Below are 104,296 nucleotides of genomic sequence, written 5' to 3'. Positions count from 1 at the left end.
GCTTAGTATATTGCATTTGATAATATAATGCTTAGTATATTGCATTTGATAAAGTTCATAGAACTATATAAAATGCTATACCAAAATTATGTCAAAGGTCAAAACCCAGCATAAAATCAAAGTAAATAAAAATAAATTGAATTAACTCCCAAACTCATAAAATTAATGTTCCTTTTAAGACGTTTGATAAAAAAATATTTATAAAATAATCAGTCATTATTAAATTATAAATCATAGATCGATACATCTAATTCAATAGGATGATAAGTGAATTTAAATAAATTTAAAAGGTTTTTATTAATATTTTATTTTAAATAGCGAATTCAAACCCATATATAAAAATGAAAAAAAAGGTAAGCAACATTACCCATAAAAAATATAAACTAATATAAGATCAATAAATACGTAATAAATAAATAAAATTGAAAAAACTTTAAGTATAAATAAATAATATTGGCTATCAAAATAATGATATAAAGCGGATATATAACAAAATTCAGTCCAATAATGATGTACGGAAATAGTGATTACAGAATGTAACGAAGTGATCTCATAATATTAACATCATAAAAAATATAGCACTTTTAAAAAGCCAATAAAAACACTTTCAAAGCAAATCTAAATTCATCAACCAACTCCTCGTACACGAATACCATAACCCGTAAATAAAGAAAATTTGAAAATAATAAAAAGACAAACAAAAGCCACCATAAGGCAGAGGCTCTACAAAATAAAGAAAAACAAACTATAATATCATAGAAAAGACCACCAACAAGAATAAAACTCTGCAATCCCTGGAGAAAACAAAAAAAAGGCTGAAGGGCCTAACCGATTCATGCCCTGACTTTCTTTCTCCTTTCTTAATTTATCTTTTGCCTAAAATTCATATATCTATTAAATATTAGAAAATTACTATGAAACTCATAAATTTTAATCTTTATAATTATAAATATCAATTAAAATATCTATCATAATTTTAAAATATAACTACGAGCTTTTCTATTAAAAACCGTTGATCGGTTTCATTATTTTTCTTTATGAAATATTTAAAATGATTTTTATTACTCTTGGTTCAATTCAGTATCAAAACACTGGCTTTGGTCTTATTCAATCCCTTTATTCCCATATACATGATTTTTAATTTATTGTATCGTACTTATTTTTTCAAGTTTTATAGGCAGTCAAAAGGCAACATATTATTTAATAACAAATTTTTAAAATCAATAAAACTTACAAATTATGGGCGAAATTCTAATTTGTAAAATGCAATCCGTCAACATAATTCAAAATTAAAGAATCTAATTGCTCATATTTGCTTCTTAATACAAACATAAAAAAAAAAATTTAAACTAAAAAATAATAATTATTTACATTTGGAACCTCACGCATTGCCAACTGTTGCTCATTATGATGCGATAATATTATATGCCGATGATTTGACCCTTATGCTATCAAGATTTGTGATGCTAATAAAAATATAAGGTGTGTGATTAGTGAGGACTCGCAGCTACCAATTGAATTGGGAACCGATAGAAGTAATACTGTGATGATTGATAAAGATTAGCAACTGCAGACTAAGAGTGATAAGGGAGGGAGGCGATTTATCATTGAGAGTGAGAAGCGAGGGAGATGATTTACAGGTTGAGAGTGAGAAGAAATCCATGATAATAAGGAAGAGATGATGTATATAGAACAGGAGAGAGGAGATGGCGCATCGATAGTGGAGAGCATAGTCAAGGAGATGATAACTAATTAATGGTAAGATAAAACTTTAATACTTTGTTAAGATTTAAAGAGGCGGATGTTATGATGAAAGCCTTTAGCAGAGAAGGTGCATGAACTTGAAGGAGGCGACACAGAATAACGAAAGGGAAGGGGAGAGGATAAGTTTTTAATAAATGAATATGACTGAGGGTAATTTTATCACTTCTTAATACTCTTTTTTCACTTATGATTTTATTAGTAGATTAACAAAATAATTGTCAGAATGACCTAATTGTTGTATTTTAAAAATATAATAAATATTTAAAATTGAACTTTATAATTATAAAAAATAAAGGGAGATTTATAATTTAGTCATTGGGCATTGATATTATTAACAAGTCAGTCTCTGCATTTTCAGAAATCTATTAAAACATCCTTATATTTTATATCCGTCAATAAAATAGTTATTCTGTCTATTTCTGCCGTTAAAAGTATAAGAAAATACCAAATTATCCCTCTTCACTTCCTCCTCCTCCTTCTTCTTCTTCTTATTTGACTTTATTCCTTCTTCTTCTTTATTGGTTTTTCCTCTTCCTCTTCTTCTTTGATTTTATTCCGATTTTTCTTTTTATTATTATTTTTTAAGGAGGATGAGGTGATTTTTCTTTCATCATCATCATCTTCTTCTTCATTTCCTTTTTCTTTTTCTTCTTCTTCATTTTTTCTTATTTTTCTTATTCTTCTCCTTCATCATCATCATCATCTTCTTCTTTTTCTTCTTTTTGGAGGAGGAGGAGGAGGAGGAGGAGGAGGAGGAGGAGGAGGAGGAGGAGGAGGAGGAGGAGGGATTATTTCGTTTACAAAAATAAACGATAATGACGTAAATGATAATGACGTTTTAATAGATGTGAGAAAAGATAGAGATTATTTTGTTGACGAAAAAAAACAATAAGGATGTCTTAATAGATATGAAAAAATATAAAAACGTTTTAATAAATTTTTGAAAATGTAGGGAGGGACTATTTCGTTGAGGAAATAAACAATGAGAGGGACTATTTCGTTGACGGAAAGAAATGATAAGAACGTTTTAATAGATATGAGAAACTATAGAGACTATTTCATTGACGAAAAGAAATGTTAAGGATGTTTTAATAGATATGAGAAAAAATAAGAACGTTTTACACATTTCTGAAAATATAGGGACTGACTTATTAATAATAGCAATATCCAATAACTAAATAAGGAGTTTTGTTTGAGGGCAAAATTGGATTTTAAAAATTTTATCTTTCATGCTTTATCTATTTTTAACGGAAAAGATGATGTAAAGAATATTTTGTTAACAGAAAGAATGACGTTTTAATAGGTTTCTGAAAATGTAGAGACTGACTTATTAATAATGACAATATTCAGGGATTAAATTATAAATCTCTCAAAACTAAATAGTTAATTTCATTAAAATATAAGAACACTATAATAATTTCTTCTTAAATATTTTACTCCAACCATAAAAAAAACTATTCCTTTAACAATAACAAAACAGTAATATAGTAAAAAATAAATCATATTGTTTTTATTAATATTATACTCTCAACATTTCATTAAAATTCAATAATTCTAAAATTATATTATTACTTATTTAATCAATTTTTGTTCGATAATAATACATGAATACTTCGAAAAATAGTTTAAAGTTTAAGATGAATAATAATAATTTTTAATAATAATATATTAATAAGTAATAAAAATTAATGCAATATATCAATTGCTCAATATAAGCTTTTATTATAAAATAAGGCTATATAATAAGAGTTTAATAAATTAGTACATTCATATTAATAAAAACTCGATTACCATTGTCGTTAAGACCCATCATCTCTTTAACAGGATAGAATTTTATGGTTTCTATTAGAAAAATAACAAATTTCATTATATTTATAGTGAAATTTTTATTTATTTATCAATGTCAATTGAATTTATGATTTGAGATCAAGAGAAAATAGAGTTTACAATAGTTGAGTTAAGCTTGATCTGAGAGCGTGCTTCTCTCTTTTTATTATTTCCTTTTTCTACTAATGACGTCCAACGACTTTACTGCTATTGTACCATCTATCTCTGACATACGGATACGTACGTACAAAAGTATCAGACATCCGTTCCATGCTGAACGGTCATTTAATTTTCCCCTGATATGCGTGTGAACAGATCTATTAGGTAAATGGCCGGTTATTTTCCCTTCTAATAGGTCTTATGACCGAGCTGGAGTGAAAAGACTGAAGCCCAAGAGAGGCCTATTTCAAGGTCAAATGATCCGGACCGACCCATTTAAGAGGTTTCATGAATTTTAGATTAGAGCTGTCATCGTGGACCCGACCTCCTATCGGGATAGTGAAACCCAACGGTCATTAGAATTTTTTAAAAATTTAATAATCAAATCTATTTTTTAAATATATAAAAATTAAAGAATACTAAAATAAAATTACACATTTTTACATAATTATTTTTAAATAATAAATAATTCATTACACTTATTATTTTTTCCAATTTATTGATTTTAATATGGATCTGGACTATAAACAATATATTGATTAAATTACTCACAGTTTTATTTCAATCACATTAAATATATTATTTTAAAAAATTATACTTTAAGATGAATAAAAATTTCACTTTTATAGAATTAATAAATAAATAATTATTTTAAATTCTCAATTTATCTGAAATAATTGTATTTTTTACTTTTTTTAAGACGTTGAAAATATTAAATTTGATTTATGTGATCATGTTATTTGAAATAAAGTACTAAATTATTTTATATAAAAATAATTTAAATTTGACAAAAAAATTATATTTTACTATAATTTTTAAATGCATATACGTTTTATATTCAATAAAATAAAAAATATATTATATTTAAAATTAATAATAATTTAAAAGAATAAATAAATATAATATTTATGTAAACTTTTAAAAAATAAGATTTATAATGTTTATATTTTTATTTTATAAATTATATAAAATATAAAAAATAATTATATACTCACAAATTTAAACTAATGGTAAATGCATATAAATAAATTTGAAAAATCTTAAATTCTACTCTTCCAATCTTTAATCCAATTTCAAAAAAAATAATATATTTTTATAAATAATAAAAATAAAATATTATTTTTATTTTCTCAAAAGCTAATAATAATGTTATTAATTTAATGCATTATTTTATTATTTTTTCTCAAGAAATTTATTATATTAAGTTATAAAAATATATTTAAATAATTGATTTTTAGTATTTTAACATATTTCCCTTAATTTATTATTTTATAAAATTAAATTTCATTTAAAATAAAGTTATAATATTAAATATATAATTTCTAAAAAGTATAATTTAGTTATCTGATAAAATAACTTTCTTTATGTAAAAACATGAGTCCCTTAAAATTATTATTAAATGGCTGTATGTTTTTTTCCCCGATAAATAGAGGGAGAAAACGCAAACTACAAACACGTTTCTCCAGCGGCAATAAAATTAAAACCCAAATTTTCCTTGATAAGCATATCTATTGAAAACACACACTTATTTTCTTTCTTCTCTCTCTTTCTAAAAAAAACAACTTGTGCCCGTGTCTCTCTATCTCTCTCCTCTAACGGGTACCAATCGACGATTAGTCCAAAATCGCCTCGTCGTCTTCCGCTCAAATCGGAACGACGGTAATCTCACCGTCCGGCTCTTCTAAGCTACCACCGACGGCGACACACGAACTTGTGGTCCAAACCCGAATCCCTTAAGAAACCGAAACCGAAACCCGGACCAGGAAACTACCTTTTTTTCCCAACAAATTTTAGCCGCCGGCGATTGACTTACCGGCGAATGGAAAGGTGCGCATGATTTTGAACCTGCGCACTTCCTCTATTTTTTTAATAAACTTTGACCTATTAACCATTCTCGAATCACTCTATTTTTTCTATTTTTTTGTCACCTACAGAGGCTAGCTCCCTGTTTAAATCATAGAACCGCAATTTTTCAATTGATTTTCCTATTTTAGGGTGTATTCTGGTGAATTCGATGTTCGGGGTTTCAAATATCGGGCGCTTTTATGCTTTAGGGTTTCTAAATTGGACTTTTTAGAGGAGCAAGTGATTATTTCATTGTATTTTGGTTACTGGCTCATGGATCTGTCATTTGCTTCATTCGATTTGTTTTTATCGTCTGGTTTGTTTGTTGAGGCATTTTTCGATTACTAGGATCGGATTTCCTCCACTCTGGTTGCTTCCGGGTGTGAATTCAGTTTACTCTATGTGAATAGAGTCTGATATTGTGCGTATTTCATTTATGATTTCATTTGAACTCTTTTAGCTACTTATTTTTGGTTTTCTTTAGTCTTTCATTATTGGTTTTGATCGCAAGAACTGGGTAGCAAGTGGAGTCTTCTAAATGCATCAAATTCAAAGTTTCATCAGGGTATTTCGTTCCTTCCGGTCAAGTTATGATACAAGTCCTCCTTTAACGTTAATTTTCTTCCAATAATGCATCTAGTTAATCAATGTGTCATAGAATCATTGAAGCTTGATGTTAAATGCCTCAATGTTTTTTAACTGGCACCTGAAACTAAACGATTGCTTTACTAAACGCAGTGTACTGCACCCTCTTCCATTCCCCTAAGAAGTGAGAATTGCAATGTCCTGTCTGATTTCGTTGAGACCTCCTGAAGTGCCAATTGAGAACTAATTGCCTGTGTTTCTGTTTCCTTAACGTGTCTTTTTGTTTTCTCGTTCATTCTTGGTGTCTCAAAATTGATATTTCTGCTGATATGTTTGGTTCCTATTATCATAGGATTCTGGAGAGATTGCAGGAGAGTTGACAAGAAGCTACCTGCTGCATTGTGTTTGTATGACGCATATCTGATAGTAAGAGGTGGTAATAATTTTTTAAGAAATTCCACGTGAGAGGATGGCTTTTTTTAGGAACTATCCAAACCAAACAGTTTCACATGGTGTACTTGAAGAAAAAGGCCAGGGACAGCGAATTGGTAGAATGGTGGGGAATGATGATATAGATGTTACTTCAAGTGAGCGAGAATTTGATATCAATGTTGATGCGCAATATGAGAGTGAAGGGGAAGATACTGGTCGGATGCAGGGTGATGCAGCTCCTGACAATGGAGTTGGTGCGAGTAATTCACATGTTCAGTCTTCAGGAAGAAGAAATGCAACTGGAAAATGGGGTTCAACTTTTTGGAAGGACTGCCAACCTCTTGGTGCTCAAGCGGCATCTGATTCTGGGCATGATTCAAAATCAGACTATAAAAATGCAGAAGGGTCAGAGGATAATATATCAGATGGAAGGGATGATAGATTAGAGTCAGAAGATGAAGATGGGCAAAAAGAAGTTGGTAAGGGGCAAAAGGGCCACTCAGATGTCCCTGCAGATGAAATGTTGTCTGATGAATATTATGAGCAGGATGGGGAAGATCAAAGTGATTCTATGCACCACAAAGGATTTAACCACTCAACTGGGTTGTTTTCTAGGGCTCATTCAAAACCTGTACCTCTTAATAACAATTTCTCCAGGAGTTCAAGGGCTTTATGCAACAACAATGATGACGACGACGACGACAATGATGACACTAATGATGATGGTGATGCTGATTACGAAGAAGAGGATGAGGAAGATGGTAACTTATTTTCTTTAGCTGTACTCTAGGAGGTCGTCAATATCCTCTTTAAACTGAGATATGAGATCTGCTACTAGCATACATTTGTTGATAATTACTCTTTCAAGGATGGGACTGATTCTTCGCCTTATTGCTTGCAGAAGATGATCCTGATGATGCAGACTTTGACCCTGATTATGGTGTTGCTAGTGGCCATGCAGCGAACAAGGTTAGTATCATCACACTGTTACAAGTTTAATTATCGTAGAATTATTTAGGGAACTTGAAAAAGAACTATTATTTTCTTTCCTTCTCACTTCAGGTTTTATGACAAAATTTTGAATGGGAATATGTACTCCATATGGAATACAAATTCTTTTGATGTTTATTATCTATCCTGTGGTCCTAATCATGGACTTACTACTATCATATTTTTTGTGCCCCCTAATGCAATGCTTGTTCAATAATACAAGGATAAAGACTGGGATGGTGAAGATTCGGATGAAGATGATGATATTGATGATGATATTAATGTCTCAGACGAAGATGATTCATGCTACATGAAGAAGTCCAAGGGTAGGCAACAAAGTAAAGGCACATGTAATGCAAAATCTTCCAGAGAAATCAAGTCATTACATGCTTCAAGTCGACAAAAGAGGGGAAAAATGTCATTTGAAGAGGATGAGTATCCAGCAGAGGACTCTGACAGTGACAGTGATGGGGATTTTAAGAGAATGACAAGGAGAGTGCATATCCGCAAATCTAATGCTAGATCCACTATGTCGATGGATCTCAATGGCAGAAATAATGAGGTTCGGACATCTAGTAGGTCGGTTCGAAAGGTATCATATGTTGAAAGTGAAGAAAGTGAAGAAATTGATGAAGGGAAAAAGAAAAAGCCCCAGAAGGTTAGTATTCAGTATAAATTGTGCAAATACATGGAGAAAAATTACAAGAAGGAGTGCATCGTGATTTACAATTTTTAAGAACTTTCATATTTCTGACTGGAGGTCATTTGTAAGACTTTGGCTAAGTTGAGTGTTATGCTTTTCTTTGGTTTATCTCTGTTTTTTTCCCCTATTCTTTTGAGTCAACAACAACAACTAAATCTTAAACCCACACTAGCTAGGATTCTTTTGGGTCATTGTTGCACCCAATTGAAAAGGTGTACCTATTTTATGCATGTTGTTGATAATGGTAAGGCTGAAACTAGATCTATTTTTTCCAATACAAGCAGGACTGGACATACTTTTGGTTCTTGTTATTTCTCATTAGTCTTTGCCCTCATCTCTCTTTTGCTTATTATTCTCCCTGTAACTTTTTTTTTTCCATTAGATCTCTTTCCTATTAGAACATAGTGGCCAAGGTTATTTTTGTTGGTTTCCATGTATGCTTGTGCACATGATTTTTCGACTGGATAAATCATGAAAGTTGTTTAGGGATAATTTGCACATTTTTCCTTTTAGTGCCTGCGAGGTGACTGATTTAACCCATATGTGGGATACAACTCGAATGTATGATTAGTAGGCTATTAAGGAGTAACTTTTTAGAAGTGATGAATGCTGAATGGAAATAGGTTGTGGTAGAAATTCTTGACATAATATATATATATATATATATATATATATATATTTAAAAGGTTTTGTTTTGAGCTTTACCCTATTCCTTGTTTGCAAATGCCTTGTTGGCTTGGATTTAGTATTCTAGCTTGATCTTGGGGCTAATTTTCTATTTTGCACAGAATTATGTTATTATGTCTTGAACTTCTGTTCTAATATTATTTCTCATGTCTGTGTTTTTATTTTTTCCCTCCAAAATTACTTTTTTAGGAAGAAATTGAAGAGGAAGATGGCGACTCCATTGAAAGAGTGCTTTGGCATCAGCCAAAGGGCATGGCTGAAGATGCTATAAGGAACAATCAATCAACAGAGCCTGTTCTGTTAAGCCACTTATTTGATTCTGAACAAGATTGGAATGAGATGGAGTTCTTAATCAAATGGAAAGGCCAGTCACATTTGCACTGTCAGTGGAAATCTTTTGCTGAATTACAAAATGTAGGTCTCTGTGGTTTTCTTGCATATATTTTGAGGTGTAATTGGTTGCCTGCAGCCATGCACCTCTTTATGTAGGGTCCTGCTCAGAAAGTTTTGTATGATTACATGTCTTCTATCTGCTATTCAAATGCCTGTTTGTTTACTTTCAGCTGAGTGGTTTTAAGAAGGTGTTGAACTACATGAAAAAAGTGAATGAAGATGTGAAGTATCGGAGAATGCTTACACGCGAGGAGGTAACATCTCTTGCTAGCATTAGTTAGCAGTTAGTGAGGTTATCTTTTCTTAAATATAAGATAAGCAAGATGGTGTTGTTGTGTGAATAGGTAAATGAAAAATCCATTTATAGAGAATTACAGTAGAAAGTGAATGGATATATTTTCAAGAAAGTTGAAGTGGAAGTAACTGTGTGTTATGGAATTCTAAATACGTGTTCGTGTGTTCCCCACGTACGTCTTGGACTCTTGGCTCTTAATATTCTGATAAATGCATATTATGTTTTGTTGATAGAGTTAATTGTCTCTGTAATACTGTGACTAGATGAGTAGATGTTGAACTTATCATCAATAATTTTTTGAGTGAACTTGCAAAGTCGAGAACTCATGTAATTCCAAATATTGTGAACATTACTCTTCGAGTTTAAATAGTTGAATTATCATGACGTAGCAAAGGAAGAAAATGCATGAGTTCATGGTGCCATTGCAACTTTTATTTCAAATGCTATTGCTATTTCTTGACTGCTGCTTCTTCTTCTTCTGTTTTTTTTTGTTGTTTTTTTTTAAATTTTTAGTTTCTTAAAAGTGAGCTAGTTTTATAGATAATAGGAAATTTTCATATAGCAGAAAGGTAGAATTTACTGTTAATGTACAGGATGAAAATTTGAAAGATGGACAATAAGCAAACAATAATGCTTTAGAAACATTGTAAAAAAAGTGCTACGTTAGTAATGTGCTAATGAGACACACAATTTAAACTTACAAAGATGAAGATAGATGGGAACAAAGAGAGAAGAACAAGACAAAAGGATTTTTGGAGGTTAAGCAATGTACACATGCTACTGAGCAAGCAGTGTTTTTTGCTAAAAATGGGAAAAAGTACAGCTGCTTAGTGCTAAGGTTAAGTCCTTATGCACCTCTGCTTGAAACCCTTCCCTTGATCAGGCTTTAATAGTATAGAATACTAGCTTGAATACAAATAATATCAGTGTTGTGTGTGTCTGTTATCTTATTGGGACTCGTCCTATATGCGTTTGTTGAATATCGCGATATTGACTGAAGGTGAGTACAAATGGCACCTTGCTAAGCAAGGAAACTTCTTTTTCATATTTGATTCTTGTCCACGCACACAAAAGATCTATCTGCAAATCTATTATGTGATCTGACGTTTTATGACTGTTTAACTATCAGATTGAGGTCAATGATGTGAGTAAGGAAATGGATTTGGATATAATCAAGCAAAATAGTCAGGTTTGTTTTTGCAGCTTTGTCATTTCTTTTTTTTGGATCTTCTGTCATTCTGTTATTTTCTTGGATTGTGGCTATAGTTGTCTTTTTGTGTTTTCATATTCTCTATAATTTCTAAACAATTTCATTTATAGGTGGAGAGAATTATTTCCGATCGAATCAGTAATGATAGCTCTGGGAATGTTGTGCCAGAATACTTAGTCAAGTGGCAAGGACTGTCTTATGCCGAGGCAACCTGGTAGTCCCTAACTATACTAGTTCTATAATATTTGACTATAAGAATGAGCATCATTGATGCTAAGTTGCTCTTTAGATTAAGTGCGAGTGTTTTAACAACTGCAAGAGTTGCTCTGATGGTTGTAGTTAATATGCTGTTGGTACAGGGAAAAGGATACAGATATAGAATTTGCACAAGATGCAATTGATGAATACAAGGTATGGTATCAGTGTAATCTTGTTTTTGGCCTGACTTAATGAGGCCTCGTGCAGAAATGATTGCTGTCATGTGAGGCCATGCTTTATGTAATTCTTCTTCATTATGTGGAAGGCACGTGAGGCTGCAATGGCTGTACAAGGGAAAATGGTGGATCTGCAGCGAAAGAAAGGCAAAGGTCTGCAATGCTTGGAATCTGCTATGTGTGGCTTCTTTTTTTTCTAAAATTGATTTCAGAACTACCATAATAATAAAAGATGAGATAAGCTCACTAGATAATAGTTCTATATTCCGTGTTAGGACCCAAAGATGTTTAGTGCTTGCAACTTGGATTTAATTTTTTTTTTTACTTGATTAGGATAATGCTCTATAGTAGCCTATGCTAGCACATTTGGTGTAGTCTTACAGATGTTGTATTGGCCCTTATTGTCTGTATTAGGTGTTATTTGTGTGGATATAGTCTTGCTTTATATATATCTCCTATTATTCTATTTGCGATTTTCCCCCTCATTTGCCAACACAATCAATTTGATTACCTTCATTGCCCTTTCATTTTTTCTGATATAGAAATAGTTGTTTTTGTGGTACATCATATGTTCAGTAGTTCTATTAAATTCTACTTTTCCCATGTGTTAAATTTGTACATGGTATTTTCATTGAATTATATAATTTAATGTGTGGGCATTTATTTTGTTTAGCAAGTTTAAGGAAGCTTGATGAACAGCCAGAATGGTTGAGAGGAGGAAAGCTTCGTGATTATCAGCTAGAGGGGTTGAATTTTCTTGTTAATAGGTATGGTTGTCTATTTTGCTTGATGAAAAAGGGTTCTTCATAGGTTTCTTGATCTGCTCGATTTGTAATTGGTTTGTTATGGTTGAAAGCTGGAGAAATGATACAAATGTCATTTTAGCTGATGAGATGGGTCTGGGAAAAACAGTGCAGTCAGTATCCATGCTTGGTTTTTTACAGGTTAGCATTTTCTGTTGTAATCTAGTAACATATATTTTCATTTTATTGAATAAACACGGAAAACGGTTCAATTAGTTGCCATGCTTGGTTTTTTACAGATAAAAACTTTTCTGTTTTACTCTTTTAACATGTAACTTTCACATTCATTGAATACACATAATATAATTTATGCTGTTCTTCTGCAGAATGCACAGCAGATCCCTGGGCCATTTCTTGTTGTTGTGCCGTTATCCACTTTGTCCAACTGGGCTAAAGAATTTAGGAAGTGGCTTCCTGATATGAATGTTATTGTGTATGTTGGTACACGTGCCAGCAGAGAGGTGAGTCATAGTTTGACATGTGTTTAGGTTTAACACACAACTTGATTCCCTTGGCCACCACTATCACAGTAATCTAAGTTTGTCAAGATGTGCATGCTACTTCGAATTGCTCATTGGCATTCAAAATTTAGTTGAATTGCATAGTGTAACAATTAAGATTCTACAGATATAACGGCACACCAGTATTATTGATATAAGTTGAAGTGCATGGTAATATATCAAGCTGTAACATTATCAAATTTAAAAAATGTTAATTTCATACGGGTGATAAAAATGGACAAGGGCTTGTATTGGGCGTCTCTCTCTCTCTCTCTTTCTCTCTTTTTTCTTTTTTTCCTTTGCACTTCTTTGGATGGAGGGATGTGGAATTTTGAAGGACAATAGATATAGCATGTTCTGTGGTTTAATAGGGTTGGAAAACAAGGGTTAGAGGGATTGGTTATCATTTCAAACCCGAGTTTTGGAAAACAAAGGATTAGAGGGATTGGTTATCATTTCAAACCCCTGTTTTGTTTTCTCATAAAAAATTAGGGGATAAGAGTTATCCCTCCTTCAATGTCAAAAATATTATTTGGTAAGACTATTTTACCCTAAAGAATGAAATCCTTTTCTATTCCCTTGAAATTTCCAAACATGAAAAATCATTTAACCATTCTTCTCATTTTTTTTTTTGTCTCATGGATTAAAAGACCATCCCTTGCCCTTTCTATTCAAGTAGAACTCCCAACCATAGTGTTGAAAGTCTTTTCTCAGTTCAGGTGTCCAACGATTTTTTTATGGAAAGCTGTTGGTACTTCCTAAAAGCTCCCATATTTTTAGTTGATTAATCTTGGGGCAGAAGGTTGGACTAACCTTGCTATTGTTTGGGTATGCTTTTAGCTTCTCTTCCTCATAAGGAGCGATATAGTGGACTAAATACTTCAGCTTTCTTGATGTGTCTTATGGATTCAGAGTAAGTGATACAAGCATCTACAGGTTGTCTTTTTGATCTGGTTCCTACCCTGATGCTTACAAAGGCATCCATGACTGCTGATGATTGATGAGTTGTGTACTGGTTACTGAAAAAACTCGCCCCCTTTACACTTTCCTATGTTTTACGAGTAGTGCTTTCTTCTCTTTATTAAATTTTGCTATACTGGTGTGATCTTTGCAGTTTGCACTGGTATTTGTAGGTTTTGTTTCAAATTATTTATGGAATTTGTTTTTCTTTTTTCAGGTTTGTCAGCAATATGAATTCTATAATGATAAGAAAGCTGGGCGGCCTATAAAATTTAATGCACTGTTGACTACATATGAAGTTGTTCTGAAGGATAAGGCAGTCCTATCCAAGATCAAGTGGAATTATCTCATGGTTGATGAAGCTCATAGGTTGAAAAATAGTGAGGCACAGTTGTACACATCCCTATCGGTAATGCTAAATATCTAAATAATTGAATTATTCTGCTTGCATATTTTGCTGTGGTCAGCTAATCTTGTTATCATCGGATGGCGGATTTGTTCTTCAGGAATTTAGCACCAAGAACAAGTTGTTAATTACTGGAACTCCTTTACAGAACAGTGTGGAAGAACTTTGGTATTAATTTCTCTCTCTATGATTATTGCTGGTCTTGCAAAATTCAGAAGGAATTTTGTGTTGAATTTGCTCCCTTCCCTTGCATGATGGCCGACTGGATTCTGAAAAATTTAACAATTTCATTTTCTTCTCTCATCTCCTTTTGTTAATTTCTTATATAAATGTGGTTTCTTTTTTTCTCTTTTGATTTCCTTGGCATTGTGATCATTTTGTTACTTGCAAACAGAGTAGTTTCTTTTTATTGATTTTGATGTATTTGTTGTTAAATTTTATTTTTTCCCTTTTTACTGTAATATTTATTCTAATTAAAAGTGGATTGTGTGCTCTTCATTCTCAAGGTTAAGGGTATAACAAAAAATCTGTCTGGCTTGTTTTTGACTTGCTGGTCACAAGTTTCATGATTCTTACTGCTTTGGAACTTGAGGACTATCTGGATTATGTTTTTTAATTGCAAGAAAATACAAATATTATTTTAATGTTTTTTTCTTTTTGTAAACAGTTTTGGTGATCTGTTATCCTTTCCCGTAGCTACAAATCATGCTTGTATCCTCAGCTTGTATGATTTTCTCTGTTTGCTGACTATAACAGGGCTCTGCTTCACTTCCTTGATTCTGACAAGTTCAGGAGCAAGGAAGATTTCGTTCAAAATTACAAGAACCTGAGCTCATTTAACGAAAGTGAGGTATGATTAGAGGTGCTTTTGTTGCACAATCTTCTCCATGTTTATCGTTTATCCAGATATTCATTATCTTCGCTATGAACTGTGGTCATATTTATTATCTTGCAGCTTGCTAATTTGCATATGGAATTGAGGCCTCACATTCTCAGAAGAGTTATCAAGGATGTAGAGAAATCTTTGCCACCAAAGATTGAACGTATTCTGAGGGTTGAGATGTCCCCGCTCCAGAAACAGTGTGTATATTTTCATTTTCTGATGGAGTGTGGTATACTTCTTGATTTTATCTGTTGGTTAACCTTCTTTACAACCTGCTGCTGCTTTTGTATGTATAGGTACTATAAATGGATTTTGGAACGCAACTTTCATGACCTGAACAAAGGAGTTCGTGGAAATCAGGTTGTAATTTCTTTGACGGTTAATTGGAAAGTTTAAGCTTGAAAAGTTATGCATGGACTTTTTCCTGACTTGTTTTCATTTCATGATCTTTTTCATTCGTAACACTATAAAATAGTAGCTTGTCATAAAAATTTTAAGCTTCTGTTTCTCATCCTTTTTCTCCATATCCATTTTCAAATATTCTTGGTAAATGGCTGGGTTTTAGATTGCTAGGACAAAATAAGGATGATTCTGTTTAGTTTTCTTAATCTTGTCAACATCATTTCAAAGTTTATGAACTCCAAACACAAAATGTTCTTGGGGATGGGCAGCAAAATTCTTTGTTTTCCTGGAAACTGTGGCAATTACATGTGTGTTAACTGTCTGAATTCTGAATGGACCCTTCCATTTGAGGTTGCAATATTTTTAAAAATCAACTTTAGTTGTTTTATTGTTGTGATTATTGTTATTGTTGTTGTTGTTGTTAGTGTGTAAAAACTGATACGTGTCTGGGTTTTTTACATTTCAGGTTTCGCTTTTAAATATCGTTGTAGAATTGAAAAAATGCTGCAATCATCCCTTCCTATTTGAAAGTGCAGATCATGGTTATGGTGGGGATTCTGGCATTAATGATAGCAGCAAGTTGGAAAGGATTATTTTGAGCAGTGGAAAGCTGGTTATACTTGACAAGTTACTTGTCAGGTTGCATGCCACAAAACATCGTGTTCTGATTTTTTCCCAGGTTTGTCTTGGAAAAATTTTAGCAGATAGAAATAATGCATGTTAAGCTATAAAGAATATAATGCTTTATGGGGAAAAGCTTTTCTTTGTCACAATAGATAAGCTACGTGTGTTCATGTGTAGTCATGAAGCAGAAAAATAGTTTGAGCTGCATAAGCTACATGTGTTCATATGTAGTCATGAAGCAAAGAATAGTTTGAGCTGCATACTCCTATTTGGCATGCAAGATTTATTCTTCATTTAGGTAAATTTCAGTATGTTTTCAAGGAAGGAAACATGATATTAAGTTCTTACTGGGGTCACTGCCAGGTGGCCCTGAAGATTGCTTTCTGCAACTGTACAGTCATGACGAGATCTGCTTATGTTAATGTTCTGATGCATCTTCTTTTTCAGTTTCTAGTATTACTGTATCTTTGTATACCAAAGTTTTGCACAATTACTATACGCTAGCCATCATCTATAACTTTGCAAAAACCTAATGAACGAGCAATTATATGATTTGACATGTTTTATGGTTTGTTTTTTATTGTTGTTAATCTCTTAGATCTTTTTGTTAGTGTAAAAGTTGGTCTATCTTATGGACATTGCTGGTTATGTGATTAATGAAATGCTATGTTGGTAAATGTTGTAGATGGTTAGAATGTTGGATATACTGGCAGAATATATGTCGCTTAGGGGTTTCCAATTTCAAAGGCTAGATGGTAGTACAAAGGCCGAGTTGCGTCAGCAGGCTATGGATCACTTTAATGCACCTGGCAGTGATGATTTCTGCTTCCTTCTTTCAACTCGAGCTGGTGGCCTAGGCATCAATCTTGCTACAGCTGACACAGTTATAATATTTGATTCAGACTGGAATCCCCAAAATGACTTGCAGGTTCTGAAGACAATGAGATAGATTTTATGTTTTTCTCCTTTTCTCTTTCCTCCCTTTTTTATTTCTTTTTTCTGATTGTGTAATTGTCTATCAGGCAATGAGTAGAGCTCATAGGATTGGGCAGCAAGAAGTAGTTAACATTTATAGATTTGTCACTAGCAAGAGTGTTGAGGAGGATATTCTGGAGCGAGCTAAGAAAAAGATGGTATTTTGCTACAATATATTGTTAACTTTCTTGAATTATTTGCATTTTCATACATAAATATGTGTATTTTTGTGAGCTTATTCTCTGTTTTTCTCAATAGCATTGTGTAAGCTAACTATTTTACTCCATGTTTTGTTTTGCGTGTTCCTTTTAGGTTCTTGACCATTTGGTGATCCAAAAATTAAATGCGGAGGGTAGATTGGAAAAGAAAGAAGCAAAGAAAGGGAGTTACTTTGATAAAGTAAGAAAATGTTGAGAAGATTGTTCTAATTTTCACCTTTCTCTATATTTGTATAAATGAGCTTCAAGGCTATTTATTTTGGCTATCAGCTGTGGATTGAAAACTTTCTAATCTGATTTTCATATAGTATTTTCACATCCTTCTATTTGTAGTGTTAGTCTATTATTATCTTTTGGCATCAATTCTCATGCAAAATTTTCATTCCGTAATTGCAGAATGAGCTTTCTGCAATTTTAAGATTTGGTGCAGAGGAACTGTTTAAAGAGGATAGAAATGATGAAGAGAGCAAGAAGAGACTATTAAGTATGGATATTGATGAAATCCTTGAAAGAGCGGAGAAGGTTGAAGACAAGGAGGCTGGGGGAGAGGAAGGGAATGAATTGTTGAGTGCTTTTAAGGTAAGGAAATGATTATTGCTAGTCCCGATGCTTTGAATCATGCTGCTGCTTCTATTTCCTTGCTATTATATCCAATTTTCTACTGCATCTGCAATTGATGATGAAGAGCATAGAAGGGGTGCTGTGTGATTAACTTTTCCTCTGATATGTGCATATATATAGGTTGCCAATTTCGGTAGTGCTGAAGATGATAGGACTTTTTGGAGTCGTTGGATAAAACCTGAAGCAGTTGCTCAAGCTGAAGTATGAAATTGTTAAGTTTTTATTCACATCAATTGGGAGTGGTCGTTTATATAAATATTTATACTTTCCGATTTAGGAAGCTTTGGCCCCTCGTGCTGCAAGGAACAACAAGAGTTATGCTGAGGCGAATCAATCTGAGAGAAGTAACAAAAGGAAAAAGAAAAATTCTGAGCTTCTGGAACCACAAGAGCGAGTGCATAAACGTCGCAAAGCAGATTATTCTGCTCTTTCAGTCCCAATGATTGATGGAGCATCTGCGCAAGTGAGGGAATGGTCTCAAGGAAATCTGTCCAAGAGAGATGCATTACGCTTTTCTCGTGCGGTATTGTTCCAACAAACATTTTGAGGATTTTAGGTTGTCCAAAGAAGTGTGTGTATATATATATATATATATATTTTTTTTTTTTTTTCTGGGATAAGAGGATTCCTATTCTTATTTAGTTTATTATTCTACTATTTTCTGATTACACCATCAAAAAAATTTGATGTTATTGTTGCTTTTTATTATTAATATTATAGTTATTATTATGCTGAAGGAATTTGCTTTTGAATTTTGTTAAATGCTGCATCTTTCAATTGAATTAATATTACTAAAAGATTGATGCTTTCATCATTTTCGTAAATTTCACTGCTGCAGTTTTTATGTCATTTTTGCTTGGTAATTTAGTCTGTTTATCAATAGATCTCTACTCGTCTTTAATTCAACCTTTTATTCAGTTATCTTCTGACTTAATTTCAAGAATATTTTTACACTAGTTAGAATATGTCAGTTTTTCTCCATCATTGATCTGTTTTACTTGTCATATTATCTGTTTTGTTATGCTTCACAATGTTCCTGTCATGACTAATTGGGTACTCACAGAAAGATGGTCCAGACCCAAAAAAATTTGCAATGGCTACTTGGAATATGATGATGAGCCTTTGTGATTGTCCCAGTGGTTAGGCTCAGTGATGTGTTTATGGCCCCATTCAATATTCATATAACATCATTATAGTAAAGTTAGAGGTTTTATGGTCAATCATTGGAATTGTGGCTGGATACTACTTAAGTGTATGTATATTTTTGCAGGAGAAAAAATTGTGATTAAAATTGGGGGAATTGTTTGATGAATTTTACGATATTGGACATCAGAAGTGCTTTATTGTTCTATTTGATTGAGGTTCCTGCATCAGTTGGCCATGCATTTTGATGCATGGATGACTATGTTTGGAGTCTAGCATAGAATTCTTGTTAGTGTGGTGACTTCAATTCAAATGACCTGCAAGTCTTATATCTTGGATTTCCTTATTCATTTTTCTTTTTTATTTTTTCCCCTATAATAGGTTGTGAAATTTGGGAATGCAAACCAAATAGACTTAATAGTTGCAGAGGTTGGTGGATCAGTGGCAGCAGCTCCCCCTGATGCACAGATTGAGCTTTTTGATGCTCTGGTAGATGGTTGCAAAGAAGCAGTTGATGGAGGAAATATGGACCCAAAGGTATTATTTGTTCGAGAAGTACTTTTCTGATGAATCCTAAGCTATTCATTATTTAAAATGGTTTTCGAGCTTTTCTAAATAATCTCTAATGGTGATTACCTATAGGGTCCTTTGTTGGACTTTTTTGGCGTCCCTGTGAAGGCTAATGATTTGCTGAACCGTGTTCAAGAACTTCAGCTACTAGCAAAGCGAATTAGTCGTTATGAGAACCCCATTGCACAATTTCGAGTTCTAATGTATCTCAAACCTTCAAACTGGTCTAAGGGTTGTGGCTGGAACCAGAGTATGTTTGTACCCATAATTTTTTTTCTGTTCATTGGTAACCAACATTTTTCTTTTTTTTTTTGGTTGACTTATTACATTATCTTTTTAGTCGATGATGCAAGACTGCTCTTGGGAATACATTATCACGGATTTGGCAATTGGGAAAAGATAAGGTTAGATGAAAGGCTTGGCCTCTCAAAGAAGATTGCTCCAGCAGAACTACAGCACCATGAGACCTTCCTGCCACGTGCTCCAAATTTGAGGGACCGTGCAAATGCACTTCTGGAAATGGTAATGGATTACAGCAAATTAAAAGGAAAGTTGGCTGCATCTGAATCCCAGTCAACCACTAAGGCCCTGTATTGGGATTTGGGAGGCCATACCATTATGGAAGAGCATCATTTTAGATGCTGTTGAAAATGCCTTATAGTTAATGTTTTTGTGTTTTTTTTCCTTTTAAATCCTGCCATTTAATTGTTGTTTTTGAGTAGTGACTAAAACATGCTGAATTTGGTTTTTAAACCCTCTCATTCTTAAGTATGAGAATCTTGGTTTTGCTGTGTTTTTTCATTCCATGTGCCATCTGGTATACATTTTCTTTTTGCCATTATGCTTATATTATGTTCACCTTTCTCATTGCCTCTTATCATTTGAATGGTGACAATCATCATAGCTATGTGGAAGCCATTAACTTGCTTCCTGTTTTTGCAGACTGATTGTTTTGATGTTTCATATTACTTGATTATTGATAAGGTCGTAAATAATGGCAGTAAATTCCGTGTTCTATATTGATATTATTTGTATGAGTACTTATTCTTATTTTTGTTCACTAAGGAACTTTCTGTTGTTGGTGGGAAGAGTGCCAATGCTAAGGTGGGTCGTAAGGCTTCCAAGAAGCAGAAGGAAAACGTTGTCAACATCTCTGTATCTCGCAGCAGGGTCAAGAAAAGAAAACCTGGTTCTTCTATGGTTGGTGTCCATATGGGAAAGAATCGACCTCAGAAACCTCAGAGAGCTGAGCAGTTGGTGAAAGAGGAGGGTGAAATGTCAGATAATGAGGAATTATGTGAACAGTTCAAGGAAGTGAAATGGATGGAATGGTGTGAAGATGTCATGGTTGATGAAATTAAAACCCTTAGACGCCTCCAAAGGCTTCAAACAACCAGTGCAGACCTTCCAAAGGAAAAGGTACATTTGTGATAGCTTTTTAATTCTATAGTATCTAGGTTATTTTTATGTACACTTGAAGTATGTGATTCTACCTTTTCTCCAGGTGCTTTTGAAGATTCGGAATTACCTACAGCTTATTGGGCGGAGGATAGACCAAATTGTTTTAGAATATGAGGAAGAGTTTTATCGGCAAGACAGTACGTGTTATTTCCAAGTTTAATTAGCTGAATTGGTTTGCACTTCAGTTCGTTCTTGTAATTTCTGTCTCTTAATTGCCTTTAATTTAATATGCTCTTTCAGGGATGACTATGCGATTATGGAACTATGTCTCTACCTTTTCAAATTTATCAGGGGAGAAACTTTATCAGATTTATTCTAAACTTAAGCAGGAGCAGGAGCAGGAGGAAGCAGGGGTTGGACCCTTCCACATGAATGGTTCTGCATCTGGTACAGTGGACAGAGATGGTGATGCCAATTATTTTCCTTTGACACGCCACGTTGAGAGGCAAAGAGGGTACAAAAACATGAATGCCTATCAAATGTCAGAATCAATTCAAAAAGGTCATGATAATGGGAAATTTGAAGCATGGAAACGGCGGAGAAGAGCTGAAGCTGATGCTCATCCCCAACTTCAACCGCCCTTGCAAAGACCAACTAGTAATGGTAACCGTTTAACGGATCCTAATTCATTGGGGATTCTTGGGGCTGCACCATCTGATAGTAGGCTTTTTAATAGCGAGAGACCTTTTCGGATGCGTAAAACTGGTTTTCCTCCAAGACAGAATTTCTCATCAGGGATAAAGTAGTAGTAGCATTTTGATGGAAGAAGAGCGGCTGATCGAAAACTGATTTCTGTGGCTTTCTCGGGTCGCAACATTGCATTAGCCATTGGCCATACTGTGGAATTCTTTGTCTACATCAAAATAAGAACTTTCAGCATCCTCTCTGTTTTATATGTAGCTGATCACAAGCTTTCCGTCAGATGGGCAATTTTCATCTGTGAAAAGGCGGCTGAGAAGAAGACCAAACTTGATTAACATGAGCAAGGTGCATCTTGCAGCAATTTTTTTGTCCGTTAGGAAATGAGTCCAGTAAATTGTTTACGTATATAGTGAAGAATTAGTGGAAAGGAATTTTAGCGTCTAATTCAATTTGAAATATACATACATGAGCTGGACAATTTACATGTATTCTGCCATGTGGGAATTGTACATTATCAGTTTTGCGTAGCTCCGAACTCTCGTTTTCCCCTTGTTTCCAATTCTGAAAGAATGTTCAGGCTTGGTTCCTTCGTCATTTCTTATGAAATAATGTATATTCTTGAGCCTATTACCGAAACTATTCATTTTGCATCTCAACCCGTAAACCTAGGTGCTTTGTAGTGGGGGACAACGTTGTGTAGAATGATTAAAATGTTTTTATGTTTGCTTCCTTAAATTACAGTAGAATTGTAGTATGCTTGATGATCGGCAGGACAACGGTGATGGGAATAAATACTTGCACTGCCATATACTTGCACTTTCAGAAGGAATCATTTCAGGCACGTAACGACAAGGACCAAAAATGCTAATTCAGCTCATATTTTATTGCCTCTCGGTGTTAACTTGCTTTGTATTTATAAACCTGACTGATGAATGGCTGCTTGTTTTATTAATGGCACTAATTATTGTTTGATACTTGGTAAGGAATGGCTGCTTCATGTAGATATACTTGAAATTTTCACACTTTCTTTTGTGGTTAGAACATGAAAGATGTCAAACGAACACTTCTCCAAGTTTACGCCAAAAAAGGGTATCTTTTTTGTCGAAGAATTGTGAAGTCCAAGCAGGGTCAAACTGGAGATAAAAACAAACAGCTGGGCTCATAAACTGTATTGAGGAGTGAAGAAGATGAAAGTATTGTGTGGTCTAAATTCACGCAAGGGAAGTTGTGGTTGAAAGCCCTTTTATCGCATTATCCTTCACATTGCTTTCTCCACCTCATAATGCTGCCTTCCAAAAGCTATGTATCAGTATGCTCCGACAAACTAACCTTAATTATTTTATTATTATTATTTCCCCTATTAATAATTCCTCTCTTTTACTTCATCGTCCAATATTTTATCCTATTTTCATTTTTTACTTTCTTTTTCTGCTTAATTCATTATATGCCATGGAAATAGGTTTATAGTTGGTTTAGCATCGCAGTTGGAAATTAAAAAAGCTCCCTTTTTTTCTTAAATAAAAAAGTTATTTTAGATTATGTTGAAAAAATCAGTTTAAAAAAGGTTGTTTTAAACACTCTTAGATTGAAATTTTATTTTGCAGTATTTCACGAGATTGATTGGTTCCTAATCAAGCAGCTATTCACATTGCCTTTAATCCAGTATTTCACGAGAGAATTAAATACATCGAGATTGATTGTAATTTTGTTCGTGAAAAGGTGTAATAAAAGTTAATATCAACAGAATATATCCGAATTGGAGAACAATAAAGAGATATCTTCACTAAAACTCTAAATGAAAATCGAGTTGATTATATATGTAACAAGTTGGACATAATTAATATTTATGCTCCAACTTGAGGGGAGTGTTATAGATTATAAAAAATAAATATGTTAATATAAAAAGTAAATATTGATAGATATGTTAATTACTTAATCTTAAAAATTGTATAATTATATGTTTGATTTTTCTTCTGTTTAGATATTGTCTCTCATGTATAAATATATGATAATCATATAATTATATGTTTGATTGTTCTCATATGTTTTGTGATTAATAAACTAATATTTATCACTAAATCTTCTCACTTAGAATTCATGAATTTAGAAAATAGATGGGACAAAGTTTACCAAAAATGCGAGGTCGAAAATGCAAATATGAAAAATAAATAAACAAATGGAAAGCTGATGTGGACAGAGATGTATCGAAGTCCATTAAATCCTGGCCGCAAGATTCCGATTGGTTCACTCATATCTGCCACGTGTATTCACAGATAGGCCCATGGGATACTGATGAGCACTCTCCCGCGCTCTTATAAAAAACCGAACTCTCTGTTTGGCTTTTACTCTGCCAAAAAGGCAAAAGAGGCAGAATCTCGGAGAGCCACTTCTCTGCTATCTTTGGATCACTGGTAAATCTTCAGCATTTGTTCCACTCTCTATTCTCTTTCGTATCTGCAAAAGAAGTATGGTCTTATTTTGATTCTTTGTGACTTTCTGTCTTCGGGATTTGCTGCTTTTGCTTTCTTCTTCCACTTGTATTGATAGTTGAGTGGCCGAGGCCGGAGTGCCTCTTTTACTGCAACAATTGGGGAATGAGATTCACACCTTTCTCCTCTTGTCCATCTCCTTTTCCAAAGTGTTTTCTTTTTAATTGCATAATAATACATTAAAAGAAAACTAAAATTGAATTATTGTTTTGTTTAATACAACTTAAAATATGGATTTTTATTAAGATTCATGTAATTCTGGTTAATTCATAATTAAAATTCATTTTCTCTTATTTCTTAAATTATTTAAAAAGGAAGAATTTATTAAACGGGACTAGATATCACGTTGGCCTTTAAGGTGACAAGACAGGCAATTATTCTCCATTTATTTTGTCTAATATGAACATTTGTAATTGTTTTAATAAATTGGAAATAAGTATAAAGGGATCTACACAAATCTGCAAATAATAGTAAGTTAAAGTAAATATTTTTAAATAATTATAAATATTTGTTAATTATTACTATTTGTCAAAGTTATTCAGTTGATAATATAAGAAGATGAGTAATTGGGAGAAAATTTTTGATGTGAGAATTTTAGTAAAAAGAGACATGGTTATGCAATTCTTGTAGAATTCATTTCAAATCATATTAAATTTAATAGGAATTGATTTTATTTATGATCAATTTCACATAAGAATTGAATTTTAGTTTTGTTCAAACCAAATAGGAATTGAACCAAATTTTTTATTTATAAAAAAAATAGAAAAACAATCAGCTGGCATAATCTTTTTAGCTTAAATCATTTGTAAACTTATTCTCGCTTGGATATGAATATGTTCACTTTTTCTTTCATATTTTTACTGTAGCTATGTGGTTCTTGATTGTCAATTGATGTGCTACCATTTTTGTTTGATATTTTTCTTACTGTGGAAAAATAATAATAACAATAATTTAAGTATGAGCTTTGATGTCCAATTTTAAAGCGAATATGCTTGTATAGAGAATAAAAGTAATAAAATGAAAGTCACTCAAAGGTTAGCTAGTTTGGTTAAGGGTTTGGGAATGAAATTTTGGCTACCTTTTGGTTTTTTGTTTTTTATGGTTATTTTTTTTTAAGAAGATGAAGAGTTGAATGATACTAGCTTGATTTGCTAATAGTTTCTGTATTTGCATACTGATATTGTTATGCAAATGGTTTCCTAATATTTTGACTATAATGATATGTTTTTAACTCACACGATTTAAAGTTTGGAGGATTAAGATTGATTCACTCCCTTCCTGCATTTTCTAGTGAAGGTGTTTTGAGGCTGCAAAGCATCAGGAACCCATTGAGAATCAGCTTGGTCAATTTTTTTGAAGGGAAAGATGGACTACGTCTATGGACCAGGAAGGAACCATCTTTTCGTTCCGGGGCCTGTTAATATTCCGGAACCAGTTATTCGAGCAATGAATAGGAACAATGAGGATTACCGTTCTCCAGCTGTTCCTGCTTTGACTAAGACTCTTCTTGAGGATGTCAAACAGATTTTCAAGACTACTACAGGAACTCCATTTCTTATCCCAACCACAGGTATTGTATTCATTTATACAAAGGCATAACTGATCTGAAACAAGCCATTAAGCTATTGAATCTGTTAATTGGTTTCTCTGCTGTATAATTTTGACCATAATTTCATTTACGTTGGCAATCTAATGTGGAAAGTCTCGGCTACATTGAATACATCAATTTATTGTTAAACTAGAACATGGGATGTTTTATAACTGTGTTGTTTCCATACACCATTCAAATAACCAGTTTTATGATCTGCTACACAGCCTAAAAGGGCTGGTTATATACTTATATATCGTTTGCAGCCTTCTGGAGTGTTTTTCTGTGATCTTCCAATCATAAAAGGGCAACCTTACTATTGCACCAAGGCTTGTCATCAATAGCTTTCAAATTTTTGTCAGGGCATATCATCTTAGGGAAGGAAAAAAAATGATGGGCCTTTTTTTCATGTGTTCTGCTAATCATAGTTTGTTTTTAGTTGATATTTTTGTTTTGCTTCAGGTACTGGTGCATGGGAGAGTGCACTTACCAATACATTGTCTCCTGGGGATCGTATTGTATCTTTCCTGATTGGACAATTCAGTTTGCTCTGGATTGATCAGCAGCAGCGTCTTGGCTTCAATGTTGATGTCGTTGAAAGTGAGTGGGGTCAAGGTGCCAACCTTGACATTCTGGCGTCAAAACTGGCAGCAGACACCGCACACACTATTAAAGCTGTTTGCATTGTTCATAATGAGACAGCAACTGGAGTTACCAACAATTTGGCAAAAGTGAGAAGAATACTTGGTAAGCATATGCTCAAAAGATTTTCAGTTGATGATCCTTCTGATATGAAACTGTAGGCATGTTAATATTCCTTGCGTTATGAAACCTTTATAGCTCTCATATGGTTCTTATGCATGAGGCTAGATTAAATGTATATATTTTTATTCCAAGTAGCGAAAATATGCAGTTGGAGATCATTTAAACTTTTGGGGTTTGCTAGTTTCATTTTTTTTTCCAATTCACATCCCTGTTGTTCTCAGTTCCAATGCCTCATTTAACTTGGGTTTTGATATTATACAATAGGTGATCTCATGTTTGTTTTAATTATTCTCAGATGACTACAGGCATCCAGCTCTCTTTCTTGTTGATGGAGTGTCCTCCATATGTGCTCTTGATTTCCGTATGGACGAATGGGGGGTAGATGTGGCTTTAACTGGCTCTCAGAAGGCACTTTCCCTTCCTACTGGCATGGGAATTGTGTGTGCAGGTCCCAGAGCTCTTGAAGCAACTAAAACTGCAAAATCAGTTCGGGTTTTCTTTGACTGGAACGACTACTTGAAATTCTACAAACTTGGAACATTTTGGCCATACACCCCATCCATCCAATTGCTCTATGGACTTAGAACAGCTCTGGATCTCATTTTTGAGGAAGGACTTGACAATGTGATTGCTAGGCATGCTCGTCTGGGCAAAGCAACAAGGTGAGCCATTTTTCCTTATGTGATTGATATGTTCATCTAAATGATACAATAGTGCAGTACACACATATCCTCCTCAAGGGCACCTTTTCCTTTATTGAGTAAATTAGATGAGGGATTGATGCAAATGATATGTCTCAAATCTTATAATGTAGACTTGCTGTGGAGGCATGGGGCTTGAAGAACTGCACCCAAAAGGAGGAATGGTTCAGCGACACAGTAACTGCTGTTGTTGTTCCTCCATACATTGATAGTTCGGAAATTGTTAGGAGAGGATGGAAAAGATACAATTTGAGCTTAGGTTTGGGTCTCAACAAGGTTGCAGGGAAGGTATTCAGAATAGGGCACCTTGGCAACCTGAATGAGGTAATCTTCATTTTTCATATGTTTCAATTTGTTATTACATGTTGCAATTCTGTGTTTTACTGTATCCCTTTTTTTTAGTTTATCTTAGAATTCTTGAAAAGTGTTGAAATTATAAATCACAGGAGACAAATGTTAGAAGGGTTGCTTGCTTGACAGAATTTCATTTGTACTTGGTAATTTTCAGTTGCAATTGTTGGGTTGTCTTGCTGGAGTGGAGATGATACTGAAGGACGTAGGTTACCCAGTTAAGCTGGGAAGTGGAGTAGCAGCAGCATGTGCTTATCTGCAGAACAACACCCCTCTAATCCCTTCCAGGATTTAATTCATCTACCATCCATCCATATAATTGTTTTTCCTTTATTTTTTTTTTCCTTTTCTTTTTCGCTACTCGCTTTAAGCAATTCTGTAAAAAAAATATGTATAATTTGTTTTTTTTGTGCTCGTACTCTGGAGGATCAAATGATCTCCTCTATAAAGCTTTGCTTTGCAGTTATCTTGTACCTGAAACGCTGTCAAGCGCAATCTAATTTCTATCTTCTTTTTAATAATTTTACGGAAATATATATATATTTAATGAAAAATTAACACACAATCGAGTAACAGTTAAAAATACTTTAATCTATATATTTTTTTAAAAAAACAGATGGGTAAAATTTTTTAATAATGATAAAAATTCAATTACTAAATAACTATTTATTTAAAATTTAACAAACAGAATATATGAAATATATTTAAAAATGATAAAAAAATAAAGATAAAACATAAATTCATTTGAACAAAATTTTGTAGCTCCCATTTAAATAAAAAATTAATTTGGTCAAAAGTCGTTGGCCCAAAATTTATGAGTTGATTGGGCTTAAATGGGCCCTTTTGAAGACGAAGCAATTAACTCCTGAACGTTAGTTTGGAATCCATTATACATCATACATCGTCTTCTCGACCTTACTGGTTACTGGTTAGGGGTGTTCCAGAGACGCCACCCCGCCTCGCTGCAAACCGCTTTGACTCCTCTGCCGCCTAGATCGCCAACAGCTTACTTTGCCCGGCCGACCTTGCTACTTTCGCCAGCCGTAATAATGACCACTCGAATCGCTCCTGGTGTGGGAGCGAATTTGCTGGGCCAACACTCGGCTGAGAGGAATCAAGACGCCACCGCTTACGTTGGCAATCTTGATCCTCAGGCGACTGAGGACTTTCTGTGGGAGTTATTTGTTCAAGCAGGTCCTGTTGGTATTTTTTTTTTTTTTACATTTTTCTTTTTTCACTTGCCTTGAATTTGATTTTTTTTTTATTTAGTTAACCTCTTTATAAGTTGTATTCTTATCGTAGTTAATGTGTACGTTCCGAAGGATAGAGTAACAAATCTTCATCAAGGATATGGATTTGTTGAATTTCGGAGCGAAAAAGATGCTATGTAAGTCTGAAGTCTCTACTCACTGGGCACTTGCTTTTCTTATTGGGTATGCTTTGATTCTATGTTGGAGACTATTGCTACACGTTTAGTTCATCCCGTTGATTGCTTATCGCACAGCAGGTTGTGTTTTTTTTTTTAATAAAAAAAGGATAAGAGTCATAGAGACTGTGTTTGATCGCTAGATAGACGGTCAAATTCGGAAACAGATTTCTTGATGGAGGAAGCAACCTATCGATGGGGTGAACAGAGGGAAGTGATGATCATGTTGACTTCTGAGTTTCAATGGGCAGTAAAGTGGGAAAGCATTTGATGAAGCTGCGAAGGAGATTGTGAAAATAAGGAAGATGTGGTGAAAACGAGCTCCTTTGAAGATCAGTTTGCATTGAATATAATTCGACCGACCTTTTGCAATCGCCAAATCAATTGCTAGGATTGCAGCACGACCATGGATAACTAAAGTTACAGATTTTTTTTTTCTTAAAATAATTATTAAGCATATTAGCCGATTTTAATTTAAATCTAACATATATCAGATATTAAATTCAATCCTGTTGCCCAATATAAGTTGGAAAGACGACATTGTAGTGAATTCGACTAGAAATGGGAAATGGACATTGAATAGCAAATGCTTGTTAACATTTTTTGCAGGTTATTATTATTATTATTATTTTAAAATGACTTTTCTTTTGAAGTTTTTAAAAATTTTAGAAATTTTATATTTAATTTTTTTTAAAAACTTAAAAAGGAACAAATACTATTTTCCAAATTACTTAAAAATAAAATATATTACAATTTTCTTCTTAATTTTGAAAATAAACTTAATATTATTGAACTTTGAACTAAGCTCCTGTACTTTATTTCAAAGGTCAAATAAATTCAATTTAAAATTTTAAACTAATTACATTCTTGTACTTTTGTTAAAGAACATAATATCATATTATTTTTTATAATTTAAAATATCAAAAATTTAATATTTTAATTTTAAAAAATATAAATATAATAAATAATTTTTAAAATTAAAAAAATAAAATTTTATTATATAAAAATAATTTTATTATTAAAAAATAATATTATATTAAATGAAGACTTGATTGAAGTTACGCAACGCAACAGTCAACATTGTCAGAAAAGCTTACAGCAAATAGCGTGTATAATAAATTGAGTGAAACTCCACTAAGCTCATGATGTTGGCAAAATAATTTTTCAATTTCTTCTCTTCCTGAAATGACAAATTTGCCGAACTTGTTGCATGCCCCAACCACTGGGGGAATGGAGACTCAGAAAAAGAGAACATCTCTAATACATTAATCAATCCAAAATTCTTTTTTTGAAAAAAAAAAAAAACGAAAGATCCAAGAAGATGCAACTTGAGCAATGCAATGGTATCCATTTGATCAACATGCGATGCCTGACTCCTTAGCAGGCAAAACCAACTTATGTTGTTTGTGAAGGACCAACTCTCATTATGGTTTTCAATTAAGCACACTGGATACTCTTGCTTCCTCCATGTCATTTACCATCCAGTATGGTGTGAAACTTGCAACACCATCTACCCTCCAACTTAACAGATGGAGTTTAAGGGACTTCCCTCCGGAATATGCTGCAAAGGATCCATGGCTTGTTAACCACGCGAATCTTAAGCAGACAACCTAATTCAATAGAATAAGGCAGAAAATATCCAATGCAAGGGGCGGCAGGACTTGAAAATTTAAAGGAAAAAAGAGGCACCTCTTTCTTATCATTTTCCCAGGCAAAAAAGGCCCCCTATTTTTTAGTATTTCTAAACAGTTCTCTAGATGTTAATAAAATTGGGTTGACAGTTCATATAAATGAATTTAAATGTAATTCAACTGGTCATAAATTGATGAACAATAAAAACAAATGATGAGCTCAGAAAGAGGATTCTCGACTTACAAGAAATTATGAAATTTCTCAGGTCAGAAGTTCATCTAACTTGCATTGCTGGAGGATGCCTTTTTTCTTCTCTTTTTCTTGGGCTTTACAGCATCCTTCAAAGTCTTCTCTCCACTTATTTGAGGCTCAGTTCCAGATGCATCAGTAGCTAGTTCAGTATCTTCAGCTATTTCATCTTCCTTAATTGGAGTGCCCTTTTGCTCAGCTCCTTTTTGTCTATTGGGTGTTGATATCCCTGCATGTTTCATCCCCATTAAAAGTCAGCCCTCTCACTCTGTAAACTGAAATTGACAGAACTCAAGATACAAAGCAATGCAACCAGGATGTGAACTACAGTTTTATGGCTCCTCCCCACCCCCTCCCCCCCGTCCCAAGCAAAAAAAGGGATCAACGTTAAGTTAACTAAAAATTCCCTTTGCTACCAAGTTCTGCTTCTGACTATAACCTTTCAAATTTATACCAACAACAATAAGCAGCATAAATTACATGAAACAGGAAATAAGTAAACTAATTTCTTGTACTTCAGAAGCCAAAATATACAAGTTGCATACCACATGAAGCTAGAGAATCTTTCAGGGAGCCGGAATCAACACCCCTCGAATAAGGATCCCTAAGACAGGAAAAAAAAATATTATTAAGCAAAGCATGGAAAATGGGAGCCTTTCAATGAGCCAACTGACATACAATCACAAGCTTTCAAGAACCTAAGTCTCAGAATCAATAAGTCCATTCCACCAAATTTTGATATGTAGTATATCTGTACATGGCAGCTAAAATTATTTCATTTTGTACCTTCAGGCACTTAAAAATGAATCTACAAGCTACCCATATGCTGATAATGGAATGAATCATATGACATAATTAACTTGCACCTATTCATTTGCTTCCAATTGCCAAGGCCCCCCATTTCAGCTCAATAACAACCAAATTAGGTCAAGAAAACCATTGATTCTGCGTACTTGTGTTAGCACACAAATTGTATATATAAGAAACCAAGCAAACAGTAATATTTTTTTATTGGTTTAAAAACTGGTGATGCAGTAATTTACACAGTTTGACCTCCAGATTCTCTCATTGCAACAAAACCAACCCAAACCAAACCATGCACACTGTTACAATTTTGATGGTGGTCTCCCACCATATAAACTAAAATGAGTTCAAAAGATATAGTCAGCTTTCTGTAATACTTCCCTTGCAATAGATGTTTGATAAAACTACTTCCATATCAATCAATACCTTTTTTTCAGGAACCATTTAAATTAATACACACAGCCACATAAAAATAATGCCAAGATCCCTATAAAAATTTTCACTCTCGAATCCTAGGTAAGCTAGCTTAACAAAATCCATACCTATACTGTTAACACGATAATCTTCATTATAAAGGAAAATAATTTTTTTAACAAACTAGAGGGGAAAAAAAGAACACAAGTTAAACTCATAATTATGGCTCTAAAAGATGGGTGCAATGCCTTAGTTTTCGCTTCTAAAAATGGTTCTTAATATTTGACAATGAATTATTATACTGGAAAGGCCAACAAAATACCAGCTTGAAGGCCCACCAAGGAAATTTGTAGCATTGCCCTCTCGGCAACTAGTTCCACCTTGTTCAGATGACCTCAAACCACCATCTGTGTCATTACTTTGGCTGGTACAGCTTTCCTCAGACACTAGCTTCAATCTCTCCATCTGGTATTTTGACAATTCACTAACGCCCTTTTGCATGAAAGATTTACTTTCATGCTCTCTGACATCACCACCAGATGTGCTAACATTGACAGCAACAGAAGTAGAGTGGCGCTTGATTTTGCGTAATGCTCTCTCCGTATTGTATGCCTCAACCTACATCAAATTGTACGCAAGACGGGGAGAAAATTTAGTGGCTAAAAGCTGCTAGAAGCAAGACCTAAAAGAGCATCATCATTCCATACCAATTGGGCTGCTAAAGGTATAAAAAGACCACCACATGAAATTGAAAAGCATCCCTCTCATTTCTTGAAGTAAAGAAAACTCAATTTGATTTCACTTTCTTTTATTCTCCCCTTTCAACAAGACCTTTAAGATATATGTTAATATCAGTGAAAAATGCTACATGGTATCAGAAAATATAATACCTAACTTGGTGAGGTAAAGGGTTGCATTCTGAGTACTAAACTGAAGGCATTTGTTGCATTCCTAAGAGCGTACTGAACCAAAATTTGTCCAGCATATAATAACATATTTGCACAAAGTTAGCCCTTAACCAGACAAGTTTTTATCCACACTATTTAAATTCATCTGCAAAAGACCTCTTAACTTTGCTCTCACCTCTAACAGGACTCATGAGTACAATTACAATTATCCCATGTTGACTCGTTGAAAAGAGAGCCAACAACTAAGTTGGAAATGGCTAGAAACTAACTGTGTTCAAAGCATCAGTTTCTTAGGCTGCATATGCTGATAGTAGACCCTTTCTTTGTGACAAAATAGTAGGCTTGATGTGTCGCATTCTAAAGCTGCTAGAAAATATTGAAGCTCCCCAATCACAGCTTCCACATCACATTCATTCAGTCATGATTGACAACATGAGATATTCCAAAAAAGAGATAAAAATAAATACGAAAAAAGAGAATGTTAATTAAGGCTAGTAGGGAGAGAATTAATCGACACAGACTCAACTCTGGATAGTAAAACTCTGAATGGAAGAGAAGGGGGTGATGATGGGTGATTGGAAAGGGATACAGAGGCAGAGGTCAAGCATGAAAGAAAATATTAAGTGCAAAAAAATTCATAAAACCTCAGCTTACTGCATTTAAACTTTAAAACCATTATGGAATTAAAAAAATCCCAGTTTGTTCCTTCTTTGATATATAATATCCTAGCATCCAATCATAAATGTAGTTTTGGTACTTTGCATAGAAATCATTATTCTTTTCAACTTCAGTTAATCAAGTGGTTAAGATGCAAAAATGGCACCTCAACTTCCAGAAGACTTTTGCATAGAAGAAACTCACAGCATCTTTTATCTTCTTTGTTATGGACTCAGCATTCCTGGATGCAATTCGCAAACATCGCATTATGTCACTCTGTGTCACACCCTCTCCTCCAGCTTTCTGAATAGCACAAATATCACCATTCGCATTCACTGTAACAGTCATTCTCCCCCCCATAACAGTTTCCTCACTATGGGTTGGATCTATCACCTACAATGAACTCATTTAGATTAAATCAGCTGGTAAATTAATAACATGAGCTCTACAGGATTCCACAAACAATTAATAAAAAAAAAAAATTAAAATATTGTAGAAAAAATTTTTACCCACCATGGTGTGCTCACTGTTGAAAAATGCAAAAGTTACTGCTATAGGAAGATGATGCACTATCAATGGAAGTGGTTCTCTCACCTGCCAGAATAGAACAAAAAGAATAAAGTGAACATATAAACACGTCCAAATGCATCTAATGAGCAAGCACTAACCTGCTGCTATATGCTACAAAGTCTGTGTAAGATAGTAGTAAAAAAGGAATGTTAGAGCATTTCAGCTTAGCGATAACCAATAAAAAGGACACTAAACTCCTCTGCCCCATAGAAATCATTACACTCATTTTGCATACCAAATGTGTCAATAAGAACATAGTAGCAGTCCATAACATTAGAGACTCTAACACTCCAAACTGTAGGAATGTATTCCTGCATGGCATCAAGCAGTTGAAGTAAAAATCTATTTGATTGTCAAAGGGAGGGAAAAGCTTGACCATGATCAGAGCTGATAGTTTTCAGCCGAACGAGCAACTTAAATATTAAAAAACAGTGACATAAGGTCTTGAGGACGTGTATTATGAAAATGTGTAACCTCAGGTGGATGTACTATCACTTGCTGACCATCTTCTCCTCCTAATGTGCATTCTGGCCTCCGAAATGTCAAGAGAGCAGCTAAAGCAGCAATATTGGCAGCATCAACAAGGTTCCTGTTTCCAAAACATGCAAACACATAAAAATAGCATTAACAACTAACAAATATTTAGCATTAGCAAAACAATAAATTAAATAAAATCTACAGGAAAACCTAGCAAAAGAAAATATGAAGAGAAGTGAAACAATTACAGCTTACCCCCCATTGTCTAAGATGTGAAGATCAATTCGGATGGCCCATACTAACTTCCCAGCAAGGACACAAAGTGATTCTGTATCCACTGCCCTGCTTTCCCTGCAGATCAATTAAAATAGTTAGGTTATATCCTGTTTATGTATGTGTGCATGTGCACTCAGGTTCTTCTTGTATACTGTTCTAACTGTATCCTCCAGTAAAGATGTCTAAATATAATGAATATGAATTATCAAACAGCAACAGATCATTAATATATCAAAATTTGTAATAAATCTGTAATGCATTCTGAGAACCCAGCCCTCAACATTTAAAACATTTCCAGTTACATATCCAATTCCATTCAATTGATCCAAGTTAAACATAAATCACCTTAGACCACGATCGATTATTCGGCCCAACTCCACTGCAGATTCTCCTGGACGGCCTGGCTCAAATGAAGGATCAGCCATGGGCGAGAACTCTGTAAAAATTGAAAGTGACCCTTCATTTGGTCGGTCTCGATAAGGTTGAACCAGCTGACTCGTCACAAAACCCATTACATGAGTCTGGCCTAGCTGCACCTCCGATGACCCATCTTCTCTGCAAGCTCACAATCAAAATGTAAATGAGCAATAACAACACACGATAATGTACAGAAGCAAAGAGCTAAAATCATAGAAAAACAATTAAACTACAATGCCAATTCTATCAAATTAACTTCATAAATTTCACACGCTCAGCCTGCTACAGTTGCCCAGCTCAACATTTTCCATCACTCGAACAGGAACTAACTTCTATCTTATCATCACAAAAGCAGAGCTCAACATTTCCATCACTCAAACAGGAACTAAATACTTCTTATCATCACAAAAGCAGAAAGATAAAATAATTACCTAGGTTCTCAAGTCACCAAACAAAAATAATAAATTGAACCCTGACTTCATGACTCCAAAAATCCCAGAAATACTTGTCTTCAACTCTTTAGCTTTCAACATCAAACTTAACTAAGAATTCCCAATCCCTTCTTCAACCATTAAAAGACAGTAACTGCCATTCTAATAGTTTTAAAACTCCAAAAATAATGTGTGTATACGAGAAGAAACTTGCCTGCCAAATTTGACTGTGATTTTACGATACTCAAGGGGATTGCGACCGTCAATTCTCAGGTCCGAAGCCAAAGCAGTCTCGATGAATTTCTTCTCATTCACAGTCATTCGCCATGCATTCGTCAATCTCGCATCCATTTTACGGTACTGTTTCTCGAACTTTACTTTAAGAGACTTTACTAATGGGGAGAAGTGATAGTGGCCGGAGACAGATAGAGAACCGGAAAAGGGTTCAACACCAAAAAATTGATTATCGCTAGTTAGTCTGGCATGGCCGTTAGCAATTTCACCGACTTAAAACCCTACGCCTAGGGTTTTGTTGATGTCCGTTTGACATACATGGATAACCAACGAGAAGTTTGTTCAATTAAAGTTATTTATTTTTAAGTTTATTAAAATTATAAATCAGTAAAATTACAAGTATTCAGAATTTTGCTTCATAAAAGTTTGAATCATTTTAATTCGTTTTAATTTAGTTTTCGTATGAACTAAGTTTTAATTTATTAATTTAACTTGAATTAAATTAATCGAATTTAAACTTGAAATAAATCAATCTAAATTTAAAAAAATAATAATAATAAATTAAATTTAGGTTTTTAAATTTTATTTATATATTTAATTTACTTTTTAATTATTTTTTATAATAATGTTAGAAATTACACTTAACATGATTTATAATTAAAGCAAAACAGAATACAATAATTATTGTAATAAATTAAATCAAATCAAAACATTCAAATCAAATCAAATTAAAATAAAAAAAAGTTTCTAAACGAAATATCAATAAACATAAATACTGAAAATTTTCTCCTTATATGCCTGTTGGACCAAACTTATACAAAGGAGACTAAGCCCAAATAACCATAAACAGAGGCTCAAACTCAGAACTCAACCCGCAACTCAAAAAAGGCAATCTCATACAAATCTATGGCCCAACCCGAAAAAAAAAACACTGGCCAGCCCAAATCGATGCTACTTGATCACCGTCCATCACCTTCATCGCATATAGCAACACAGCCAGAGAAGAAAACGAAGACAAAGAAATCACCGCACGTTCAAAATAAGCCACCAAAAAAAGAACACTACAATCAAATAGAAGGACATACAAAAAGTGAAAAACCGATATATTAATAAAAAAAAAAAAGAGTGTGTTCGATATCACTTGCTGGATTTTTTTTTCAAAATTAAAAATATTTTTTATTTTTATTATTTACTTATTAGAAACATTTTTTTAAATTATTTGTTTAAAAATAATTATAAATTTTACATAAAACATTATTTTTAAAATATAATATTTAATAATAAAATAATTTTATAAACAATTATATATAAAAATGAATAGTAAATACTATTTAGATTATAATAAAAATTATTATTTAATTTTTATAATATATAAAATATATAAAACTTATTAATTAATCATTTAATTTTAAAAAATATATAAAAATATTTTTAAAATTTTAAAAAATTTATTAATTTCTCCATTAATTTTAACCATTAAATATTATAAAAATAAAAATTATTATTTAATATCTACAAATAAAAAAATTCATTAATTAATTTATTGATTTTAAAAATTATATTACTATATTTTAAAAATTTTAAAAAATCCATTAATTAATCTCTCCATAATTTTTAATACTTAAATGTTACAAAACTTTTTTTTAATATTCTCAATATAAATAATTTAAAAAAAAAATTCTCAATATAAATTATTAGTTAGTATATTTTTAATATATTATGAATATCCTAATATATTTTTCAAAAAAAAATAGTAATGAATTTTTTTATATTATAAAAATTAAATAGTAGCTTTTAATATGAAATGATTAATTAATAAATATTTTTATAAAAATAATTAATTAATTAATAAATTTTTTATATCATATAGAATAAATAATAAAATATTTATCAATTAAAATTAATAAAATTACTAATTAATAAATCTTTTAAAATTTTAAAACCTTTTAATTTATTTTTTAAAATTGAATATTTTTTTATACCAAAATTATTAAGTAGTATATTTATTTTATAATAATAAAATAAAATTATATTTATTAATTAAATAAATAAATATATATTTTAAAAACATGAATTTGAGTGATAAAAATAAATTTTTAAAATTTTTAATGATAAACTAATAAAATTTATAAAGAAAAACAATAATTTGATAGAACTTGGAATAAGAAAAAAAAATTCAATTTTTTTATTTTAAAAAGGTTTTTTTTAACAAATAGTAAAAATAACAATGCAATATTTTTAAATGAATAAATTTTATATTTTTTTATAAAATAAAAAATCACAATAATAACGGACACACTCTAAATAAATAAAAGAGTTAAACAGGACATCCAAAAATAGAATTGGCCAAAATTTAAAAACCAACCAAAAAATCATATAGAAAGCATAAACTTTCACACCATGCCAAGAAAGAGAGGCAACTGCGCTCATAGTGATCCATAGCTTATATGAACAGATATCATCAGATTTCGAAATGCCATCCTTCTCGTCAGCCAAAACTTCCCGTCGAGCATAAACTAAAATTAAAATTCAAAACTGAAAATTATATAACACTGAACAACATAAATCAAAAAAATCAAAGCAGATCTCAAACCAAACGCGGCAAACAACGAATGAATCGAATGCCTCCCACCCCACTGCCATCAATACTAAACTACTGAAATCATGATAGAATATTTGACAAGAATGGGTTCATTTGTGTACGAATTATTCAGAAAAAGAAAAATAAAAAGCAAAATATAATGTTTAATGACCATGAGTAGGAATATCTTATATGTAATGCACATATAACGAACAAAGGGTATGAGCTAAATAAATATATTTTTAATTTTTTTTCTACCATATATTTATATTATAGTATATTATATAAAAAAAATTAAATTAGTCGTATATTATATTATAGACGTTAGATAAAATTAGTAGTATTAAAAATATTATAGTATATTATATATAAAAAATTAAGTTATGATTGCATTTAACAACTATAGATAATATATATTTTAAAAATTAACAATTGGACATTTTTAAATTATAATGTCAATGACATCTAACATAATATTTTTTAAAAAATTGAATATTATTTGTAAAGAGTTACTAATTTGGCTAAAAAAAAGTTCATTCGGCTAAAAGAAAAAAGCCATATGACATAATATTTTTTATAATTATTATTCCGAAAACCATGATTTCCACGTGGATATCTCTCTGTTAATCTCTCTATGGTCATGTGAAATCACCCACTTGTCCACCCTTTGAATTTGATAATTCCATTTTCCACCTTTCTTAAGGATAAATAGATAAAAGGTATTTACAGGATGCATTACACCTTAAATTAAACACTAAAAATAAAATAATAAAATAATTTTCAAATTATTTATTCAGTAATATATAATATATATATATATATTTTACTTCAAAAGGTATGTTGAATGAGGCTATCATATGATGGAAAACAGGTATTATGAATCACGATCATGTGGAGCCCCCTGCTGGTACACGGTGTGCACACAATAATTAGTTGTATAGCATTACACGCTAGCATTTCCCTCATTCATCCGCTGCAAGAAGTGGACGGAGAATATTCACGGTTGATGACGAATATAACAACCAAAAAGAGCTGATGATTGGCTGATTTCGATGAAGAGAAGAAAGAAGATCAAGACACGCACAGAAAGATAAGAGATTCAACATGGGTTTCTCCAAAGACAATCTAAAAGGCTTTATCTTGGCTTTGTCATCGAGTGCGTTTATAGGGGCAAGCTTCATCATCAAGAAGAAAGGCCTCAGAAGAGCTGCTATAACTTCTGGTGTTAGAGCTGGTGATTTTTTTGTTCTTTTTAATCTCATTTTGTTTGTTTGATTTGCTGAATTTTTTTTGGTAAGCATGAATAGGCTTGTTTTAATTTATTGGATACTTGAAGGTGTTGGTGGATTCTCATATCTCTTGGAGCCCCTCTGGTGGTTGGGCATGTTGACGAGTAAGTTGGACTTTTCTCTTATCAGTTTCTTTCTTTCTTTCTTTCTTTCTTTTTTCTTTTTTGGAAAATGTTTCAGTTTCCTTTTGTTAGTATTGCTCAATTTTTGGATCTTATGATTCTATTACTATATGGAAATGAGTGAATGTTTCATTTTTATTTGGAGGCTGGTTATATCTTGAGAAGGTTTCTTTTGGCCTTCAAATTTCACAGTAACCTGTTTTCCATTCACTTGTATCAGCTCCAGATTGTTTTTTTTTTCTTGGGTACTATTCAAATTGCTAGCTGTGTAGTTGATGCGTATATGGAAATTATGATTGCTGTTTCATGAGATTTATTCACTGATATTCTGTAGAAAAATCTTTGGTTATATTCTGATTTATAGTGATTGTTGGGGAGGTTGCAAACTTTGTTGCTTATGCATTTGCGCCAGCAGTGCTTGTCACCCCACTTGGTGCATTAAGTATCATTGTCAGGTAAAATTCTGGTTTTCTACATTGCACATTTTTTTGTCCGAGTTTATCCAGCAAGTCTTCTAAAGTTATATATATGTTTTCTATGTAGTGCTGTGTTGGCGCACTTTATATTGAATGAGAAGTTACACAAGCTAGGGATCCTGGGTTGTGTAATGTGCATTGCTGGTTCTATTATAATTGTGATTCATGCACCACAGGAGCACCCTATAACTTCTGTTCAGGAAATATGGACTATGGCAACTCAATCAGGTTACTCTTCTGCTTTGAATTTGTTGATTTCCTTCAAGTTTGTATTACTTTTTGTTGTTGGCTAACCATACTGCCATCTGTCACAGCTTTTTTGCTTTATGTGGCCTCAGTGATTGTGCTTGTTTTTGTTCTGGTCTTCCATTTTTCACCTCAGTGTGGGCATTCAAACATCTTAGTTTTCACTGGCATTTGTTCGTTGATGGGTTCTCTTTCGGTAAGTAATTTAATTATTGATGGCACTTATTTTAATATTTTTTATTGTAAATTCAAATATGTTGATGGTGCATTTCTTTGCTCTTATAATCAGTTTTCCAAACTTAAATTGAATTACAAGAATCTCTTTTCTTTTGTTTTCCTTTTTTCCCCTTAAAAAAGATTCTGCATTGTGTAAAGCTGATGTGCAAGTTTGAAGTCAAATAATCTGTGTTGCTTGACCCTCTGTTTGGAATCAAGAATTTTATAATACTTCAATTCAATTGATATATTTCTAATAATTCTCTTATTTGAAATGAAAGAATTCAATTCTTTTTAACTTAAAAATTTATCTTGCATGATTTTGCAAGAATTCATTTGAATTCCTTTCTTGCAAAATGGATCACGCCAAACAAAGGATATGTTTGTGAAAAGTACTCTGCTGTAACTTTATATAAGCTGACAGAAGTTGTGTTACCTTTGTTATTTGCTTGAACTTGTCGAAGTTTTGCCTTGGGTGGTCAAAAATAGTTCAGTGGTTGATAAAAATTAGTTATTAATAGATTAATCAGTTCTGTTGATCAGAATAAACTGGTGAAAGTTTCCCCAAAGTTTTCTTGTATTATGGAACAAATGTGGGTTTGGCTAGTTATTGCTTTGCTTTCCCTTTTGATGTTGGGATGGAAAAACTGTAACAAAGTCATTTCTTTAATTATTTTATGTTGGCTTCCATTACACTGTGTTTGCATACGTCTAATAGTGTTGTCTATGTGCAGGTGATGAGTGTTAAAGCCGTTGGAACAGCACTAAAATTGACATTTGAAGGAAACAACCAATTACTCTATCCGGAGACATGGTTTTTTATGTTTGTTGTTGCTACATGTGTCATCACTCAAATGAATTATCTCAACAAGGTCAGTGGTGAGATATGAATGCTTGTTTGTTTCCATTGAGCAGCTTAAATTGTTCATAATATGCAAAACATTGCTATTACAGATACAGAAAGGATTTTGCTTTCTTTTTCCCAGAAAATTTATGATTTACTGTGCTTGCTTTTTTATGTTTATTGCTAAAATGCCTTCATGTTTAGGATGTTATGTCAGGTAAACTGACATGATTTTGGGAACTTGAAACTGAGTAAATTTTTTGTTGTTATTTACTATTAGCAAGTTATCCACATTTACATGCAAAGGCTAGAAATAATTGGTTTACATCCCTACTTATCAAATGAAATTTATTGGTTTGCTTCCGGATCAATCAAGTTCTTTCTTCATTTCTTGGATAGTAAACAATGTATTTTTTCTCTTTAAAGGGTGTTAAAATCAGCATTCCTTTACCAATAATTATAGTGTTAGCATGCCACATGGGATCTTGGATCACAAGCCAGAACTGTTAGCGGACCTTCCAATCATGTAGTGGACAAAACCAAAATGACATTCATCGGAATCTACCCAACAAATAAACAGACAAATAAATCAGTAAAATTGGAAAACTATCTTTGCCATCAATGTTAGAAAGTGAAATATCTATATGTGCTCATCATCTTTTTAGATGCTTCCAAAATTTGTGATAGTCCCTATGAGCTCTCATTTTTCAGTTGGCATAGTAGCTAGCTGCTAGCTACCGTAATTGCATGGAACCTTAAACTGCCACCGTTAGGGTCTTTCAATGTTATCTCTGTTTTTGTCTTATTCTCCCTTCTTTATTGCAATATCAATCGTTGACCTAGAAACTTATTTGGGGTTTCTTGTCTGAAACTTGGTTGTTATCATTAGTTAAGTGGAAAGATAGGTGCACTCTAATAAATCACAAACTTGTAAGCTGTGCAATCCCAACTGATTGTCTTGATTTAAGCTTGTCCATTGTTTTCTGCTGACAAGTCATCCATGGCTTAGCTGGCTCCATTTGGTGATCTTTTGGAAAGAAAATATGGTATTAAATTGAATTTATAGTTCTGTACATGCTTTAGAGTCTCCAGATAATGATGGAAACATGGCCAGCAAAGTTTGCTGATAGGAGTTTCCTGAATGTTGATGCCGATGTTGAGTGCATTAAATTCATTAATAAAGCAGTAACATACTTTAATATCTTTTATTCTTTTATTTTTATTCATAAAACTATCCAATTGGGGGAAACATTTACATCAATGAACATAGCAGAGAAGCAGTAGATACAATTTGAAGCAGGATTTTGATGTAAGATAAAAAGAAGAAAAGGGACCTTTGACCGAGTTTGGAATTAATTGACTTAATCTGTGCATAAACATTAAACACTATTATTCTTCCTGGCTGGAAGAGTTGGCACTGGTTTTCTATATGCCGCTGCTTGCTTTCATATGATTGATTTGGATTAAAAATCTTGACAACCCTTGGCTGTTGCTGGGGAGTTTGGATCAGCACAAGGACTTGGTAAACAGTTCTGAAATTAAATTCTTAGAGTGGTCTAAGTGAGTCAAACTTTATACTTCCAGCTTTCTGATGTGCATTTGTTGATTGTGAAGATATCCTTGGCGTGATAGGGAACCTCAATTTATGGCATTACTGAACTTGATTTTTGCTTTCAACTGCATGAATCATCAAATGGCTCTGTGTGATCAATATAATCTTAAAAGATGTGAGATTTTCAGCAGTGGCTGAAGACTTCCCAATTTGTCAATTAGTTGCTATTGTGCCCAATTGACCAAACTTGAATTGACAAATAATATTTATCAACAATTTAAATAAAATAATGATTTTCAATATTTTATTTTCCTTTTTCCTCTGCTTCTCTACCCCTTGCTTTTATATTATACCACCTTCTCTCATCATCACTGCCATTGCTCGCTCTTCAATGTTGAACTTCTCTTCCTTTGTAATGTTAATCTTGACATGTTCTGTGTCACTCTAGCATCTTTCAAAAACATCTTTGATTCTACTTTTGATAGGAACAAGCTAGTTACTCTAAGTAGCAGCAGAAGTAGAGAATATATGAAAATATTGATGACAGTGGCAATTTGGTGGTTTCAGTAAAGATTGAAATGAAAATTGGGACATTCGTGTTGAGTTTAGAGAGATTAGAGGGGGAACATAATTTTCATGTTCTCTGTGTTTGGCAAAGAGGGGAGAGATGAGGCACACGCATAGAGGTAGAGAAAAGGGAAAGAAGGGAAGAATATTAACTTTTCTTTAATACAAATTGCTAATATATTGTTATTTTTACTACAATTTTGATGAACTAGACATAATTGCAACTAAGTTTGCAAATTAGGGAAAATTTGCCAAAATAAAAGTATTGGTCGAAATTGCAAAATACACAGTGGTTTGATTTTTTTCTTTTATGAGTTCTATGCCTTCTTATAAGTCCAGTCATTGCATGGGCATTCAATCAGCTGCCATGTTAAAGTATTTGATGCATTTATTTTAGGTTTTTTATCTATATTTTCAAGCTATTTAAAGTGCATCTTTTATGTGAATTATGCAATTATTAATATTATTATGCTCAAAACTACAATTTTAATGTTCAGGCACTTGATACATTCAACACTGCTGTTGTTTCACCCGTTTATTATGTCATGTTCACCTCATTTACAATACTTGCCAGTGTCATCATGTTCAAGGTACTCTTTAATCTCTTATGCAACCCACATCATAGATTTCATAAATACCTTTTTTGTCCAAAGTGCTGCTGTCCTTTAAACTTGATTTTATTAAGTGGCATTGGTGGTGGTGCAGGGGATCATAAATGGATATTTTAAAATGTTAACTAAATATTTTGAATGCTCACAAAAGGTTTATTAGCGAGGCTTTTCAGGCAAGGCCTTTTTCCCTGCAACAATTTTATGGTTCAAAGTGAGGCAGTAACAAATAGGCTTCCGTTGACAATAAACCTATTTTCAAGTGAAGATGTAAATTTGAGATAGTGGTTGTTTATGTCAAAATTATAGTCGAGAGTTCTATAGGGTAGGAGATTATTGGTTATGATCATTAATCTGATGTTATCATATGTGGATGATAAAATGTATGATCTCAGGATTGGGATGATCAAAGCATGGGAAGCATTATTTCTGAAATTTGTGGCTTTATCGTTGTGCTTTCTGGCACTGTCCTATTACAAACAACCAGAGAATTTGAAAGAAGTTCATCTTTTAGAGGTGAGTGACGGACATTTGTTCTTGCATTTTTTCTTTGATTTCTAGTAAAAAAGCGGAATAGGTATAAATATTTTTGGTTGTGTTCTTCAGGTGGCTATGCACCTTTATCCCCCACATTATCCACTGGATTATGCAGTGGGAATGGGGAATTTATGAGGCATGATGAAGAGGAAGATGTGCCCCCAACGGATGAGTTCTGCTTACAAAGACAATAAATGACCATCTTAGAAGGGACCCTTCTGCTTCACTTGGTCATGCTATACAGAATCCAAGTTTTCCAATGATATCCCCTCAGATGATATTGCTACAGCACCTATTACGGATCCATTAAAAAAGTTCCACGAATAGGAAATCTACATTGGGGCTGATTGTTTAGTGGCTCTCTTTTCCAGGCATCCTTGAATATATGTTTTTAAGAACTTTTGTCCAGAGGGGTGGAATGTTTTTACTGGTTCTTACTGTTTTGGGGTATGTGTTTATTTGGTGTTTGTGAAGATTGTTGGGGGAAAGGAATTAGTGTGTTCAAACTTGCTGAAGTGTGAGACAGAAGATCCAGGAACCGGAATCTTCATGAAGAAAGCTGCAATCTTTTGAAAAGTTATGAAGCTGTGAGATTGATGTGTGTTTACAGTGAAAGGCATAGACTCTGCAAGGTAGTATTTGTTACCAATTCGCTGATAGGCGTGTAAGATTTGATTGTTCATTGTTTATAAGGTAAAAGGTAGGAAGAGTTGATATATATAATGTATTCTTTGATCAGGTTGAAGAGCAGTATTTCAAAATTTGACATTCATAGCATCAATTCTTGAGATTTTGATTTCCTTTTTCTTTTGTGTGTTCCCTTCCAATCAGTCATGGAAATACCTATAGTCAGGGTTCAAGAATTCCAATTAATGGATTGCTGGTCTATGGTGCACGATTGATTCTAAATTGGATGCGAAATTAATAATTTCCATTCTTTTTTTTTCAAGTGCTAATACCTTATATAATAAAAAAAATAACTAATAAATATTCAATGGAATCATTAACATCTTAAATAATAGTTTGAAAATTTTATTATATTTTCGTATATAAGTCTGTAACTATATTTTACTTTTTAAAATAAAATTAAATAACAAAAAATAAATGATTTTTTAAAAAATATTAATGTACAAAATTTTACTATTTAATTAGTCTTATCAATTTTGATAAATGCACAAAATTTAATTATTTATCTAATTATTGTAAATAAATATAAAGGTTAATGGTGGTTGCTAATTTGTTGTCAAATAATTTATTTTGTTTTCTAATTATTTTATTTTATTTTATTTTATTTTTCTAAAAATCCTTAAACTATGAGTAAACAACCCAAATCAAAATAGCAACCGTAAGTCCGTCCGGAGAAGAAGCCCTCTGAGAAATTCGTAGTCTTTCCTCCGTACAGTCGACCCTTTGAAGGATGAGAGCAGCCCACTGTGATCATCTGCTTCACACTCCTATATGCTTATCTCCTCCTACAACTCCTCACCGACAAAATCTGCGTATCGGCTTCTCCATCTCTCAAGGTTTCATTTCATTTCACTCTCTTTTCTATTTAATAATTTCAGAACTTGAACTCTCTTTAACATTGCAGCAGCACAACACAATCGGAATCGTCGGACTCGGAGATTGGTGCATTTTTCTTGCGGTGCAATCAGAGCCGTAGATGGACCTCAGCTGTCCCCCTGGGATGAGATGCCTTATGAGATTCTGCCAAGTGGGAAAAAGGCCTACTTGGATGAGCAAGATGTGGTGACATTTCTTGATCCTCCAAAAGAATTGATTCCTCTCGACTCCGGGTCTTACAATCCAGCTGCATATCTCTGGTGAGTACCACGAACCCAAGGAAGCAAATACGGGTACCTGCTGATATTATCTTGTTGGAAATGGCAGCAATGGTGATTTTTTACATTAGTTTAAGTTGTTGCCCATGGCAACTTTACTGAACTTGTTAAAATCTATACTTTTTTTTTTTAAATATGCAAGTATTCAATAGTATTATATACTACTGATTTGAATGTTCACCGCCTGTATACTTTTTCTGCATGTACAAGTTATTTAAATTTGTTTATTAGATGGCATGTGCAGTAAATTTTGTCTGAACTAGTTTTGAATGTTCATGATCTTCAGGAAGAAAATTGAAGACATCCCGGAAGAAAGGCATCACAGATTGCTGACCTTGTTAAACCCTAGGTTATTTTTCACTAAAGCTTATGACCCGCCATTGATTTTTGAATTTTCCCCATCTTCCATGTTCAAGTTTTTTTCCATATAAATCTGCTGGTTATTACTGTTAATCTAAGCACCATCTATGTAGAGCAATATTTTGAATGGGTTAAATAGGAATCATTTATAAGATAGGGCAATTTGATGTAGGCTTATATCGAGAGCTTGGCAGATAGCTGGCACCCGCTATGAGGATCCTAAGTTGGCTAAGAAATGTGCATCCAATTTGTTATGCTCTGAAGAAAAGGAACCATCAGTTGAATTTTACAGTTGTCAAAGCAGTGGAGGTAATAACTCATTTAAATGTATTATTATATGTAGGATTATGAATTGTTCAGTGGTTTTTGAGCATTGGCGTTGATTGAAAAAGAAATTACATGTGAATGTGATAGCAGCAGCCTTACTTGTATTTCTCATTATTCGACACATATACTTTGAAATGTTTAACACTGGAATAACTAGGGCCTTCTGTTCTTCTAGGTATTAATGTCAAAGTTTCATACTAAATGATAATGATGATTCATTCTAATAATATGCTTCTCTGTGCACACTTCTTATTCATATTTCAGTCTATCCAAATTTTGATGTGATATGATATTGATATGAACACTGCTAACTAGGACAATGGCCTATCGCTTGGATGAAATCCTTTAAGAAGGTCAGTTCTAAGCTCATTTTCTAGTGGTCTTAAAGCCACGATTAGTAGGCATGCTTTATTATTATTATTCTATCACATTTCCCCCTCTCTTTTGCATTCTATGCAATAATGTATTCATGCTTATTGATTTTTTTGGCAACTTTTCAGGCTGTATTCTATTGTGATGACGGAAAGACTTATGGAAGATTGATTGGTATGGTTACGTGTCCAATTCATTTGCATTTCCTTGATTCTATTTATTTATGGGGAATAAATGAGGGCTATGAGTTTAGGGTTTCAAAGAGTTTTGGGGTTTTGCGTGTCCAAAAAAAGGATTCATGAGGCATGCTTTTTCAGTTTTGCGGTTTATAAGCTACATTTACTTCTCATAAGCTATTGTAATTTTTTTACACTTAAACAGGTGGGTCTCTTTTGGCACAAATTACAAATACCTGTAGTCCATTGTATTTTATGGTGGTGCCACATGGAGAAGTAATGTCCACAGAACAGCCTTGTGATCTAGCATATGAATTGGGGGATGGGCACCTGAATCTCCAAAGCTATCCTCAAGGTTTTCCAAGACCAGGTGGGATTTTTGTATAATGTTTAATTCAATGTGTCAAATGAGTTACTGAGATTTATAGCTTCTTATGCACGTGTTCTTATTTTTTTTCTTGTGGCAAAGTTGCAAGAATTTCTCTTCCTCATTTCTCCCTGCTTTGTTGACTTGATGAAATGATTGCTGATTTTGCATTTTCATTCAACAAGGTCATAATTCTGGTAATGTATCTTATGCATGTCAACTGAAAACAACTAAGCCTTGGTCATAATTCTGGTAATGTATCTTATGCATGTCAACTGAAAACAACTAAGCCTTGGTCCAAGTCCATTTGGTTTTGGCTATATTGATAATTTTTCTCTACTTCTCTGGGCTACACTTATATGAGGTCTAAAACAGACTTATGACATATCTTTTTCACCAATTCATGGTGAACTGGTTTCAAATTACAGTTGCGGCTGGTCTGCAGCTGCGTTTGTGGTTCCAATTGCATCTCAAATTTGAGTCGTCATAAATTTAACTTGCTCAACATGTCTTTAGCTCGTACTTCTACCTTCTTTTAACTGGAATCATTAAACAGTTGGTCTTGTTTTGTATTCCCTCACATCTATCTTCATGTATCTCTACCAATCTAAACTTTTGGAGGAGTTTTTTGACTGACCAACACCTTCAACCATCAAACTTGCTGCTTATTTTGCAGTGTCGTAGGACTTGTTTAACTTGCTAGGATTTTATTGTTAAAATTGAGCCTTCTCTGTTTCTTCATTATAAGCACATTGCTTTGATCCTATGATTTACTTTCTCTTCATTTGTATCTTCTTTTTATATAATAGAACTTAGGCACAAAAATATTCTGCTTTCTGTAACCTTTACACCATCTAGGTTAAATTTACACTGCTCACTTTTCCTCAACTGCTAAGTTTGCAATACATATTTTGTTTTAGTTGTATGCTTGTACTAGTCTTGAAACCATGGTACTTTCTGGAGCTTAAGGACATGATGTCTTCCTATATACCTGTCATACTAATATCTCATTTCATATTCAAAACCAGTAAAGTTTTTTCTTTTTTCCCTTTTTAAAAAACTTTGTTGAAAACTAAAATTGCATCCTCTGGAAATGTGCCAACTTTACCTTTTAAAAATATAGAAGACGCCATTCCTGGGATGTATAATAATTTGCAAGAAGGCTGGTCATGTTTACTAACAAGAGGATCCCTAGTATTATGACTAATGGTCAGGTGTTGTAGTACAGAGCGATATTCAAACCGTATCACTGTCCCTAAAAGAAAAAACAAAATTTAAGAAAAAAGCTTATTGATTGATTATTTGGATGAGATATAAATAATATAATTATTAATGGCTATCGTTTTCAGCATTGCTCTCTTTGTTCTCAGTGTTTAGGGCAGTCTAACCAAATTTGAAGAATTTTATCATTTTTGCAGCAAAGCATCCATACCCTTTCAATGATCAGGTTGTTATATATGTTCGTCATGTTGGACCTGGGGTGTCAGTGGGGCAAGCATGGCAAGAAGGAAAGGAATTACAGCAAGTGCCTAGGAAGCTGTGTGGTGAGATTTTAATGGTTAAGGATTGTGCTGCATCTGCAGTCGTTCGCTGAAGAAATTTTGCGTCTTTCCTGTGTGCACAACTGTGCTGATTCGTGGTAAAATTCTCAACTTTTGAGCCTACAAGTAGAGACTTGCTTGAAGACATGCATGCCAATGTTTTGAAATGGACATGCTTCCGGTCAAGGCTTGGAAAGGCGTGTTCAGCATAAACTAGAATGGAAAATAAGAGAGAAGAAAGAAGTTCTGTCCCCGTCACTGACTCGACCCTCCCAATAGAACGTATACTTGTTCTTGAATATGGTTTCGGACATATTTGAAATCTCCTGTATTAAATGTGAAAATTGTGCAGTCAGAAAGACTTATTTCCCCCAAATCTGACATCCATTTGTCGCCAACTGCTCATCATTTTTGAAGTGCACCTTTATGTTTTCTTTAGATATGGCGGTGGTTATTGCCTAAATGCTTTTTGTAATAACCTCTTAAAACATGGCCGATTGAAGTATCAGTGAAGGTTGAAATGAAGCTCTGAAGGTTTCTTGGCATCTCAGCTCTTATGAAGCTTTTATTGGTAATGGGAAAAAGCCATCGATACATAGTTCACAGCATGGGCTGAGTGAGCTCAGAATACAAGCTTTCCTATTCATCTAATAATTTCCAGAAGATTTATACATTTCGCACTAAGAAAAATTTCCCTAAAAATAAACATAAATGTTGGGAATCAAGGAATCAAATTATACATAGGCACAATTCAACCACTAACCTCCCATACAAGGAATCAAGTTAAACAAATTATAGAAAGGCAATTCCATTTTTCCCCCTCGTTAAGATGCCATACATGCATTGTTGCAACAACTAATACAAAATTATGAAACCGGCCATTGAAATTCTGAAATTTTTTATTGCTGTTCTCACATGTCATAACTAATGACTAATTCCCATCTCCATGAGACATTGGAACTGCCAAAATAAATTTTCCAAGCAAAAGGCATGCACCATCCTGCAAAAACGTCAATTTTCCAATGCCATCGCCAATTATCACTTGCATCTACATGCTCGAAAGTTTACACGTATCAGATGCTATGTTGCTCTGTCTGGAGCCATGTATTGCATATCATCAAAGAAGAGTCCAAACGGAAACAAAAAAACTTAAAAGAACTCACTCAAGCCTTTAACAAAATATTTGGCTCTACTGCTAAATTTGAGAGTTAATAAATTCTGTGAAATATAAAATGAAGACCCAAATTCTGACGAGCACACTTTGCTTATATCTGAAAGGCAACAGTTGAAGTAGAGAAGATATTTGGGAAAGGAGATTCATAGATTCATATTCTGAACTTGAGATGCTTCTTTCTCACAGAATGTGGGTTAGATCAGATAAGTTATTTGGGTAAGGATTTATCAATGGAAGAAGGAGCCTTTTCATGAGTTGTTGTAGTTGAAATTGCAGAGTCTTGAGAATCAACAAGTTTACGCAGTTTTTCTTGAAGAGCTCGTACCCTGTCCTCGGTCTTTCTTAGTTTTCTCCACCTGTAGGTAGTCCACAAGGCAAAGCCGCCATACACTACTATATATGATGCCCACACATAAGGATAAGTTTCTGCATGCTCTTTGATTTTTTTATACTGCTCTTCTACCATTTCTCTAACACCATGGGAATTTGTGGTCTGCACATCCTTTTCCCTTTCCTGTTGGCTAGCCATTTCTGTTGATGCTATTGTACTGAACAACTGAGAAAATCAATAACCAATCAAACCAAACTTGCAGAAAAACATGGCAACAAGATTATCATTCCAAATTTTATCATTTATTACAGATCATGGTGGTGCCAGTACATTGTTGGCAACGAGCAAGGAAGGCCACAGTTTGTGATGGTCACATGATCATGATATAGAAGGAAATGAGATTTGTTAGAAACTACTTTGAATATAATCTGGTAGAAGGAAATAGGGAAGCAAAATGGCAAGATTGTTATATGTAGCATGTAGCTGCATGAGATAGGAATAAAGAGTGGTGCCAACTGGTTCAATCCCCTAATATGGTCCACTCTGCAATTGAGACTACTCTGACGCAAAATTATTCAGTATTAAACTCAAAAGATTCTCAAATAAGCAATTACTATATAAAGGCAAACTTTCTTGAGTATGGAAACCGTGAAATTGAGGGTTTCATGTCCATAGGGATGTAAACTGGTACGGTACCCGTGAAATTGAGGAGGTACCCAAACTCGAATCCGTTTATGAATATAATTCCTACACCCGTCCCAAGTTGAAGGTACCTCCCCTGCGCATGAGTGACAATAAGGGTTTGGCTGATGAACAAGCATATACCATCTCTGTTTTGCTATTAGCTTCTTATAACCATAACAATAGTCTTGAATTCTTTAAATTTTCAAATACAAAGAAGCATTTCAGAACTAAACAATTAAAAAAAATCGTGGAGGACAGACCCGGTGTGCGAAAGAGGAAGGAGCTGCCGGCGCGTGAAATTGAGGAGTTACTGCACAGTCGACCTACCCTGCTCCTAGTGGCGCCGATTAATGCTGAAGCAGGAGATGGTGACGCCGATACGAAGAGATGGTGGCTGTCGGCTGTGGAGTAGAGGAGGACTGGCGGCTGCGGAGTGTGGTTGTCTTTTGGGAAAAGAATGTGATGTTTAGAAGTTGTCGAAGGCAAATAATAGTAATAATAATACTAATTTGGTTTTATGAAAATTTCATATTTTATTTTAAATTTTTTATAAAATTCAAATCATCGTATCACAGGAAATATACAATATTAATGAAAAAAGATAATAAATTTATAATATGATATTTTTTTAACTTTTTATTAAAATAAAATCTATTATATTTTTATTTATTTAAATTTACAGAAAAATATATATTTTATAAATAAATTATTTCTTATAAAAAGTTATTAAACTAACAAAAATAATCATCACTATAAAAAATTGAAAAAATATTAGCACTCCAAAATATAAAGATAATAATATATTCTTTAAATATTTTTTATTTAATTATGATGTCATTAATTTAATATAATTTTATTATATTAATTTATAAATTAGGTGTTAGGTCTAAATTAGATACATATTGAAAAAGAGATTAATTATATCTTCTTACTGTTTTCTTAAAAACAATTATTTAACAAAAGAGTGGGTATTAAATTAAATCAGAATAATTATATTACATGCATTTTTTATACAGAGTGATTAATTATGAAAAGAATTAGTAGTAAATTTGATAAATATAAAACAAAGTTAGTTTAAAAAATGGTCTCCAATTTAATAAACAAATTATACATAGAGATATCAATATTTATATATCAATATTAATAAATAAAAATATTTTTAAAAGATGATATTTTTTTGGTCGAAATAAAAGATGATACTTAATAAATGAAATTTTTGTATTGAAAAAATAAATAATTTAAAGATTTAATTTGATCACAAAAAAGAGACTCAGAGTCCAACTGCTCTACTGCGTAAAAAGAAGAGCATTAAATAATAATTGGCCTTGATTTTACTTGGTAAATTTTGTTTTCAGAACCTGCCATTCATGAACTCATCAAAATATCCAAAATTAATTGAATAATTTACAATCAAAAGAGAACTGTCCAAATAAATAAAGAGAAACAAAATGGTTCTAAGTAGGAGTCTGAAATCTGTGCCACTGGATCTTCAGTTCAGAAACTTCAAAGGCTAGGGCTGCGCTGATGATTTGTATGTGTGAAACTACACGGTACCGTATTCACTGCAGAGGGGTCATTGTAAATTGTAAGATGAACTGCACTTGAGTCCCTTTAATTTAATGTAATGTCTATGAGAGTAACTCTTATCCCTTGTTGACAATCATTCCGTCTTCTTTATCAATAAAAATCGAGAGAAAGCCAACTCCTTTTCTCCATTCTATTAATTGTTATAACAAACGTCTATCTCGTGAATTGATAACACTATTTTAAATATTATAGTGAACAGACGTACGAGCATCGAAATCGATAGTATTGCAAAAGTATGCACGATCCACCAAAATCACATAGCAATCCTTTTCCACAATCTGGAAATAATCAAATTAAGCGTGCAATAACCACGCACAGCTTTTGTCTAGACTTGCCGGGTCGCCCATTACCGAATACCGAACCTTCTTGTGTAAAACTTGGTGATTGTTTTATCAGAAAGGATATTTTGATCATTTTTATAAAATTTAATAGATAGGAATTAAATTATAATTTTTTTAATAATTAAAAATTAAATTATAAATTTTTAAAAATATAAAAATTAAAGTAAATATTTTATTCAATTAGAGAAATTAAACTATAGTTTACCTCAAGCTAATATACTAATGCAAAATTACACCTTGGTCCCTTATATCTTCTGGAATTACTAAATACCCAGAGCCGGTTTCATTCCCCACTCCACCTCCTCTTCCTTAAAGTTTTTAAACTCGCTGTTCTATTCTATTCTGCTGGAGGAAAGTTGAAATAGGGAAATAAAAAACAATGGAAGCAAAATTAGGCAAATTCTTCGAGTCCGTGAGCACTTTCTTCACTGGCGCCGATCAGATCCCCTGGTGCGACCGCGACATAGTCGCTGTAAGTTTTCTTTTTTATATATACATACAAAATAAATTTTCTTAATTCTAGCGAATGATTATAGACAGCTATTGGCTTCCCTCTACCTTAAATACAATTCGAATCTGTATGATTAAGCTTAGAATTTCCTCTATCTACAACGGGGTTTTGATGATGTTGGCAATTAGGGGTTTCAAGGAATTGCATGCCTCTATTAATTATCATTTCAGGACTTTTTTTTTTCAAATCTTAAAATATAAAGCTATGGTTTTTTGCCAGTTTACTTGATTGATTTTAGTAGAGAAACACCATATGGGGCTTTTTAGATGATATGTCTATGAACTGCTTGAAAATGTCCCTGGAGTTCTGGACTCTGGTTATCAGCCTAGAGATTTATGAAAAATAAGCTTTACCATCACTTTCAGATGTTAATTTCTGTTGTTTGAAGCTGAGAAGGATTTTTTTTTCTTTCTTTTTTATTTTCAGGAATCAGTATGACATTAATTATTTTGAAGCGACTACTCGTGTTATGTTAATTAATTTAATTCTTAGATTTGTGGCTTTTCTAGACAATTGATAGTTTATGCTAGATTCCAATGCACCTTAGTAAGAAAGAAAGGTTCTTTTAGTATTGGCACTTTTCTGTAGGGAGGATATGCATGGTTACTCAGACATTCACAAGATATATTTCCCCACCTTTTTTCCTTATCTTGGATTTTATGAAGATGTTGAAATTCCATTGTTCGTTATATTCTGAAATTGCATAACATTTTCAATTTTCCTCTTCTATCGTCTCTTTTTTTACTATCACAAGATAACATCATGGGCTTATTCCCTTTGCTGTGGTTCTGAAATCTCTAGTTCTCTTACGTGGCTTTTTCAGTTGTTTACTCGCTGGACTTGGAAACTGCTCTTTCTGGTTTGTGTAGGTTGTCTTAATAAATGCTGCTTATTCACCCGCCAACTTACAAATGTCATTGTTGTTGTTGTTTGTGTGTGTTTCTTTTAATGAGCTGGATAGTTAATAGGTTAGATTTTGTCTCAAAATGATGCATTCCTTTCCGTGTTTGTTTTGTGCACCAAAGGATGTAGTCACAGCCATATCACATTCCATATTTCATTTTGTGCGTACAATCTAATTCTATCTTTTTAACTTGGGCATCCACAGGGATGTGAGCAAGAGGTGATTGAAGCTCACAAAGGTTCCTCTGATGAGTTTAAGAATGAATGCATTATGCGTTTGTCGTGGGCTCTTGTGCATTCAAGACAACCAGAAGATGTACATCGGGGCATGGCAATGCTGGAATGTAAATAGCTAGATGCAAAGCCATCTGTGTTCTCTCTCTTTCTCTCACTGTCTCTCTCTCACACACACCACACACACAGACTGTTTTCCTTAGCGTTATGAATGACGGAGGTGTGCTTTATGTGTAATGTCATTGAACCATTAGGGTTGAGACTTTTGTAATTTTCTGCTGGATGTTCTATAGTGGTTTTTATTGTCTATGGCGCATGGTGTTTACAAGGACTTGCAACTATTTCATATTTCAGCTTCTATTGGCGGCACTACCAGCCCTGAGAAATTAAGAGAGAAGCTTTATCTTCTTGCTGTTGGGTATTACAGAAGTGGTGACTATTCAAAAAGCAGGGAGCTGGTGGAGGAATGTTTGAAGGTATAGGGTCCATATTCTCTATTATGTTAACTTGCAATTTATTTTGAAAATTAGTTTTATCACATTGCATTATGTCCTATTCTTTTCTTTTCAAAATATATATATTCTATTTCCTGTGAGTCGTGACTATCTTCTGATGTTTTGAATATCACATCATGTATCAATACATTGTGCTTGCAACAAATAGCTTCATGATCATTGAGAACTCGTAACATTTGCATTTATTGTCAACTCATATGATAAGCATGTTCTGTTAGTCTGTAGTGACTGAAGTTGTATCACAAAGCTGTGTTTTTTTTTTTTTCCTCTTTTTGTTGTTTTCTTTTAGATTGAACCTGACTGGAGGCAGGCTCAGTCCCTTAAGAAAGCAATTGAAGACCAGATAAAAAAAGGTAGCAACCAACTATCAATGACTACTTACCCTCCCTCCCTTTGTACCCTCTCACTCCAATCCCAATTCCCAATAATGATGATGATGATATTCTGGTGGGGTCACTGAATTTTTTTATTTCTCTACATTTTTTGTTCGTCTACAGATGGTATAATTGGCATAGGCATTGCTGCTACAGCTGTGGGACTGCTTGCTGGTGGGTTAGCTGCAGCTTTCGCACGAAGGAACTGATTCCGTCTTTGATAACTGTTGATATGTAGATGAAATCCCCTAAGATGACATGCTTGATCCAGGAACTTGAACAAAATATCAGTCCAATATATTGTTCATTTGTTCTTTGCAATAATGTACATTAGAGAATGCTGGAGAGGTTTCTCGTCTTTTTTTTTTTTTTTTTTTTTTTTTTTCCTTTAAATAGTTTAATTATATTCCTTTGGGTTGCTTAATATATTATTCTCAATCTCGAGTGTAGGAGAATTTATTTTAATAAAAATTGTCGTATCTATAATGGATATACTCCCGCTATTGATCATGGTTGGGATCCATGGACTCATCGCGATCCAGGCTTCCTCAGGTCTTTAATGTATTTGGTTCTTGCCCAATGGGTTTAATGCAGTTTACAGTTCTAATAGAACGCCAATTGATTTTTTTCCCCATTAGCAAGATAAGGTTCAAATTCTAAACATCAACTCAATAATAAGCCAACATTTTTCTATTTTCCTTAACTTTTATTTTTTCCCTCTTCATGGTCCAGTCCAGTACAGAAAACCATGCAAATATTATGAAACTCTTTGCCAACAGAAATTATTTTGTATTATATGTTATGATTTGGTATTTTGATCTAACCGACTCTTAAATGTTCCCACTTATATATTAAAAAGCAGGTATTAAGCATAGCCCATATTTCATCTTTGTTCCCCCTTGAAAAATAACCCACATTTCATATAATGTATTGTCACTTAATGTTCCAATATTGGAATCAGTTTCAAGTTTTGAACAGCACTATCCATTTTTCTTAAGGGAAAAGATTGTAACTGAAAATATTGGAAGTTCAGGACTTTTTTTTATTCATAGAAATGGTCAAGGTTATGATTTATAGTAGTCCTGCGTAAATATGATAAGAAGAAGAAGAAGAAGAGATCAAATTTCAAGAATGCAGCAATAGCTCAAACTTTTTACGTTATGATAGCTTCATCCCCTGACAGAGCTAAAAGGAATGCCTTATAATCTCCAGAGTTATCTGTACCCACTGCAACATCAAGAGCTATATTGTTTCTCTTGAGATACAGCTCCTTGATCTCCTTCAGATCCTTTTCTACTCTGTGACAATCACTCGACTGAGAGCATCCTCTTCATTACCCTTTGCATTAATCGCATACCGTACAATCTATAGCAAATCAAATCATCAATCATATGAAACCAAAACCAAGGCCAAGCCCATTCAATTAAATAATATTCGAGTGGAATTCTTGCATGGTTCATGGTGAACACCAAAGCCAAACCCATTCAATTAAGAAATATTCGAGTGGAATTCTTATTTGGTTCATGATGAACACATACATATTATATTTTACGTATATTATCAAGATGAAAATTTTCATATATATGACATTCATATACAGTTTTGAATATATGTTTATAAAATATTTTAAAAAATTTTTAATATATCAAATCACGATCCACAATACAACTAAGTATTTATCAATTAAAACACTCAATAAATCTTAAAGAATAAAATTCAAATTCTGAATCAAATTGGTGAAATTATTTTCAAATGAAATTAACAGAGCATGTATACTTATATATATGATACCTTGGTAATGGATGTCTTTGTAAAGATTGAAAATTGCATTGAGCTGTGACTTGCTCCTTGTAGTTAATATTCTAATAAACTCTTCATGGCTAAAGGCCTCTTCATAGATATCCCCTTGAAGAATTTCAGCTTCCAAATGTGCAAGCTTCTCATCAATTTCAGTGCCACCGTACCTATACTATTACACAATAAAACACGTTACTTGTAACATATTATATGAATTATTTAGTTATATATATGTAATTAAATAAAATTTGTCATGTTAATTTAGATAATACATAAATAACAAGGGATCAATAATTGGATTCAAAGATAAATTTAAATATAAGTTAGAATTTGAGGTATATCTTATATACTTCTATGATCACCACCAGATATTTCCAATTTTTCATATAAAATTCTAGTGAGATTTTGTTCAAGCAAATTGATTCCATGGCCCAATGGATAAGGCGCTGGTCTACGGAACCAGAGATTCTGGGTTCGATCCCCAGTGGAGTCGGCTGTCCTTGTTTCTCATTTTAAAAAATATATTAGTTATTGTAAAAAAATTTTAAATACTAGTAAAATTTTTAAAAATTAAATAATAAATTCTTAAAAATTATAAGAATTAAATAATAAAATAATTAACTGTAAAATTAAGAGAAACTAAATAATAAATATTTTAAAATATTTTTTTTGACATAGAAACATTTTAAAATATTAAAAATATTTAATATATTTTTTAAAATTGAAAAATTAATTAAAATTTTCATAATATACAAATTAAATAGTAATTTTTTATTATTTTTATTTTTATTTAAAATAAACTAAAAAAAATAAAAGGAGAACATATTTTTTTATAACAAGTAAAATTAAAAGATTCAACTTTAACTATTTTTATATTTATTAAATCGATAAATGCCAAAAAAAGAAAAAGAAAAAAAGATTTGTATCATAAAAAGCTAAATAAAATTAATAAGAAAATTGATATAAACATATAGCCTTCAAATTGATTTTACAATAATGTGTCTAGTAACTATGTTTAAAAGTTTTCAAATTTTAATTACTAAAATATTATCTGATATAGAATATAATATTTATGTAAAGTTCTATTCTTAAACCTACAATTTTATATATACTCTTCAGATTGTGAATCTCTAAAAACCATTTTTTAAATTAAAATTTCTTAAAACTATAAAGAAAGGCGAATTGGATTTTTAAAAAATACATATTAATATACAGTTAAATAATTACCAACTAAAAATTTGAAAATATAAAATATAATAAAATATATTCTAATTATCTTATTAAAATAAAATAATAAATAATTCGTAAATGCAATGGCAAAACTACTAATTCAACGACTTTTAATTTAAGTCGCAACAAGTGATTAAATTTGCAGAATTACGTTGATTATTCTAAAAATACAATTTTAAGAGAACTTGGGAATACTTGTGCTATTGGGACAAGGGAGAGGAGAGACAGAACACGAAAGTTCTAGCTATTGTTTAAACAGAATAGCATACTGAATTGGTAAACAAACAACCATCTTGAATGCCTCATTCAAAGCAACTCTTTTTGGGAGCTGAGTTAGATCTCTTCAATGAATTATATATCACCTGTCATAAATAAATAAAATATAATATCAGCTAACATTTTCATTTTCGACACCTCCACTTGGGTATGTGCCATTTTCTACACCTCCACTTGGGTATGTGCCATTTTCTACTATATGCTACTACGATTCTAATCTAGCAGCATAAGGGCACAAACCATATCACATCAGTTGAGAAGACCTGAAACTTGTTACATGCCACCCATGATTGCAAATGGCATAAGGTTCTACCCAAAATATTAAAATATATTTGAATATAAAAGAAGATAATGAAAAATTAATAATAATACTACTACTAATAATAAAAGTAGTATCGTAAAACAAAAATCAAAATGCAATATGGTAAGACATCTCAAACTCCACATACTAATATATCATTGGATCCAAAGATATAATGCTGAACAGCTAAATCACTTTATTTATGAAACAGGAAGCACAACCAAGCTAGCCAACACGAATCACAGTAAGATGGTGAACGTACCAGATGCTGTTACCATATTTTCCCAAAATTTTCCTTATTATTTAAATAAGACTAGAAAAAGACGCATGAGATAAAATATGAAAAAGCCCACAAAATAATATAGGTTATACATTTAGTTTACAACTTTCAACATTGTGAAACCTACGACCACGAGCGTACACATTCTCACAATTCATCGTTTCCAAAATAAAGCTAGATGAAATTGAAAAAACAAACCCAGAAGGTACATTGATTTTGATCTAAGCTCAAGAGGCTGTAGAAGTTTGTGCTTCAGTTTTGCCATCTAAACTCACAGAGCTATCAGCTGATGGTGGCACATAAATACGTGCTTTCTTCAAAATTTCAGCAACAACCCAATGCTTCCGCTTGCTTAAGGGCCTAGAAGGATCCAATCTAACCTGATATCATATGACATTTCCAGGAAAGATATTCATAGTCATTATCCAAATATTAAAGGCTAGCACTTAATTTAAAAAGATAACAATAAAAGTAAATATGAAGTTGGAATTGCTCATTTTATTACAGACAGCAGACAAGAAGAAAATAAAGGGCGAGCCGGAGACGACAAAGAGGGGGTTGAAAACAAATGCATTTCTGCTTTCCACCGTTTACTCTACAATCATATGAAGCATTACTAAAGTTTCATCACAGTCCCTTTGTTCATAATGCTAAAAGGTAGACAACATTATAATCACAGCAATTACATAGAAGTAAGGCATTTAAACCAGCACAAGGCATGGCAGAACAAGAAGGCCACACGAAATGAAGCGCTATTACTTCTATATGATTTAAAAGTTGTTGGCAGTTTATCTCAAACCTTTGTGCCTTTACAGCTCCTCCCACATTACAAGTGCCTTTTCACTACTATTCCATTGATAGAAAATAAATGTGATAGGGCTCTAACAATAAAAAACGATGGGAACTGCATAGCATTTCTAAACCATATCGTTTTATGTGATTAGATTAGGACCATGTATCCTGATTAGTTGAGATAATGTTTCACCATCCTAGCTATTAGGGCGCATATGGAATCACAAACCGGAGTACTTCCATTTGTTTGTATATGCTTCAACTTTGTTAGCTACTGTCCAGCTACCATAAGGTAAATGGGGTTAGAATTTTAATCACAAGTAGTACAGTATGTAAGAATTTCAAGGAATAATGACTAAAAACAGCAAACAGAAGTATCAGCCAAAATAGAGTCGGCTGTTCAGTTGGGTACTTCTTCTCCTGTTGTCTTTCTTCCCTACAGATTTCCAAGGTTTTACTTGACGATACGGTTTTAAGTTTGAGAGAGGACAACTGAAGTGGAAATGCACTGTGTTAAAAGGAGATTTAAAGGTTATAAGCGCACTCTTTTCTTTCCTTCAATACATGAGAAAAGGGAAGGTTAAAACCAGATAGCATTATTACCTACTAACAGTTGGTTTGAATAACCAACAAAAAGAAAACCAATTTTCTGCAAAGTGAATTCTAAATCTATACATAAGGTAGTTCCGGCAATTAACCCCCAAAAAAATACATATATATATATATAAGAAATTCAGGCAGATCAAAGCATTCTAATTTCATCATATCAAACAAAACTCCCTCTTAATCTTCGCTTCGCTTTGTTTACCATGGCCTCTCCGCAACTACCTAAGAAACTTACTGCAACAACGCTCGACAAAATATAGTTCTAGGCAATGGAAAGATGACTGATTTTGTGATAACTATAAAACTTTGAAACAGAATTGAAAAGAATATGGCAAAGGCGTCTAAAATTTCCATAGAAAGACACAGAACAAATGCCCACTACAAATAGACTGGAAAAAACTATATACGCGAATTTGTGTGGAGACAGAGAAGAGAGAGAGAAAGAGAGAGATACTGACTCGATCGCCAATGTTACAAAGGTCATGCTCGTCGTGGGCCATGAACTTGGAGGTGCGCTTGACGTAACGGTTGTAGAGCTTGTTGTGGAAGAGCCTGTCGACGGCCACCACCACGGACTTCTGCATCTTATTAGACACCACCATCCCCACCACCGACTTCATCCTCCCCTACTTCAAAATCCAAACCAAAATCCTATAGTTTCAGGGGCTCACACTAGGGAAAAGGCAAAAGCCTAAAACTTCCTGAACTTTGAGTGAAAATGCACCGTTTTGATACCAGAACACCAAGCAAAAAGGCTGGACCGCTGGAGAAGCCAGTGGGCAATGCAGGGATCTTGGGCCTCGCCCTCACGCTCCTCGTTACTCGTTAGGGCTTCAACAAGGATTAGATAATAAAACAAACATGTAGGATTAGTGCAATTAACCTGTATTAATTTGGGGATTTTACATATAAATTCCACTCCACAATTGCCATTGAATTAGTTAATTATTAATTTTAAAAAATTATTAAAATATTTTAACTTTTTAAAATTTTAATTATTAAAATATTAAATATTTTAAAAAATCTATTAATTAATATTTTTATTAATTTTAATCATTAAATATTTTATTATTTAATTTTTATAATTTTAAAAAATTTATTAATTAATCTCTTATATTTTTTAAAAGTCTATTAATTACTCACGCCATTTAATATTTTAAAGACATTTTAAATTTATTTATAATATTTATTGAATAAAATTAATTAAATAATTAATTAATAAATTTTTTAAAATATTAAAAATATTTTAATATATTTTTTAAAATAAAAAAATTAATAAATTTTTACATACTATAAAAATTATATAATAATTTTCCTTAATTTTTATATTAAGCTAAGAAAAAAGTTAATCCAGCGAATCAATTCTTGATTATATATATTTCGGTTTTTCTCTTCTCTTTAGCCTAACAGGGAAGCCCCCTGTCATTTTAAGAAGCAATGCTACGATATAAGGCGGATTCATCATCCTCTCTGAAGTCGCACCCCCGTCAGCAGCCACGATTTCAAACTCATACATCACAGCCGCTGCTATTGCCTTCATCTGTATATAAGCCAAGTCCTTCCCCAAACACGTCCTTGGCCCACAATGAAACACAGGGAATCGAAATTGATCAAACGACCGATATTTTCCATCTCTGTCCAACCACCTCTCGGGCTTGAACTCTCTGCAATCCTGGCCCCACACCCTCTCCATTCTACCCATTGCATAAGCAGAATAATCAGCGAACCAACCTTTCTTCACAGGGGTCCCATCAGGCAAAACATCATCACTTACCGTCAGTCTTGAATTGATGGCCACTGGTGGAAACAACCTCATCGACTCCGATAGAGCTGCATGCAAATAATGAAGCTTCTTCAACTCATCGTAGCTAAAAGTCCTCGCCGCAGGCACCGCCTCCGCATCCAGCTGAGTTGCCACTTCCGATAATTCTTGATAGATCAAGCGTGCGCATCGAGGGTCGCCGGCAAGTAACCAGAAAAACCATGTCAAGGCCGTTGAAGTTGTGTCCTTGCCAGCGAGCACAAAGCTTATGATTATGTCTCTCAAGAACTTGGTCTTGTGTTCTTGATCTTGAAATTCCAGATTGGAGCTCAGGAACATGAATCTTGATAACAAATCTTGATTCTTGGCTACCCTTTCACCGCTACTCTCTTCTTGATGCTTAGACTTCATAATCTCCATAGCAAACTCATTGATCGTTTCAATGGCTTCTTTGAATCGCTTCTCAGATCCAATATTGAATAATCTTTTGAGCTTCCAAATTGGTGGAAAGGGAGACAAGAATCTTGAAAAGCATATCTCTACAGCATCATCAAAAGCTTCAGCAAAAGGTAAATTTGACACGGATTGGAGGTCTATACCAAATGCAACTTTGGAAATGGTACTGAAAGTGAACTTCCCCAACACTTCTTGAAGATCAAATACTGAATTCTCATCACATGCCTTAGAAAGATTAGGCAAGAGGGTTTTGGCTATTTCAGATTTGACAACATCTGATATAAAGTGTTTGAGAGATTTGGTGTTGAACTCATGGCTAGCAACCTTGCGTTGCAAGGTCCAGAGACGACCATCAACGTTGAAGATCCCATGGCCAAGGAGTTCATAGAGGACGTTAAGAAAGCGAGAGCCCTTGACGTAGTTGGAGAAGTTGGTGACAAGGAGGTGCTCTACGTGGACAGGATTTGCAGTGCAGATTCCACGGGAGAATAAAGAGTTGATTTGAAGGGTTGATGACGGGGTCTGGCAGAGCATGTCTGTGACCCAGTCGTGGAAGCGGTTGCGGTTGCGGAGGAAACCTGGGAGGTTGCCGATTATCGGGTATGATTCTGGACATGGAGGATGAGAAGGAGAGGAGGAGATGAAGAAACAGCAGATGAAGATGAGGACTGGGACCAAGGAGAGGAGGAGGGTGATGAAATCCATTTCCAATATCGTTTTTACAGATCAAATTTTGTACAGCTCGCTTTTGTGCATATCCAATACTTTTGAAATCAGGATATGCTTGCTATTTTGTCTGCTTCTTATGAATTCTTGACTTTTAGAAAATAAATTAACTGAGATTTACACCTGTTAAACTTCAATGCTTTTCAGTAACATCAAAAAATTTATCAATATTTTCTCTTTGTATTACACCAGAAATAATAATAAAAAGTAAGACAAGAAAAGAAAAAGCCTGTAAACTAAAAAAAAAACTTCAATTTTATGTTTTTTTTTTTAAATTCATAGATAAAATTAAAAAATTTTAATTTTTAAATTTATTATAATTATAATAAAATTTTAATTTAATTTAACCGCAAATGAAATTTAATATATGACAACCATATGATATTATTTTATTTTAATTTATTTTTATCTAAAATTTATATAATTACCTATTTAATTTTAATTTAATTTATATTTAATTACAATCAAATTTCTAATTAGCTGAAATCTTTAATTTAAAGAATTAAAATTAGAAATAACATCCAAATTAAAAACCTTGACCTCATATTCAAAAACCTCTCTCATTCCCTATGTTTCTTTACCTTTTCACCGTGACCGTATTTCCTAAAACATAGTCATTCTCACCTATATAGATTTTAGATAAAAATAAAATAAAATAGAATAATACAGACAGTCATATATTAAATTTTATTTTTAATTAAAATTAAATTTAAAATTTATTATAATTGCAATAAATTTAAAAATCAAAGTATTTTGATCTAAAATTAAAAATTTAAGAAATATAAAAAAAAACTTAAAATTGAGGTGTTTTTATGTCAATAGGCCAAAAGAAAAAGAAGAATGAGAGAAGAAAAGCGAAGACGAAGGGAGTAGAAGGCTGTAAGTAGGTCATTGGATGGTCTGACAGTTCAATTTTTTTCTGTTTATTTAATCGAGTATCTTTATTCTTTCCTCTCTTGCTTCGTTGAGGAAAAATTTATTGGTTTGCCTTTTTATTTTGTGGTTGGCTTTTCTGGTGATGATTTCTCCACGTCTGTATCGGTGATTTAGTTGTATTTTTCTTTATCTCCTTGTTTTGTCATAGATCTGAGTTTACACGGCGAGAACTTTGTTAATATGTGATTTGAATGTGGGTTGCGGGTTTCCGTTTCTTTTCTCGGCGGATACACTGTTTCACGTGCTTGGGTCTTGCGGTGCTCTTTTTTTTTCAGAGTCTTTTAGTTCTGTGGTTCACAGGCTGATGTTCTTTTGGATTCAATTTATTGAGTTGGACTGTAATATTTTAAATTAGACTATTTGTGTGTTATTTGGATTCTACATGGATCTACATTGTATTTTGCCATCTAAACCATGATAAATGCTATCTTTGTGCATATTAGAAAAAAATCTTTTTATTTAAAAAATTATATGATATTATTTTAGATTAATATTTTAGAGTAAAAAGAGGTAACTAAAGAAATAAAATATCTGATATTTTAGCAGTGTCTCGAGTATAATAAAATGAAGAAAAAGATTATTTAAATTTGTTATTTGAAAAAAAAAAAGAGAATTAAAGTGTACATTTACTTAATGCCATATGATATTATATGATTCACTTGCTAAAAGAAAAAGGTTTGCAGGGAGGGTAACATGTACAAACCCCGAAGATTCTGGACCTGATAAAGAATATTTGAAGATCAGCGCCAAATCCTTCCATATGTCTCGAAACACAGGAACATGAAACCAAATCTTGCACTAGTCTAAAAATCCCTCCAAATCTTCTTACAAAATGAAATTCCTCTCTCATCCGCCTGACACAAAATTCAATCTCCAGTAGTTTCAGTGACTCTACTTGACACTGCTGATAACCTGCAATGATCAGTTGACAACCTATGGTATGCATACACTGCATTTGTCTCTAATAAATAATCCCATTAAAAATGCTCACCAACTCATCAACCGATCATTTCCTGAATCAACAAGCTTAGCCACAAATTGTTGACGATTTTGATCATCAAATTAATAAAAAAGCAAAAAAATCTCGGTAACAATGGCATGTAGATGCTAACCATGGTAAAACCCCGGAAAGAAGCTGTGAGTATTCTTGCCGGCTTCAGATCGCCAAGGCAAATTTGAAAGATTTGAAACTAAATTTCTTTCAGGCAATCAACTCAACAGCAAGGATTTTGCTGCTCTTGCGGACTCCAAGGATTTACACACCGAAAACTGAAATTACTGATATTTCCTCAACGATTGTTCTCCTTTTTCATCAAATAGAGTTGCAGGGGTATCCAACCGCAGGATTGAAATTGGTGATGAAGAAACCGTCGCTTCTAGAGAGTGTAGGTTTACGGCGAGCATCTGACCGATCGTTGATGGTGCGACCAATAAAGAATAAACGGAGATATTAACGCTATGAGGTGATTGGATTTTAATTTACAGTCTCATTGGCTATTTTCCAACTTCTGAAAATACTGTTGGATCCTCCTTGTCGCCTGCCGGCTTATGCTAAGGAACAGACAAACGGACGGTTATGAATCACTCTTTTTGTTTCATATCATTTCCTGGTAGCTTTTTACAAAAATGAAACAAATTTTTTAAAAAATTTATCCTCATCTCTTATGATCTTCAAGATTCTTGATTATAATTTACATTTGCTATAATTGAGCTTCAAGTTGATAATGCCTCTGAAGTATGACCAGAGCCAATTGGTCAGCCATTACGATTTTGGGCGTTGCACAAAGTTGAAATTCCTTCCTCTTTCTTCATTGAACTTGAACTGGAAAAATTGATGTTCTTCTCATCCTTTTCTCTCAAACCATCTCCGATTTTAAGTGTTATAGGGTTTCTGCCCTTCATGATTATGTATGGCATTTGGTTGGTTGTTTATATTTATGGAGCCAAACTATATGCTTAAGGCTAAATCTCATATTCATATTCTATTACCACTTAAAAATCAAAATTTTAGGAAAGCGGTAAGTACTCATTTTATACATAAGGCGTTTTGTGAGGACGAGTACACTTGTAAAGATGTCTGAGCTTGACCAACGCCTTTCTGCTAGGCAGATAGCCATGAAGGGGCCACTGCAGTACACTTAAATAGTGAAATACATACTTTAAGGGGAAGAAAAGGACAATTCTGAATGGTAAAAATGTCCGTTTGTGGAATTCCTTTTTCCTGGAAAACTTTCTTGCATGTCTTTCCTTTTTGTCCACCTTTGCTGTCTATTAGTTTACTAAAACTGTTTCTTTCAGGGTCGGCCACCCTCATAGTTGCTCCCTTTCTTTACTCTATTATTGTTCTTGTTTTACTTTGAGCTTAGGGACGGCAAATTTTCTTTCCTATATCTGCCGGCAGGAAGTCCTCTCAGGTTTAATATGATGATTCTGTACTAACCGTTACCATATGATAGGTGTCTCTGCCTTCAGGTTAATATCAAGTTGATTAGCATTTATTAAATTTCCCTGGAAATTACAAATGAGGGGTTTTCTTCTAACTGCTCTTTTATCGCTATTTATACATCAATTTCCTTGTTTACCTTCAGATGACAGTTCTTTTGGTCTCTCTTACAATGGAGGGAAAATTATGACACGACCAGTCAGAGTATCCCTTCTATGGTTTGGCACTGGTTGGCAAGAATCTGGTAAAGAAGCTATTAGAAATGCCATAAATTCTTTAACTCCATCTCGATATCTTGGTAAGAATTCTGAAGTGCCCACGTTGGGAGACTGGTGGAATATTGTTAGACAGTATACAGACAGCTCAAACGACCCAGTGTCTGACAGAGTGGATGTCGGATCTGAATGCTTCTACACAGGCTCTGAACTCAACATGACTCGAGACCAAGTGATTGACATTGGACATTCAGTGTTTAACAAGACTTTGATCGATGCATTTCGAGGGAACTTAACCTGTAATGAAGCTTTTGAAGTGAACGAGAACAGTATTTTTCATGTTGTGTTTTCTCATACAGTTATCTTCTTAGATAGAAAGGAGCAGACAGAATTGATGGTCTCTTGTAGTGGGGATCTTCAGGTCGAGGCCTTTGCAGGGGCGAATGTAACTCTGGGATGGGCAAGAGCTCCACAGAAAGATGCTAATTCTGATCAATGTTCAAGATTTTTGCAAGGGAAATCCTATTTAGGCCCACCAAATGGTGATGAGAAGATAGATAGCTTGGTGGGTTACATTCTGTCCAAGATCACGGAGGGGGTTACCAATCGTGATGGAAGAGGGTGGATTGCTAATGATGGAAGTGGAATGACAGTAGGCAGTTTTTGTGCATCTACAATTCAACGACGACCAGAAGGTCCTCCACTATTTAGAGATGGAGAAAGAAAAGTGAGTTTTAATGCTGTTGGTTTGAATGGTTACAGATACATTGTTCAATACATATGGGACCAGAAAATCCAGAACTGTGCCTTGAAGGTATCAGGTAATACAAATTACAGAAATATAGGAAAGGATAAAGGGTAGCAGTTTGCAATACTATGACTACGACATGATCAATCCTTGCATCTATAGCATTCAGAGAGTTGTGATTAAATAGGGTTCCTGACTCCTTTGTTATGCATTCACAGCTGAAATTACTGAAATTTGTTAATTTTTTACTGATTCATTTCTTGGTTCTTGCATCCTTCATTGGTTGTGTCCCTCTGTTTCAATGGTGAGCAAGGGAAAGTTAATGCTTCTTTAACATTCTTAAGAATCTATTTCTAGGGAGATTTTGCTTCAGCAGTTTCAACAACTTGTTTGTTCTCCCTTGTTACAATCCTGTGCATTGGAGTTTACTGATTTTAATCTTCATAACTATCCATCCCAAAAAGACCACCTTACAATTGCATAATGAAATATAGGTGACTGATCATGTAACTACTTCGAAACTTTCTCAGTTCTTAATCATTGCTTTTTCTGTGTTCTATCACCCGAGGTTTGTCATCTTTGCAGTCTCTCCATTGACTTGTACTTCCAAGGATACTGTTTATTGATCATTTTTCCTTTTCTTTACAGAAACCTGTAATTTCAATGTGATTGTTCTTAAACAGCCCAAGGGATATCTAAATAGAGGGCTTGCAGTCAATCACACAGATGGATTGCAGCCATACCCTCCTAACCAGATGTGTCAGTGGAGTGTCAGCTATCCAGCAGCAAAGTTTATCAGTTTCACCATGAACTACCTCTCACTGACGGCAAATGGAGATGATACACTCCAAATTTGCCCATCTAACTCAAGTCTAGCACAATGCAACGTCCTTCAGTTGCTGGAAAAAAATTCTAACAGGAAATTCAAGGTAATGGGCTCAAAAGCTACTATAAAGTTTACAAGTGGAGATCATGTTTCCTTTGAGTCCAGAGGATGGGAACTCAGTTATTCTGCAGGTGAGGCAAATCAAATTTAGCTTCATATCTATGCTAACTTTTCAAGTGTAAGTTTTAACATAACTCAGGAAGCTTGCAGGATTCTGCAATGGGAAGGAAGATGTATATAACCATGATGGTATCATAGGCTACCCACCACTGATCGGCTTTTCTTACATAGAAGGACTGAGTTGCCTATGGATTCTCCATGGGAAACCAGGAACTCTTGTATCATTAAGTTTCACCCATATCAACATCTCAGAAGACTTTGATTTTCTTGCCATATATAATGGCGCAAAGCAGCAGGTAGCTAACTTCTCTGGCTATTATTCTGGGTCTGGTCTCCCGCATTTGAACTTGACTGGTGAAGTTAGGATTGCATTTGCTACTCAGACAGAAAAAGGGCAAGGTTGGTCAGCTAATTATTTCATTGCATCTCCTGTGAGTCGCAATAGCAAAACATTCCTTGTCATCATCATTGTTGTTTCAGCTGTTGGAGTAAGCATTTCTCTTGCTTTCATAGCCTTCGCCTTGCGCAAAAATAGAAGCAGGTGCAGTTATGCAATGGATTCAGATGAGAGCCTGATGCTAATGAGACTAGAAACGATCAGAGATGAAAACCTAATTGGGGAGGGGCCTTCTGCAGTTGTTTACAGAGCAGTTTTGACGGATGGGAAGTGTATAGCAGTCAAAGCTCCTAAAGGTACAGCTTCTCCAGTTGACTTAGAGAGGGAGATATTGAGTAAATCCTCTTCCCACCCAAATATCATATCTTTAGTTGGATATGCACACGATGGACTCCAAAGACATTACTTGGCGTTTGAATTCATGAGTGGGGGCAATTTGAGGATGAACTTGATGGAAAGAGGAGAAAGACTAGACTGGGAGAAGAGATTAGCTATAGCATTACAGATCTGCTCTGCAATCCAAATGCTTCACATGTATCTGAAACCACCTATTTATCATGGCAATATAGCATCTGAGAATATTCTCCTTGATGAATTAAGCAATGCAAAATTAGCTGGTTTCAGCAAGGCAGATTATTGCAGCAACAACAGGATGAATCCTGGAGACTTGTCTGAAATGGCAGAAGATATTTGGAGTTTTGGAATAGTTTTGGTTGAGCTTTTAAGAGGACAGAACCTAGATGATAGAAATGCCTACAAAAATTTCAGGAGCCTTGAAGAGGTAAATGAGTTTGTTGGCAACCATGAGCACTTTGATCGACGATTGGGTATTCCTGATGAACAAAGTAGGATCATGGGTCTAGCAAAGTTGGGTGAAATTGCAAAATGGTGCATTGGTCTTGGCTGTGGAGTTGAAAGGGAAAGAAATAATCCTCAGATAGGTGATGTTTTGTCAGGCTTGAAGCAGGTGAAGCAAATGTTTTGTTGTGTGTGAGGTAGAAAGGAAGAAGAAAGTAAACAACAGCAACATCTTTACAACATTGTCCTGTTTTCTATATATGATTGTAAATCATAAAGGATGTCCTCAGTGCACAAAGACTCCTCGCTTTACAAGAGTCAGGAGAGGATAATCCGTCCTAATCGTACATAAATTACATTTAGTGTGAAGCTTGAAGCAATTTTTATAGAAATACATGAATGAATATTGGAAATATTCATCAACCTTTGTATATGATCAAATATCGTTTGTTCAAATAATTGGACACCTGCCTTGATATAAGGGTTTCAACCTGCAATATTTGCTTGTTTTGAACATCTTGTAATCACAACCATTTTTTTTCCTATTTTGCTCTCATGGCAGGTTTGCTGTCGCACTTTTTTTAATTTAACTGGGCAGAGTTAGGGTTTTTTTCGGTTTTATTTTGTTTCTTTTTGTGATCTTCGGTATCTCCATCTTTTCAGTGTGTCGTAAATCACATTACAGATTAGCCTGAGCAGATTAGAAATCGAATTTCACCACAAATTAGGGGGACATGGATTCAGAAGGCCAGGACATTACTCAGTTTAAACCAAATTATGAAATTGATTTGAAGCTGAGTCGACTATAAATTCAATCCAGGTTTTTCTACATATATTATCCATGAATAAAAAATTTACACCGATGACCATTGACCCCTCATTTCACCCTGAAAACGAGAAGGGGGGGGGGGGGGGGATGAGTGCCGACCGAGTGAGACTGCTCAAATAAGAAGAAAAATGAACTGACAATCACATAAAAATTCAGAGAATTGTCAAAGCCACATTATCAATAAATATCAGAAGCAAGAAGGCTAATTGTCTTTCAACTGTTTCTGAGATCACCAACAAAAGTGAAATTTTTGCTTTTGAACAAACTAGTTATGGCAAGTTGTATCTGTGCTGTTCAAGGCAAGCGAAGCAGATCCTCCAAAACAAAGAATTTATTTGGCTGAAGCACCAAATATCGCTCAATATGACTTCCCGCAGTGTATCAAGCTCCCAGCACCCAAGAAAAGACCAAAAATGGCAGCACTGCCTAGTGTTGTTTGTCCAATATGCCTGATCTTCAAAAGTCCTGGCACCTGCATTTTGATGATATATTTACACTCACATCACATTGGATACAAGATGATTACGATCACAAAAACATTAATAATAAAGACAATAAAGGAGGACGAAGAACTAAAAGATATAACAGCAGCTGGTCATTTCAATTGAAAAAGAAAATTATTGGTAAACTTTATGGTCAGCAAACAGGAAAATAAAGGCCAAAGGAACTTGTCATGAAGACAGGAGGTCAATGACCTTGATCTATTGAAAACTTCATCTCTACATGGCTTTAGCAAATAGCTAGCGCTGTTTGGCTAGGAGAACCCAAATATCTTTTTAACTACAGCATCCTTAGCGTCTCAGAGCTGAATAAATTTTCAATCCAACAGCAAACAGAATACAGCAGCCAATAATTATTATTGCTGTTGTTTTACGTTTGGGCAAGAAACTCGTAAAAGAATATATGCTTGTAGCATAGCAGAATAGAGCATCCTAGCAATGCTATTGTAACACCTTTGCAACACCTGATTTGAGGAATATGAAACTTCAGGAGGCAATAAGCATGTTTCCAGGTTCCATTTGACCCAGCATTAAATTCAGTATCACTTATCCAACATAGCCTAGACTGGAAACGTGCTTCAGTAACAGAAAAATATTTACAAGCATAGCCCACTTTATGCGCACAAAACCTTGCAATTGCTTTGACTTTGGTATGAAACCATGGGAAACAATACCATGTCTGAGCACAAATTGGATCCATCTTAACACCAAATTGGAAGTTTCTTCTTGATGCTTGAATATAATAAAAATATTAATGCAAATCCATCTGCTAGAATTTCATGTGGTGCACAAATCTGTGTGCTGCTGCATTAAATAGGTCAAGACATTTGTGTGCTTCAAAAATTGGGTTTTGAGCAAAAGCATGTTAGTCAGCATTTAGACAGTTGTCAAGTTGCATAAGCTTGAACTCATTATTCGTATAGGATCCTTTAATTATTTATTCAAAGATGAATTAAAGGATCCTCCAATTTTGGAATGAGAGTCCACTCTCCCCTCCCAAAAAAAGAAAAACACATTTTAGTCCCCATTTGAAATGTAAAAACTTTTAATTTCACGACATCAATTAAAAAATATACATGTAATTTGTATGAATATCACAAAGTTAGCCTTCAGCATAACGATATTATCATAAAAGTAAACTGTTCAGCTTTGGTACCATGTGAAGGTACACGTAAATATATCTTTTTTGGAACCTGAATAAGGTGGGGAAATCTATCCTAATGGGACAACCTAGCAGTCCCAAGTTCAAACTGCTAAGATGAGGTGGTGGGCTAAACAGGTTTTTAGATGAAAACTACAAGGCTAACACATTCAATGGTGGGATTATCTGTGGTAGAAGGAATTATGGGCTTAGAGAGGTATGAACAGAAAAAAAGGGGGAAAATCCTCCCTTGATCCCTCAAACAAAGATTTAGTTAATTTGGAGGAAACAAAATAAATACATTTTACCTGTTTTTCCAGATACTTTGATTACCATGCTTAACTTTTGGAATAGCTAGAAGTTTTTTGTTTTTGCCTCATGCACAATATGCCTTTATTGAAATTCTTATGTAATTAAAACACACACGGAGTTATATACAAAGCATATTGAACTATACCCACTATGCAAAAAAGAAAAGCATAAAACATAAATTTTCAGTTTGTTAATGAAGCATGTCAGATGAAGAACAAACATATGTTGTCTCAAGAATCTAATGTGTGAATGTTAGTATTAGTCAGATATTATACCTTATACCTGATTGCCTCATATGTCCCATATACAGCCCCTAGAAAGAAAACACAACATTAGAAATATAATCATTAAGCACAAATAGCTACACTTAATAATGTGTTACAATGTCATAAATGGATATCCATTGAAGTTACAATTATATGATGTGAAAATGTTAAATACCAAACAAGATCAAGATCCATTAACCATCATGCAAGATACATGAGCGTATATTTTAGCAATATGGAACAGGATGTTAAATATGGCTTTATTGCACGATCAATGTGCGAACTCCACAATCAGAATTAAGAAATGCATTTTGCTATTTCAAAAACACCTTTGTTCCTCAAAGCAGTATATTAAGTAGCATATTTCTACTTCTCCAAAAAAAAAAAAAAAGAAACAAAAAAGAGTAGCATATTTCACTCATCAGTATCACATGACAAGTCAAAAAGTTTCACTAAAGTAGACACATGACAGAACATGAGGAATGCATCATGTATCAGAAACCATGAGAAACATGAGCATGCTTTACATCCAAAAAAGAGGTAAATAAATATCAATCAATCCATCACAGGCTGGCTTGAGTTTGCTGCAAAACTTCAGAATCTATTTTACATCATGAACTTCTTTTGTCTTTTCTTTGGCAAAGTGAATTTTTATATTTACTCTCATCTAAATCAAATATAAATACTTAGAATCCAAGATTTTTACTTATTATAATCATTACAATCAAAAGAAGGGCCTCATATCCACACAGTGACCAAATGACAACACATAATAGATTCAATCACTAACTTTAATAACAACCCATTATTTCCAACTAGCCATTACCTTGTGGCATGATCCAATCACTATGGACACTAACATCATTTAACATACTATAAATTAAGACTCTAGTAGTTTAAGTTCCAGCTCTGCAATATGAAGGGGGTATCATACTCTCGAAAATTTTATCAACTCTAATATTTCCACTGTTCTCAATCTCATAGTTCCAAGAGCAATTGCAAGGACTTTGCAAGTAAAAAACTATGGAATACCAACTTATAACAACGCTGATCAACACATCTTCCAAAATCAAGTATACCACAGAAGAATAGACTTCTTTTTTCCAATGAGATAATACGCTCCTACCTTTACGGCTCCGAATATGATTTTTTTTTTTTTCCTTTGTAAAACCTAACTCCAAAAAACATTGTGGTAGTTGGAATCCTGGAATTAAATCATGTGCCCGCACTCAATAAGTAGTTCTCTAAACTCCTTCCAAAATCAAGACACAGTACAAATGGGAATCCTGATTCCTGAAAATAATTTTTAATAACAAGAAGAATTTCTAGTTATGCCATAAACCAATTCACTTAATCAAGAGTACTATTGGCCATGTAACCCCCCAACCAAGAAAAGCAATATGGAACAAAATCAGAACAAGAAGATTCAATGAAAGAGGAGAGAAAAGAAAAACGACAGTCCAAATGGAGAAGTTGTTGAGATGGTTTAGGGTTAAGAGAGATACCGACAGCGCCACCAACAGCACCTCCAACGGCCACGCCGGCGGTCACTCGAGCCAGGCAACTATCCCTCGCCATTCCGATAATATGAAAATCTGTACTTGTTGATTGATATCTAACTCTCTAGGTTTTTTGCGGTTTCGCAGTTTTATGGGACAGAAGTAAAATTTGGTCTTAAGATTTCACTCCGTCTGTTTTTTATATTTTAACTGTAAATAAATGCAAATGCAATTTTTTAAGATTGGACATTGCTAACTTCTTTTAAGTCTTTAATTTTAGACTTAAAAGAATTATTTTAATTTTAGATTTTTAATAAATTTTTTCAATTGGAAAAATAAAATTAAAAATTAGTAGGGCAAGAAATGCAAAAAGCAAAAATCATTTCCGTTGCCGGGAATCGAACCCGGGTCTCCTGGGTGAAAGCCAGATATCCTAACCGCTGGACGACAACGGAGTTGTTGGAGAACTGCCTAGGTCTTAATTTTTTTATAATTTATTATAAATTTCATGTGCGACTTTTAACTCTTACTCCCTCTTCCCTTGGATAGGAAATGATACCTAGCATTAGTCAGTAAATACCAATATTTAATTGATTTTCCTGCTTAAAAAAAAAATCTCAACCATTACAACAACCTCCAACATTCTTTCTTATGGCATTTTTGTTGGAGCCAGAAATTTTTATCCAATTTTTGGTATATATCTTATGTACCCTTGAAAAATATACTTTCCCAATTCGCCTATCCATTGTGTGTTTTTTTCAGAGAGGGCTGCATGTTATCCTTTATGGCCGTCTTTTTATCCTTTCCCATGTGACTTGTATAAGCTTTGGAAGAGGACACCACCTCTGCTCTTTCACATTCAATTCCTGGCAAACGTCAGGTCTCATTGAACAGATTATCCTTCCAATTGGAAACTAGTAGATTCTTCTATGTTAAGAGGCAAAATCTCATCCTTTTCCATGTGACTGGTAAGAATTGTAAGACACTCATGTATTGCCTCTGCTTCTGGGTGTGACTGATCTTTGACAAAGAAAGATTGGATTCTCTTGTCTATCTCAATCCAGCTACACCCTGGATTCTTCTTCAGTCCTAACTCTTTCATCTTTAATCTCACTGTGCGCACCTTATCCCACTTCTTCACAGACGCATACATATTTGATAAAGTAACATAAGTTGATGGATCATCAGGATCTTTCTTAATAAGCAACTTTGCAATTTCCTCCCCCAATTCTAAATCTTTATGCAAATGGCACGCAGAAAATAGTGTGCTTAACAATCCAACATCTTCTGTAATTTCTCTATTGCTATGGAGAATGCTATAAGCTTCACGCAATCTTCCAGCACGCCCAAGAAGATCAATCAAGCAAGAGCAGTGCTCAATTCTTGGATTAATTCCAAACTTGATGGTCATCTGATTGAAATAATAATAGCCCTTATCAACCAATCCTGCATGGCTGCAAGCTGACAAAACTTCAAGGAAAGTGACTGCATCTGGTTTTGCATTAGACTGCTGCATTTCACCAAAAAGCCTCAGAGCTTCTAAAGCTTGGCCATTAGATCCATAGGCAGTAATCATTGAAGTCCATGATACAACATCCCTCTCTGGCAACTTGTTAAAAACGATACGGGCTTCATCTACAGCACCACATTTAGCATACATGTCAAGGAGAGCCCCCATGACAACTTCATTAGTCTCTAATCCCCTCTCGGAGACACAATTATGTATCTCTTTACCCTTTTCTAAGGCTGCTAGTTGTGAACAAGCTGATAAGAGACTAGAGAACGTTACAGCATCTGGTTTTACACCGGCCACATTCATTTCATCATACATGTGAAGTGCCTCAAAATAATTGCCCACAGTCAGATATCCAGAAATCATAACATTCCAACAAACTACATTTTCCTTCGGCAGCATTTCAAAGACAGTTTCAGCGGAGTGGACTCTTCCACATTTGAAGTATAGATCAATTAATCCACTGATAACAAAAATATCAGCCTTAATACTGTTTCTAATCACATATCCATGCATGAATCTTCCATGACGAAGTTGGGCTGCTCTTGAACATGCCATTAAGATACTACTTAAAGTGGTTAGAGTTGGTTTAATTCCTTCAAGATTCATTCTCTTAAGAAGTTCAATGCATCTTTTGCTATCACCAACCGAACTGTATCCTGCAATCATGCAATTCCAAGCAACCAGAGGCTTTTTTGGCGTCTGCTCAAAAATGTCTTTAGCTATATCTAAGCAGCCACATTTTCCATACATGTCTATAAGAGCAGAACTAACAAAACCATCCAATACCATCCCACTTTTTATAATTACCCTATGAATCTCTTTACCTCTTTCTAAGTCCAACAGCCTTGCACATGATGAGATGACAGTCGTCAATGTCACTGAGTTCGGCTCAAACCCAGAATCCCTCATTTTCCCAAACAGTTCCAACGCTTTCTTAGCATTGCCACATTGGTAAAAACAAGAAATAACAGTATTCCAACTCGCCACATCTCTTTCAGGCATTTCGTCAAACAACTGTATAGCACACGAAAACAAGTTGCACTTCGCATACAACCCCACCAGAGAGCTCCCAACAACAATATCAAACACATAACCAGATTTTATCAAATGCGCATGAATCTCTCTCCCATAACTAGCTTCACCTAACCCACCACAAGCCTTTAGCAAACTTGGGTAGGTAAAACTATCAGGTTTCACGAAAGGATATCGCAATAACCTATCAAAAAGTTCAAGCGCTTCCATGTACATATGATTCTTGGTGTAAGCAGCCAAAAGGCAATTCCACAAGGAGATGTCTAATGGGTTCTCAACCCTTTGGAAAATAAGCTTAGCGAGGTCATAGTATTGGCAAGAGAAGTAGAGGTTGATAAGGTTCTTGCACAAGGCAATGTTGTCTTGTAGGCCTAAAGTGACCATTTTTTGGTGGATGAGTTTGCCTTGCCGTATTGACTTGGTAGTCATGCATTTTCTTAAGATAGACAGTAGCTTTGCGAAGTCCATGCAAGAGTTGGTTGGCAGAAATTATAAACAAAATTGGCATAGTCAGGAAAGAAAGTTTTGGTCACAATGGAGATGTTATAGCTGTTAATTGTATGCATGATTTGCGATTGGAGGCCAGGAATTTGAATTCTTCATCTCGTGGGCATTGCGTATACTACGGTCTATGAATGGAGAAATCATCCACTAAACTAATAACTGGATGCTTATTTATATGTATATTGATGAATTAAACACTTTTAATTAGTAGGTAATTAAGATGTGGGATTCAAATTTAAGTTTATCAAATGGATGATATAATAATAATAATAATAATACTCTAAACTTTTAACTTACCACTAGGGATGGCAAGCGGGCGGGTTTTCACGGGTACCCGATCCGCCCAAATCCTATTAGGACGGATTTGGATTTTTACAAAACGGATTTGGGCGGATTCGGATTTGAATATTTTTACCCATCTCGGATTCGGGTGGGGTTCGGAGTTAGGTGATCGGATACCCGTTACCCGAACCCGGTTAGCTATACTAACAAAACTAACCCTAATTCCTAAATTTTCTTTTTTCGTTTCACTTCATAAGCTTCCCTCTCTCTGTCGGCGCCTCTCTCCCCCGCTTCCCTTTCCATTATTTCCGATCGACTCTCTCTCCCACTTCACTGCCGGCAGCCCCGACACCGGCGATGTCTCCATTTTCTCCCCAACGACCATAAATCTTCTCCCTCCCCAGTTAGGGATTTCTCCATCCCTTGAGTACTACCTTCAAGGAATTCCTCTCGCGTTCCTGTATTGATAAGAGCGCATTCTCATACTCCCACACTTAACCGGCATCTGATTGAAGAGCTCCAAGGCAAACAACGGATATTCTAACAAGACCGGGTAAGCACTCAGAGATAGGAACAGTAATTCCACAAACTAAAAATACAGAGTCTGCAAGCTGCTCGTGAGGTTTTTTTTCTTTTTATTTTTTTTATTTATCACTTGTGCGCTTTGTGTATTATTGAATTGGCACGATATTAGCATTTTTAATTTTGTTCTTGTAGTTTTCTTGTATGAGATTTTGCTCTATCTCTGGGTTGGTGCAAATTGCTTTTTTCATTTGGATAGAGACTACAGAGTTAGCTTTTAAAAAATCCGTATATGGTATTTTTTTGTTTTACCTGAGTCTGGCTGTGCTTTGAGAAGCTATTTTGTTATGTTTCTGTTTGGTTTTTTGCTGTTTGCCTGTTTGGTTTTTTGCTGTTTGCCTATTTGGTTTTTTGCTGTTTGTCCTCTCGCCTCATCTCTCTTTTCCTTTTCTTCAACCTAGTGTAACAAAAATTGACTGGGAGGCTATTGTGCTTAGGTATTGATATGTGCAACTTCTATGAGTAGTTCATTCATTGCTTCTTGTTGATTTTTCCTTCAGAGTTACTGGCTTGGTCTTAAATCTTAATATCTAAACCTGAAGTAGTAATTTCCTAGCATATCAACTAGCATTACCCAAATGAACCTTAGTGGCTTCCATGATCTGGTTTTCCTTCTTCTGGAAAAATCTTTTTGTTCTTCTATGCATATGATTTTGGGTGTTCTTTAAATTTTTTGTGTAAAAAAATCGGGTTCCATCGGGTTCGGGTATTGTGCGGGTATTATTAAACGTATTTAGAACGGGTACGGGTATTAAAATTAAAATACTAAACGGGTTTGGGACGGATTTGGGAATTTTACATATAATCGGGTTCGGATTTGGGTACTCTCAATTTCGCGGGTACCCTACCCGTTGCCATCCCTACTTACCACTTCACTGCAATAAGGGAAAAAATACAATAAATGCAAAGTCAATATTCAAAAACATTTAATTTTCTTTGAAAGTGCGAGGATGTAATTTTAAATAAATTGAGGAGCGTTTTTGTAATTAGATTTTCGTGTACGAGTCTTCGCCCTTGCTGGGTTGCAGCATATAAAAACCAGCCAGTTCATACATTTGGTTCTTCATCCATGACAGTTGAACATAATTTTTGGAGCAAACATGGCTTCAGTTTCATCTTTTTTCTTCTTCATCTTCAAAAGCGTGCCTTTTGTGCTATGTTTAGTCCCAGTTACTTCTGCTTTGTGCCATGGTCATGAGAGCTCTGCCTTGTTGCAACTCAAGGAAAGCTTTATAATTGATGAGGGAGCTTCTTATGGTCCTGCTTATCCGAAAATTTATACTTGGAAGCAGCAAGGCGATTGCTGCTCATGGGATGGTGTCACCTGCGATGAGCGCAGTGGTCATGTGATTGGCCTTGATCTCAGTAGCAGCTGTCTCTATGGTTCCATCAACTCTAGCAGCACCCTCTTCCATCTTGTTCACCTCCGCGCCCTTAACCTCGCCAATAACCATTTTAATCACTCGCCAATTCCGTCAAGCTTAGCCTACCTTCCCAAGCTCAGCTATCTCAATCTCTCCGGCTCTTCCTTTTCTGGCCAAATCCCATCCAACATTTCAGAATTGTCTAAGTTGTCTTCTCTTGACTTGTCTCTAAATGACGAATTAACGCTCAAAACGCCGAATTTTAGAAGTCTAGTTCAGAACTTGACCAGCCTAGAAGAACTGAACCTAAGTTGGGTGGAGATATCATCCTCAGTTCCTGAGATCTTAGCAAATTTTTCTTCTTTAAAATCTCTCAGTGTGAGAAATTGTGGACTAAATGGTGAATTTCCTTCTGGGATTTTTCGGCTGGCCAATCTACAAGCTCTTCTTTTGTCAGTGAACTGGGATCTCAGTGGTCATTTTCCAGAATTCAATTCCAGTAGTCCTCTTCGATCAATACAGCTCTCGCACACAAGATTTTCTGGAGAGCTGCCACCTTCCATTGGAAACCTCGGTTACTTGGATACATTAAATATTTGGGAATGCTACTTCCTCGGACAAATTCCGGCTTCACTCGGAAACCTCACCCGACTTGATTACTTGGACCTTTCAGACAACAATTTCGAGAGTCATAATATTTCTTCCCTGGCATGGATTGGTAAGGAAACCAAACTCACACTTTTGGGACTTTCCGAGATTAGCTTAAATGGTCAGCCACTCCCAGCATATTTTGCCAACCTAACCCAACTTGATTCCTTTCTTCTAAGCGCTTGTCAAATAACTGGTCCAATCCCATCTTGGCTTATGAACATGACCCAGCTAACTACAATAGAACTTTCACGAAACAGTTTGCGAGGACCAATTCAAGATTCAATCCTCCAACTAGAAAACCTTGAAATTCTTAACCTTAGTGAAAATAACTTGAGTGGCATAGTAGATTTCCGCATGTTTCCTGAGCTCAAAAGGTTGCAGTCGCTGCTGTTGTCAAACAACCAACTCACGTTGCTAGCCAAGGCCAACAGAAACGCTACTCTTCAAAAATTTCGGGTCTTGGGATTTGCGTCTTGCCACCTAAGTCGCTTTCCCAGTTTCCTGCATGGTCAAGATAAGCTGCAGATGCTAGACTTGTCCAACAACAATATTCAAGGTGAAGTACCCGAGTGGATATGGAACACAAGTAAAGATACTTTGGAGTATCTAGATCTTTCTAACAATCATCTCATAGGTTTCCAAACACATCCAACCGTTTTTCCATGGACTCGACTAACTTACCTTCAGTTGAGTTCTAACATGTTGCGGGGATCACTTCCAATACCTCCACCATCCACTGTAATTTATTCCATCTCAAATAACAAATTGACAGGGGAAATTTCGCCATACATTTGCAGTCTTAATTCTGTTTATGCCCTTGATTTGTCTTACAACAACTTGAGTGGTATGCTTCCTCCATGTTTGGGCAACTTCAGTCCTACTCTTCAACTGCTAAATCTAGCAGGAAACAACTTCAGCGGCAAGATTCCACACACGCACACAAACGAATGCAGCTTAAGGATGATAATGCTTGATTCCAATCAGTTAGAGGGACAAGCACCCAGATCATTGAGCAATTGCGCCAATCTGGAGTTTCTAAGTTTTGAAAACAATCGAATCTTTTCCCCTCTTGGTTAGGAGCACTTCAAGAGCTGAAGGTTCTCATTCTGCGGCATAATCGCTTTCATGGTTTTGTGGGGAGTGAAGATACAACCAACTTTGAGTTTCCAATGTTGCGCATCATTGACCTCTCTCACAATAATTTTTCAGGTCAATTGCCAACTCAGTACTTTCTAAGTTGGAAATCAATGAAGGTAAAGAATGAAGATCAATTAGCATACATGCAGGCAATCAAGTACCTTGGAATTTTCAACAATAATTGGTTGACTTACCATCAAATGTTCTCGGTATCAGTAACGAACAAAGGCGTGGAGCTTCAATATTCCAAGATCTGGGAAACCTTTGTTGCCATTGATTTTTCGAGTAACAAATTTGATGGAGACATTCCAAAGGTAATTGGGAAGCTAAATGGGCTTCATTTACTCAACCTTTCTAACAACCATCTCAGTGGTGTCATTCCGTCATCCTTGGGGAATCTTTCACAGCTTGAATCATTGGATCTTTCTCAAAACCATCTATCGGGAGAGATTCCTCAACAGCTGACGCAACTTAATTTTCTTGCTTTTTTTAACGTATCTCATAATCATCTTATGGGGTATATACCCCAAGGGAAGCAATTTGATACGTTTCAAAATGATTCATACATTGGAAACTCAGGCTTGTGTGGGATTCCTCTGTCAATAAAATGTGGAAATTCGGAGGCTTTGCCACCGTCATTTTCACATGAAGGAGATGAAGACGACAAGGGTATTGCATCAGAATTCGGTTGGAAACAAGTTTTGATTGGATATTGCAGTGGGTTGATCTTTGGGTTGGTGATTGGGCACATCGTCGTCACCCGCAAATTTGAATGGTTTTTGAAGACTTTCAGGTTGAGACGACCAAGAAGGTAAGGGGCACAGGGTGCTGTAACAAAAATTAAATTGCTCCGATTTCTATCCGCATATGCCTGTTTTTTTTTTTCTTTTAAAATTATTAAAATAATGTTATTGTGATTATCTTGTATGATTTTTTTCTTGTCAAAATATAGAAATAAAGCTACTTACTTTTCTACCATATAAATATATATAACTTCAAAGAAAATGCGATCGCTCTTTCTTGGAAGCTACGACATTAAAGGCATCTCCATCAAAGAAAGCAAATAGGGAAAATATAGAGACATGAAAGATGTAGTAGTCTCATCAATCAAGAAAAACAACTTAAAATACTAAAAGAAAATGAATAATTGCCCACTGCTCAATGTAGACGTTTGTGCGTATTGACTGGGGGAACTGAATATATCAACTAAACATGTGGGGGAGAGAATGTTACGCCACAACCACAAGATTGCCTTGAAGACCACAAGCAATAATATAGACTTGGCCTAATGCAACCTGTCTCACATAAAATCCATACCCAAATTACTAACTTCAATTCAAAATTTTAGTTTCATTTATTAAATTAAATATTAAAGTTTTATTTTTGCAACTAGATATTAAATTTTTATTATCAACCATTTTCTTTTTCCTCCTGATAGAGAAGTTGGCATGGCAGTAGTCTGCCACCGTGGCTAAGGCAAAGGTACAAGCTTTACTTATGAGGGCTATCACTAAAGTAGACACTTATCATCATTTTACTTGTCAAGCCTATCCTCATTTTCAAATCAAAAAAAAAAAAAAAAAAAAAAAAAAGAAGATTTAACCCTTGCCCTTCACTTCCTCCTTTGTTTCACACTAAAAATCTTCAAAAACCATTCATATTTTCTTGAGAGTATTATCTGCCCAATCACTAAACCAATTACTAGCCCACTTCCATATCCCATCAAAACTGATTTCCAGCCAAATTCAAATGATGAACCTGAGTCTTCACCTTCATCCAAGTCCGAAGCTGATGGAGGCAAAACCCCTAAACTATCACATTTCATGAACGTGGGTTTTCCACACAATCCCCAATTTCCTCCATATGAATCATTTTGAAATGTATCAAATTGATTCCCTATTGGTATAGCCCCTGTAAGATTGTTATGAGATACATTAAACACTGCAAGGAAATGAAGCTGTGCCAATTGTTGTGGAATTTCTCCTGAGAGTTTGTTTTGAGAAAGATCCAACGATTCAAGCTTTGCAAGATTCCCCAAGGATGATGGAATGCCACCGGTAAGGTTGTTATTGGAAAGGTTGAGCAGACGAAGCCCCTTCAAGCTCCCAATGATTTTTGGAATCTCTCCTTCAAATACATTGCTTGAAAGATCAACGGCCACAAAAGATTCCAAGATCCTGGCATATGCCAATTCCGTGCCTTTGTTCGTTATCAACATTGAGTACATCAGATTGACAGTTAGAGAGAATGATTCTGTCAGAAAATTAGCAAAAGTTCCCATATATGCCAACTGATCTAAATCTGCCAGCTTCATTGCATTCCAGCATTGTGCTGGTAACTGACCTGAAAATTTGTTTTGAGAGAGGTCAATTACCCGCAGCTTTGGGAACTCAGCACTGCCTGTAGAACTACTTAGCTCACTGTGGAATTGATTGGATCGCAGAATGAGAACCTTTAACTCTTCAAGTGCCCCCAACCAAGCAGGAAAAGCATCCCTGATTTGGTTGTTTCCTAGAATTAGCATCTCTAGCCTTGAACAGTTTCTCAATGATCTTGGTACTTGCCCATTTAGCCTATTGTAGCCCAATACAAGCATCCTTAATTTGCATTCTTTTGTGTGTGTTTGAGGAATCTTTCCATGAAAATTGTTGTTTCCAAGATTCAATAGTTGAAGAGAAGAACTGAAATTTCCCAAGCATTCAGGAAGCATGCCACCCAATTTGTTGTGGGATAAATCAAGAACAGAAAGAAACTTCAAACTGCAGATACACAGCGGAATTTCCCCTGTCAAGTTGTTGTTTGAGGCTGAATACATTTTAATTGATGGTGCTGGTATAGGAAGTGATCCTTGCAACATATTAGACCTGAGGTCTAAAATGCTCACTCGAGTCCATGGAAGCCCAGCTGGAGAGAATTCAAAACCAGTGAGAAAGTTGTAAGAAAGATTGATAAATTTCAAACTTTCTTTACTTGTGTTCAGCATCCATCTGGGTATTTGGCCATGAATATTGTTGTTGGACAAGTCCAGCCACAGCAGCTCATCTTGATATTGCAGGAAATGCGGAAAGTGGCTTAAGTTGCATGATGCAAATCCTAGAATACGAAATTTCTGAAGAAAAACATTGTTGTTGTTGTTGGCAAGCAATGATATTCTGTTTCCCGACAATCTAAGAGTGGTTAACTTTTTGAGCCTAGAAAACATGTCTAGCTCCACTATGCCACTCAGGTTGTTCCAAGCAAGATTGAGGGCTCTAAGGTTTTGGAGTTGGAAGAGCGAATCTGGAAGTGGCCCTTGCAATTTATTGGATGGAAGTTGTAGGTTAGTTAACCTTGTTAACTGGGATATTGAATGTGGAATTGACCCCTGCAACCGATTGAATGAAAGATCCAAGTAAACTAGATTTGTCATCTTCATAATCCAAGATGGTATTGAACCAGTTATTCGACAGTTGGTTAGAACTAGGGTAGTAACATGGGTCAGATTTGAAAAATAAGATGGAATCTCACCCTCTAAGATAATCCCGGAAAGTCCAAAAACCACGACTTTGCTTTGCTTATCAATCCATGACAAGGAAGAAAAATCATGACTCTGAAAGTTGTTAAAGGAAAGGTCCAAGTAAACAAGTTGCGTGAGGTTTCCGAACGAAGCTGGAAAGTCTCCAGAAAATTTGCAGCTTGACACGTCCACAGCATTCAAAGAAATGAGGTTTCCAATTGAATCCGGCAGGACACCTGAGAAACTTGTTTTTGCAAGATCCAGTACCTGAAGTGGACTTGTCATGTTGAATTCAGGTAAATAACCTCGGAGAGCCCAATTATATGAGAGATCAAGATTTTGCAGCTTAGGCAGTTGAAAAACCCCAGCTGGAAATTCACCACTTAATCCACAACTACTCAAATGTACAGATTTTAAGGAAGATAAATTTGCCATGATTTTAGGTACTGTGGAGGATAAGTCTACCCAACTCAGATGGAGTTCTTCAAGGCTGGTTAGGTTTTGGACTAAGCTTCCAAAATCAGGATCTTTGAGCATCAACTGATCATTTCTACTCAGGTCAAGGGAAGTCAACTGAGAAAGCTGCAAAATGCTTGATGGGATTTGGCCAAAAAAGGAAGAGCTAGAGAGGTTAAGATATGTTAGCCTCAAAAGATTGTCCATCCCAAATGGTATATTTGAGTAATTAAAATGATTGTAAGCAAGGTTGAGGCTCTGCAGGTGAACAAGATGGAAAAGGCTGCTGGTGGAGTTAATGGAACCATATAGGCAGCTATGGCTGAGGTCAAGGCCAATCACACGGCCAGTATCCTCATCGCACTGGACACCATCCCATGAGCAGCAACCATAATTTTCATCGTCAAGTTCCCATGACTGAACCTTGGGATGAGCAGAAGGATCATTAGCAGAAGCACTGCAATCAATAACAAAGCTTTGCTTGAACTGCAGCAAGGCAGACCTCTCATCAACCACACAGGTTGCTGATGAGGCTGAGGAGATTGTGAGAGGAAACAACAAGAGCAAAAAAGACAAGAAAAGCATAGAAGCCATGTTATCTAATCAACAATGTTTACAATTCAGAAGGAAGGGTATAACAGAAGTGAGCAAATTTTTATTTGCAGAACAATCCTTTCTGCAACAATAATTTATTTTATGAATGGATGTAGAATATGGGTTTATTTAAATATCTAGATTCAGTTATTTGGTGCAAACATTTCTAATTTTCCAATGGTAAGTAGCAAGTTTTCCCCCTGATATATTGTGGCAGTTTTATTAGGTGATTGACTATACCTCTGCTCTGCGGATGTGATTGGATAACAATTTCTATAATCCCGAATTGTTGAAAATTCCTTAATTCCAAACATGGGTACAAGTTGTATGCAGGGAAAAACATACTGAAATCAAGTCTTTGAAATTATTTGTTTTGAAACTAATTATTTTGCTAATGAAAAAAATTTATTTTAACTGCGTTATAGTCGGTGGTTATTAAATCTAGGAAAATTTATTATTAAATAAATAAATTAATGAAAGGAGCAACATTCAAATTCATTGAAATCAAACATGAAAGAATCAGCGTAAGCGAAATAGTAATCTAACCATACATCTCATATAAAAATTCCACACTAGCTACCTGTTAAATTCAAACCTATATAAATATTAGGCCTTATTTTATTCGAAAATATTATTTTTTTATGAAGTGAATTTTTTAAAAGTAATTTAACTAGTTAGAGAAAATAAATTATTTTTTTATAAAAAATATTGACAATTAAATAAACAAAATTTTAATACTTCTTTGTTATCCAATCAAATAAGATCTGAATTCTTTTTAATTTATTTAACAGTATACCTAATTGCCAAAAAAAGCAATCACACAGACGTTTTGGTTCACTAATCCTTTTACAAATATTTTGGATATATTTATTTATCAAAAGTAGTTTCCTATTTTTTACTCTTAAGAGTTTTTTTTTTTTTCCTGAAAAGTAAAGAAATATGTAAAATGCATTTAAGCAATTTTCTAATTTATAAATAAAAAGAAAAAAAATTCATGTTTTTAAATTAAAAAATAAATCTAAAAGATATATTTATAAACTTTATTATTTCATTTTTAACATGTTATTTTTTTATAATAGTGTGATTATTTTAGTAAAAGAAAATTTATTGTTTTACATTTAAAAAACAGTTGAAAAATATATTTTTTTTTAATTCAAAGACAGTTAAATTTATTTTTCAAGTTAAATCTTGAAAACTGGTAAACCTAAAAAACTCTATTTTCTTTTTTTTTTTCAGAACTTTTAAAAAATCTTACTAACCTTTGCTTCTAAAAGACTTGGAAAAATTATTATAGAATTTCTAAATTTTATTAAAATTAACTACTAAATGTTTATAATTTTAAACTTCAATTAAAATAAATCTCATAATTTTAAAATATAATTATTAAGTCCTTTTATTAAATATTTAATTAGTCTACTACTAGAATTATTAGTTAAAGGAGAGAAAATATTATTAACTTACAAAGTTAGTTTCAGATTTCTTCCCAAAGAACTTATACTCTCCCTTTTCTCCCTCCATCCTTTTTCTTTTACATTTTCATTTTATCCCGAATAGAGGTGTAATTGAACCAAATTATTTATAAACTATTCAAAATTCAACTTGATAAAAGTTCAAACTTAATTTTGAAATTCGTCACTTAAATGAGCCGAACTTATATTTTATAATATTCTGCTTGTTAAAATTCATAAATTGGCTCGTTTTCAGATTTGTGAGCAAGCTCACGAGCTGACTCGTTGAGCATATCGTGAGCTGACTCATTTTTAGCAAGCTCGTGAGCTGGTTATTACGAACTGGCTCGTTAAATAAGCTCACGAATAAACTCGTTAAATAATTTCATTTAAATAAAGTCGTAAACTAATTCGTTAAGTAAATTTATGAATAATTTTATACATTATTAAAAAATAAAACTCTCATGAACAATTTTATATATTATTAAAAAATAAAATTAACTATAAATTATAAAATATAAATTACTATACCTATTTGAAAATCGCATTACTAGAAATCACAAATAATTAATATTAATTATTATAATAAGTAATTTTTAATATTATTATTCAAGTAGTATTCTATGATAAATTGAATTGCGAAAATTATTTATTTTTTAAAATTAAAATATAATTATAAAAAAATAGTATATAATTATTAATAACTAAAAATAGAAAATGAGAATAATTATAAAAATATATTAATAATGATTAATTAGGTACACGATGTATATTATATTTATAAAGAGTTTTATTTTAATTTTAAATTATGTATTTATAAGAAGAAATATTAAAATATAAAATAAGTAATATAAAATATAAATTTAAATATAATTCTCCCTCACTGAGATAAAATATTTATATATAAATTTAAATTTCATTTTGATATTCGCTGGACTTTATACATCCGAATGTGAGGTCGGATTTTAAAAAAAATACAGACCCAAAACCCATCAAACCATTCTCGAGTAAACCGATCCAATATCGCAATTCTAAAACCAGATATGTGGAGCAGACCGTATTAGTCATGAGCACAAGTCCAACAGAAATAGTCTAACCCGATAATATGATGTGAGGGAGTCCGCTTCGCAGTCTTATTAGTATGCATGTCGGGAGAATTAAATGACCGCCTAGCATTAAGGGATACTTTGACTCGTCCATACTACGGTTTAAGTGACAAAGGTAAATGACACTGTAGCAAAAAGGCGGTTATACATCACTAATAGACGAAAGACAAAAGAATAAAAGAGAAGGCAGGTGATCTTTCTGGTTAAACTTACACACTGACTACAAAAGCTTAAAATTTTATTTTCTAAATATCAGAATATCACATTTTATATAATTTAATAAATTTTACATAAAACTTTCTACATTTGATTAAAAATAAACTTATTATTATATAATGTTAAACTTATTTTATATACATTTATATAATTGATTAAAGATTCTATATTACAGTCAATAAATACTAATGTTTAAAGTTATAAATAATAAAATAAAAAATAAAAAAATCTTAAAATATTTAAATATTTAATTTATTATTATGTAATTATTTAATTAATTAATAAAAAATTAAAAAGGAAAAGTTTAAGAAAAATTTAAAAAAAATTGAAAAAAAAAAGTTTGAAAAACTTTTATAGAGTTGAAAATTGAACCCAGGTCAAAAAAAATAGAAGTTAAGAGTTCAGACTCAGTTTGATTACAAACCTAATCTCAAATTTCATATTTTTAAAAATAGAAGTTGCAGAAATCACCCACAAAACCAAAAAATTATGACCATGAACAAAACCATCAAGAGTACAATCATTTGAAACAATCTGATAATTCTAGTTGGAGTGAAAGGCCTTGATTCCGGTATTATTTTCATCTCTCGAATATTTGTCCACAAAAACGGAATGCTATCAAATTTTAGATCTGTTCCAAGATTTGAATTCCAACTCATCTCCACCGTTGACTTTCAGGATTGATTCCCACAGAGGCCTGCGATTATGGAGCAAGTTACCTACCTTTGAAAAGTTGGGTTTTTTCAGATAATGAATGGGATATTGCTGGAAGTTTGAATCGGATGATTAGTGTGATTTACATGTTCCATGAGCTATGACAGAGGTAAGATACAAGGGAATTGAGGTAAGAAGTGTGAGTGTGGTGTTGGATATGGAGACATTTATGCTAAAGGCAACAATGGTGGATATAGATCTGGAGAGGTTAGAGAGAGGTAAAAAAACACTTCAAAATTGAAGATGCGAAGGCCATTTTAGACATTTCACTCAAAATTAACGAAAAAATTAATGATATTTAATAAAAAGACTTAATAGTACCATTTTAAATTATGAGAAATATTTTAATTGCCCTCGGTGATTAATTTCAGTAAAACTCAAGAATCCCATAATAATTTTTTCAAAATTTTCATCTTTCTCAAGAAATTACGTTTATTTATTTATTTTTTATTTACAGTAAAAACAAGGACCGATTACCTTCACCAATATATATATATATATATTTTTTATCATAATATATACGTAACAGTAAATATGATATAGAAATTACCAAATATCATCTGATAACATAATATACAATTTTCTCATAAAAATATCATCTTATGTAAACAGAGAAAAATAAAATGAAATGCCAACATCACTTGTATAACCATCAACTCTAAAGCTCTAAGCACATTTACATTCTCTAAATCCTAGAAACAATTTTAAAAACTCAGTGAGGGAAGGGTAAGAAAGGTAAAGAGGGCTAAGAGTACCCTTGCCTTAAGAAGTATGTGATTCTTCGCAGTGCTTCTCTTTTTCTTCCCTCAACTCTCTGCCACTTTTGTTTTTAAATGCTTTTATTCCCACGACAGTCACCACACAGAGTCCAACGTTAATGGAGAGGCAAGAACAAGTATGGATCCTCAGATCAATGCAATGATGTGAAAGGGGGGGAAATTTAAAAAAAAAAATGGCAGAAAATAAAGATTCCATTAGATGCCAAATCAGTTTATGAACCTAGAGAAGTAAAAGAATTAAAAGAAAAGTACCTGAATGATAACTACGACACTGTCCTGTAAGCTTCAACTCAAAGAAGACAAATGCGGAGATGTACATTGCAGCTGATTTCAACAAGCCTGAGCTGAATTATAAACCAATCTGTAATGCATTCACTTTTTATGAATTTACATGGTAGCTGATTTTTCAACAAGAGCCAGCAAACTACTAAGAATTTACATTTGTGACCTTCAACCCCCTCCCAACAAAAAAAGCACCCTACATATGGGGAAAAAATTGTAAACCATTAAAAAAAATAAAAGAGAAAGAGGTTAAAAATAAGAAATTACAATTAAACCCCCCTGGTTTGGTCCCCTCTTATAGCTGTATTTGCTTCTTTAGACTCATTGAAAGGATGGAGTCAATCCCAATTGGTAAGCCATACGCAATTGGTGAATATCGCCTCCCAGAATGAGCTGAAAAATGAAAATGAACATTTTCATCTGCAGGGATTTTTTATTACTTCTTTTTCCCATGTGCTAACGAACCAAATCATCACTCCCAACACCCACACTTGACTTGTCAATCATGCGCACATTATAATGTTCGTATACTCTTCCCCTATTCTCTGCCCACCACTGTTCTGCTTGCTTCTCACTGAACCGCTTTCGGCTGCATTAGAATTGATGTCAGCTTAAGGCAGGAGTGTGCAGATGCATTAGAATAGATCGTGTACACTCGGCATGTTAATACTAATAGTATGATGAGCTAGCACAGAAAACTATGTGATTGATTCAGACAATTAGACTCCCTAAAGACAACGCACCTGAACCGCACCCGCTTCAGATCCTTGATACCACCTGGCAGGGAGGTAAGTGTTATATATACTCCAGGCTCATCTTGCTCCACCCATTCAGCTTCATGGTTTGATTCACCTTCTTTTGTTCTGCTTAAATTTCTAGCTGTTGTTTCCAAATGGCCTTGTTTGTTGTGGCCTGAAGTACGGATGGTGTTGGCACTAGAACTATTAGACAGAATCTGGCTGTTTAATCCAATTGTGACAGATCCTTCAGATGTTATCCGACCATTCAGATGATCAAGAGAAGCATTAGGAACATCAATGGAAGGAGTAGGCAAGGCAAGAGAAGTAAAGGAGGGTGACTTGATGTTCCGGGCTGCTCCTACTGGTAGCCTTTCAGCCATGCCCTTTAACTATTAAGGATAAGGATATAAAAAGAAAATCCATCATCAGTATAAGGAATAAGGATCCACTAAAATGCAAAGCATCAACAACAAAACATTATTAGTGAATGGAAAATTTACTATTTAGCCCCCATATTATAGGAAAACTTATTAGTTGGTCTATTAATTTTGAAAAATACATTAAAATGCCCCTGCGTTTTAAAAAATCTATTAATTAGTCCTTTCGTTAGTTTTAACAGTTAAGTGTTTTACTATTTAGTTCCTATGGCTTGAAAAAACTCATTAGTCGGTCCATCAGTTTTATAAAAAGTCTATTAATTAGTCTCTCTAGTACCAAGGGTATTTTAGACATTTCTGTAATACTTAACAGATAAAATTAATGAAAAGACTAATTAGTAGATTTTTTAAAACGTTATGGACATTTTAATATATTTTTCGAAACTGAAAGACTAACTAATGAGTTTCTCTTATATCACAGGGACTAAATAGCAATTTTCCCTCAATGAACTGTGCAACTTGAAGTAATTTGAGCAAACTTTTAGTTGCATGGTAAAACCAGAGAATTTAAGTATTGCTACTAGAAATAAAATTTATAGCATGTGTAATGCACCTGCAAAACCAGTCGATAGACTGTAGGTAGACATAACTCAAATTTGTATATGTACATATATACACACATGTTAACACATGTGCAAAGATATCAAATTAACATAATATAGCATCAAAGTAGAACTATAGAATAGGAAAGATTCAATTTAAAACCATTGGAATTTTGAAGTAATGAGAAACTTTGGCGGCTTCACATTCAAAACTATCCTCCGCTCCCATGAGAACATCATAAAATGTCATCTTTACATGCATACAGATATTTGTACAGAATCAATACTTCTAATTAGTTCAGTTTATGATTTCATGGAATTTACACCGTCAATTATTTAAAGAGTCAAAGTGGCCTCAATCATTGTCATTAGAAATTTCTAGAACTTTTTCTTTAAATATCTAGAAATCCGACTCATTGATATGATGAAACACTGTACAGGACAATAAAAGGCATGACTTCAAATCATTCCTTGAATGCAAAGCCCTTCTGATGTCATTATCTCAGCAGTATGAATTCAATTTTATAACCAGTTTTTTCCAAATTTGAAATTTCACTCTCAACAGTCAGGTTCCAGTTTCCTCATCATCAGCACACATCATAAAACAGAAAAGTTACATTCCAGAAGTAGCAAATGAGAAAAGCCAAGGACTAAATAGAACATTAGAGTACCAAAGAGACTATATCACTCAAATGCAAATAAACTCCACTTACTTGGGCAGTCAGCGATTTGATCACTTCTTTGGCTGCTTTGCATTTAGCTGTCTCTTCTCCAGTAATTGCTATTGCTTCCTTCAGCTGTTTAGTTGTCCTTTCCAGCTCAGCTTCCTGAAGCTGGGCTTTGTGAGTAAGATTTTCCACCTGAGAGAGAGATTGTGAGGCATAACACTGAAGTAGACAATAGACAATTAAGCTAGTAGCACATGCTAATGCTTGTAAATCGACTGAAAAAACTGAGGCAGCACTACACTGAATTGCCAGCTTTAATCTTTATGAAATATTCAAGGCCTAAAAATGAGTTCCATTAAACAAAGAAATTCAGCTAAATACTGAAAATAAAGTTATTAAATTATTAATGATGCTTCTATGAAATCCCTTGTAGGATATATGACCTTCAAAAATAACAAATCAAATCAAGTGCACGCTTAGCACCAGCACTACACCTAGTGAGCATGGCTCATACTAGCAACCTCGAGAATTAGACACAGAAACTATAACAAAGATGTTAACTACTTGAGTTTGCCTCCAACGCTATTTAAGCCATAACAGAACTATGACCTCCAAATACTGTTTAAAATTGATATCTAAAACAATTGATCTAAAATTAATGTTATGTTCTCTGCTTTTCTTACACATAAAGATTGTTGGGGTTCCCTACTCTCAACTTGGAATTTTTTGCAACATTCAGTCTCAACATGCATAAAATTTGTGGCAATATATTTAAGGTAAATTACACTTTAGTCCATATATTTTCGTATAATTAACAAATCGATATCTGTATTTTTAAAACCGAACACTTAAATCTCTCTATAATCAATCCGTCTAAATTAGAGTTCCCTTCCTCCGTTCATCCATTTTTGCTATTAAAAGTGTGGAAATATTTTTATTACTCTTTTTAAATGGATAAATTACACTTGAATTTTTTATTTTTGCATAATTAATGGGTCGATCTCATTGTATTTTTAAAATCATACACTTAAATCTCTCTATAATCAGTCCATCTCATTTATTATAATTTAAACATTTTGATCTTTCATTTTTTTATTTGAAAAAATACTTAAATCCCCATTAACTTTTGTCTATAATGTCTCACTTAACTAATTTTTAACACTTTTTGTTCTTCAATTTTCATTCATTAAAATACTTTAATACTTATAATTTCAAAACTTTCAGAAAATATTTACAACTTCAGTTATTTTTAAGTGGTACAATAACCTTTAAACAAGTTGTAATTTTATAAAGAGTATTTTAAAAAGAAATTATACTTTCAGAAGTTTGAAAGTCCACTAACTTTGAACTAATGCCTTATAATAAATGGAAGAATTAAGTTTAGACGGATTAAATATAGAGGGATTTAAGGATTTAATTTTAAAAGTGCAAAGACTAATTCGTCAATTACGCTAAAACTTAGGAATCAAAATGTAGTTTACACAATACAAAATTCTTCACCTGTATTAGAAAGGATTTAAGTGTTCATGAGGGTGTTTTAAATATTTGAAATGTTTATTCTCCCTTTGACCGGTTGATTAACAGAATTATGGATAGAAAGACTATAATTTGAACGAATTGATTATACATGGATTTAATTATTCGATTTTAAAAATACAGGAATCGATCTGTTGTATTGAAGTAATGACAAATGAACTATATCAAAGTTATTTGGCAGCTCCATTCACCCCGTATCTTTTTATAAAGAATATTTTAGAAAGAAATTATACTTTCAGAAGTTTGAAAGTCCACTAACTTTGAACTAATGCCTATAATGAATGGAAGAATTAAGTTTAGGCGGATTAAATATAGAGGGATTTAAGGATTTAATTTTAAAAGTACAAGAATTAATTCGTCAATTACGCTAAAACTTAGGAATCAAAATGTAGTTTACACAATATAAAATTCTTCACCTGTACTAAAAAGGATTTAAGTGTTCATGAGAGTATTTTAGATATTTGAAATGTTTATTCTCCCTTTGACCGGTTGATTAACAAAATTATGGATGAAAAGACTCTAATTTGAACGAATTGATTATACAGAGATTTAATTATTCGATTTTAAAAATACAGAAACCGATCTGTTGCATTGAAGTAATGACAAATGGACTATATCAAAGTTATTTGGCAGCTCCATTCACCCTGTATCTTTTTATTCAATTTACATGATAATACCAACAATAGACAAGATTATATAGACAATTGACTGAAAGGAAGGTAAAAAAGGTACACACCTGTACTCTCAATTTAATAACCTCTTGGCTTAGACTCTCATTTGCTCTTTTAGCATCATCTACAACAATTTTTGGTGACGTTAGTCCACCCAGGGTTGGGGTTGGTGTCGTTGAGCGAGGTGGGCTGGTTCTTCTTGATATAGGCGATGTTGCTCGTGAAACAATACGTGATCCAGGAACAGATGCTGAGAAAAATTTTTTGGATGAACCAAACATTGGATTAAAAGATTTAGAAATATTAAGTGCTCCCCATTGGGAGCCTCTATTAGGAACTGGTGAAACACGACTACTGTTGAATTCCAGTTTCTTGTTTCTCTTGGATCGATTTTCTGCTTGCTTCAAGGATTCCATTGATGAAAAGCTAGCAAGTTGTGCACGAGATCTAGAGTCCAACTTCTCATCTTTGTCAATGAACTCGTTATGCCCATGATTTACATTACCTCTCCTACTTACATAAGACTGAGATGAAGCATCAGTTTCAATGGCTTTCCTCAGTTTATTAAAGCAATTACCACAGACACGATAAGGTTTATTGGGATTTGGTGCCATTGAAGCCTTAAGTGACTTTTTGATGCTGCATGAATGACAAAAAACTAGTCCACAATTATAACAATTGTGTCGTTTCCTTTTGAAATTGAATGGAAGGCGGCAGCCAGAACACATAGACTGATCAACGCCAGAAACCCAATTATGAAGGCAGATAGCTGCAGTAAAATTAGTACCACAAGCAATACTTTTTACTTGTTTGTCTTTCAAGGCTTCTACTAATGTTGGGACATTTCTATCATCAATATCCCCATGTCCTAATCGTCCATTTGCTCCCTTTCCCCAGGTGTAAACTTCAGTTTTTGAAGTTAAAACTGCAACATGATAAGCACCACAAGCAATCTCCTCAACAAAACTCTTAGAGAGCTTTCCTTCAACACGGGTGGGAAGCTTTCCATCCACATGAGGGTTGCCTAGCTGGCCATAAACAGGACTGCCCATTGTATAGACATGGCCTGATGTTGTAAGTGCAACTGTGAGACTGTGACCAGATGCAACTCGGCAAAAGTTGGTTTCAACAAGAGCAGCAACACATGTAGGAACCAGTTTGGCTTCTTTGTCACCATGCCCAAGCCGACCTTTATCTCCATCTCCCCAAGTGAACAGCTTCCCTGAAGAACAATTGCTGGAACTTGAATTCCCAACCATGACCTCTACAACTGCAGCAGTATGCCAAACACCACATGCTGCTCGCACAGTGCGAAGACCTTTAAGGGATTCCACTTCCCTTGGTATTGAAACACTTCTCCGATCCCCATGACCCAAAACTCCAAATGTACCATCACCAAAAGTAAACAATTGCCCAGCAGAGGATACAACTGCTGTATGCCAGGGCCCACAAGAGATAGATGAGACATGTATGCCTTCCAAGGGCCCATTCACTCTTTTTGGAACCCAGTGACTTACTTCATTTCCATGTCCAAGTAGACCAAAATTGTGAGTTCCATCACCCCATGTGTACAAATCACCAGAAAGTGTTACCACACAGGTATGGTACTCACCACATGCCACAAACTCAGCATTTACATTACTGAGGGCATCAATAAGCTTCGGATGCAAAACATCATAGTCTACACCATGCCCAAGCCTGCCTCCTGATTCCTCTCCCCAAGAGAAAATCTCTCCTTGCTTGGTAACTAAGGCTGCATGTCTTCCACCACAGGCAATATTCTGGACATCAAGTACTACAGTAGATTCTAAGGCTTTAGGCAATAAAGAATCCATTTTCACACCACTACCACTTCCAACCCCATGGGTTCCACCTCCTAGGATGCCATCTCCTGTCCCTTCTCCCCAAATGAATACATCTCCTAGGGCATCACCATCATCATGACCAGAACCTTGACTTGACGAGCTAACAGCACTAGATAGGCTAACTCTAAAGGCATCCATTGCCATTGCCTTCATATGACCATGTATGCTATCTGAGCCACCGGATGACAAAGAATGTAACGAACCACTAGCAGAATCTGAGGGGAAAATTCCCCTGGGAGGAACAGCATATAATATCACATCCGAAAATGCCTTATCCAAACCATTTTTAGGGGGACTTTCATATGGACTATGAAGACGAAGGTGATCTCCATCCTGGGTTTAAGGCAAAGAAAAGTCCTTAATTCACATTCATCAACCAATTTGGTGGATGAAGATGACAAATACAGAAGAGAATCATACCTTCTGCAAACTGTCATTACTACCGAATGGAGAGTTCAGAGGAGAACTTCTACGAGTGTATGTCCTAGGACTGTTTGCTTCAGATGGAATTCCATCAATCCTTGATTCTGTTTTCCATTTTCGATGATGACTAAGTGAAATTAATGCTTTTAAACCACTAAACCATACCTCAGCTTCATCTTTATCTTTGCAGATCTGGTACAGAAAGATCAGACCATCAGATTACAATAAACTTCTTCAAGATAAATGTTATGGAATTCATACACAATGTGCTAGTGCAAAGAGAAATTTGCCCATTGACATTCAAATTCAAATGCATGAATGCATATAAAAAATACATTTCAAATCAAAGGGAGACTAGTAAAAGAGTATTCTTACCAAATCCAGCGACCTGTCATTATATATAAGAGAAAAAGACTGGTATTCCTTCTCCGGTCGGGGATACCTCTGAAAGATCGGCTGGAAAAGTAAGTCCATGTTTGATCAGTACCATCAGAAGAAAAAGACTTCCATTACATAATTCATCGTGCAAATTTTAAGCTTAGAACAATTCTACTATCCGAGCACATACAGCCACATACACTCATTACGTACAACTATCATACCACTAAAACTTAGGAAGCAAAATTTTTATGATATTGAGACAGGTGACACCAACTCAAAAATTTCCTGATGCCAGTGATGGGCTAACAGAAAGTTGACAAGAGGATATAATTATGCATTGACACCAATGTGGCAAAACACACTAAAATTTTTTCTTATTGCAATTAAAAAAATCTTGACGATCAATTGTGCAAATCTTATATGCGAGAGAAATTACTTTAGGCATAAAGTAAAACCCCTCTCAATACTTCACTTCCATTGGACCAGCACCACTTGATGGTAAAAAATAATGAATAAAAACCATTATTCAATCAGCCCATCACAACTCAGATACAGACATTCTAATTGGAATGTGAAATTTTCTCATCCACATGATCATACATATGAGCTTCCCAAACCAACCTAATAATGTGCATTAATGCATAAAAAGATTCAAAAGGAGAGAGAGAAATGGAGAAGCATAAAAATTATCACAAGCTTATTTAACTGCAGTATATTAACATTGTAAAGTCAAGGTTCAGTTACTATATACAAGCACATCATTTTCATAGCAAGGAACTTACTGTGCGTTGCCCAGAGATGATTCTAGATACATGGCTTAGTCTAAGATGTTTCTCCTCTTTCCCTGAGAACCATACCAAAACTGACTCATCCTGAAAGCAACCAGAAAGGATCCCATTAAACAATTATCTAATCAAAGTCAACAGATATGCTGCTCTTCAGATTACCCACTAGCTAATGCTTGATGCATCAAAAGGAATAGGATAAGCTACCATTGTAAAAGAAAGATATGTAACCAGCACTTTGTATAGACCACTTCCCAATTCGCTTACCGAAAAATGATAATTTGTTCTAAATATTCCAAGGCATACAAAAAAGTAACATTGTTTTATATAATTTATCTTATAACAACAATTAAATACAAATGAAACAAAGTTTACTTCTTGTTGAGCTAATTACCAGACTAAACCAATTTGGGCAAAAAAGAATGTATAATATGGACAATACTTACATTGGAAAGACGAAAAGGACAAAACTTGGGCTTGCCTCTTCTCCCATACTTAAGCAAGCATGCCCCCTTTTTTAAGGCAGTGATGGCCTGTTGTTTGATCATGGAAGAACCAAAATTAAGCATATTCAGCACATTTGTAGGTGTTCAATTAATTTAAGCTTAAAAAATACAATATAACACTAGCAACATGATAAATAAGAATAAAGTGCTAAACCATATTCAAATGACAAAAAAATATCAATGGATGTTACTACGAATGCAAAATATCTGAAAAATACTTCTTAATCCTTGTAATATTAAAGAGACGTGCTCAAAGCATAGTAAGACTCATAAACAAGATCTTAAAACAAGTTTAATGCAGTAAATCATTGGAAGCGATCATATCCATCTTGTTTCTTTGGAAGATAAGAAACCATCAGTAGACTGCTATAATCAGTATTTAGGTTATCTAGTTCTGATTATAATGAGAATTATGGCTAGGCAGATTACCGAGTTAATCTCATAACTATCTTATGAATGAATCAGGCTCAAATACAATGAATTATCCATGCTGTCAATTCATGATTCATCATAGCATGTTTAATTTAGGTGTTTAAACCCCAATGGCACTTTGGACAAAATTAAAAGTACTCGGCATGTGATAGTCCAGTACAGATTAATATGCATGGATACTAATGAGAGGTACACTTATTTCTAGTTCATATTTGAACTTCTATCAGATGATTAGTCACTTCTCCATTATCAATATTACACATATTACAAAATTAAAGTAATAGCACAACAAAATGAGTCAAAAAAAATTTTGTGGTTCTTCACTTCTTCTCCATTTCCTTAATTACCTTAAAAGAGAGTTATGCATGTTAGAAAATAATCCATTTTGCTCCTTTGAAAAGAGCATTCACACAGTACCAAGGAGCATAAGTTCACCAACTACGTGAAGAGATGGATCTATTTCACATTGACCATGATTGTTTCTATATTTCTGAGAGTGAAAATGAGGTGAGAAAGGGGTCATATTATGAGATTGGGGCTCAAAAAAATTTTCTTTACTTCCTTTAATGTTTATGATAATTTTCTACCACCATCAGAACAGCATTATCCATGTTCTTTGTTTTCTACCTTCTCACTGCTTTTATGAAGCAAAATGCTGTTGACATAGGAGAGCTACTTTTTCCCCTTAATATCCCCCACGCTTAATCTTCTCATCTACAATAACTACATCCCTTCCAGGTCTTGGCATCTATTCCCACTTCAATAACAATTTGCTGGTCTTTTTAATGCTCTATCAAATTACCATTGCTTATGACTTTTTGCATAAAAAGAGCAAGATACCCCCTTCCAGCCAACAAACTTATCAATTGCTTCCACTTTGGATATCCTATCACGTTATGTCTATTTCTTTAAACCAATGGATAATGAATTATGTTGGTAGTTTTCTAGTTCAAGCATTTAATACACAACTCTGCCCAAGCGATTTAGAACCACATCATTTAAAACAACACATATAAAAAGGCATGGAAGCTTATCTAACTATGCAGATACCAGCCCCAAAAAAAGAAACTGCAAACATAATTGAAGGTCATTTGCAGCAGGTATTTCATCCTTCAGACATTCTACCAAAAACTTCTGCTACCCAGATACCCATAACAGCCGGTTAAATTAGCATTTCAACTCATCCAACCAGAAGTAGAGTTTAGAATATTTAAATTTCCCGACTACAAAGAAAATCAAAATTTTTCCCAAGTAGTTAAACTAGCTAACTTTAACATACAAATCATTCAGTAACTTAAGAAATGTAAAACAATATTGCCATAACAGCAAATTAAAAACACCTGCTCGATGTCCCTTTCAACTGGGCCAGTCCTACTGAGATCCGAGGCCATTCTATCAGTCCGCGACATCACGACCATAACAATCTACTCATCATTTTCAAGAAAGCAAAACCCTTCTATTCACCAACAACACATTCAATAACCACTCAAGACCAACAAATCCACGCTCTGAAACGCCACAAACTCCCTGAAACCCCAACTCGAGCATCAAGGTCACTGACTTGCAGCTTCAATCCCACAATCCCCGCTAGTTCAATTGCAGCAAATAGAGACGGCAACAGAGCCAACTTACCAAGTAACAGTTCCTGAACTGAACACTGACCCAATAATCAAGACCCAACTCAGCTTCCAGCGATTTTGGAGCAGAAAAAAATGTGTTGTTTAGGTGGCGAGAAAGTGAGGGAAATCCTGTAGAAAACTGTATGATCTGATTAGCAGTTGTCAAGTAGAGAGAGAGAGAGAGCTCTGTCACAAAAGCAATAAAGGTATAAAAATGGAGGTAAGCCAGCAGTGTATGGCTGAGTGAGAAGTTAAAAAAATACTAAATAATAATAAATAGGGAGATTTATTATAGATCTTATATTTTTTAAAATTTATTAAAAAAATTCATCAATAAAATAATTTTTTTCACTTTTTTTTATTAAAAATAAAAAAAAATTTTAAAACATGATTTTTTCTCTAAATAAAATATGTTATTCAATCCTTATATATTAATAATAACTCAGTTTTTATACTTTTAAAAATTAATTAAAACATTCATATTTTTTTAAAATTTATTAAAATATTTTTATTTTTTATGAGTAAAATATTTTTTTAGCGACTTTTTTCCATTAAAAAATAAAAAATAAAAAGATAAAAAAAATTTTAAAAAAATTCTTCTACATTAATTTTTTTATAATTTAATCTTTAAATGTTATCGTTATTAATAATTTAATTTTTATATTTTATTTATTTTTAATAAAAAAAAATAAAAATATTATTTTATTAATAAATAAAAAATATAATAACGTTTTAATAAATTTTTAAAAATATAAAAATTAATTTATTAACAATGATAATATTTAAATATTAAGTTATAAATTATTTTTTAAATAAAAATAAAAAATATAATAAAAAATATAGAAAAGAAAAATGAAGAGAAGGAGAAAGGATAATTTTATATTTTGCTAGATAAATAAATTATTTTATTAAAAAAAAAATAAGCACGTTTTTAATAAATTTATAAAATTATAAAATTGATTTATTAATAAAAACATTTTCAAATATTAAATAATAAATTCTCCTAATAAATATATATTGAGGAACCGTATTCAATTGCACTTGTTTTATGGCGAAATATTGCGCCATAAAAAAATTAGATAGTATTCGTTTTAATATTTTTAAATTTATAATAGATTGAATTTATCTAAAATATATATATATATATATTTTATTATTTTTAATTTTAATTAAACTTTAATTTCTTATCATAAGTTTAATCCTTAATTTATATTTTAGCTAAGTTAATATTTTTAAAATTTTTAACTCAATAAATAAGTTTAACAAGATATATTTATAATGTCCTGAATTTTAAAAATATTTTGTGAAACTCTTAAATTATTTAAAAGTTAATTGTTTTATTTCCTAAAAATGCTTTCAGATTTGTTTTTTTTTTTCAATTTTGTAATTAAGCTGAATGATTCATATGCCTTTGATCGTGTTTGTAATGAAAGCCTTCCTTGTAAATTGGGGTTTTGTTTCATTTATTTTATTTAGATTCCCTTTAAAATTTATGAAATTAGAGTAAAATGGTAATTTCAACTAATTTATTTTCACTTCATTTTTTTCCTTTTTTTAGAAAAACAAAAACAATTTTATTTTTCTTTCACTTCTATTTATTTTATACTTGTTCAAAAAAG

General features: G+C 33.8%; 17 protein-coding genes and 2 non-coding genes across 33 annotated transcripts; 10 read left to right on the top strand and 9 right to left on the bottom strand.

The window, feature by feature from the left end:
- Window positions 1–5,238: 5,238 nt before the first annotated feature.
- Window positions 5,239–22,159, top strand: LOC110600562 (protein CHROMATIN REMODELING 5). The gene is made up of 31 exons (XM_021737449.2): window positions 5,239–5,577; window positions 6,533–7,373; window positions 7,514–7,581; window positions 7,826–8,260; window positions 9,182–9,406; window positions 9,556–9,639; window positions 10,810–10,869; window positions 11,001–11,104; window positions 11,250–11,301; window positions 11,414–11,477; window positions 11,998–12,091; window positions 12,181–12,268; window positions 12,454–12,588; window positions 13,805–13,996; window positions 14,094–14,161; window positions 14,750–14,843; window positions 14,949–15,073; window positions 15,173–15,236; window positions 15,745–15,957; window positions 16,588–16,830; window positions 16,925–17,035; window positions 17,190–17,276; window positions 17,492–17,674; window positions 17,837–17,917; window positions 17,994–18,239; window positions 19,241–19,396; window positions 19,502–19,679; window positions 19,770–19,951; window positions 20,495–20,848; window positions 20,934–21,027; window positions 21,131–22,159. Exons 2-31 carry the CDS (start codon window positions 6,650–6,652, stop codon window positions 21,634–21,636), a joined length of 5,310 nt encoding a protein of 1,769 aa, XP_021593141.1. The 5' UTR covers window positions 5,239–5,577; window positions 6,533–6,649; the 3' UTR covers window positions 21,637–22,159.
- Window positions 22,160–23,793: 1,634 nt separating this feature from the next.
- On the top strand, window positions 23,794–27,947 carry LOC110600432 (serine--glyoxylate aminotransferase). Of its 2 annotated transcripts, none has more exons than XM_021737329.2 (6): window positions 23,794–23,943; window positions 25,313–25,591; window positions 26,072–26,356; window positions 26,670–27,036; window positions 27,189–27,399; window positions 27,584–27,947. In XM_021737329.2, exons 2-6 carry the CDS (start codon window positions 25,387–25,389, stop codon window positions 27,719–27,721), a joined length of 1,206 nt encoding a protein of 401 aa, XP_021593021.1. In that variant the 5' UTR covers window positions 23,794–23,943; window positions 25,313–25,386; the 3' UTR covers window positions 27,722–27,947. The 2 variants fall into 2 exon arrangements, with proteins under 2 accessions (XP_021593021.1, XP_021593064.1); XM_021737372.2 differs by having other exon boundaries at window positions 23,797–23,943; window positions 25,318–25,591.
- Window positions 27,948–28,136: 189 nt separating this feature from the next.
- LOC110621451 (splicing factor 3B subunit 4-like) lies at window positions 28,137–29,439 on the top strand. Of its 7 annotated transcripts, none has more exons than XM_043960111.1 (3): window positions 28,137–28,620; window positions 28,729–28,813; window positions 28,962–29,439. In XM_043960111.1, the coding sequence occupies exons 1-3, from the start codon at window positions 28,476–28,478 to the stop codon at window positions 28,993–28,995; spliced, it is 264 nt and encodes an 87-aa protein (XP_043816046.1). In that variant the 5' UTR covers window positions 28,137–28,475; the 3' UTR covers window positions 28,996–29,439. The 7 variants fall into 7 exon arrangements, with proteins under 7 accessions (XP_043816046.1, XP_021621439.1, XP_043816049.1 ...); XM_021765747.2 differs by having other exon boundaries at window positions 28,139–28,629; XM_043960114.1 differs by having other exon boundaries at window positions 28,141–28,629; window positions 28,934–29,439.
- Window positions 29,440–30,000: 561 nt separating this feature from the next.
- On the bottom strand, window positions 30,001–36,268 carry LOC110600194 (exosome complex component RRP45A). Of its 4 annotated transcripts, XM_021737024.2 has the most exons (10): window positions 35,902–36,262; window positions 35,185–35,394; window positions 34,819–34,914; window positions 34,561–34,675; window positions 34,030–34,110; window positions 33,721–33,909; window positions 32,274–32,569; window positions 31,279–31,337; window positions 30,728–30,962; window positions 30,001–30,413 (listed from the first exon to the last, which is right to left on the bottom strand). In XM_021737024.2, the coding sequence occupies exons 1-9, from the start codon at window positions 36,036–36,038 to the stop codon at window positions 30,763–30,765; spliced, it is 1,383 nt and encodes a 460-aa protein (XP_021592716.1). In that variant the 5' UTR covers window positions 36,039–36,262; the 3' UTR covers window positions 30,001–30,413; window positions 30,728–30,762. The 4 variants fall into 4 exon arrangements, 2 of the variants coding, with proteins under 2 accessions (XP_021592716.1, XP_043816032.1); XR_006352070.1 differs by lacking the exon at window positions 30,001–30,413 and having other exon boundaries at window positions 30,790–30,962; window positions 33,683–33,909; window positions 35,902–36,266; XR_006352071.1 differs by lacking the exons at window positions 30,001–30,413; window positions 30,728–30,962; window positions 31,279–31,337 and adding an exon at window positions 33,035–33,255 and having other exon boundaries at window positions 32,450–32,569; window positions 33,683–33,909; window positions 35,902–36,268.
- Window positions 36,269–39,475: 3,207 nt separating this feature from the next.
- On the top strand, window positions 39,476–45,763 carry LOC110600340 (probable magnesium transporter NIPA6). The gene is made up of 9 exons (XM_021737216.2): window positions 39,476–39,736; window positions 39,839–39,895; window positions 40,278–40,368; window positions 40,457–40,617; window positions 40,704–40,831; window positions 41,586–41,723; window positions 44,312–44,404; window positions 44,818–44,938; window positions 45,029–45,763. The coding sequence occupies exons 1-9, from the start codon at window positions 39,607–39,609 to the stop codon at window positions 45,151–45,153; spliced, it is 1,044 nt and encodes a 347-aa protein (XP_021592908.1). The 5' UTR covers window positions 39,476–39,606; the 3' UTR covers window positions 45,154–45,763.
- Window positions 45,764–46,285: 522 nt separating this feature from the next.
- LOC110600072 lies at window positions 46,286–50,488 on the top strand. Of its 2 annotated transcripts, none has more exons than XM_043960079.1 (8): window positions 46,286–46,482; window positions 46,554–46,782; window positions 47,087–47,149; window positions 47,333–47,469; window positions 47,803–47,840; window positions 47,988–48,033; window positions 48,241–48,405; window positions 49,821–50,488. In XM_043960079.1, exons 1-8 carry the CDS (start codon window positions 46,377–46,379, stop codon window positions 49,994–49,996), a joined length of 960 nt encoding a protein of 319 aa, XP_043816014.1. In that variant the 5' UTR covers window positions 46,286–46,376; the 3' UTR covers window positions 49,997–50,488. The 2 variants fall into 2 exon arrangements, with proteins under 2 accessions (XP_043816014.1, XP_021592517.1); XM_021736825.2 differs by having other exon boundaries at window positions 46,551–46,782.
- Window positions 50,489–50,824: 336 nt separating this feature from the next.
- LOC110600147 lies at window positions 50,825–51,673 on the bottom strand. The gene has a single exon (XM_043960086.1). It carries the CDS (start codon window positions 51,644–51,646, stop codon window positions 51,326–51,328), a length of 321 nt encoding a protein of 106 aa, XP_043816021.1. The 5' UTR covers window positions 51,647–51,673; the 3' UTR covers window positions 50,825–51,325.
- Window positions 51,674–54,360: 2,687 nt separating this feature from the next.
- Window positions 54,361–56,980, top strand: LOC110619300 (mitochondrial fission 1 protein A). Its single transcript, XM_021762652.2, has 5 exons — window positions 54,361–54,532; window positions 55,680–55,818; window positions 56,063–56,184; window positions 56,513–56,576; window positions 56,721–56,980. The coding sequence occupies exons 1-5, from the start codon at window positions 54,440–54,442 to the stop codon at window positions 56,804–56,806; spliced, it is 504 nt and encodes a 167-aa protein (XP_021618344.1). The 5' UTR covers window positions 54,361–54,439; the 3' UTR covers window positions 56,807–56,980.
- A 1,834-nt stretch (window positions 56,981–58,814) lies between these two features.
- Window positions 58,815–58,887, top strand: TRNAR-ACG. The gene has a single exon. It is a non-coding gene; the product is annotated as a tRNA-Arg (tRNA).
- Window positions 58,888–59,717: 830 nt separating this feature from the next.
- On the bottom strand, window positions 59,718–62,641 carry LOC110617334 (30S ribosomal protein S17). Of its 2 annotated transcripts, none has more exons than XM_021760064.2 (3): window positions 62,338–62,641; window positions 60,757–60,861; window positions 59,718–59,986 (listed from the first exon to the last, which is right to left on the bottom strand). In XM_021760064.2, exons 1-3 carry the CDS (start codon window positions 62,497–62,499, stop codon window positions 59,927–59,929), a joined length of 327 nt encoding a protein of 108 aa, XP_021615756.1. In that variant the 5' UTR covers window positions 62,500–62,641; the 3' UTR covers window positions 59,718–59,926. The 2 variants fall into 2 exon arrangements, with proteins under 2 accessions (XP_021615756.1, XP_043816012.1); XM_043960077.1 differs by having other exon boundaries at window positions 60,680–60,861; window positions 62,338–62,612.
- Window positions 62,642–63,167: 526 nt separating this feature from the next.
- LOC110616896 (cytochrome P450 94A1) lies at window positions 63,168–64,911 on the bottom strand. Its single transcript, XM_021759418.2, has one exon. The coding sequence runs from the start codon at window positions 64,800–64,802 to the stop codon at window positions 63,249–63,251; it is 1,554 nt and encodes a 517-aa protein (XP_021615110.1). The 5' UTR covers window positions 64,803–64,911; the 3' UTR covers window positions 63,168–63,248.
- A 1,433-nt stretch (window positions 64,912–66,344) lies between these two features.
- On the top strand, window positions 66,345–71,807 carry LOC110599756. 3 transcript variants are annotated; one of them, XM_043960051.1, is made up of 4 exons: window positions 66,346–68,231; window positions 68,348–69,238; window positions 69,814–70,182; window positions 70,262–71,807. In XM_043960051.1, exons 2-4 carry the CDS (start codon window positions 68,389–68,391, stop codon window positions 71,560–71,562), a joined length of 2,520 nt encoding a protein of 839 aa, XP_043815986.1. In that variant the 5' UTR covers window positions 66,346–68,231; window positions 68,348–68,388; the 3' UTR covers window positions 71,563–71,807. The 3 variants fall into 3 exon arrangements, with proteins under 3 accessions (XP_021592047.1, XP_043815986.1, XP_021592115.1); XM_021736423.2 differs by having other exon boundaries at window positions 66,347–67,222; XM_021736355.2 differs by having other exon boundaries at window positions 66,345–69,238.
- Window positions 71,808–72,312: 505 nt separating this feature from the next.
- On the bottom strand, window positions 72,313–76,105 carry LOC110599684 (reactive oxygen species modulator 1). Its single transcript, XM_021736248.2, has 3 exons — window positions 75,920–76,105; window positions 74,424–74,461; window positions 72,313–72,667 (listed from the first exon to the last, which is right to left on the bottom strand). Exons 1-3 carry the CDS (start codon window positions 75,990–75,992, stop codon window positions 72,554–72,556), a joined length of 225 nt encoding a protein of 74 aa, XP_021591940.1. The 5' UTR covers window positions 75,993–76,105; the 3' UTR covers window positions 72,313–72,553.
- A 191-nt stretch (window positions 76,106–76,296) lies between these two features.
- TRNAE-UUC lies at window positions 76,297–76,368 on the bottom strand. Its single transcript has one exon. It is a non-coding gene; the product is annotated as a tRNA-Glu (tRNA).
- Window positions 76,369–76,537: 169 nt separating this feature from the next.
- On the bottom strand, window positions 76,538–79,237 carry LOC110631362 (pentatricopeptide repeat-containing protein At5g27110). Its single transcript, XM_021779204.2, has one exon. The coding sequence runs from the start codon at window positions 78,927–78,929 to the stop codon at window positions 76,809–76,811; it is 2,121 nt and encodes a 706-aa protein (XP_021634896.1). The 5' UTR covers window positions 78,930–79,237; the 3' UTR covers window positions 76,538–76,808.
- A 1,673-nt stretch (window positions 79,238–80,910) lies between these two features.
- Window positions 80,911–82,921, top strand: LOC110610505 (receptor-like protein 7). The gene has a single exon (XM_021750451.2). The coding sequence runs from the start codon at window positions 80,930–80,932 to the stop codon at window positions 82,919–82,921; it is 1,992 nt and encodes a 663-aa protein (XP_021606143.2). The 5' UTR covers window positions 80,911–80,929.
- Window positions 82,920–83,796, top strand: LOC110599617 (receptor like protein 22-like). Its single transcript, XM_021736127.2, has one exon. It carries the CDS (start codon window positions 83,014–83,016, stop codon window positions 83,794–83,796), a length of 783 nt encoding a protein of 260 aa, XP_021591819.1. The 5' UTR covers window positions 82,920–83,013.
- A 797-nt stretch (window positions 83,797–84,593) lies between these two features.
- LOC110610501 (receptor-like protein 7) lies at window positions 84,594–87,527 on the bottom strand. Its single transcript, XM_021750437.1, has one exon. The coding sequence runs from the start codon at window positions 87,525–87,527 to the stop codon at window positions 84,594–84,596; it is 2,934 nt and encodes a 977-aa protein (XP_021606129.1).
- Window positions 87,528–92,135: 4,608 nt separating this feature from the next.
- On the bottom strand, window positions 92,136–102,923 carry LOC110631287 (PH, RCC1 and FYVE domains-containing protein 1). Its single transcript, XM_021779089.2, has 9 exons — window positions 102,399–102,923; window positions 100,567–100,653; window positions 100,118–100,207; window positions 99,330–99,410; window positions 98,952–99,146; window positions 96,732–98,864; window positions 94,505–94,651; window positions 92,816–93,201; window positions 92,136–92,661 (listed from the first exon to the last, which is right to left on the bottom strand). The coding sequence occupies exons 1-9, from the start codon at window positions 102,474–102,476 to the stop codon at window positions 92,529–92,531; spliced, it is 3,330 nt and encodes a 1,109-aa protein (XP_021634781.1). The 5' UTR covers window positions 102,477–102,923; the 3' UTR covers window positions 92,136–92,528.
- Between the last annotated feature and the right edge of the window lie 1,373 nt (window positions 102,924–104,296).

The sequence above is a fragment of the Manihot esculenta genome, chromosome 1 (assembly GCF_001659605.2).
Source record: "Manihot esculenta cultivar AM560-2 chromosome 1, M.esculenta_v8, whole genome shotgun sequence".
Taxonomy (NCBI): Eukaryota; Viridiplantae; Streptophyta; class Magnoliopsida; order Malpighiales; family Euphorbiaceae; genus Manihot; species Manihot esculenta.
Note: the sequence above shows the minus strand (reverse complement) of the source record. Positions and strands in the feature narration are given on the sequence as shown.

Bases quoted from the DNA above. Each gene is read 5' to 3' on its own strand.
- LOC110600562 (XM_021737449.2), top strand. From the start codon at position 6,650: ATGGCTTTTTTTAGGAACTATCCAAACCAAACAGTTTCACATGGTGTA. The intron at 10,870-11,000 runs GTTTGTTTTTGC...TTTCATTTATAG, and splicing joins TAATCAAGCAAAATAGTCAG to GTGGAGAGAATTATTTCCGA. The intron at 17,036-17,189 runs GTATTTTGCTAC...TGTTCCTTTTAG, and splicing joins AGCGAGCTAAGAAAAAGATG to GTTCTTGACCATTTGGTGAT.
- LOC110600432 (XM_021737329.2), top strand. From the start codon at position 25,387: ATGGACTACGTCTATGGACCAGGAAGGAACCATCTTTTCGTTCCGGGG. The intron at 25,592-26,071 runs GTATTGTATTCA...GTTTTGCTTCAG, and splicing joins ATTTCTTATCCCAACCACAG to GTACTGGTGCATGGGAGAGT. The intron at 27,037-27,188 runs GTGAGCCATTTT...CTTATAATGTAG, and splicing joins CGTCTGGGCAAAGCAACAAG to ACTTGCTGTGGAGGCATGGG.
- LOC110621451 (XM_021765735.2), top strand. From the start codon at position 28,476: ATGACCACTCGAATCGCTCCTGGTGTGGGAGCGAATTTGCTGGGCCAA. The intron at 28,630-28,728 runs GTATTTTTTTTT...TTCTTATCGTAG, and splicing joins TGTTCAAGCAGGTCCTGTTG to TTAATGTGTACGTTCCGAAG. The intron at 28,814-28,999 runs GTAAGTCTGAAG...ATCGCTAGATAG, and splicing joins CGGAGCGAAAAAGATGCTAT to ACGGTCAAATTCGGAAACAG.
- LOC110600194 (XM_021737024.2), bottom strand. From the start codon at position 36,038: ATGGATGCGAGATTGACGAATGCATGGCGAATGACTGTGAATGAGAAG. The intron at 34,915-35,184 runs GTGATTTATGTT...ATTGATCTGCAG, and splicing joins ATAATCGATCGTGGTCTAAG to GGAAAGCAGGGCAGTGGATA. The intron at 34,676-34,818 runs GTAAGCTGTAAT...TTTTGGAAACAG, and splicing joins CACATCTTAGACAATGGGGG to GAACCTTGTTGATGCTGCCA.
- LOC110600340 (XM_021737216.2), top strand. From the start codon at position 39,607: ATGGGTTTCTCCAAAGACAATCTAAAAGGCTTTATCTTGGCTTTGTCA. The intron at 40,369-40,456 runs GTAAAATTCTGG...TTTTCTATGTAG, and splicing joins GCATTAAGTATCATTGTCAG to TGCTGTGTTGGCGCACTTTA. The intron at 44,939-45,028 runs GTGAGTGACGGA...TGTGTTCTTCAG, and splicing joins AAGAAGTTCATCTTTTAGAG to GTGGCTATGCACCTTTATCC.
- LOC110600072 (XM_021736825.2), top strand. From the start codon at position 46,377: ATGAGAGCAGCCCACTGTGATCATCTGCTTCACACTCCTATATGCTTA. The intron at 48,034-48,240 runs GTATGGTTACGT...ACACTTAAACAG, and splicing joins GACTTATGGAAGATTGATTG to GTGGGTCTCTTTTGGCACAA. The intron at 48,406-49,820 runs GTGGGATTTTTG...TCATTTTTGCAG, and splicing joins TCAAGGTTTTCCAAGACCAG to CAAAGCATCCATACCCTTTC.
- LOC110600147 (XM_043960086.1), bottom strand. From the start codon at position 51,646: ATGGCTAGCCAACAGGAAAGGGAAAAGGATGTGCAGACCACAAATTCC.
- LOC110619300 (XM_021762652.2), top strand. From the start codon at position 54,440: ATGGAAGCAAAATTAGGCAAATTCTTCGAGTCCGTGAGCACTTTCTTC. The intron at 55,819-56,062 runs GTAAATAGCTAG...TTCATATTTCAG, and splicing joins GGGCATGGCAATGCTGGAAT to CTTCTATTGGCGGCACTACC. The intron at 56,577-56,720 runs GTAGCAACCAAC...GTTCGTCTACAG, and splicing joins TGAAGACCAGATAAAAAAAG to ATGGTATAATTGGCATAGGC.
- LOC110617334 (XM_021760064.2), bottom strand. From the start codon at position 62,499: ATGAAGTCGGTGGTGGGGATGGTGGTGTCTAATAAGATGCAGAAGTCC. The intron at 60,862-62,337 runs GTCAGTATCTCT...ATATGATATCAG, and splicing joins TTTGTAACATTGGCGATCGA to GTTAGATTGGATCCTTCTAG. The intron at 59,987-60,756 runs GTGAGTTTAGAT...TATTTATGACAG, and splicing joins CACCATCAGCTGATAGCTCT to GTGATATATAATTCATTGAA.
- LOC110616896 (XM_021759418.2), bottom strand. From the start codon at position 64,802: ATGGATTTCATCACCCTCCTCCTCTCCTTGGTCCCAGTCCTCATCTTC.
- LOC110599756 (XM_021736355.2), top strand. From the start codon at position 68,281: ATGAGGGGTTTTCTTCTAACTGCTCTTTTATCGCTATTTATACATCAA. The intron at 69,239-69,813 runs GTAATACAAATT...TTTTCTTTACAG, and splicing joins CTGTGCCTTGAAGGTATCAG to AAACCTGTAATTTCAATGTG. The intron at 70,183-70,261 runs GTGAGGCAAATC...GGAAGCTTGCAG, and splicing joins GGAACTCAGTTATTCTGCAG to GATTCTGCAATGGGAAGGAA.
- LOC110599684 (XM_021736248.2), bottom strand. From the start codon at position 75,992: ATGGCGAGGGATAGTTGCCTGGCTCGAGTGACCGCCGGCGTGGCCGTT. The intron at 74,462-75,919 runs GTATCTCTCTTA...TTTTCTTTCTAG, and splicing joins TGCTGTTGGTGGCGCTGTCG to GGGCTGTATATGGGACATAT. The intron at 72,668-74,423 runs GTATAATATCTG...ATCAAAATGCAG, and splicing joins ATGAGGCAATCAGGTATAAG to GTGCCAGGACTTTTGAAGAT.
- LOC110631362 (XM_021779204.2), bottom strand. From the start codon at position 78,929: ATGGACTTCGCAAAGCTACTGTCTATCTTAAGAAAATGCATGACTACC.
- LOC110610505 (XM_021750451.2), top strand. From the start codon at position 80,930: ATGGCTTCAGTTTCATCTTTTTTCTTCTTCATCTTCAAAAGCGTGCCT.
- LOC110599617 (XM_021736127.2), top strand. From the start codon at position 83,014: ATGTTGCGCATCATTGACCTCTCTCACAATAATTTTTCAGGTCAATTG.
- LOC110610501 (XM_021750437.1), bottom strand. From the start codon at position 87,527: ATGGCTTCTATGCTTTTCTTGTCTTTTTTGCTCTTGTTGTTTCCTCTC.
- LOC110631287 (XM_021779089.2), bottom strand. From the start codon at position 102,476: ATGGTCGTGATGTCGCGGACTGATAGAATGGCCTCGGATCTCAGTAGG. The intron at 100,654-102,398 runs GTGTTTTTAATT...ATCAAACAACAG, and splicing joins TTGAAAGGGACATCGAGCAG to GCCATCACTGCCTTAAAAAA. The intron at 94,652-96,731 runs GTGTGTACCTTT...TCTCTCTCTCAG, and splicing joins TTATTAAATTGAGAGTACAG to GTGGAAAATCTTACTCACAA.